Raw genomic sequence first — 144179 nt, 5'->3', positions numbered from 1 at the left:
ATTGTAGGATGTTTAGTCTCATCCTCGGCCTCTCTCCTCTAGATACCTGTAGCAGCCTTCCCCCCCCCCCCCAGGTTTTGACAAGCAAACGTGTCTCAGACATCACCAGATGGCTCTGGGAGGCAAAACTGGCCCCAGCCGAGTATTGCTGTCCTAAAAGGTGGGCAGATTTTCCTTTCCCATTTGGTCGAGTGTAAAGGCATCCTCAAATGTTGCCTCAAATACATAATGATACTGACATAAACTAAACTGTCAGCTCTTTGGAATTAAATCACAACAAAAAACCCCCCATAGTTTACATATGTTGAATACCTACTATGTGCAAGTCACCCTGCTAATGCTTCTTAAACTAGCCCCTTCAGAGGAAAAAGAGAGAGGGGCAAACCAAGAAACAGACTCTTAACCATCAAGAACAAACAGTTACCAGAGGGGAGGTGGAGGTGGGTGGGGGATGGGGCAAATAGGTGATGGGAATTAAGGAGTGCACCTGTCACAGCGGTGCTGAATCACTACACTGTACACCTGAAACTAATATCACACCGTAAACTACACCAGTTTTTAAATAAAATCTTTAAAAAAATTTTAAAATAAATTACCCCCTTCAGTTCTCGCCCAAGGTCATGGTTACTACCAGTGTGGCTATGGGTGGCACAAGGGGAATAAAGGGGTATCCAGACCACCACAGCCCAAGAAAAATATAAGCAAGTCACAAGTAGGAGCCGTGTGCATATTTTTACATTTTAAAGAAGCCACGTTTACAAAGAAAAAGAAATGGTAAAATTAATTTTAGTATATCTTATTTAACTCAGCATTTATATCCCAACTGTGATCATTTTAACATGTGATCAATATTTTTAAAATTGTTAATAGAGTTTATGTTCTTTCTATGTCTGGTACTTGGTCTCTGAAATCTGTGTGTATTTCACACTTCAATAAAGCACTTCCTCAGTTTCCACTAGCTATGTTTCAAGTACCCGAGAGCCACCCATGCTACTGGCTGCCCTCTGGAAGGCACAAGCCCAGACTCTCTGCTCAGCTGTCTTCCAGCCTTTATTTGTAGAATAACATGTGCCAATTTCACTTCAATGTCCTTCAGTTTCTGCCTGCGCTTCAGCCATTTTGTCAGACTCACATACCTATTCATGTACTCTACAATCTGTTCCTGAAATATCTCTACTTATTTTAAAACGAGGTCTACAGTTTTATCACAGTAGATGCCTCCTCTGGTGGCCAGACTGTTGACTACTGTCTAATTTTAGTTCTGATAGCTTTTCCAGTGGCTGTTTCCCCACACAGTCTGTGTTTGTACTTGCATAACAGAGATGTTTCATCTTATCTGATGCTAACCACACAGGCACATGTTCGTCATGCTCTTGTGCCTTCTGGTTTATCTCCTGACATCTAGGAATGTTCATCCTCATGCGAGAATGCCGCCTTTCTTGCGCCCCCATGCAAGGTTTCTCCCTGTAGTTTCTCACGCTGTCCCTTTTAAAAGTTTCTGATCACTCAGGAAACGAGTGATTCTCTAGAGAGTTTTGCAATACACCTCTTAGCCTTATCACATGTGTTCATTCACCTTTTACAAGATGAAAATCAAGATGGACTTAGATACTGAGTTCAACTTACACCCATAAAAAGTAGTGATGAGAGTGATTGCTTACGAAATGGTTCCTATGAGCCACGCACTACGCTCAGCACAAGACACGCATTGTCTTACTCATTTTTTCCAATAGTCCCATGACATATGTGCTATTGCGATGGCCATTTTCAAGCTGAGGTGAGGAGGCACAGAGAGTTGAAGTAATTTGCCCATAGTCTCCCAGGTAGCAACTGACAGAGTTGGGGGTCTCTCCAGGTATGTTTGATGATAGAGCGGCTCTCCTCGCCTCTAGGCTCCACTGTCTGAAAGATGTTTCGCAAAGATTGTTCTTGTTCCTGAGTTTGTAAGGATATGGTTCCATAGATCATACCCTTTACCTGGGTTACCATACACCTTCATGGGGAAAAATAAGTATTTTTGGTATTTTAGGGACTGCCTCTGAAGCTATATGCCAAGGCTTGTCAGGATGCTGGGCCCTTGCTGCCTTGAACAGGAGGCTGAGACTCAGGTCCATCACAAGCTCAGACCAGAAGACCCAGCAAGTCCCATCAGAACCCAGAGGAAGAAGAGCACAGAGGCAGAAGCCAGAGCAGAGTGGGTTAAGGAGTGAAGTGAAGTGGGATATGAAAGGGGATGGTGAAGACAGGCTTGGGGGGGTGGGGGTGGGGAGGGCAGAGACAGAGACAGAGAGAGAGAGAGAGAGAGAGAGAGGGTGGAAGGTGAAAGACAGGGCTCAAAGGAGGGGTTGTGCTTTGGTCTTGTGCTTTTGTTTTGTAAAAGACTTGAGCATGTGGCAGTGCAGAAGGGGTTAAGTGAAGAAGACACTGGAGAGCTCAGGGAGGGGTAAGTGGGAATCAACAGGGACCCTGGAGAGTCAGGATAAGAAGGTGTTTGGAACCCATGTGGGGGAGACATGTCTGCCAGGTTTAATGCCAAAGCCTTTTTGTGCCTGCATCATTCTGTCACCTCCCAATGTCACTGCCTGATAAAAATACCCACTGTCAAAATTCCCATGGCCAAGTGGCTTGGGAAGTTAATTGTTTATACATTTTCTTCCCACTCGGCATTAGTTTGAATCCTTTTCAGTGAGGAAATGCAAAATACATGTATCCAGGGGCAGTCCCGTATGCAGGTGACATGGTTTGATGCAAGGGACACTAAGTCTCCATCTAAAACAACTCTCACCGGCTTTCTTGGGTTCTTAAAATATCCCGCCATTTGAATTATCTTCCTGAAGAGTCCTGTGAAAATACAAACAGGTCAAAACAATCTTGAAACGAGCATCTATGTTCATTGTAGCATTATTCACAATAGCCAGAAAGTGAAAGCAATCCAGATGTCTATCGATGGATCAATGGATGCACAAAACTTGGTTTATACATACAATGGAATAGTAGCCTTAAAAAGGAAGGAAATGTTGGGATGCCTGGGTGGCTCAGTCAGTTAGACGACAGGCTTAGGCTCAAGTCATGATCTCACGGTTCATGGGTTTGAGCTCCACACAGGGCTCTGTGCTGACAGCTCAGAGTCTGGACCCTGCTTGGGATTCTCTGTCTCCCTCTCCCTCTGCCCCTCCCCCACTCACCCTCTGCCTCTCTCTCTCTCTCTCTAACATAAATAAAACCTTAAAAAATATTTTTAAATAAAAAAGGGAAGAAAATGTTGATACATGTTACAACATGGATGAAACTTGAGGACATTATGCTAATTGAAAGAAGGCAGTCACAAAAGCCCAAATACCGTATGTTTCCACTCATATGAGGGGCATACAATAGTCAGGATCATAGAGACAGAAAGCAGACTGATGTTTGCCAGGGGCCAAGGGGAGGGAGCCATGGGAAGTTGTTGTCTAAGGGCATGGAGTTTCTATTTTGCAAGACAAAAAGAGCCTCTGCTTTTCTGCCTGCTCCCTGCTTTCCTCCCCAGTGGAGCACTGCTCAGGCTGCACCACTCCCTCCAGGCTCCTGGCTCCTGCTCACCCAAAGCCCCACTTGGCTGTCTCCACCTGCCACTGTGATCATGTATGGTGACCTCATCAACCATGATGGTAAGTCCTCAGACGTCAAGACCTGGGAGATCAAGGGTGGGCAGCCCCTGGAGGTGGAGGAGAAGATGGCCAGGAGGACAGACGTACCGCTGGTGACTCACTCATTTATGGCGTTGCCTCTGCTAAAGACCCAGAGAACGAAGGTACCAAAAACAATCGCCGGTGTTGATACTATCAACGAACTATCACTTGCAGTAAACCAGCTTCACAAAAGAAGCCTACAGGAAGTTCATCAAAGACCACATGGACCCAACCAAAGGCAAACTTGAAGACCAGAGACCAGGAAGAGTAAATAAACTTTGATGAATCCAAATCAAGCGTATCTTGGCTAACTGCAAAAACCACCGGCTGTTTATTGATGGAAACACGAAGCCAGATGGCAGCGTTGCCCGGCTGGACTACGGCGGTGAGGATGGTGTGGCTCCTTGTACGACTTTCTCTTAGGACGGTTTAGAAATGGAAAAATGTTAACAAGTTTGGCTATTACTTTAGATCTGTCGCCTGGTGTCATCACTGCTGCTGCTTTTGATCCATGCTACCAGGACTTCGAAAAGTGGGAGATGTCATCTTGAGCTCTTCATTCATTTTCACCTTGATTTCTTTGGAGTAGAGGAATTGTTTTTAAGAAAAAAAAATCATGGAGCGCCTGGGTGGCTCAGTCGGTTATGCGTCTGACTTTAGCTCAGGTCATGCTCTTGCGGTTCGTGCGTTCGAGCCCCAAGTAGGGCTCTGTGCCGACAGCTCAGAGCCTGGAGGCTGCTTCGGATTCTGTGACTGCCTCTCTCTGCCCCTCCTCTGCTCACACCTCCGTCTCTCTCCCTCTTTCTCTCAAAAGTAAATACACATTAAAAAAATTTTTTAAAGAAAAAAAATATCATGTAGGTTGTCTGAAAATAAATACATTTAAACTAAAAAAAAAGATGGAAAGAGTTCTGGAGATGGAGGGTAGTGATAGTTGCACAATAACATGAATGTACTTAATCCCACTGAACCGCACACTTGAAAATGGCTAAAAAGTCAAATTTTATGTTACATATACTTTATCATAATTTTTAAAATGTTTTTTAAAGATTTTGTTTTTAAATTTTTTTAATGTTTTTATTTATTTTTGAGAGAGAGAGAGAGAGAGAGAGCCAGCAGGGGAGGGGCAGAGAGAGAGGGAGACACAGAATCCAAAGCAGGCTCCAGGCTCCAAGCTGTCAGCACAGGGCTGTATGCGGGGCTCGAACCCACAGACCATGAGATCGTGACCTAAGCTGAAGTTGGACACTTAACTGACTGAGCCACCCAGGCGCCCCAAAGATTTTGTTTTTAAATAATCCCTCCACCCAACATGGGGCTTGAACTCACAACCCCAAGATCGAGTCACATGTTCTGCTGACTGAGCCAGGCAGGTGCCCCAACACAATTAAAACAAACACACACAAAAAAGCCCATTAAAAACCCAGGTCATTTAACAGAGCCACTTGATCACTTGTTCTCGTCTGCTGTTAGCTTGGCTCAGCTTTGTTTTTCAGTAAAGGACCATCGGTCTCGAGCAGGACCCCGAAGAACAGGTGACATGCATGACGGTCACCAGGAGAGTTCAGGGGGCTCTAGCACGTGCTTTGAGGAAGGCCCAATCTGGCGTTCCCATCCTGAGCTGAGGGGGACACCTCTGCATGTCCTCAGTAGCACGAGGAAAATGTCAAAGCCCCAGGCACCGTGAGGAGCTGCTTTACGAAGGAGAGGACATCAGCCTCTGTTTGCTCTGCCCTTTTACCGAGGGCTGCCTGGCCAGAGGCCTCCCTCCGGGAGAGTAATAATACTACAAAGGTATGGTTATCAATTAGGTTCCTATGAGCCAGCGACACTGGCTAGTCTGGAAAACCTTCTCCCAGCTCCCCCATCTCACAGGCTGGTGGGGCCCTTGACACCATGTCTCAAAGTCAAGGGTGGGTGTGAGGATGATAGAGCCACACCCGACTGGCCAGAGGGGGCTTCACAGCCTGGTAGCTTTCCTCAATTCGGCCAGCACCTCCTCCACCTTCAGCCCTGGGAAGGAGAGGCGTTTTGGTCACAGAAAGCAGCATCTTAAGCCTCTGTCATTAATGAGGGAGACAGAATTGTTATCCTAGTAGGGGAACACTCAAGGAAGGAATAAATTTCATTTCCATGCATCTCCAGCTTGAGTCCCAGGCTTAACAGACACTATTTTTATCAAATGCTTTCTATTCTCTGACATGCTTTGCTAACTTTCTACTATGAGGCAAATCAGGAAAAGTCCACATTTGATTTCTCTTCCTTCTGGCTTCTCTCTCCCCATTTGCGAGAGGGGTGGTGGCATGGGTGGGGGCCCTGTCCTTTCAGTAGGAGGTAAGTGACAAGGCAGGCATCCGAAAACTCAACCTGGTGCCAAAGCATCCCGGAAACGGGCTCTGCTTCCTCTGCAAATGACATCGCGTCCTGGCTTCACCCCATCCCAGATGGCAGAGCTGATGGGACAGGGAAAAAATACAGATTTTAGAGTATTTACAGCATCCTGGCTCCCTACCCCCACTTCCTGTGACGGAGGATTTAGTCTTGGCAGCTAGGTTTTGGAGCCTTTCTTGTGTGGAATATAGGAAAATGCTGGAAGGGATTCTGAGTCACGCAGTGCTGTGAGCGTGGGTGGCTTGGTGAGCCCACCAGAGAAAAGGCAGGGAATTACCTGCAAGGGAAAGCAGAATAGATCAGAAGGTAAGAGGGAGGATAAAGAAGCTGAGAGCCAGAGATGAGATGAACTGAGGGGAATTCAAGAGATGAGTTAAAGGGGATTGGCGTACCTGGTGGGCTATCATGAGAAGGATTTGGAAGAGAGATGAGAGGAGATTTTCCAGAAGCCTTGTTGGTGTTATGAATAGACCCTATCCTCCTGGTTGGCATTTTTAAGACATTTCAGTAAAGACACAAATTTATTTCAAACTTTTTTTTTTTTTGATATGAGGGACTGGGGTTTATTCAAGGCAGCCTGGACTACTGGAGGCTAAGGTTAATAGTGAAAGATGACCACCTTTAACCCTCCTTATCCCATCAACACATCCTGTAGTTCAGATATTTCAAACTGGTGTCCTATGGGCTGGATTTGAACTGCAAATGTGTCTTCTTTGGTTTCTTGAGAGTTAATTTTTTTTTTTTTTGTAGCCACCATTGAAAATTGTGATTTCACACGTAAAAAGCTTGCAGTTCCTACTTCTTTTGAAAAAAAAAATTGAAAAATCTGGCAACATGAGACTCTCACTTCTACAAGGCAAAAAAGACTCATGCTCTCTGGTTAACCCCAGTGTCCACCACTCACATAAGGTGTGCACGTGCACATATACCTGGCCTGCTTCCTGCATTTATATTTCCTACCATCTGGAAACAGCAGACTAGATAGTTGGGGCCTGCTCTCCTGCTGAGGACAATTACAAAGGCTGGACAAAATAAAAATAAAAGCAACCTGAAAGCATCAAACAATTAAAAAGACAATAAAGAGGTGCCAAACCAAGATCTGGGAAAAGACGGGCATTTAGGGAGGCAAACCCAACAACCATCTTTTCCCCCTTGGGATATTTGCTGCTTCTGGAAGAGACAACTGAGAAGCTCAGACGCTTCTTTGTAGGCAGTTTTGCATGTAGGCAGTTTTGCATAGTAAGCAGTTTTGCATAGTAAGGGGATGAAACTTGGAATCCAGTGCCCATCAAAGGAGAGGAGTGCCCGTAATTCCCCATTTTAGGCTAGGGGCCATATGGATTGCGCCTTAAGACTGGATGAATAGGAGATAGACCACATTGTGCAGGGGCTCAGCTCAGCTGCCAATGAGCTTAATTCTTCAAATTGGATTAAGGTGATCCTAGATTGCGAGTATCCCCAAGTACCTAGCAGAAGCAAATGTAAATACTCTCTGGAGGAATATAACACCATACTGTCTCGTGTAACTTCTACCAATAATTTTTCACACACAATTTCTGCACACATGAAACTAACCAGATATATAAGGAAATAATATGAATGAGATCCAGCAGACACAACTACCATAAAAACCCAGAAAACTGCAGTTACTAGAGTTATCAGACAGACTATGCAAAGGAGATAAAATATTAAAAATTCTGGCAGAGAATTAGAAACTTAAAAAAAAAGACAATGATGATTTGTAAAATAACCAAATAGAAATGTACAATTGAAAAGCATAATAAATAACAAAAGAGCTCAGAGGATGAGTTTAACCACTGACTAGACACAGTTGAAGGGAGAATTGATAAACTGGGCAGTAGGTTAGAAGAAAACATCAGGACAAGACACGAAAAGACAAAAGGATGGAAAATACGGTGAGAGAAGAAGAGATATGGAAGATAAAGTGAAGGCTGAAGTTCTAGGAGATGATGAGAGAGAAATCAAAACAGCAGCAATATGTGAAAGTAAAAATAGCTGGGAAAATGCCAAGTTTCCAGAAGACCTGGACACCCCAAGCAGTAAATAAAAGAAAGCCACTCCTAGGTACATCAGGGTAAAATAGATGAAAATCAAAGACAAGGAGGATAAAAATGTTAAAATCAACTAACATTACTTGAAAAAAAAAAAAAAAGAATAGACTGTTATCTTGCTTCTTAACAGAAATAATAGCAGCTAGAAATTAGGAGAATTTAAATGTCTTTAAAGTACTGATAGAAAACCTAGAATTCCATACCCAGAGAAAACAGCCTGCAATCATAAAAATGAAATGAAGATAATCTTTGGGATTCTTTACCAGCAGCAGATACTAAAGGAGTGTTCTTTAAGCAGAAGGAAAACGATTTTAAATGACAGGTTATAGATAATAGGAAAAAATGAAGAAGAATGCAAAGGCTAATTTGAAGAATCCAAATGAATTAGACTGTACCAAATAACTTAACAATGTCCACTGGGGGTTTAAAATTTTTTAATATGTAACAAATATATATAAGTCAGAATGAAGGGGTAAATGAAATTAAAATGGTCTAAGATCCTTGTATTACTGTGGAAGAAGATAAAAATATCAATCAACACTAGACTTTGATTCAGTCAATGACACACACTGTGGTCTAGGATAACCTCTAAAGAATAGTCAAAGAAGTATATAATTTCCAAGGTAACAGACAGAAATATAGAATATTCAACCACACCAAAACAAGCAAGAAAGGAGGAAAAAAAGAATATAGAACATGTGGGACAAATGAAAGCATTTAATAAGATGGTAGACTTAAATCCAAATATATTAGTAATTACATCAAATGTGAATGAACAAAGTACTTCAATGAAAAGTCAAAAAGTATCAGGGCTCCTAGGTGGCTCAGTCAGCTGAGTGTCTAACTCTCGATCTCAGCTCAGGTCATGATCTCGAGCCCCATGTCAGGCTCTGCACTGACAGTGTGGAGCCTGCTTGGAATTCTCTCTCCCTTTCTCTCTGCCCCTACCCCATTTGTTCTCTCTCTCTCTCTCTCTCTCTCTCTCTCAAAATGTATAAATAAACTTAAAAAAATTTTTTAAAAAGTCAAGGAGTATCGAACTGGATAAAAAGATATGCATGCTATCTATAAGAAACAGATAAACATTAATTTTAAAAATGTTGAGTGGTGCCTGGGTGGCTCAGTCAGTTGAGCGTCTGACTAAAGCTCAGGTCATGATGTCATAGTTCATGAGTTTGAGCCCCACGCCGGGCTCTGTGCTGACAGCTCAGAGTCTGGAGCCTGCTTTGGATTCTGTGTCTTCCTCTCTCTCTTCCCCACCCCTGCTCACACTCTGTCTCTCTTGAAAATAAATAAACATTAAAAAAATTAAAAAATGTTGAAAGTAAATGGTGGAAAATATGTAAATATTAATTAAAATTATATTAATATTAATAGTATACATTGATATCAAACTATATTTTAAGGCAAAAACATTACTACAGCTAAAGAAAGATATATCATCATAACAAATTCACAAGGAAGATACAGTGATTATAAAACTTGCACACATCTTATAATGTACAGTCAAAAATATGAAGCTAAGATTGGCAAAACCACAGGAAGAAGTGAGCAGGTAAATGAATAAGGATACAGATTATTTGAACACGATTACCAAATGACTTAATGGACTTATACAAAATATCATACCTAACACTTATAGAATTCAGGTTCCCCAAATATTTAGGACTCCTTACCTTCCAAGAAACTAATAGGATTGAAATTCTCTATATCGGGGCTCCTGGATGGTTCAGTTGGTTAAGTGTTTGACTCTTGATGTCAGCTCGGGTCATGATCTCGAAGTTCGTGGGATGGAGCCATGCCTCCAGTTCTACACTGATATCAGGGAGCCTGCTTGGGGTTCTCTCTCTTCCTTTCTGTCTGCCCCTCCCCTGCTCTCTCTCTCTCTCAAAATAAGTAAATAAACATTAAAAAAAATAAATTCTCCATCTCATTTTATGTAAGATGTGGTCATAGGATTTGTTTTGGTCAATGAAATGGGGAAAGAAGTAGCTTCTAGGTTCTAGAGTAGTAGTAAACGTTACCTCTTTTTTCTTTCCTGAATGCAGAGGACGAGTTCCTTGACCTCCTTGAGCTCGGGGTCCTTGATTAAGGATTACACGGAGCAGAGTTGCCTAGCCAACCTGAAAATGGACAGGTTGATGTCCATTAATGAGAAATACAGTTTTGTTATTTTAAGTCACTGAAATTTGGGGATTATTTACAACCACAGTATAACCTAGTCTATCCTAATAAAGGTATAAAAAGAAGAGGACTGCTTTTCAGGCACAGAGGTGAGCTTGTCTTGAAAGGATATGGCATGATGAAGTCCCAGGAGTCCACCGTGGGACTCCCAAAGCTCCAGGGAGGTGGGGGTGGGAAAAAGGCTGGGAAGGGCGAGCAGCTCCCAAGAACAGCCTATGAGGACTGACTAGAGGCAAGTTTGGAAGGGCCTTGTATTTAATAAGGAATGGGAATTGTCCTAGAAGTTGAAGGATCTCCAGAAGTTGGTGAGCGGTTGAATATTGGTAGTAATGAAAAGGATAAACTGGAGACAATCTAAATGATGTAAAAGGAGGAAATTATGTAGAGGGTTACTATCAATGAACATGTTCCAGAGTTATTTTCCATTCCTTGGAACCATTAGTAGGATTTGGTGACAATTTCTTTAGTAATTGCATGCATATGCAAACACACACATAAACCAATTTAAAAACACAAATCACATCAGGGTGCCTGGATGGCTCAGTCGGTTAAGCGTCCGACTTCAGCTCAGGTCATAACCTTGTAGTTTGTGAGTTCAAGCCCTGTGTCAGTCTCTGTGCTGACAGCTTGGAGCCTGGAGCCTTCTTTGGATTCTGTGTCTCCCTCTCTCTCTGCCCCTCTCCCACTCACACTCTGTCTCTGTCTCTGTCTCTCTCTCAAAAAATAAATAAACATTAAAAAAGTTAAAAACACAAATCACATCATTTATACTCTACGTGCTATTTCCCATTTTTTTCCAGTTATCAATACCTTCATGTTTATTTTCTGTGTCATCTCAAGGAGACTTGCTTCTTTCCTTTTTATTGGGCGCTATTATATGGATATACTAGAATTATGTAACCATTCTCTTATAGATAGATACTTAGGTTGTTTCCACTATTTGCAAACAATGCTTCAGGGACCAACTTGCTAATAATACGCATACATTTTTATCTCTTCTTTCTCCAGACAGTAAGACCAGTTTTGCCACTATTTGAACGGTGACAGTTTTAGGCTGGGTCACAGAAACACAACCAGGCAGGCCATTTGAGGTGACAATTTTGGTTAAGGGGTACCTGGTATGCCTCAACTATGCCCAGAATGGTGTCTTGAACATAGTGAGCACTCAATAAGTATTTGTTGAATGAATGAACAAATGAATCCACATCTACTACAGACACTTGTGTGGTCTGCCCTGCCCTCTTCTTCAACAGGGTTTCTCAACCTCAGCACTATTGACTTTGAGGGCTGCCTGCTTTGATGTGGGGGCTGTCCTGTACATTGCAGAATGTTCAGCAGGATCCCTGGTCTCTACCCACTAGATGCCACTAGTACAACCCCAGTCACAGCAACCGACTATGTCTGCAGAAATTGCCAAATGTCCCCTGGGAAAGAAATGAGTCCCAGTTGAGAAACATTGATTTACAACACGGATTTACTTGTGTAGGGGCAAAGGCCCTTTCTAAAAACACTTCTGCCAATCCTCCCATATTACAAGGGTTTTCATGGAGATTTTGCATTATTCTTGGTTCAGATGTTATTTCCCTGACATCTCCTTCATGACTTAAGTCAATCCTCATTATTTGTCAATCTCCCTTATACCTTCTCTACTCACCAAATGCTCCTCCTTAGTGCTTATCTAAAATGAATTTTAGATATGAGTATTATTAAATTAAGCTATTTGCCTCACTCAACTCTCTAGAGGCAGCCACAAGTAAAAATTTGGCATGTAACATGGAACTTTTTGCTCACCATGTTTCTATCTCGTGCCCGAAACAATGCCTGACATATAGTAGGTGCTCACTTCTCTTGGATGGATGGACAGCAACCTGTTACCAGTCAGCAATGGCCAGCCCCAGGTACAACAGGCTTCGGCCAGTTTTTGTTCCTGTGACTTCTGAAACAATTTTGAAAAACGAGGCCATCTCTACCTACATTTTAAAGTTGATGTGTGACATGCTCATCATTAGGTTCATAGGGCTTCAAGATAATACCTTCCAGCATATTGTAAATACTGGAATTAAAAACTTAAGTTGTGACATCATTCTTTAAGTATACCTATTCACGGGGCGCCTGGGTGACTCAGTAGGTTAAGTGTCCAACTTCGGCTCAGGTCATGATCTCAGGGCTTGTGAATTTGAGCCCCGCGTCGGGTTCTGTGCTGACAGCTCAGAGCCTGGAACCTGCTTCAGATTCTGTGTCTCCCTCTCTCTGCCCCTCCCATGCTCATGCTCTGTCTCTCTCTGTCTCTCAATAATAAATAAATGTTAAAAAAAAATTAAATATACCTATTCATCTGTTATTATTTCCGAGATTCCCTATGATTCACTTTCACAGTAGTTTCCCTCAAATTCAAGGAATAGAAGAAACAAATTTTGTTAAATAAAAAAAAAAAAACAACCTTGGGGCACCTGCGTGGCTCAGTCAGTTGAGTGCCCAACTTCGGCTCAGGTCATGATCTTATTGTTTGTGTGTTCGAGCCCCGCGTTGGGCTTCTTGCTGACAGCCTGAAGTCTGGAGACTGCTTTGGATTCTGTGTCTCCATATCTCTCTCTGCCCCTTCCCAGCTTGCACTCTCTCTCTCTCTCTCACAAAAATAAATAAACTAAAAAAAGAAAAATACCTTAATTAATCATTAAAGGAAGCTGAATTAAATTATTAAAGGAAGTTTCCAGTTTGGGGACCTGGAGCTGGAGATTTTCACATTTGGAGTAATGGCACCTTAGTAAGATTTGTGGAATGAGGGGTACACTTTCCAGTAAGGGTTATTACCAACACAGGCACTTTCTTAGGCAAATCAGTTTTAGGAAGGTGTGCCTAGAGGAACCAGTTCCCTAAAAACAATCCTTGTGAAGTCTGGATGGCCATTCTGGGGGTAATGCAGCCTACAGGCCTGCAGGGGGCAGTGTTGGACAAGCTGTTCGACTCGATCTCGGGGGCTCTATGTCAGGGGTAGTGGGCCGCCCAGCCGGGTCCCCTCTGGCGTGTTTGTGTTTGCACAGTGAATTATTCATAGAAAACGGGCTCCAAGGAGAATGGAGGCCAGACTCCTCTGTCCTGTATCTAGAATCAGGGCCCAGGACTGTAAACAGATGAAAACCTTTTTCTCTGTTTCAAGAACTGGAATTAGGAAAGAAATTGAGGAGTGAAGTCATGCATCTGAATCCACCGTGAGGTTTTTTATTTTCCTCTTAGGAAATGAAAACAATAGTGAAATCTCAGTAATTTATAGCTTCAGCACACAGTAAGCACAGTGGCCCAAAACTCCTGCTCTGGAATCAGACAGATGGGTGGCTCGGGTCTTTCCCTGGCCAGCTCATCTTTCCCAGCCTCTGCTTCTCTTGCTGTCCTATCCGAACATGACTACCTTCCTCAGAGGGCTGCTGGGAGGAGAAATGAGCCAGCGCAGGAAAAGGGCTCAGCACATGAATGGCATTTAGCAAGAGCTTAATAAATAACAGTGATGATCGTGAAGATGATGATATAGCGTTTGTCAGGCATGAGTGTTTCAAAACTTTCCGTCCATGTCTGAAGAGGAAAACTCAGAGGTGAAAAACCAAGCCATTTAAACATTTTAAGTTTTATACCCCTGGGAAATAGAAGCAGAAGCAGCCATCCGGTTGGGGGAGGGGGGAGTCAGGGCCCTTCAGTGTTACAACCTCACTCTGTTCCTTGACTTTGCTCCTGAGCACCTTCCAGGTCTGAAGGTCCCACCCCAGTGCTGATAAGAGGGTCTCTATGTCTAAGATAGTGTTGTATGTTGGTTATGTGACAGGTCCACCAGCCTCAGACATAATAGTAATGGCATTGTTCATTATACTTGTCCTCTGTGAAACCTCACAGGATGGGGGTAAGCTAGTTGACAGAAAGTTAGTAATGTGGACTAACTGCTGGGATATATGAAAAGTAAGGTTCACAGCAAGATCCCCACAGTTCTGCCGTATACGGGGAGAGGCAACAGAGACTAGCTCAGACAGAGGCACGGAGACAACTTGGATAAGATAATGGTCCTTTCACCTGGCAGCTATCCAGCCCCCAAATAGCTTTTGTATCCAGCCCAAAAATAAGATCACATGAGAGGGGAGAAAGAAATACACAAGTGCCTGTCCTTGGGCTTTCCGTGGGTACACCAGCATCAGCCGCACTGGTGGGGGGCCCCGGAGAGGGTGGCCTCCCAGTGCACTGGCTGCCTCCCTCCCCTGGCTCTCCCGGGCTGGGAAAACAACCTGTATCAGGGCGGGTGTGGTGTGTGCTTTGCACTCAGCTCTTCTCTCAGGACTCCCTTGAGCTCCATTCACACCAGAGAGGGAGCAGGAGAGAGAGGACAGGCGGAACCAACAGCCTCAACTCCAGGGGAATAAGGGCATCGCCTCCTTTTGGTGAAGGACACTCCCTTCTGATGGAGAATGGGAACTCCCTTCCTCCTGCAGCGGCCTGCCTGCAGCACTCCCGTTAGGTCACCCTGGACGCTGTAGGCTGCTGTGGCTGCCTCGCCCCAGAAAGAAAGTGCCCCAGAGCCAAAGCAAAGAGGTGAGTGCATCCGTTTCGTTTCTCTGAGGGGCTCATGACTACAGACTTCGTGCTCAGGTCCAGCATGAATGCTCTCCCCTGCCCCTCTTCTTCCTCTTCTCCTCCCTGATCTGGGTCTCTGGCAGACTTGAGTCTGTGTGATGGATGCTAGCTTAAAATACCTGTACTCTCTTCTCTCATTTTGAGGCTACTATGCTCCCAGAAAGAACAGGGTAGGTCCAGTTCTTAGCAGGGAAGTGAGAAATGATTCCCACCAAATGAATTATGTTTGCTGAGATCCAAGAAGATGTTTTCCAAGAAACCATTAGACAAATCCCATTGCAGTCGAGTTCATCTTAGTTTTAAAAAGCCCTGTATGAAATAGGAAACAAAAGGAGGCCGGCTCATTCCTTATTATTGGACAAAAGGGGAAAAAAAAAAACCCACAAGGGAGATGTGCATGCAGCTCTTCCTCTCTCCTCATTCCTTCCACACCTTTTCCTGACTTCTTAGAACCCTGTAAAATATACTTAACAGATCCCAGAACTCATTTCTTTGGTTGAGAACAAGAGGGATAAAATGCAGGGTTTGGGGAGAATTGCTCTGTAAGCCGAGTCAAGGGACAAAGAAGACAAGGCAATTTTGCAGTCTTGGCTTCCCCTCCCAAGCACATGACATGTACTTGTGCCTGTCTGGGGACGTGTACAGATGTCGCCATCACTAGCAAATGCGTACCACTGACCCTTGTTACACACCATGCCACCCCCTGACTATGGACTACAAATACCTATGCTAAGAAGCCCACAAAACATAGGTGGGAGCAAGACACTCCAACAAAGCAGGATTCTTTTAGCGACAATAGACTGAAACCGGTTTGAAGAGACTTGTGCCAAAAGAAGGAAATTTGTTTGCTTGTGTAACTGAAAAGGCTGTGGTATGGTGGGATCCAGGTGCCCAGATGGTAGCATCCCAATTCTGTCTCTCTCCGTTTCTTGGCTCTGCATCTCCGTGTCATTGTATCCCAGGAAGACTCACCTAAGGCAGTGGCAAGATGGCCACCAGCAACTCCAGGCTGACACCCTAATGGCAAAGCCACCCTCTAGAAGAACAGGCATGTCCTTTTCCCAAGAGTCTAGAGTCTCAGAGTTACATCTCACTGAACCAGTGTGGGCACTGTGGCCATCCTTGCCATGGGGTGTAGTCATCCCCACCCAAACCACACAGACTGGAAGCAATGAAGGGCTGGGCCCCTAAAGATAACCAAGGTGCTAGTCCTAGAGGAGGGGCCTGGACACAATGCTTGGCACTGTGCATTGCTATTTTTGTGATGGTCTGGATGAAGACTTAAAACTCCTCCAACATCACTTCTCCTCTTTCTTATAGTCCACAAAAATCAGTGACAGAAAGTCTCATAATAAGGATAGTTATTAGTAGAAGTGACTGAAAGACCCCATGGCATCTCATTCCTAGAGAGACCCCCACATAGTGCAAAAGAAAACAGAAGGCTTTTCTCGGGCTCAGTGCCCAGACGACCCATCATGACGAGACCCACCTAGGCCCCCAACCTTGTCTGTGTGCAGACAGATCTCCCCTCCTCGGTCCCCTGTCCTTGTCCACCTGTGACTCCCTCTGCTCTGTGGATGTGAACCCACCCTGCCTTTCAAGGGCCAGCCTCAGTGCTGCCTCCCCTGAGGCCTTCCCTGGCTCATTGAGCCTTTCTGCAATCTCGCACCCTGTAAAAAACTTGAATTTTACATTCCTGGGGGAAACTGGATTTTATCCCTAGCCCTCTCTGTGGTGTCTGGCACATAGCAAGTGCCAAGTGACCAATAGAAACCCAGCTTCCCTAAATACCTGAGAGAGGATGGCTAGGTTATGTGAAGTCCTAAATTCTGATTTTAAAAGTAATGTAATAATTATAGCAAACATTAATTGAGCTCCAGCTGTATGCTGCAGCCTCAGAGGCATCATCTCAGGTAACCTTCACGATGACCCTACAAGGCAAATATTGGCATTATCCCTCATTTAACATGGGGAAACTGAGGCTCATAGAATTAACTTACTTGTCCCTTAAGCGGTGACATGGGAGTTAGAACCCAGGCATGCCTGCCATCTCATTTCCTATTAAATTTGGCATTTACATACTTATCAGGGGAGCTTCTGGCTGCCTGATTTTCAAGACCAAGGAACACCGTTGGCTGGTCAAAGAGCATGAGTAAGCTTGGGTGTTTTGGACCCACCTTCTGCCACTTGGGGCTCTGAGTGACTCTACAGGGGGGTCCTTATTAGTTTGTACCCAGGGGCGAAGAGACACTTGCCTACCCCAAAGCCACAAAGGTCAGGGGAGCATGGATTTCACAAAAGGAGATGCCTCTGGGGCCCTGAAGAGGGAGGTACTTTTGAGGAAATGTTAGCTGAAAGTGGGTTTTAGAATTTCAACTTGCCCTTTTGGCTGTCCATCATTGGGCAGATGGCCCTGACGTTTCTACCCTCACAGGGTAGCTCACAGGATTTGGAAAGCAACAAAATCTGATCTCAAAGGAAACCAAAATGTTTAGACTATGGTGAGTATTTTTTTGGACTACCTATGCTTCTAACAACCAGCCACTGGCCTCTTGTCTGATGCTGTCACCTCTGATGCCAGCGAGGCCCTTGGTTTGAGGGTATGTGGTTTCCGTGACACACACTGACCTATTTGTATGGGTCAGCATCTTCTCAAGAGCAGATCCTATTTGATTTAGGCCATTAATCCTCACAAGGTCCTGCAGGAGGGTCAGAGACCTGGCACCCTCACAAGTGAGACACGGCAAGACTGATCGGGTCCCAGATTACCTAGAAGCAGAGAAGGGCCTAGCCTGGGGGTAACAGAGCTCTGAGGTCTTAGGATCCAAGCCTGCTCGCTTCTCCATGAGTTTACTGTAAAAAAAAAAAATTAAAACCAAAAGAATTATACAGGCTAAGTAAAACTCTTTGGGTAAGTCTTTCAGAGGAAAACCACTGTCAGACCCAACAGAAATGAAAATATATGTTCTCACAAAAACTATACATGTCCATGGCAGCATCATTCATCACAGTCCAAACAGGGAAACAAGCCAAAAGTCCATTCACCGATGAATGGATAAATAAAATGTGGCATATCCACACAATGAAATATTACTCAGCGATAAAAAGGAATGAAGTGCTGAAACATGCTGTAACATCGATGAACCTCAGAGACATTATGCTTTTGAAGGGAAAGAAACCCATACTGTATGATTTCATTTCTACAAAACGGCCATAACAGGCAATTCTACAGAGACAGAAAGTACATTGGTGGTTGCCTAGGCCTGGCAGGAACACGGTGTGGGGAGTACTTGCTAATGAGTATGGGGTTTCTTTTTGGGGATGACAAAACTGTTCTAAAATTAGCAGTGATGGCTGCACAACCACGTGAATACACTGAAACCATTTAATTGTTTACTTTAAATGAGTGAACTATACGGTATGTGAATTATATCTCAAAGTTGTTTAAAAACCCAACCATGGCTAATCAAATAATGAACCCAGTGACGGCTTCCCTGAAGGATGTGGCCTCACCCCATCTGCTCTGATAAGCTTAGGTCTTCTCCCACAGAGCTCGGCCACAGACCACCCAGACAATCCAAGTGGAAAGAATACAGATGGGAAAAACGGGATCCTTAGATTTCTCCACAGAGTCTAAGATGGGAGGATTTCTGCTCCCCTCTTTCCTGTGTGAATTATTCAAAATGTTATGGAAGCGATCTCACTATTCTCTTTTCATTTCTGCGTTTCAAGTCCTGCTCCAAAAAGCATTCTCCCTTCTAAGATTATAAATCTTACTGGGGCTCTGAGTGCCTCTACAGGGGGGTCCTTATTAGTTTGTACCTTATTTAAAATAAATAGTAAGATTATTGGGGCGCCTGGGTGGCGCAGTCGGTTAAGCGTCCGACTTCAGCCAGGTCACGATCTCGCGGTCCGGGAGTTCGAGCCCCGCGTCAGGCTCTGGGCTGATGGCTGGGAGCCTGGAGCCTGTTTCCGATTCTGTGTCTCCCTCTCTCTCTGCCCCTCCCCCGTTCATGCTCTGTCTCTCTCTGTCCCAAAAATAAATAAACGTTGAAAAAAAAAATAGTAAGATTATTAATCTTATTAATTCATGTTTTCCTCTAAGGTTTGTCTTCTTACATTTAACTTTCTGATTCCTCAGGAATTTAAATACTAAACTAAGGATCCACGTTGTTTTTGGTTTTTTGCCACATAGACAATTCACAAATCAGGAGTTTTGAATTTTGACTTGGGGTATCTTGTAACTTCCAGGAATTAAACATAAAAAAGGTGTGTGTGTGTGTGTGTGTGTGTGTTCAGGAAAAGGGTTACAGATCATGTCAGATTCTCAGGGGTTTTGTGACTCACAGGAAAACCACTGGATTCCCTACATTTCATAACCTGGGGTCCAGGTAGACTATGTATGTATGTTCCAAAGCACGAGGCAGAATCCAAGCCAAGGGGACAATTATTAAACAACTACAGGGGAGGCCTGAGCGATTACTTCTGGGCAAAATTCTCCATCACATGTCAAGTGAGAGTCATCCCACCTTTTGTTCTCATGGTTTACTGAGGCAGAGAACGAGATGGGACGCCCATGGATCTCCCAGGGCCTGTAAAACGTTACGTTTTTATTCATCTGCTGACAAATCGGTGGAGCTAATAAATCATGTTCTAAAAGTAGCTGACAAAACTTGGACCCTCTTGTCACAAAGAATTTGAGGAGACTTACAGACATAAATATAAGTAAATAATGAAGTGGAAAAGCCATGACAAAGAAGGTGGCAGTCCCTCAGGTGCACACTCATACATTCATGTGACAAATACATATGCACACCCACCGTGGGCCAGGCACTGTCGAGACTGAGGGTTCTCAGAGTTTGGTTCCTGGACGCAGTTTCACCATCATCTGGGAACTTGCTAGCCGTGCACATTTCCAGGCCCACTCCAGACCTCCTGAATTAGAAGCTTTGGAGTTGGGGCCCAGCAATCTGTGTTTTAATCAACCCTCCACGTGATTCCGACGCACATCCAAGCTTGAGAACCACTGGTCTAGACACGGAGGATGTAATGGTGAAAAGACAGATGAAATCCCTGCTTTCCTCATGGAGTTTATATTCCAGTGTGTGTGGCAGAGGGGCCAGGAAACAAACCAGTAAACAGCTAACTGAATATCATAATGTTCCATGGCAGTAAGGTCTGTGAAGGAAAAGAAAGCAGGAGGATGTGAAGAACAGTGATAGGGGCTGATTTAGAGCAGGTGGTCAGGGAGAAGGTGATCTGAAATGAGACAAGAATGATAAGCAAGAGCTTGCCATCCAAAGAGGGGCAGAAAACAAATGTGTACACCTCAGGAAGCAGGAGTCGCAGGGGCAAAGGTCCTGAGGTAGGACGTCTGGCCTAGATGAGTAGTATGACTGCAACAAATGACCAAGCAGTTCATAGGAGGTGGACTTAGGGAAGCGGTTGGTGATAGCCAGCTTAGTTTTCATTCTCAGAGCAAGTCAAAGGCCCTGGACAGTTGTGAACAAACAGGTATATGATCTGATTTATCTTTTAGCAGGATCCCTCTGGAATGAACTATAGAGAGTAAGTTGGGTAGAAGCAGGGAAATCAGGTAGGAGGATTTTGCAATAGCCCAGGAACACTGGTGCTTGGACGGACTACACCAATGTGCAAAGATTTATTACTAAGTGAAAAGCAAACAACAATGCAGGACATTGCTCGTAAATTGTTTTTGAGTATATACACATTCAGGTGTATGAAGCCATTTCCCCACTAAAGGGTCCGGGAAAAAAAAAAGTTAATAGTGGTTATCTTTGGGGAGAGGGCTTAATGAGGGTCATTTTATACCCTTCTGTACATTGTGCATGTGGCCATGTGTGCAAAGCATTACTTTTATTTAAAGATAAAATATTTTAAAATAAAAATTTAAAAATTGAGATAAAAGAAAACATAAAATAGAAGAGGCAGTGGGTGATCAATATCACAGAGAAGAAGAAGCCCACCCCTCATGGGTTAGTCCCTTCCAAGTACAATCCCCGGAAGAAGCCGGAGAGCCAGGCTGACCCTGGGGTGAGCTCCTGTTCTTGGATTACCATAGGATCAGGTGACTGCCCCCTTGAGAACCACTGGGCCCTGTTTCTGTCCTGCAGCTCTGTGACGTTTGTGGCTTTCAGGTCTCCTCAGGCAACTAATACAATTTCCTGTAAACGTCTGCGGCATTTCCCTATGCCCTGTGTGTCAAATCCCTCCCCTCCGTCATCCTGGCAGTTGGTTCGCCATGAGGCCAGCATGCCCTTCATTTAATTGCATGATTTGGCATAAACAGAAGGAAATACTTTGCTAGGGGAGAGAGTAGAGTGCAGCATCTGATTTCTCCTGTCAGCTGATTAGGATTTGTTGTGTCCCAACAAGGTCAAATGGAATTAGAAAGAAAATGCAGTGTGTCTGGTGTGTGCTTCAAATAACTGCATCACTTATGGAAACAGGACGAACAAATGGGGAAATTTTAAAGCAAATACTGACTGTCAGCTTCAAGATTCAAGGCACAAGAAGCCATTGCTTCTATGTTATGCCCAGAGAGAGAGAGAATAGTTGCTGGGGGCATTTTGAATTCTGCTGATTCTATCTATCATGCTTTGGTTCCACTCTCATGTTGGGGCAATTAAAAAGTGATGTCTGCTTTTCAGAGGCCCCAAGCACAGAATAAGTCAAGGCATGGAAATGCCACATTCTACTTTTAGCACTCTTCTAAGGCTCTTATAAGAGGTTTAGAGCCACGTTCTGTGATAGCAACTGCTGAAGCGCTCCATTGTGAATCAATCTCTTAGGATGTGGAAAGAAAAATCTCACTTCCAGAAGCAGCCACAACATTTCAGGTGTGGATGACTCTGGCCATGGCCACACCTCTGTGGATAAAACTACAAGGCTTCTACCAGGATTTCTGTTGGTCTTGCAAATCTGTCATGTTCTTCCTTTCACAGACCCACCCCCTGCAGTGTTAGTAGGCCTGCATATAGGGTGTTTTTTTCTAATGTTTATTTATTTATTTTGAGAGAGAGAGAGACCACAAGCAGGGGAGAGGGGCAGAGGGAGAGACTGGGAATCCCAAGCAGGCTCCATGTTCAACACGGAGCCTGATATGGGGTTTGATCTGCCGACCCTGAGATCGTGACCTGAGCCGAAATTGAGAGTTGGACACTTAACTGACGGAGCCCCCCAGGCATCCCCCCTGCAGATAGGTTTTAATCATTGCAGAAATGTCTTTAAATGTGGTCTAAGAGCTTTGAGGGAAGGTTTGTTTCTGTTACATGACCTGCATAGGATCTAGAGTATTATGGATGCTTAATGAACAGCCTCAACAGCTATTATTTCCTGGCCCAGAGCTGGAGGGCTATTCTGAGGCCAGACCTTCAGACAAGGCAATCTCCAAGTCTCTTCCCAGGCTAAATAATAGGCCAGAAAGCATTAACATTATCATGTCTCATGACTCAAAACATCCAAATGTATATTATTTAAAAGACAAATTTAGACGCTTGATATGAAAGTTGAAATAAATGTGGAATTTGGGGGATATTAAAGTGAAATTTTTAAACATTCAATATTGAGGGGAATTATATTACAGTAAATACTCTAAGGAACTGAGGATTCATTATTTCCCAGTATTTGGACAGTAACATTGCTGAATATCAGATATGCAGTAAAGAAATTAGTTTAGGGGCACCCAGGTGGCTCAGTCTATTAGGCATCCGACTTTGGCTCAGGTCATGATCTCACGGTTCATGAGTTCAAGCCCCACATCAGACTCTGTGCTGACAACTCAGAGCCTGGAGCATTTCTTCAGATTCTGTGTCTCCCTCTCTCTGTCCCTCCCTCGCTTGCACTCTGTCTCTCTCTTGAAGATAAATAAACATGAAAGAAAGAAAGAAAGAAAGAAAGAAAGAAAGAAAGAAAGAAAGAAAAAAGGGGGAGAGGGAAGAAAGAAAGAAAGAAGAAAGGGAGAGAGAAATGAGTTTATATCAGTAGCTAGGGATTATCTTTGTGGAAAATCCTTGTAGGTTTTTTTTTTTTTTTTAACAGCAGTTCACAACTGGATAGAATGGAGAAATAACACTAAAAGAATGACTTACACTTGTGTTACCCGTTTTCAAGGTGCTTTCACACATTTTGGCACACTGGATGGTCCCATTACTCCTGTTGGCTTGCAGGGAAGATACGGTTAGCAGTCTCATCCATCTCCTTTAGGAAGGATGGCATGGGAACCCGGCCAAGCTGCACAGGAAGGGTCAACCACACAGTGTGGGCAGGTTCAAGGGCATGACCCTGAGCTAGGGACACCTGCTTTTAGTCACAGCAAAGGCTTTTATTAGGGGATGCATGCTGGGTGAGACCCTGAGCCGCATCTCTGTCCTGAGAATTTTTAGTTAGCTATTTAATGGGTTTAATTTCCTAATTTATTGTTTCCTAACCTTAAGATCTCTCTTTCCATGTGGTTGAAAGTTAACATGCACACTGGAGGTAGCATAATAATTCTCCAGTATTGAGAAGACGATTATCCGAAATATTTTTATCTTTCTGTGCTTCAGAAGGTCCTTTGGAATTGTGCAGACACAGGAAGATTATTATTTTTGAAAGCAAATTATGAGTACTTTTGAATACGTAGACATGGCAGCTCACGGAGGTTCCAATTAATAAAATTTGGTGAAATCATTTTTTTTCTGTACTTTTCAAGTCCCTTTCAGGAGAGCCGTGGCTTATCCATCCTGTTCCAGGGAGGCTCATCTCCTCAAAAGGCACAAAAATGGCTCCCTGGATGCCACATGATGCCTTTGGAGAGAGGCTCCCACCTCCACCTTCCAAGGGGAGGTGGAGACCAGAGAGCATTATTTTTTAATGTTTTTTTTTTTGTTTTGTTTTGAGAGAGAGAGAGAGAGAAAGAGTGAGCAGGGGAGGGACAGAGAGAGAGGGAGACACGGAATCCGAAGCAGGCTCCAGGCTCTGAGCTGTCAGCACAGAGCCCGAGATGGGGCTTGAACCCACGAACTGAGAGATCATGATCCGAGCCAAAGTCGGATGCTCAACCGACTGAGCCACCCAGGTGCCCCCAGAGAGCATATTTCTAGTTCTCACAGGTCAATCCGTACCTGTCTATCTGAATCAGCAGGCGGGCGGGCTTGGACAAACATTCATGCATACAAACACATACCTCCCAGGCTTCCAATGCCTACATAAGGAGTAGAGACCTTCTTCAGTTATAGGAAACTATTCATCATGTTTCCATTTAGTCTCTTCAAAGATACCTCCTGATCCACATCCTTTTAATCCAATTTCCAGCTTCATTCCCTACCTGCCAGCCAAAGAGTTATTTGTACAGGCAGCTTCCTCCCTTCCTCACCCTGTCCCGGCCAGCGGCATGAAGATGATGCCTGTGGTCCTTTAATGAAATCCCCGCCCCTGGAGCTGGGCTCACCTGAGGATTCATTAGCCCGGTTCAGCAGTGACAGGCTTGACCACTGGTCAGGAATGACAGAAATACTCGCTCCACAGCCCCATCCAGCCCTAGCCTGGATGGCCATTGCCTTGGATGGCTTTGCAACATGCCCGTTGCAAGGCTTGGCCCTAGGAATGGCACAAACAGACACACACACACACTGCCACACGCAGACACCTACACCCTGCGCAGGGATGCCAGATGACAGAACAGAAAAGGACTCTTTCATCCGGCAGCCTTCTGATTCCAGAGGAGCGTCTCTGAGCCACGACCTGCTGTTTCCCTGGTGACTGAGGCTTCCAAATAAACAGGATTCTGCTCAGACAGGCCAGTAGTCCATTCGGCTCAGCCATTTGCCCCAAGACAAACCACGTTAAAATAACACCCAGGATAGCTGCCGTCTGTCGTCTCTGCCTCCCTTCCCTGCTGGCCAATAGCTCTGCCTGCTGCTGGCTGTCCAGAGTTGGGGGCACTAAGAGCTCTGTGTATGTCCCTGTGGGTGGGGTCAGTGCGGGCTAGAGTCTACAGGCAGGTCCCCTCTGCTGATAAACAAGGTCAGAGAGAGACCCAGAGGCTGGCATTCTCAGCTCCCCAGCCTGCCTCTCTGCTTCCCACACGGCCCTGCGGGACTGGTAGCCAGCTCTGTGGCATGGTGTCTGGAGGCAGACCAGCAACCTGATGTGCATGCCACGGCCCGTCCCCTCTCCCCACACAGAGCTGCAGTAACCGAGAAGTTCAGAGAGCCGGCGTGGGGCTGCTGGGAAAGCAGCCGCAGCACAGTGACAGTGACACGGAGCAGACGACACCCAGTGGATTTCCGTGTTGCCCTTGGACGAAGAGGCACAGTCCTCAGCCTACAAGGTTTTCAGGTAAGAATCTGAGTCTCCGTTTCGGGGAGGAAAGAGCAGGTTGTGTGCAGAGCTGAGGGCGTGCGTATGTGTGTGTGTCCAAGTGCAAGGATAATATTACATGGAGAGGGGGGAAAAAAACGGGAAGACTGAAGGCAGTGGGATGTTTTAAGCAGATACCACTGGAACCAGTTCCCCGGCAAGTGGATCCCCAGAGGCTCGCCTCTGGCTGGGTTGTTTAATCCATGGTGCTGGCCGCTCTGGGGAGAGGCATCGCCCGTGGCACAGGCATGTAAAAATAGCACCTAGACTTCAGAGACTGTAAAAACGATCCTGCACCATGCTGCCCCAGCACCTTTATTCCTCCACTGCCGGGCCGATGAGGACTGGAGGGGGCGGAATGTCCTCATTTACTGAAGCGCTGATACAGCCCCTTCGGTTCCGCAGAAGCCAAAATCGGTGGCTTTAGTAAGTCTGGAGGGCGTGAGCCCGCTGTGTCACACTCACCCTCTTGGGGAACCTGGACATTCAGCTGCCTCGGGAAGGCTGTTCACTGAGCACCTCAGACTTTAGCCAAATTTTGATACAAAAGTCGGGCTGAAATACAGGATTAGCCGAATGTGATACGATAGGTGGCTATTCGGATGGCCCCATGGCTCACCTGGACTATTCCTTACCTTCCTTCTGATCTTTGAATATCACACGCTCATCTCAGTGCCCCTGCAGACTGGCACTGGAGGAGAAGGTGCGGGAATGGCTAGCCACATCCACGTCACTATTACATGCCCAAAGTGTGCAAGGCTTCTAGAGAAGAACACTTGAACAATTCAGACCTCCAGGTCTGGGGGAGAATTTAGGCATCAAGTGCCCATTTTTCAGAGAACCAAGAGGAACTCACCTTATCTGGGCACTGGGGTCTAAGAGCTCCCTGCGTGACTCAGCAGAATGTAAACATTCAGTGCTTTCTCTAGCTGCTTTAACCACTGCGCCGCCCCCCCCCCCCAACCTCCCCACACACTCTTCTGCATTCTTTTTCTGCTTTGGCACTTTCCCTTTCATTCCCTACAGAGATGTGATTGTTTATGATGTAGTTCTGCAAACAGCGGTGGGAGAGGCGAGCATTGGCCAGAGGACGACCGGGGCTTTGTGTGAGGCTCAGCCAGCCCTGATGGTGGCAAAGGGTTGAAAAGAAATAAGCCCGGCTTTGCAAAGTGGTGTCCAGTGAAGGGCTGGCCGGCTGTTTACTGGGACTGTCTGGGTGAATGAGTGTGGATTTTGGTGGAGACTGTGATTCACAGTCACAAATTCCCTTTTCCTTTGTTTTCTTTGTGTTGGTCATTGACGGCTTCTGAGGAAATTCCCCTTTTCAGATTGTATATCTGAAGGCAAGATCATCAAAGGTGCTGCTGAGGGCAGCTGGTGAGCACTGGAGGCTTTCTTCTGTTGACCCTGCCTTTCCTAGTATGAGTAAATGGCTTTGCAGATGAAGTACTTGATCAAAGGCCAAACTGATACACAAATAATGAAGGGAGAAAAACAGAGTTTCTTGTAAACTCTCTCCCAGATCTGCTGTGCATACATACAGATACGGCTTGCCTGGTTCCGAAAAGGATTTAAGGAAGCGCTACGAGGTTGCTTAAGTGGTTTGACATCACAGGCCAGTAGCATCAACCACGATGATGATGCTTTCAGTGGTGAGGGTGGACGGCATCTTAGGCTCCACCTACACTAAAAGTGATGGGATGCCTGACCCAGGATGGAGAGTGTGCCCGCTCTCCTGGCTCACATGCGTTCTGTGGATGCTAGTAAACCGTGGAGGATCACGGAGCTGCCAGGCCTGCTGGGCCACCCTCTAGGAGTGAGGGACGGTACAGAGTGTAAGGCATTCCCCATCCACCTTATCAAAGGGTGTTGCTTGGCCAACGCAATGCTCCTTGAGTTAAGCAGCTGGAAAAGCAATCTGTCACGGGTGCCGCAGGCATACCCGGTTTTAGGGAAATCTAATGCCTACACGTGAAACAAATTATAGGTGAATGAAGACTTTTTCCCCCCGTTTTTCACTAATCAACACATGCTCATGGAGTACTGACAAGGGGTCCCATCTCAAGGTACAACTGGATTGAGCCCACTCAGCCACAGAAAAGGGAGGGCACGTACCTGGGGGGGGGGCAGGTAACAGAGAGTGAGTGTGGACTGACAGGATGTCCAACTCAGCTGGGAGGCAGGGTCCAAGGTATGGGAACAAGGGCAAGCATCCAGGCCAGTGGTCTACAGAGACAGAAGAGGAAGGAAGGGAATATGAAGTGTCTGATTCCTAAATATTCCGAATTAAGAGAGGCAGCCTAATATAGTGGTCAAGTGCATAGATTCTGCAGCGGGGCTCCCTGGGGTTCAGATTCAGACTGTGCCATTTATTAATCCTGTGGCTTTGTGCCTCAGTTTCCGCATCTGTAAAATGGGGTAAAAAAGTACCAACCTTGTCGCTGAAAGGCTCAAATGAGTCATGCTCTTAGTGCCTGGCTTATAGTAACTACTATGTATTTGCTATTAGTGAAAGGTGAGTTCTGAACATGCTGTACACAAGTCCTTTTGTTCCAAAGTCCAAAGTGACACTTTATGTTTCCTGTGCCCTTACTATGTGCCGGGTACCCGACTTGGCTTTATGTATCTGACCTTGCTGAATTCTCATAACAACCCTGGGAAGTAGGAATTGAGGCTTGCTGGGCTGGGCCATTTGCCGAAGTTCACGCAGTCACCAAGTGACAGAGCCACATGTCATACCCAGGCTGTGCTCCCACCTGATTTGCCATGTATGTTTTATCGGATCACTGGAGGACAGTGGAGACAGGTGGAATTTGGTGACGACAGGTGATATTTGAAGACCTAGGAAAGTAGGCCAGGATTTGGAAACTCTCCTAAGAAAGGCAGACCCCAGGGGGTGCCTGGGTGGCTCAGTCGGTTAAGCATCTGATTTCAGCTCATGCCATGATCCGTGATCTCATGGTTCGTGGGTTCCAGCCCCACATCAGACTGTGCCAACAGCTCAGAGCCTGGAGCCTGTTTCGGATTCTGTGTGTGTGTGTGTGTGTGTGTGTGTGTGTGTCTGCTCCGCCCCCATTCACACTCTATCTCTCTCTCTCAAAAATAAATAAACGTTTTTTTAAAAATTTAAAAAAAGAAAGAAAGAAAGGCAGCTTGGCCCCCCCCCCCCCCAGCTTGGCCCACAGTCAGACTCTCCACTTTGAGGACCTACAGCTTTTGAGACCAGGTCTTCAGGAACAAGACACGAATGCAGTCACGGGGGAACAAGAGGGGCCTCAGGTTTTCCTGAACCAGTCAGCAGATGATGCCCAAGAAGAGAGGAAATGGTGCCTGACGACAGACACAGAGGCAGAGGCACAAGGCTGCTGGGCCAGCACCCCGCTTCAACTCTGCAGGCCTGAGGTCAGAGGTCAGCTTGAGCTCAGCTCGACGTCAAGACTGGGTGACTCCAGTCGTAGAGAGAGAAGGGATGGGCCATCCAGAACTTGGTGTCTGTAAAAGACTCGATCTGCTGGTGCGACCCCTCTAAGGAGAACGTTTAAAATGTGACAGAGATTTGTTTTCTGCATAACTGCTCACGACCTCTGACTTTGTCCAAGGAATGCTAGTGGTGGGGACAGGCGTGAGGAGCAAGCCCCTCTTGCACCAGAGCTGTACAGGTGTGTGTGGGGGGACCTCAGACAAGACTCCCCTCTGTCTCTCCAGGACCTATAGTTTGCAAACAAATGTGCATGAGAATCACAGGGGAGCTTGGTTAAAAAATCAGGTACCCAGGTCCGGCCCACCGAAGTCCCGACTTAGTCAGGTTCCGGAGGGACCCACGATTTTGCATTTCCTGGGTAGGACCCAGGTGATTCCATCTTTGGTCCACAGGGGACAGTTGAGGAAACCCAAGTCTGACCATGGCTCTGGTTCTTTTCCCTTCATTGCTGTGAACGAGAACACAGAGTCATTTGGTCTGAGTCAGGGACAAGTGGCCTCTTCCTTGTCATCCCCTCCTTCCTGAATTACCATCTTCCTCGGACTAGCCCTCCACGTGTTGCAACATCCACGACAGTGTCCACACTGCACACCGAGTTGTTATGTGCCAGGCACAGGGCCAACCCCTTCATGCTATTCCCTCACTCAACCCTCACAACCACCCCATAAGTTAGGTGCAATTATTATCCACCTTTTACAAGTGAGGGGAAAGGCCTCACTGCTAGGAAGTGGCCAATCTGGGGTATGAACTCTGGACAAGCAGATTACCAGAGCACCATCATGGAACCTCCTATCAGCGGAGTTTTACCTGTTGGTCACTTCAGCCTTCCCTTCTCGCTCTTGGGTGCCTTTCTCTGGTTCACGTTCCTCTCTGGTCCGCTTCCATTCCCAGGCCCCCGTGTAACTTCCTCAGAAGATGATGCGGCCCTGTGCTCCCCTACTTTTTTCTCATTCAATCAATCAGAAAGGGCTGGGGCAATGGGCAGGTGGAAGGCAGGTGTTAGGAGCTGAACTACGTCCTCTCCTTAAATTCACATGTTGAAGTCCTAACCTGCAGAGTATCAGAATGTGACCTTATTTGGAGACGCCTTTACAGAGGATATCAAGTTTAAATGATGTCATTAGGGTGAGCCCTAATGCCAGCATGACTGGCATCCTTATAGAATGGGGAAATTGGGACAGAAAGACATACTTAGAGGGAAGATGGCATGAAGACACAGGGAAAAGAAGGCCATCTACAAGTCATGGAGAGAGGCCTGGAACAACGCTTCTCCTCCCAGCCCTCAGAAGGAACCAGCCCTGCTGATACCCTGACCTTGGACTTCTGGCCTCCAGAACTGTGAGCCAATACACTTCTGTTGTTTAAGCCACCAGTCTGTGGTACTTGTTGGGGAAGCCCTGGAAAACTACTATGGTGAGAGCCTAGGTTCACCCCCAGGTCCTGAGTTTGGAGTGATCTAGTTTGAGGCCAACACATCATACCAAGTTATGACAACTTTCTCGTCTCTTTAACTCAGGAGTCAACTTCTGTTGACTTTAAACAGTGTTCATGGGACTCACAGATAGTCTAAGTCCCAGGAAGGAAGAAGGAATGAGCAGCAAGGATGACGAGGGGGAGGAGAGAGGAGGGAAGGGAAAGTAAAGAAATAAAGAAGCAGCCTGATAAAGAGGACAGAGAATGGGGACTGGGAGGGGGGTTACTTGAGGGTCACTAGTGCCTTCACCTCAGGTTCATTCACCTCATTTGTGAGCTACTGCCAGTGTGCCAGGGAGCATGCTAGACACTGGGGCTGTGATACAGCCTGGAACGGACGGTTCCCGCCTTCCTGAAAGCTAGAGGCTAGAGAGGGACACGGACTCAATCACGCAGTAATTCTCCTGCGTGTCTCAGGAAAGCATATGCAGTACCGGACCCAGTCATGTGGTCTGGAAAGGTTTTGGTGAGTTCGTGACGCTTGGGTTGAGATGTAGGTGATGGGCAAGCGTCCACTGGGTGAGGGATGAGTGTTTCAGACGGAGGGAAAATACTGCAAAGGTCACACAGTGTGAGGAAGTGCGGCATTGCCAAGGGGTGGAGGAAAGGCCAGTATGGCTGGAAGAAGGAAGGGAAGAATGAATGTAGGGAAGAAGGGGGACGGGTCAGAGAGCAAGGCCCAGGAGGGGGCCAGACCATGGCAGCTGGGTTGACAGTTTGGGTCCTTCAAGTGAGAACCACAGAAGGCCAAAGAAGGAAGGAATCCTGGATACAGCAAACTCCTTTCAACAAAGGGAATGCTGGGATAGAGACGTCAAAGGCATGCTTTAGCAGTGGGTCTTTCCAAAAGCAAGACATCAGACTTTTTGAGTTCACAAACTTGGGGTTGGCTGCTTCGCCTCTAGGGAATGAAGTTCTAGCCATTGTCGACCCTCAACAGAGCACATTCTAGATGTTTGTCAAGGCTCCATTGGGAAGGGTCAAACGGGGACAGTTCTGTCCTGTCAACGGTTAATGAGCCAGCTTGGCAGCTCGGACAGGTTGGCCGGGCAGCCCCCCATTTGGCAACACTTGGAGGACACACAGGGGGGCCTCCGAATATAACCCGTCTGCTTGCTGTACTTTGTCTGAAGGTGCAGGAGCAGGCATGCATTCCAGAGGCACATTATTCAGTGGGGGCTGTGGAGAATGGCAGAGATTCCGGTTATGAAGGGGAAAGAGGTAAGGGCAGGGAGCCCAGAGAGACCGCTGAGGGCACTAGGGGTGCAAGTGGGCAGAGAAGCATCTGAAAGGAGCAGTGCAAAGGACCTGATGCCAAATGCTGCCTCACTGGTGAGCTCACGGGAGCAGTGGCAAGATGGGCCCGCAGCCGGCGAGTTCCCACTTGGGTGGTGCCTGAGCGCCCCACTACCACACGCACGCCATCTCCATTGCTGGGAAACTTCTCGTCAGTGCCAGGTATCGTTGGCGTAATGCACTCAGGAGCCCCCATGTAAAAGTGAACGCAACGCCTTTGCCAGGAGCCCCGCCTGCCACAAAAAGAACTCTCTTCCTTTTTCTTCCTGGAGAGGGGCTGGATCTGGCTAAGCAAGGATGAGTTGTGGGGGCAAGCGGGGCACACTTTGGAAAAGAGAGGTGATTTTCAGGAAGGTGAATAAGCAGCCCAAAGCCTCTTGGGGAGCAGGATCCCCTGACTCTGCTCCTCTTACCTCTCCCACCCACTCGAGCCCCACTGGCCTCTTGTCTGTTCCTCTGAGGTTCCACGTCCTTACCAGCCTCTTGGACATTGTGACTGCTGTTCCATCCGCCTGGAATGCTCTACCTTGTTCTTTTTTTTTTTTTTTTTTTTAATGTTTACTTATTTATTTATTTATTTTGAGAGAGAGAGAGAGAGAGAGAGAGAGAGAGGGAAAGAGAGTGAGCGAGCATGAGCAGGGGAGAGGCAGAGACAGAGGGAGGGAGAGAATCTCAAGCAGGCTCGGCACTGTCAGCCCAGAGCCCAACCCAGGGCTCAAACCCGTGAACCGTGATATCATGACTTGAGCCGAAGTCGGATGCTTACCCGACTGAGCCACCAGGTGCCCCAACCCTGTTCTTCACATAGCAGATCTTTTCATCCTTGGGCCTCACCTCTCTCAGCAACTCCCCCAAAGAGGCTTCCTTTCCCGTCTCTATCATGGGACTTGCCTCAGTCTGTATTTATCTTGTCAACTTTTTAAACACTTGCTATTGTCTGGAACGTGAGCCTCACAAGGGCAGGATATCATCCATCTTGTTTCGTGCTGTATCCCTGGGACAGAGCCTAGCCACAGAGGTGCTCAGTAAATATTGGCCCAATGAATGAATGAGTGACTCATAGAATCTTGGATTGAGAAATCCAAGGCCCAGGACAGAAGTGGGATCTCCGGCTCTCTGCTGCTCCTCACAGTTCTAGAAAAGGGTGCACCACATGTGAAAGCAAAGCTGACAAGTTTGTGTCTAGGGCCTGTGACCCTGACTTAGGAGACCACACCCCTCATGGACCCCAGGCCATATGCCACCTACTCTGGCTTAGCCAGCCTACTCTCAGCTCTTCAGAGAACTCACTTTGGTTGCCTGGAAAAATCCAGCTTAGTGGTATTATTCATGCTTAGAGATGAATAACTTCTTTTGGCTGATGGGCATCAAAGGGAAACAAGTGATGTCAGGCACCTAGAAGGGAGACATTGATCTGGCGTGTTCCGGGCCTCACACCCATGGGGGCAGATGGACCACAGCATCTCTGCCTTTGCCATCGGTCTGATGGGAACACAAGCAGTCTGCGTTGATTAATCAATGTGTGCAAAGTGCTGCACCAATACCTCTGGGGACATAAAGAGCCTCTAGAAAACAAGACTCTTCTTTTACTTCCTCAGAATCTCTGTCAGAGTTTAGAAATGGCAACTGTGGGAGAGCGGAGATGAAGGCTCCAGTCATTCCCTGGAGCCCACACAGAGCAAGTCTGCAGCCCAGAGAACATTCCCCTGGTTCAGAGTCACGGGCTGAGTCGGCCCAGGCTTCTTGGCCTTTGGTGATAAGGTGTTTAAGTTGCAGGAGCAAAGGCAAAATCTCCACTCAGTTGGCCAAAAAACCTTGCTGCCATTTTCCCTGGCTGGTCCTGGATGTCTTTGCTGAGGGCTCTGGAAGCAGAGTCCTAACTTCCTTGGAAAGAGAGCTAACATGGAAGCCCAAGACTCTTCTCATTATTTCATTATTTCAGGGTGACAGTCAGTGGTGCATAATGGTAGGGTAGCAAAATGGCCAACAGCATGCACTCTGGCGCAAGACCGGGTATGAATTTTGGCTCTAACCCTCAATAGCTACGTGGCCCTGGCCAAGTTACTGTAAAATAGAGAGAATAGGGGCACCTATTTCCTCAGGTTGTGGCCAGGAGAAGTCCATACTGGGTTCCATTATCAGCACTAGGGGCTGCTCTCTCACGGGGCTGCCCTAAGACTTCAGTGAGACAGTACATGTAAAGCCCCAAAAATGTTTCAGTATGCAACACACAGCACAGTATTTGCCCAATAAAATATTAATTATTGCTACCAACAGGTTTGCAGTCTGGCTAATGCTTTTCTGGAAGCCTTCATAAGAATGTATTTGATGTTACAAAATGGTCCTGGGGCATGAAGGTGGTCACCTGCTGTCCTGCTGTTCCTCCATCAGCTTTTTTTTGTCGCAAGGGGCAATTATCACCCTGTGCTTTCTCAGCACTTAAAAGCCTCAGGTCAGGAAACTAGAACTAGCCGAGAAAGCAACAGACCCCTTACAGAGCTGAAGCATGGAACAGACACAGGCCATTTGTTCAGCAGTTTTAGGCTGAGGGCGTTTCCAACAAACAATTAAAGAAGGAGTCAACCCCAGCAGGCTCCTTCTGCTCAATCCACAAAAGGGCTTTGGGATTCCCACGCACAGACAGGCACGGGGTTTCTCAGGGCACAGACTACTCAGAAATGCTGCTCAAGGGCCCTGGCCTGGGGCTTTGAGCTTAAATCATTTGAAAATCAACTACAGGGATGAAAGGGACAGTCTGCAGGAGGCTGGCCTGCACTGGATCTTGCATTTGGGCTGTCCAGTACTCCGCCCCTCCCTCCGGAGTGACCTTGGGTACGGAACTGGTCCTTTTTAGACTTTGGGTTCCTTCTCTACAAGAGCTGCCTCTGGAGAGTGGCTTGGAGGTTAAGCATGGTGTGCAAAGCTCCAGCTGTCTCTCTCCATACCCGTTCCTCTGTGGCCCTCTTGACCATCACATAGCTGTGGATATGGAAAAAACCCAGTGGTGATCAATGTTGTAAAGGCTTGCAAATATTTGCTTGCACCAGGTGACCATGAGCGCATCACTTGGCTGCTGGAGCAGCATAGAGAGATGGATTATGGGAAGGGGTCCAGGCCACAGTCTGAAGGAGGGGATGTTGGCAGCCCCCACACTCAGCTCGGCCCATCCTTGCACCACAGGGACCAGGCCGAGATTATGGATTTTTAGCCTGCTGTTCCCCTGGGTCGTCAGACTTCTCACGAAGGCCTGAAGATTGATGGTCTTCCTTAAAAGAGGTGGACCCCTTCCTGACCCACTCTGACCTTCCCCAGATGCCTCCCCACCTCCCACTAAGGCCTGAGGATTTAACACACAGCTGGTTCAGGGTGGATCCAACTGTAGGCAGTGCACGTGGGGGGAGAGCGTTTCCAAGGCGATGTCCGAGTTGTCTCTAGTGACCCATTGACCTGACCCTCCCCGCCTTACACTGCCCCAAAACTGAGCTAAGACTTTGGAGGGCGGATACACCTTAGGATGTCTGGCGGGAGCCCTATTATGGTGGGAGGTTCAGATCCCACGCTGGGATGGGCCCTGGGGAAGGTCAGAGGGAGGGTGAGCCAAAGCTGGCTTCATTGCCTCTGTTACCTCCTGGCCTTTCCTTCTTCTACTGGAGAGGCAGTCAGATGCGGGGTGTGGAGGCCCCCGTTTTAGCAACTGTAAAGAACGTCTTGTCGAAAATCTCTCAACATGTCTTGTTGTAGGATGGAAGCATATCCTGAGTTGGCCACTTTAAAGTCTTTTTATACTGGAGATCAAGAGAAAGACCTCTGGTGACTAATTAGGAGTCCTACATTCGCCAGACTATTACAGCCCCAAAGTCAGTGTTTCCCCGGAGTCAAGGTCCCTTTCTCTTCCTGGCCAGTCCCACATCCTGCTGGGCCTGCGTTGGCTACTCATGTTTCTCATTATCTCTCCCCCATCCTCTTTAAAGGCTTCTCACTCCACCCAGGGGTTTTATTTTTAAACTTGCACAGTAATGCTAGGGCTGAACAGGACACACTGCCCACATTCACGGGAAACTGGGCTGCCTGGAAAAGCAGCCCCCTTTTCGGAGACTTCCTTCCTCCCTCTCTCCCTCCGTTCCTTTCATCTTCAACGGGCACCTTCTCCATGAGGGGCTCTGCCAGAGAACACAACAACAAAGCGAAAGATCCGGTTCTGCCCTTGGGGCGCTTACATTCTAACAGGGTAGGGAAGACCGGGGATAGACAGACAGAGTATGTAAACACACACCAAATAAGCCAACAAATAAACAAACGAAATAAGTAGAAATTTGTTAAGATCTACGCTATAAAAGGGAATACAAGGCACCGGAACAAGAGAAGCTGTTACAAATTAGGTAGACAGGGAAAGCCTCTCTAAGGTGGTGACGCAGAAGAGAAGAGCAAAAGAATGAGGGGCGCCATGCATGCAAAGAGTAAAGTGAAGAATATTCTTCTTTGTGGAAGGAAGAAAATGGGGTAAGGCCCTGAGGTGAACAAGTGCTTGGTGTGTTCTAGAATCCAGCAGAAGGCCAGGATACTTCAAGCATCATGGACAGGGGGAAGTGGTCAAAGTGGAGAAGTACGCAAAGAACAGATTATGCAGACATGTGGAATCATGCAGAAAGTTGGGACTTTTTTTCTGAGGGCAGTGGAAAGCCACTGGGGATTAGAATTGGGGGGTGACATGCAATGATTGACTTTTAAGACTCTTATTGGGTCCTGGGTGGAGAGCAGATCTTAAGAGGGGCAGGATAAACAGCAGGACGTGAGGTAGGAGGCCTCAGAATCATGCAGGAAGGAGATGATGGTGGCTAGTCTGGAGCAAGGCAGTGCCACAGCTAGAAACTTCTTGGAAGAGCCTGCCACTGGACAGTCTCCTTACGAAGAGTCATAAGACAGTATCCCACACTCATAAGACACAATAGAACACTAGGCCCAAAGGCAAGAGGTAGTCATCATAAGCAGTAGAGTTTAGATATCCTATTGTCTGTCACTAGCCATATATATTAGGTTTCCAAACCCAATTAAGTAGGTCTTTGTTCAACCGTGGCTCCCACAACTTTCTGAAAGGTATAAACGCTCCTGTACACCATGGCAGCTCTCTCTGTCCTTTATAGCTTTGCCTTGGATAGGAAGCCAAATGGCTTTGACCGAGTGATCTCACCTACATGCAAAATTCAAAGGTGACTTTATATGCCTGAATGACTTCAATAGGGGTCTCTTCTGTCCAGGATAAACATAACTATTTTTACTCTTTGGAAGAAAGTAGATGAGAAACAAAACAGAATGGCAATGGAGACATTCAACAGAGAGTAACAATAGTAGTTATTATCTGGTGTGTACTTCAAGGCACTTTACTTGTAGCAACTCATTTAATCCTCCAAAAGACTGATGAGGTAGGTACCACTCTTGATCCTTTTTGCTGAGAATGGAGATAAGGTTTAGGGGGAAGTGAGGTCGGAGTACAAGTGGCAAAGTCAGGGCTATCAGGCTGGTTGACTCCTATTGGCTGAATGAACTCCTAATGACCAGGGCTCAGGAGCTGTCTGCCTTGTGACTACTCTGTTTTAAAAATTGCATTGAGGGGCGCCTGGGTGGCTCAGTTGGTTAAGCGACCGACTTCAGCTCAGGTCATGATCTTGCAGTTCGTGAGTTCGAACCCGCACTGGGCTCTGTGCTGACAGCTCAGAGCCTGGAGACTGCTTCAGATTCTGTGTCTCCCACTCTCTCTACCCTTCCCCTGCTCACACTCTGTATCTCTCTGTCTCTTAATAATAAATAAATGTTAAAGAAAAAAATTTTTTTAATTGCATTGAGGGGTGCCCGGGTGGCTCAGTGGGTTAAGCATCTGACTCTTGATTTTGGCTCAGGTCATGATCTCACAGTTTGTGAGTCTGAGCCCTCTGGTGAGGGCTCTGCCCTGACAGTGCAAATCCTGCTTGTGATTATCTCTCCCCCCCAACCCCGTCAATAAATAAATAAACTTAAAAAAAAAAACACAATAAAAAACTCCATTGAAAAAGACCTGAAGGAGATCATCCAAAATGTTAGTGAAGCAGGGATATGAGTAGATTTTCTTTTTTGTTATTATTTCTTTTTAAATTTGTTTTAATGTTTATTTATTTTTGAGAGAGAGGGAGACAGAGAGAGAGAGAGAGAGAACGTGAGCAGGGGAGAGGCAGAGAGAGAGGGAGACACAGAATCTGAAGCAGGCTCCAGGCTCTGAGCTGTCAGCACAGAGCCCAAGGCAGGGCTCAAACCCACGAATCGCGAGATCGTGACCTGAGCCGAAGTGGAACGCTTAACTGACTGAGCCACCCAGGCATCCCTATAATTCTTTTTTAATGTTTGGAATACATAGTGCCTGGTACACAGTGAATACTCAAAAATAATTTATTTACTGAAATTATTGGGTTAATAAGTTACTTAAAAATTACTTTTACATCATTAATATATTTCATTATAGGAAATGTAAGCAATACCGGAAAAAAATTTACCCATTATCCAGAGAAAATCATTATTAAAATATTGGTAATAGTGATGTCCTTCTAGTCCTTTTCCTGTATTTATGTATGTCTGTTTCTGTCTGTCCCTCTCTATGCATATAGATAGTATGTGTGTAAAACAAAAATGGGATCATACAGTACTTATAGGCTTTTAACTTACTTTTCCACTTGGGAATATATCATGGGCATTCTCCGTTGCATTTTATATTCTTTTAAAATAGAATTCTTAACGGTGGCAGTGCATTCCCCTATAATTTATTTAATGAGCCCTATATTATTGCATATTCAGTTTGTGGTACCCATATTAATAATGCTGTCTTGAACTTCCTTCCAAAAAACCTTTACGCATACCTATATTACTTATCAAAGAAAGAAGAGAATTATATATTGAAATACAAAGAGAGAAAGACACCTATCTTGGGGTTTTTTGGGGTAGGCCAACTAGCATATTTCTTGCATCTGTCCTTCAGAATTCAAGCAAAGGCGATGTCAGTTACCATACCCTCCGTTTTCCCAGTCTTGTCATTACTCACCTCTCAAGCATGTTTCCGGTGCAGTTGTGTCTCAATGCAGGTAGATTAAGAAAAATCCCAGTCGTGGCTACAGTGTGGGCCCTGACGTTACGCAGCCAGGCATAAGTTCCAATCCTACCCCTAACCGGATATGTGACTCCGGGTAAGTCCATTTTTCTGAACCTTAGTTACTTGGTGTGTAAATGGCATATCCCCTGGAGGATACAACGAAGTAAACCAGGTAAAGCTCTCTTAAGTATGTGCCCAGCCTAGAAGGAATGCTCATAAAATGGTGATTACTATTATTTTAAAGATAGAGGAAGAGTTTTCTCCGAAGTTCAGTGCTTTGGAAGACTCCCTCCCAACGTACACTGCAGGATCCCAGTAATGTGAACTTAACTTAAAAAAAAAAAAAAAATCACTGAACATACCCTCTGGCTATATTACCCTTTTCCTCTTTGTAAGACTAAAGTGTTAAAAAGCAATTAACTTTTTTCCCCCTTCCTTGCCAAAAGCCAGGTTTGTTGGATTAGAGATATATTTAAATTACGTTGTTCACAGCTGCATTTAGCATTTAGCCAGCTGTGTTTTATAAATGTCTATCCTAAAATAAAAACAAAGCAGGCAAAAAAAAAAAAAAAAAAGCAGAACTGTCTACATGGACCTTAAACTGCTCTCAGTATTCTATAACAAAACAGAAATTATCTAACTCCTAAAACACAGACCACAGAAAGAATTGACCTGAGTTGTATATTGTACACTGTTAACACAGACACACTGTTGGCACATAGTAGATGCTCACTGAACCTTGTTGAATATATTTATTGAATACATGTTTTCCTTGCAGACAGCAAGTGGGTGAGAAATAAATCAGTATATTCACTTCATCTAAATACTGTCAGTGCCTATTTGGAGGGGCAAAAGAAGAGGGTAGAAGATTGAGTGAACAGATGCTTTTTGAGTCTGTAAATCGAGTGTTGGGAAACTTTACCCTCCTAATTCAAGGCCCGTGAGATACATTTATGATCCCGATGGGATTGTGTAGGGATTTCTCTAACCTGCCGTCAAGGAGAGCACATATGAATGATAAAGCACTTCTGATGGCCAGACCAAGTTTTTCCATTTTGTCTAACTATGGGAAACGCTCTGGAAAATATTAGTGTATGTGCAATAGTGTATCCTCAATATCAAAATGGCTCGAGAGATCATGGGGAACACGTATGATTATAAGGCAACCCACCACTGGGCCAAGGCATTAATTATAGAGCAAACCCCTAAAGACATAACTATGAGGCACCCCACAATTTCCAAAGAAATAACTGGGAGTGCTGGAACTGCCAGCATCTACTGCTCTTAGGCATTTCTCTCTTCAGATGCTTGGCTGGTACTGGTTGACTGCCTTCCCGCACAAGAGCTCATGCTGTGGGTGATTCAAAGATACAATGTGTTCTTTGCTTTCATACATAAGCTAGGGGAGGACAGAGACAAGCCAACAACTCCATGGAAACTTAGAAAGAATGAAATGATTGCTAGGCAAAACACTGCATGGGTCCTTGAAGGGAGGAAAGACCTTATTTACTGGAGATATCACAGAACACTTTGCAATGGAGAGGTAACATTTGATAGAGGCATTGAAGGATAAGAAGAGTTGTAATTAGCAGCAACTGGAAGGGAAGGGCATTCCAGGCTGGGGAACAGCATACACTAACCATGAAGGCCCTAGAATACTTGGTATGCAACAAGGAGAGGGAGAGCCCCAGACCGATGAGATGGGGAAGGATAAAGTAGGAGGTGGGGCTTTTCAGACCAGATCTGGGGTCACTGAAATGCGTTGCAAAGGACTTTGGGCAATGGTAAGCAATGGAAGGTTTCTGATAACGGAAGCACTGGCACACGCAGGTCCTCTGTTAGAAGAAAGGCTTCAGAGGCAGCAGAAAAAGAGACTAGAACAACAAAGCTTGGAGGCAGGAGACCAATCCTGAAGCTCTGTCTTCCATTTTCCATCTGCTTAACGTCCGTAGTCATGAACAGTGTGGACCAGTGCCAGCCTCCCCCTTGGATGCCGTGATCCTGTACCTTTGGCCCTGCCTCCTGTGGCTTCTCTGAGAGAAGGGTCTTACATTGCAGATCTTAGAGACCGCGGGGCATCCCCCGCCTCTGTTCACTTCTCTCCTCAGGCTCCGGGTTATTCTCCCTTGAAGATCCCACCTCACTCCTCTCCTGCATCTGCCCCCAACTCTGGCCCCTCTGCAGAGCCCTACTGTCACTGCGGGCCCCACCCTCAGCTCCGTACCGATGGGCGACTCTTATTTCAGACGTAGCACACACCATAGGTAGCTAGCTCATGTCTGCTCTGCACAATGGGACTCTCCTGGTTACATCCACTCTGTCGGTAAACAGCGCTCCATCCCTGTCTCCTTCCTGCACACTCTGAGTCATCATCTGATGATCCCTTTGCTAAGTTCCCATCATCTGCCAAATCCTCCTCATTGTCCTCCCCAAGTGGTTTTGGACCCATCATCTGCCTTCTACTCACAGCTCTAGTTTAGGACCTTCTATTTCAATTCAGCAACTCTTTACAGAGCACCAGGAACTGTGCTGAGGATATGACACTGCACAGGAAGCACATGGCCCCTGCCCTTGACTAGCTTACAGTTTAGTAAAGAAGATGAGCATTAAGCAACGACTTGAAGACTGATGAACGTTTCAGGGAGGGAAACACAGAGCACCGTGCTCCTTGGCCTCCGTTCTGCCTCTGCCCTGCCCTCTCCCAGCACTGTCATTTTCCTATAAGTTGTTACCAAAAGCATCTTCCAAATTCCCTTCTCGGAAATCTCCACTGGCTCCCCAGGGCTTGCAGAGAAGAGTGCAAACTCTTCAGAATGGCACGGAGGTCCTCTGTGATCTGACTCCACATGGGTGTGCGGGGACCCTGTGAGTCCTACGCATCCCCCTGCCCAGCAGAACCTGTCCTCCTGCGGGGAAAAGGCCACCTCCACTCCCCATGCCTGGGCCTCTGTTCAAGCTATCCTGGGACCCCGTGTCCATATGCATGAAGCCTATGTGTTCTTCTGGTTGAGCTCCCACTGCTTCCACCAAATCCTCCACGGCCCCTTCTCCCTCAGGCTCCCCCCCCCCCACGGCATTTACCGCAGTCGGTCTCATTTACAATTTCACTTCCCACCTTCCATCAAGGACAGGGAGTTGGTCTTATTTGTTCTGAAAAATCATAACAAAAATAATAGCTAAACCTACCAGATGCTTTACAGGCAACAGGAGTCATGGGCTTCACCCTTTAAAAAAAAGTTTTTTTATTTATTTTTTAAATTTACTTTGAGAGAGAGAGAGAGAGAGAGGCAGAGAAAGAATCCCAAGCAGACTTTGTGCTGCCAGCGCAGAGCCCCATACGGGGCTCGATCTAATGAACTGTGAGATCATGATCTGAGCCGAAACCAAGAGTCAGATGCTTTACCAACTGAGCCACCCAGGTGCCCCACCTTGTTGCATCTTTATAACAAGCACGGGGGTGGGGGATGGACACTATCCCTGGTCTCACTGTACAGGCTAACTTTCTGGATTTAAATCCAGGAATCCTGACCTAGGAGCCCATGCCTTTGACCATGACTCCACCTTTATTCCCTCACTGGGTTTTGTCAGGTCCCTTATACGTAATGAAGGTCACTCCATATTAAGTGAACAGGGACAGTGACAACCAGGGCAGTGAACCTCAAGGTCACGCGACAAATCACAATGTTTGAGAGATGTCAAAGGCAGAGCAGTGAGTGACCACACCTCACATGTACTAACTAGGTTACAGAAGCGGGTTTCAAAGAAAAGCCATTTTGACTGATGCGGGGGCAAAGGACTGGGTGACAGCTCGTGGCATCCCGATTGGTTTAATCTGATTTGATTCGGGAGGTGACCTGGCCCTCTTACGCAGCCCCATAACACAGGTGCCGCGAGCAGAGCACTCTGCTGTCACACAGTCACCTCGCCTCTCTGCCTGAGCCTGTGAGGAGATACTTAACAAGGGCAACGCCCTCTCCCCGACTCACTGGACTGGACCTGTCTGTTTCCTTAAGGAGAGAAGAGTGGAGCCCAGGCCCTCCCCTGAGGGCCTGCCCTGCTCAGCTCCAGACAGACCTGCCTTTGTGAGTAAGGGCAGGACCTCTGTGGCATCCTACTGCATGGGAGCGGGGCCAGAGGGGAGAGCCAGGATGGGAAGTTTGGGAAAGGGGAAGAGCTGCTTGCCCAGAGGGCTATGCACAGGCAGCCACCATGAGACCAGCCAGGGTGCCTCCTCCATCCTTTGTGGGCACAAACAGGAGGGTGTATGAACAGGCAAGAGCCAGCCCTGGAGGGCCGGGAGGAATGTGGCCCCAGGTTCCAAAGCCTGGCCGTACGAGGCACTTTGATCTTTCATATCCCCCCGGAAGAAAACCTCTGCAGTGTGGACATGTGGCAAGGGAGAAAACCCACTCCTTTCTATCTACTGCTCGGAGGGACTGCCAGGTGCCCAGCCTTTCTTTGCTTTCTTCCTTCGCCTGGCTTGAGTTTGGCTCATCTTGTTACAGTCTGGACATCTTTCTGATGCCACACTGTCTTCCATATGCTGGCTTAAATGCCGCATTTTGGGGATGGGGATATGTCTGACAATATACAGATGGGCAGATAGACAGACAGATAAATAAATCATTGTGGGGAATCTCGTGTAGGAGGCCGTGCTTTCTAGTCTCGATGGGACTAGATTCAGCGATGCCACACTACGGCTGCTTGTGTGAAACCTTACACCCCAACCCAGCCAGCACACTGCACTACGCCCTTAAGATTTCTAAGTGAGCAGAAACACGTTTGGAGAGGCTGGGACTTTTTTGACCTGCTCCTAAGACCATGAGAGCCATTCTGTTGTGTTGCAAATCCAGCAAAAAAGTCCTAATTCCACAGCTTCCCCCAGGAGCATCCACAGGGCCCCTGCTGCTGTTCCAGGTCTGATTCCATGATAACTGGACCTGGAGGGGAAACCAGTGGCTGTTAAAGATAAAGAACTTCCGGGGCGCCTGGGTGGCTCAGTCGGTTGAGCAGCCGACTTCGGCTCAGGTCATGATCTCGCGGTCCGTGAGTTCGAGCCCCGCGTCGGGCTCTGTGCTGACAGCTCAGAGCCTGGAGCCTGTTTCAGATTCTGTGTCTCCCTCTCTCTGACCCTCCCCCGTTCATGCTTTGTCTCTCTCTCTGTCTCAAAAATAAATAAATATTTAAAAAAATTTTAAAAGATAAACAACTTTCACTGGGGCGCCTGGGTGGCTCAGTTGGTTAAGTGTCCAACTCTTGATCATGGCTCAGGTCATGATCTCATGGTTCATGAGTTCGAGCCCCACATTAGGCTTGCTGCTGTCTGTATGCACAGAGCCTGCTTTTCAGATCCTCTGTCCCCCTCTCCACACCTCCCCTGCTCATACTGTCTTTCTCTCTCTCAAAAATAAACATTAAAAAAACCCCCTATTATTAAGAAGAAGAAAAAAAAAAGAACTTTCATCAAATGCCATCCTAGAATCACTCAGGTTACACTGGAATTTCCACTGGCAGAGCCGTACATAAAAGTCTGGGTATTCCTGCCCCTGGGATGGATGCGACGAAACAGGCCAGTTATTAAAGGTACAGCAAGGCAGACTGCAGGAGTGGGTCTCCCCTCAGAAGAGAAAGGCTTGCCAGAGAGCCAATCTGGGGAAGAGTCATTAGTTCTGGCTTCTGTCCTCATGATGTGAGGAGAAATATCAGGGGTGAAGAAAGGAACTGGCAGAGACTCTCTGGGCAGCCTCCCCGGAGGAAAACCTGTTTATAGCGCTTGCAGAGGAAGTCTGGGCAATGTTTTCAGAACCATGGAGAACTTTGTTTGTTTCTTTTAAATTTTGTAAAGTTTATTTATTTATTTTTGAGAGAGAGAGAGAGAGAGAGAGAGAGAGAGAGAGAGCAGAAACTAGGGAGGGGCAGAGAGAGAGAGGGGGAGACACAGAATCTGAAGCAGGCTCCAGGCTCTGAGCTGCCAGTGCAGAGCTTGATGCAGGGCTCAAACCCACGAACCACAAGAGCATGACCTGAGCTGAAGTCACATACTTAACCAACTGGGCCACCCAGGCCCAGGCCCATAGAGAATTGGATAGGAATAGAGAATTTGGATGGGAAACACCAGGGAGATTGGAGATATGGGGAGGTTCTGGTGTGTGAGTTATTGATGTGATAAATGTAGACCTTGACTGATTTTGATAAGCCAGTCTCATTAGGGAGAGGTAAAAGGCACTTGTAGGCTACTGCAGGTTGAGGGACAGAAGCAGATAGCTGGGCGAAGTGAGCAAGTGTGCAAGACAAGACAGGAGGATGACAGGACAGAGAAGAGCCTCGTTGGGGAGCTCTTGGGTCATTAATTGCTTGAGAAACCCCAGCCAGGATCTGTGGTGGTCTTTTCCAAGGGAGATGACGGTGCCCTCTTTTCCAAGGGAAACAGTTCCTAAACAAATGTGTCCAGAGATGCCAAAGTCCTAAGGAGGGGAGTGCTGGAGAGACGGAAAGCTGGCTCAGGAAGAAGGATGTCAGTGGGGGAGATGGTTCCAGGTCTTAGGCTGCAGTCCTAGATACCCACCATCGCAGAACAGGAGGGCTGATTTGGGTTCTGAGATCCCTGCCCACCCAGAGTCCGAGCTGGCTGTTTTGTGGTGGGGCTCCCCAGGTATCTCAGGAATAATAATAATAACACTTTTTAGAAAATGTGATCTTGTTATCTAAGTCAATGCTACCATTTAATTATTACTCTTGTCATCATCATTATTCAATGTATATACAACTGCAGTACTGTGCTAAGCACTTTACAGAACTCTGTGCCATTTAATCCTCACATAAATCTAGGAGGGTGCGTAATACTGTTATCCCCCTTATAGAGGAGAGGACACCAAGGTTCAGAGAGGTGATGTCACATGACCCTGGTCTCACTGTGATTAGTAGCCAAGTCAAGACTAACCCTCAGTGGGGCTGACTCCAGGACCCAGGCTCCTGTCCCCCAGGGAAAAGGCTCAGCCAGCTAGAGTCAAGAATGAAACCTTTAGACATTGACGGAACCATGAATCTAGCACAGGTAGAATAACCACAAAACACCGCAACTGCCTTTTACTGGATGTCTACTTCCCTATCTCATCAAATTTAAGACACCATAAATTGAATCATACACCATCATTTTACATACAACTGTGAAAAAAAATGCTGTACTTCCTGATTTTAGAGGTGGTAAAACACCCACAGAAAAGTGCCTGTGAGGCTTGGGAAGCATTCTAGGTGCCATACTGCTAGGAGCTTTGCCTCTACTATCTCATTTCATCTCAATAACAGTCCTTTCTTCTCACTCCTGCTTTTACAGACGAGGCACAGGGTTCAGTGTGGTGCAGCCAGTGTGCATGTTCAGTGACACAGAGCCAGGGAGCCACAGAGCCTGGGCAGCGTCGTGGGCCAAAGTCCCTGCCCTTGATCAGCAGGCAAGATGGCCTCTGAAGGAGATGGGCTATCTTTGTCATCTGGTCCTCCTGGTGGGCGGACAGCTGGGCAAATCAAAAACACAATGGAGGCGACTGACCTCAAGAATAAAGAAAACCTCACCTCGTTCATCTGTGCCTGGGTTCACTTTAATTCTCAAGCTTCCCTGAACTCCGGGAGTATGTCTTCTAGTTGTAAAGTCAGTTGTAAACTTACAACTTCTAGTTGTAAAGCCAACCCCTTTAGGAAGATCCTCCAAGATCTTTATTTTCTAGCTCATAAGCCTCCTGGGTCTCGGTTCTATCTCTGACCCATCTTTCCTTCTCCCCAAGCTCTAGTTAGCAATTTGCGCTGGATTCTGTGGCGTCATCCTTGACCCTGAACTTTATTCTGCCCACATCTTCCTTGTCTCCTCCCATCTCTTGAAGTGTCTAAACTCTCTGACCCTGCCTTGCCTTGTGCAAGAGCCATGTTCATGTCTCAGTCAGTTCCTAGCCCTGTTTCACATCTCCTTCTCATTACAGGTTTTCTAGAAACCCTGTGTATTAAATTGAAAACATGGGGGTCGGGCACCTGGGTGGCTCAGTCAGTTGGGTGGCCAACTACAGCTCAGGTCATGATGTCACGGTCTGTGAGTTCGAGCCCCGCATCCGGCTCTGTGCTGACCGCTCAGAGCCTGGAGCCTGCTTCCGATTCTGTCTCCCTCTCTCTCTGCCCCTTCCCTGCTTGCTCTCTGTCTTTCTCTCTCTCTCTCAAAAATAATAAACATTAAAAAAATTTAAAAAAGAAAAAAGAAAACATGGGGCAAGACAGAGGTGGAATGAGGAGGTTGTATGTGTAGGAAAAGTCAACTGGATGAGTTTTCTTGCTTTAATTTTTGACCCCAAGACCTTCATCACCCACCGTGGGCTGCGTATCTACAAGTCCGCCTCTCGGGTTCCCAACTGTGTCATCATTGTATATCTTCTCGCCCTCTATCTTGACCCCTTGGTTATCCTTCCCATAATTTTCCATTGTGAAGAAGGCTGTTGTACGGTAATGAAATCTTCCCCATCCCTTTGAAACACCCTTGTTCCCTCCCCTCCCAGCCACTGAGTCACTCTTTCCCTTCATATCTCTTCTCGAAGACTTCCCGACACTGGACATGAAGGATGGTACTTGGCGCTTTCCCCTTTCTCGATACTACCCTCCATCTCAACAAGAACTTAAAATCACAGCTTGGAATTGCTCCTTGGAACCAGCAAATGCACTGGAAAATGCCGTTTTCTTTTTGTCTCGCCTGACCTTCTTCTCACTCACCCCCAATCCTTTAGAATCTGTCTTCTTTTTCTTTGCATGACTGTCTCAGCTCAGCCTAAATGCCCACAAAGCCCCAGTAAGGGCAACTTTAACAAAATCCCCACTTTCTGTGTATGTAAACCTTCAGTGAATGTTAGATATTACTTGTTTTCAGATTTTTTATTTATTTATTTATTTATTTTTTAATTTTTTTTTTTCAACGTTTATTTATTTTTGGGACAGAGAGAGACAGAGCATGAACGGGGGAGGGGCAGAGAGAGAGGGAGACACAGAATTGGAAACAGGCTCCAGGCTCTGAGCCATCAGCCCAGAGCCCGACGCGGGCTCGAACTCACAGACCGCGAGATCGTGACCTGGCTGAAGTCGGACGCTTAACCGACTGCACCACCCAGGCGCCCCACTTGTTTTCAGATTTGATCAAAGTGCTAGACCTGCTCAGGACAGGTTTCCTTTGCTGTAAGTTCCCCCAGGGCAGAGACATGTGTGTTTCATTCATTCACTCCATACACCATGAGGCTGCAGTAGACATGTCCTGAGTGAATGATGCCTATAGCAGTCATCTCATGCCTAGCTGGGATTTTGTGTCCATTTGGTATGTGAGTTCCATGACATGAAACAGGTTAAACATGGTGGATATAACAACCAACAAAACAAAAGTTCCTGCTCTCTTGGAGCTTACTTTCTAATGGGAAATAACAGTTTAAAAATCATTAAATAGGGGCACCTGGGTGGCTCAGTCACTTGAGGGTCTGACCCTTGACTATAGCTCAGGTCATTATCTCATGGTCGTGGACTTGAGCCCGGAGTTGGGCTCCATGCTGAGCGTGGAGCCTGCTTAAGATTCTTTCTCTCTCTCCCTCTCTCTCTCTCTCTTTGCCTCTCCCTCTCCCTCTCCTACTCTCCCTCTGCCCCTCTCTCCTGCTTGTGCTCTCTCTCTCTTTCCCTCTAAAAACAAATCAACCTAAAAAATAAATAAAAATCATTAAATAGATGTCTAGCTACCTAACACTGGATCTAAAAAGTGTGTTGGAAAAAGTCCTAAAATAACTGGAAGTTGTATTCATATTTGTCCTAGGAGAGCTAAGGAACTGGAAAAGACATTCAGTTAGAAAGATGAGAACATCTTTTAACAGCTTTCTTGAGATATAATTTACATACCACACAATTTACTCACTTCAAGTGTTCGATGCAATGGCTTTCACTATATTCAGAGTTGTGCAACTATTGCCATTAAATAATTTCAGGACACTCACCACACTAAAAATAACCCACTCCTATGAAGCAATCACTCGCCATTCTACCCCCTCCCAGCCCCTGGCAACCACCAATCTACTTTCTGCCTGTATGGATTTGCCTACTCTGGACACTTCATACAAATGAATCACACAAAATATAGTACTGTGTGGCAGCTTCTTTCACACAGCATAACGTCTTCAAGGTTCACTCATGTCATAGCATGTTATCAGTACTTCCTTCCTTTTTACAGCTCCGTAATATTCCATCATATGGACATACCACATTTTGTTTCTCTATTCATCATTTGAAGGCCATTTGTGTTGTTTCTACCTTTTGGCTTTATGAATAATGCTGCTATGAACATTAGTGTACATGTTTCTGTATGAACGTATGTTTCATTTCTCTTGGGTATATCCCTAGGAGTGGGATTGTACTTTCATATGGTAACCCTATGGGTGACCACTCGAGGAACTGTCAAACTGGTTTCCAAGGTGGCTATACCAATTTTACATTTCCATCAGCAATGGAAGAGGGCTCCAATTCCCCCACATCTTTGCCAACATTTGTTATTAACCATCTTTTGATTGCAGCCGTTCTAGCGGATGTGAAATAGTATCACATTGTAGTTTTAATCCACATTTCCCTCATGGCTAATGATGTTGAGCATCTTTTCACATGAGGAGAATACAGTTGACACTTGAACATGGGCTGACCTCCCATGCACCTGAAAATCCATGTATAACTTTTGATTCCCCCCAAAACTTAACTACTAATAGCATACTGTGGACTGGGAGTCTGAATGATAATGTAAAGAGTCAATGCACATTTTGTATGTTATCTACTGTATTCTTACAATTAACTAAGCTAGAGAAAAGAACATGCTAATAAGAACATTATAAGGAAGAGAAAACATATGTGGAAAAACCCACATATAAGTGGACCTGCACAGTTTAACCCCATGTCGTTCAAAGAGTTCAAGTGTATTTACATTACGTCCGTGAGGCAGCTACTGACCTGGTTCTCGGCACAGTGCCTGCATGTCAGGTGCTCAATCACAGTTGTTGAATGAACACATGCATGAATGAAACAAAGGAAAATGCCTTGAAGGACAATGATTCCTTTAGCTATGGTAGGCCTGGGAGAGGCATGGCTGCCTGAGGAAGAAAATAAGGCAAATATGAAGCTATGTATCTTGATCCCTCCCACCCCATCCTGCTGCCTTTAAACCATGCTCCACTTGGAGTCTCCTTGCCCAGAGCCTGGGTCAGGGGACCTGTCACACAGCGCCAGAGAAGGAAAAGGGAACAGAGAATAAAGAGGACAGTCAGCTCAGCTGCCAAGATTTGTGAAGAGAAGACTTGCAAAATTGCTTGAGCTCCCATTTAACACAGCAATCTGGTGGACAGATCGTGGTGTTTCTACCACTGTGTAGGGGATGCCGTCTGCCACGGGAGCATCCGAAGATGGAGGTGGAAAAGAAGGTGTGTGTGTGTGCGTGTGGGGGAGTGAGGGGTGGAGGTGGCTTGCCCGTGGAAACATCCCGATAAGCCAAGCGCAGGATGGCTGGCCCTGTAACATGGGGAGGGCTGGAGGGTTGAGAGTATGGGTGAGTATGATCCAGGGGCAAGTGGGTGTAGTTCATACTCTGTATCTCCTGTGATTCCTGCATGATGCAGATGCTGAGATGACAGCCAGAGGCCACTGTGGGGTGACCCTGCTGTGGGGCCAGGGGGAGACCTCCTGGCTGGGGAAACAAGGAGCCCATGGCCAACAGGAGCTGGTCAGCCAAGGAGCCTCCCTGAATTCTGACTGCAACAAGAGAGACCAGGACCTCAACTTGAGCCGTAAAGGCGGTGAGTAGGCAGTGATAGGGCAGGCAAAGGGTTCCACGCTGAGACCTTGGGCCCCAGAGGCCTATGAATGAGTATCTCAGCTCTTCCAGTGAGAGACTCAGGGACCTCCACTCCTCTTACTGCTAGATGATGCTTCCAAAAGCAGCGGGAGGGCAGCCAAAGGGGAGGGAATCTCAGGGGCAGAGTAGTGCCTAACAGGACTGCTTAAAATCTTGTTTTTTTTAAGATTATTTATTTATTTTGAGAGAGAGAGAGAGAAGCATGAGCAGGGGAGGGGCAGAGAGAGAGGGAGAGAGAGAATCCCAAGCAGTCTCCAGGCTGTCAGCACAGAGTCCGACGTGGGGCTTGACCCCAAGAACCATGAGATCATGACCTGAGTTGGCATCAACAATTGGATGCTCAACTGACCGAGCCACCTAGGTGCCCCAGGACTGTTTAAATTCTTATACTGGACAAGACTGAACTGTTTTTCAGCCACCTAAGAGCTGAGGTCTTGTGAGGAAGCCCAGATTACAGGCAAATGGAGAGAAACTACAGCCATACTGTGTGACCTGCCACCTGGACCTGTTTATGGCCACTTAGCACAGCCTTGAACCAGGCTAACGTACGGCAGTGGGAGCAGGGAGATGTTCAGAATGTGAATGAAGCCTGTTGTGCATTGTGTCTGTGGCCACTTCTGTGGGCCTGCTATGGAGCCAGGGAGCGTATGAGCAAGAGAATTTCTTTTCTTCAACCAGAAAAATAGCTTGAAGTGCATGTCCTTTGTCGTCTTTGGCTAGGATTCTCTTAGAAGCTTTTGGAGGCATTTGGATGGGCTGAGCTAAAGAAACATCAGTCCTGTGACAGCGGCACCTCCCAGTTTTTGAGTCCTAACTTTGTTTCAGGTGCTCTGCTCTTATACGTGTCATTGAATCCTCCCAGCCACCCTCTGAGAGTAGGTACTGTTATTAGTCATATTTTACAGGTAAAGACATTGAGGGCTTGGTGAGGTTTCCCAGGATCTACTGTGGGGAGTGGCTGGACCAGTATTTGAACACAGGGATCTAGCTGCATAGGCTGGACATTTAAGCACTATGTATACTGCCTCTCGTTTTCCTGCCTTAAAAAACTCCCTTAGAATTGAAACAAGATCTGGTTAAGAGCTGTTTATTGAAGAAAAAATGTAAAATGTTATTGTTTTCTTAATTTCTAAGGAAAAAATGTTTGCCCAGAATATAGTGAATAATATTACATTAACTTTATATGGTGACAGATGGTAATTACACTTATTGTGGTGAGCCTTTTGTAACACATGTAATTGTTGAATCACTACATTGTATGCCTAAAACTAATATATTATTGCATGTCAACTATACTTCAATTCAAAAAAGACTTGCCCATTTCACAATAATAAGGATGAGTAGATAGAAAAACTGACATGTAACTAAAGTGGTAGAGAACCTGAGTGAGAATTCTTTTTAGTCACTCTTCTCTAGCACAAACCAACTCCTGCAAAGTCAAAGCCTCAGCTTTGTTGGTTATAAAATTATCCCCCAAAGACAATAGACTCAGTTCAGCTTAAAGCATGTGTGTTTTTACTCACCCATCTATCCATCCATCCATCCACCTATCTATCCATCATCTACCCACCCATCCACCCACCCCCCACCCATGTATCTGTCCATCCATTTACCCATCCATTCACCCACCCACTCACCTATCCCTCCAGTCACCCATCCATCCATCCATCCGTCCATCCATCCATCCAGTTTTTCATCTCACAGTTATTGAGATACATGCCAGGCACTGGGGACCCAAATGAACAACTGGGGACCCAGTTTGAACTGTTCTCATTGAGAAGATCACAGTTAGGGCAGAAGCACCCCCAAGGACAATGTATACAAGTACTAGATGATGGTTCAGCCTGCGTGGAGTGCAGAGTAGATAGGAAAAGGGAGTGAAGAGAGGCCAGAATGAGAAGGAGGGATTTTGTTTAGAATCTTTTCTCCCTTCAGGTTTCAGGTTAAATGTCATCTCCTCAAGGAGTCTTGCCTGACCATTTATTCTAAAGTTGGATTTACTCTTTATTCTCTTAGTTCCTTGGTATTGAATTTTTCCTTGTCCTTTAACGTGTGTGGTGCATGTTGAGGGTGGGGAGTCTATAAGGACTCAGTTACAATGTGGTTCCATAAGGGCAGGGAACACGACTTGTTTTCACAAAAGTATCTTCAAGGCCTGACAAATCATGGGTGCTCAGTTTGTTGCCTGAATGAATAAAGGCTGAAACCAGATCATAAAGAGCCTTGAATGCCAAGCTAAGAAGTTTGAACTTTGGCCTGTAGGCAGTGAAGAATCATGAAGTACATTTGAGGAAGTGTGAGGCCCAATCAGATTTGTGGTTTGAAAGGACAAGGCTGGAGGTGTCGTGCATGAGTTAAGAGGAATAAGCTACAGAGGGAAAAATTAGAAGCAATTGCCTTGGATAAGGGGTCAAGATTTTGCTGGCCTGACTCAAGACAATGATGGCAGGGAAGGAGAGGAAGGACAACGTAAGGAATAGTTAGGTCAAATCATTAGGAGAGGCCTGTGGGTAGTGAGGGAAAGGGAGTATGACTAAGGTCTGTGGTTTGGGTTACTTTATAACCACTGTACTGTCATTAATTAAGGCAGAGGCAACTTGGGATTTTGGAGACATGAGTGGAACCTGAGGAAGACAGGATATTCAGGGAGACAAGGAGAGCATATATACCAATGACGGACCCCTGAGGAATGCTGGACTTCAAAAGATGGCTAACGGAGAGGAAGCCAGGACAGGATGCTGAACAAGGGCAGCTAAAGAGAAAGAAGAAGATCTAGAAGCTGGTGCTGTTGTTGAAACCAGATAGAGGAGAAGGGTCTAAAATGGAATGAAAAGCTCTCCTGCCGGCAGGGCCAGGAGATTCCACAAGACAGAGCAGTGGAGACCCTGGGTCAGGCTGACACTTAATTCTAGCCACGTGGGAAGGTGGGTGTAGTGGGCCAGATCTTCTGGTGGTTGAAGAGAAGACAGAGAGCAGGAATTCTAAGTGAAACTTCCCAAGTAGTAAGCATCAAATCGATTAAGAATAAACACAACCAAATATGTGGCTCTAGCAAACTATATAGCCTTAGGCCACATCTGGCTCATGGGTCACAAGTGTGCTACCCTGGGGTTGGAGGAGATCACAGGCACTTTGGATAGAAGAGTGAGGTGGAAGGAGGACTCCAGAGGCCCAGGGAGGACTGTGAGGTGTTGGGGCTCTGGCATCCTTTGGGATGCCTGGGCCTGCAGGAAGCAACAGGACTCAGGGCAGAAGTGGGCGGGGGAGGGGGGCATGGGAAGCATTCTCCAGGAGGATGGATTTAGCGAGTTTGGGAGCTGTAGGAAAGGACTGAGTGGATAGCATTTTTGCCCTCTTTTCAGAGGGCTTTAAAGATGTTATTGGTTTTTTCTTTAAGTTAGAAAAATACCTGCAAAAGCAAAATAAAACATGAGTTCCTCCTTACCCACCCCATCCCATTTTCTAGAGCTCATCAGGTTTTCAGGTTTCTAGCTCTGTATCTACAGATACACACATAATTTTAAAATTCAGGGGCACCTGGGTGGCCCTGGGGGTTTGGTCAGTTAAGCGTCCCACTCTTGGTTTTGGCTCAGGTCATGATCTCACGGTTCGTGAGATTGAGCCCTAAGTCGAGCTCTGTGCTGACGGTGCAAAGCCTGCTTGGGATTCTCTCTCCCCCTCTCTCTGTCCCTTCTCTGCTCACGCTCTGTCCCTCTTTCTCTCTCTCAGAATAAAAAAAAAAAATTAAAAATCAGCTATAGAATAATTCCACATACATTGTTCTAGGGCTTCCTTTCCCCCCCACTCATCTATGTACATTTATGTCTAGCTCTCTTTTTTATGGCCGCCTGGTATTTGCTTGGCTGTATAATTTATCATTCCATTACTGGGGCACATGCTTTCCAAATTCCTGCTATTAACAACGCTGCTGTGAACCTCACGCATTGGCCTCTGGGTACTGGTGTGAGTCCTGCCATAGGACAAATTCTTAATATCGAATTTGCCAGTCACAGAGCCTGCACATGGTATGCCGTCTCCTCCAAGTACTTGTTGAAACTGTCTGCTCTTCCCTCAGGGCCTGGGAATAAAAACTGTAGGGAAGAAACTGTATTTCCAAAGAAGTTGGTAAATGGAAACAAGGCTTTAAAGTATCTTTTAGGCTTTAAAGCTGACAAAGATACAGCTTCCTTGTTAATCAGGATCAGATCAGTACCTTTCATTCATTCACTTGATAAATATGTAACACAGACACGTAACCCTCAGAAACATCAAGTAAGTCCACCCTGCTTGATTTGACCATCCATTTTCTACGTGTAGGGTCGATATTCGAAGAATACACCGATTCCTGAGGGACCATTTAAACATAGTGAAAGAGTCCATGGTGTGGGAAATTTGTTCACAGATTTTCGGGAGACCAAAGGTTGAAGGCCATTAAAAAGATTTTTTTAAACATGATGATCCTCTTGGGGTTTGGTATTCAATCTGTGAAATCCTCAGTTTAGTAATACTTTCAGAAGATGATTCGTTGGCACAGGGGATGAAAACTCTCTCTCTTATGCCTACAAGACAACACAAAAACGTAGAAAAAAGGAAAGACAAGTATAACCAGTCTCTTCTAGAGATTCGAGATTTTACCACAGCCGTTGGCACACTTAGTTCAGAGCGCCCTCTTCTGGACCTAGGGTTCCATGGCACCATCTGGGGCCCAGCCCACCAAGGGCAGTCAGATTCTCAATCTGATTTTCAATTTGGAAACCTGCTCTAATCTCCATTTCTAATTTCACCGTATCTTTCTCCTACCTCAGCCACTGGAACCCCAAGATGTTCGCTTTCAATATTTGTGCTATATTTTCAGGTTACATAGGATTCTGTCTCCTCTTTAAAAATGACTCTTTGATTGCTATTTAAAAAAACAAAAACAAAAACACCCTCCTTTGATCTGATTTGCGCCAGTGGGATTCCACTTAACTTGTTAACTCTCAGGAATACATTCAAAATTTTGGATGAGTGGGAACTAAGTCTAGAAGCTAAAGGAGAATGGCAAATAGTTCTATGTGCCATTACCCAAAATGTTGGAGCAAACTATGTTTAAAATGAAGGCTTTCAGTCCCACTCTGGAAAACTGTCAGAACCTTAAGTTAGCCTCACTCAGTAAATTCCAGAATTAGTTTAACAGATATTTGCAAAGCAAAGTTTACGTATCTGCCAGGGAGCCTGCTAGGAGCAGGTTCACAGTGGGGGACAACGGAGGGTAGTGTCCCTTTAATTCATCCTGTGTGATAACTAGTCGGCGTTTTTATTGCAAAATGCTTGGCAGTCCACGAGCCAACGTCATAATGGGTCACTGGAGCCTCACTGTTCTTCACGTTACTGTTAATCTATCATGTGCTACTACTATTAAATTCAACTAGGTTAATCCTCTTACTCAGAAAAGGTTTCTAACATCTTAAAAGGGGCTATTCAGCCCTCGGAAGAACAGGCTCATGATCTGTTACGATAGGAAGGAGGAGGCAGGATGAAAGCAGCTTTTCTAAATAGCTGCGTGTTTTCCTTGGAGCTGGGGTGGGTAGGGCTGAGGCTGGGCCCCGCTTGGATGTGGGAGCCTGCGGTTACCTGGCACTTATCTTCATAAAACTCTGCTGGGTGAGCACCAGGCCTGTAACCCACAGACTGCCCCTCGCCCTCCTCATCCCCCGGACAGAAGAGAAGCCCTGTTTGTTCTCTTTCCCCCGCTCCCCAACCCCATCTCTCAGGTATGGAAACCCTAGGACCCATTTGCCAGACCAAAGGACATCAGCGCCTGGAAAGGGCCAGCCCCAAAGACGGGGGTGCTTCCAATGCAACCAGACCACAACATTTACAGAGTCAAAGTCAGCAATGACAGCAGTGGGGAAGAAGCCAGGCGAAGTCCCCCAAGAGAGATAAGGAAATGACGCAAGGCCGAGGGCCGTAAGGAGCCAAATCCCAGCACAGCTTCCAGTGAGAGTCCACTAGTTATTTCCGCTCCGACTTTTTCTAAACTTCGGATGAACCTCTGAGAGGCAGATGTGCTTTCTTCCTCACCTCTCTTGGCTTTAGGACTGTAATACGATGCTTCTTTGGGAGAGTCATGGCTCCCTCTATGCCACAATCCAAATTATAAGGGAACTTGGTTTTTTTAAAAAGCTAACCTTCTCTCTAACATCGCTCCAGATTTCCAAGAGTGGGGGGTGGATTCAGAATGACGGTATTTTGTGGGCTCTGAGTTCTGAGTTTTCAGGCGCCCTTTCTCCACTTACACTGTTCCATTAAATCCCGTCCATTCAATTCAACTCACCAAATATTTACTGAGCTGAGCACCGTGTTAGAAAAAGACCTGGACGCTGCCCTCAGGAAATTCACAGACCAAGGGATGAGAAAAATGAATCAATAAATCGTTTCGGTCCAGCGTGGGAAGCATAGTGGTGGAATTATGTACAAGGTAGCACTTTCAAGCCCCTGCTCTTGTGGACTAAGGGTCCGGAGAGGGAGCCAGATGTTAGCCAGAAAATTGCACAAGTAAAAGTAGGATTTCAGTCCAGACCAGTACCCTTGAACAGAGGCAGGCAGGGCTATCTGAACTTTAATGGAGCATCTTGCTGGCGGGGGGCGGGGGGAGGCAGTAGGGCATCCTTGAAGAATTTGCAGTTGAGATCTGAAAGATGGGTCAGGGAGGATTCGGCGCACAGTGGAGGAGAAAGTGGCCCAGGCAAGGGGAAGAGCGTGTGCAAAGGAACTGTGGTGGGAGAACATGGTGATCCAAGGGACCAGACCGAAGCTGGTATGGCTAGAGCCCAGGGCTGGAAGGGGCGTGTGGGGTGGCTGGGCCAGAGAGGTCAGCCACGGCCCTGGCTTCTGTCTGCCCACGTCCTCATCTGTATCATGGGGTCAGAGCAGCACTTATACGTCAGAGGAAGAAGCGAATCCCATTTAGCACCTGGAGGAGTATGCTCTAAGCAGCAGCTGTTCTTTCTGTTGTCTTCTCATCCTCATCATCGCACCAGGATGAGCCTGTGGATGAGGACCCTGCTGGCCCCAACCGGGCATTTCTTTTTAACGCTCTACACCTCCACAGAGATCTCAGAGGCCACAGAAATTAGCATAAATCCTATAAGGGTAACAACTGCAGGCTCTCTGGAGACATTCTGAATGAACGACCGGCTGGGCTGCTGACCGCAGGGCTTAAAAACAACCATCAGCAGTTTATCCTCAAATACCCAGAAAAAACCGAGACAGAGGAAGGAGGACAGTGCCTCCTGAGAGAAAGCTGTCTATAAATGGAAAATTACACTGAGAGCAAACAAATCTTATTTGATGTGGACCCATTTTTGACTCTGTCTGGAAATCCAGGGCAGAAGGAAGTGGAGGGGACAGGGAGTGAGCAGGTGTGCCCCGGCAGAGGGTGCTGGGGGCCAGTGGGTACTGTGACCAGGAAGATGAGGAAGAGCTGGAGCCGGCTGCCAAGGCACCCACACCTCAGCCCAGACACCGGTCAGACCCAGACGTTCCCGGGCTGCCTCTGTGCCGTGACGCACGCCCGGAGCTGCAAATGTTGGCCAGGCTGCGGTGGGGAGCGGGGAGGTGGGGGCGGGGTGGGGCACAAAACACGGGAGAAGCTTCAGCGGTGGATGATGAGCAGAGCTGAGTCTCCTGGGCTCTTCTGTTTCCTAAAATGGGTTGTTGTAGCATTGGATGGGATAACCTATCTGGTAAGTGCTCAGGAGATGATACCTTAAAAAAAACCCACCAGTACTCTCTTCGGAGCAACTCAGAGCCTCCATTAACCATGGCTTTTAGTTCTGGTTCCAGGCTTGTGAGGCATGAGGAAGTTTCTGACCGCCCCCCCCCCCCCCAGTGCCTCATATTTCTCTTTAGAAAAGAATCGTGACCTTCCAATTTAAATGGCTCTGCTGCAAAAATTGTAACAATAGTAAGTTTGATGACACGTTTTTCTCTATGTGCCAAACACTGGCAAGAATCTTCCTGGAAGGTTATAGCCTCAATATTAAAACCTGGAGTCAGAACATTTGGGTTCGAATTCCAGACCGTTCCCTTCCTGGATCTGTGGCCTTGACCAATGATTTATCTCCCCTAAGCTTTAGTGTCTTCATCTGTAAGGGAAGGGGCAGGCGGTTGTTCCTAAGACCTATGTGACAAGTTTTAGGAAGGATGAGGTAAGGTAGGGCAGAAAGAGGCATTCAGCAGAGTGGGTGGTATTGAGCACTTAGACTATTCATGCTTATCATTATTACAAATTCTCTCAGCCTCCGCTACCCAGAGCCCTGTAGACTGAGGCTAAGAGAAGGTAGCATGTCCACATGTTAGAATATGATTCAGCACTCAAGAGAAATGAGCTATCAGGGCACCTGGATGGCTCAGTCAGTTGAGCATCTGACTTTGGCTCAGGTCATGATGTCTTGGTTCATGAGTTTGAGCCCCACATTGGGCTTGCTGCTGTCAGCACAGAGCCTGCTTGGATCCTCTGTCCCCCTCTCTCCCTGCCCCTCCCCCCTCTCTCAAAAATATACATTGAAATAAAAAAAAATGAGCTATCAAGCCAGGGAAAGATGTGGAGAAGCCTTCCATGCATGGTATGGAATGAAAGAAGCCAATCTATAAAGGCTACACATTATATGATTCCAACTCTACAACATTCTGGAAAAGGCAAAAGTAAAGACACAGCACAATGATCGGTGGTTGCCAGGAGGCTGGGGGGAAGGGAATGAATAGACAGAGCACAGAAGATTTTTAGGGGAGTGAAACGATTCCGTCTGATACTCCAGTGGCGGCAGATACCCACCTGTCATCATATATTTGCCCAAACCCACAGAATGCCCGGCACCGAGAGTGAGCCTGCTACAAACTATGGACTTCGGCAGAGTATGATGCGTCAGGGTAGATTTATCACTGTAACAAATGTACCGCTCAGGTGGGAATGTTGCTAACAAGGGAGACTGTGCCATGTGAGGGGAGGGGCAAATAGAAACCCTCTGCACTTTCCTCTTAATTTTGCTGTGAACCTAACAACTGCTTTAAAAACATAAAGCCTATTAAAAAAAAAAAAAAAAAGTTAAGTGGCACAGATCCTAAGAGGCAGAGCTGGGACTCAGACCTCTGTATGTGAACTCTAAGCCAGGGATCCTGATCACTGCCCCCAGGCTGTGATGGTAGATTTGGGCTTGCGGGGGCTGAGGCACGTCACAGGAGAAAGGTGAACGGAGACACAGGACACAGGAAGGAAAGGTAGTGGCCACCCTGGGTCATCGTTCTCTGTTCCTTGTCTGCAGACCAGAGCCTCCCCCCCACCCCCTCCGACCAAACCCTTGCAGACTTTCCCTCTGCTCTGGTTCCTTCGCCCTCCAGCCACACGGCCCTATAGCCGTGTGCACGCTATGAGGGGGCATGTGCGTGTTAAGGTATATATTTACACTTAGAGTTTAAAATCTTTACCCTTAGGACCCAGCCCCCCACCTCAAACAACACAGGGACTCCCCAGTTTCCACTTTGATACATTTCTAGAACCGGCGTCTTACAGCTGATTGTATGTGTTAATCATATTTCCCCATGAGAAGAGGAGAGTGGCTGAGGACTACATATTGAAGATCTCCATCCGTGTGACAGGAAAGCAGCATCTGGATACTATAAACCTCAGCTGTAGTTTCAAAAATGGGCTATGACCCAAACTATGAGATGTGTACGTACAGATTACGAAGGGGGATTAAACTTCTGCACTCACCACTACTGTCCTCATTCGGTGGCCACCTAAAAACTTTCAAATTCTAGGTTAAGCAGGTTATGTGCCTTAAATCATTTGATCTTCATAAAATTCTTCAGTCAGGTACTATTATATATTGCAGATGAGGAAACTAAAGCTCAGAGAGGTTGTGTGACTTCCCAAGGGCATACAGACACTAACTAAGTGGTGGACTCCACGGCCTTTTTAAAAAAAATTTTTATGTTTATTTACTTAAAAACGATTTTTTTAAATGTTTATTTATTTTTGAGAGACAGAGAGAGACAGAGGGTGAGCAGGGAAGGGGAAGAGAGAGAGGGAGACACAGAATCTGAAGCAGGCTCCAGGCTCCAAGCTGTCAGCACAGAGCCCAATGTGGGGCTTGAACCCACGAACCATGAGATCAGGACCTGAGCCGAAGTCAGATGCTTAACCAACTGAGCCACCCAGGCCCCCTAATGTTTATTTATTTTTGAGAGAGAGAGAGAGACAGAGTATGAGCAGGGGAGGGGCAGAGAGAGAGGGAGACACAGAAACAGCTCCAGGCTCTGAGCTGTCAGCACAGAGCTCAACGTGAGGCTCGAACCCAACAACTGTGAGATCATGACCTGAGCTGAAGTCAGATGCTTAACCGACTGAGCCACCCAGACACCCCTCCAGAGCCTTTTTTTAACTGCCATGGTCACCTTTGCCGAACTTCTGAACTTCCTACATGTATTATCTTGATAAATCCCCATGGATTTCCCCTTCCCTGCCACTCCAAATATCATTTCCTAGCACAGTGCCTGGCACAAAGGAGCTGTCAATCAGTGTTATTCTCCATTCTTTTCCTTGCATACCTCTCTTCACCCCCATCCCCTCTCAGAGGAACCATCTGTCTCTTGATACTTCCCAAACTGGAGAATGCCTGAGAATCTCCTGGGGAGAATTATTATAGTGTAGAACCAGTAGATCTGAGGCCGGGCCCAGGGATCCGCATTTATAACAAATGTCCCATGTAATTCTAATTTTGGCATCCCTTGGATCATACTTTGAGAAACACTAATCTGCAGGTTTTTAAGGAAAACGAATTTTTCTTATTTCAAACACCTGTTCAAAATACACATGGTAAAAACTTCAGAAAGTTCAAAAGAAACGACAGTAAAAAATACACCTCTTCATGTGCAAGCGTGTTCGCAGCAGCAGTGAAAAACTAGCATAAATGTCTGTCCCTACAGAATATATGCACCTACAGTGGAGGCCATTTGTAAGATCAGAGCTTACTTATAGAATTTACTCCTACATCTGTTGATGTATCTGCATGGGTGTGTCCAAGTGGATAGATCTCAGATATCCTGTTGAGTGAAGAAAAGCCAACTACAGAAGTAGGCAGCACACTGTTTGTGGGCATTACACACACCCTAAGCTCATAATAGTAGCTGCCTCACAGGAAGAGAGAAATATTACGCAAAAAGGAAAGAGAGGGAACTTCACCTTTCTCTCTAATGTCTTATCTCATGCATAGAAAAGATCTGACATAAATTTGAGAAAATGTTAACATTTGTGCAGTCTGGCTAGAGTGCACACAGGTGTTTTCTCCCTAGTTTTACTTCTCATTTCTTACTTCTTAAATTGAAAAGAAAGCTGCCCCTGCCTTTCCATGCTCACCCAGCTTCTTTCGCCGAAGGCAGCCTATTATTTTCCCTGGCACCCGCCTAGGTCAGTCTCTGTGTTAACACGCACAGGAGCGTAGTCTACACTTCTTCATCCGATTGTCTCCTATGCGCTGCACGCCTGGCCTTATCAATTAAATTCTCTTTGGATCTGCAGTCGATTCGGTCCGTTTGCCTGCAGGTTTCTTCTTCTTGACAAACATTCTCAGGTCTCTCATTCTCATTCAAGAAAAGCTTCTCTCCCTTCCTACTCCCTCGAGACATGAATTTTCTTTTGGTGGGACCACAGTTGTTGCCGGGAGGGTGGTGTGGGCTCACTGCTTCCAGCTCCTCACACAGGTGCAAGCCGCTCCTCCTCTCTCGTGGCTCCCCCATCCACCCATCTCTGCAGACAGAACTCATGGTTATTTCTTGGACTGTGCCCCCTGATGTTTCTGCACAGCTGATACATTGGGTTGCCCCTTTCTTGACCTTGTCCCTTGTCCTGACTTAATTTAGAAGCATTCCTCATCAGTCTCTTTCTTTTCTCACTTCCACACCTCAGCTCCCCTCCTCTCGTGCCATCCTGGGGCTCTCCTGTGGCCCATCAACTCTGTCTTCTCTTGTCTCGTTCTTCTCTCCCCGGATGACCTCACCAAGCCCCTACACGCCAACCCGCAAAGAGCATTTCGGTGAAGATACCCACTTCCTCTTAAATTCTCATTCTGGGGCTTCAGAAACACCTTCCCAATGGTCTTAGCGACAAGCCCACCTCAATGTCCTACAGATATAACAACCTCACCCTGCCAAATTCAAAGCACTTAATCCTCGGGAATTCTGTATTTCTGCTAGGTCAGTGCTTCTTATATTTAATATGCATACAAGTCACCCGGGGTATCTCATTAAACTGCAGATTCTGGTTCTCTAAGTCTGGGGTGGGGCCTGAGATGCTGCATCTTTAACAAGTAACGGTGTGAAGCCTGTGCTGCTGGTCCAAGGACCCCACCATGGATAGTAAGATACTAGCGAGATTTCCATTCTCAAGACCAGGGTCTCAACTCTGTCTTAAACTTAGAACTACCTGGGGATCATGCTAGGAATAACGTGGTTAAAAAATATGCCTGCAGTTAAAAGATTCAAATTAATTAACTCTTCTTTTGCCTGGCCCCAGCCCAGACAAATGAATCAGAATTTCTGGGTGTGTGGCCCAGACCACCTGCATTCCATGAATAACTATTAAGTACCTTTGCAGGCTAGGATTGTGCTAAGGACTGAAGGGACAGTGCTAAGACAAAGCCCCCATGGAGCTTACATGTTCGTAGGAGTGGTGGTGATAAAACGGAAAAACAAACATCGGTATTAGAGAGCATTTCCGATAAGCGCTATAAAGGAAAAAGCTGGAGTTCTGAGTAGAAAAAAACTGAGAAGGGGCTGTTTGCTTTAGGAGGGTCAGCAGAGGAGGCCCTTGTGCCAAGGTGACATCTGAGCTGAGCTGTGAACCGTGAGCAAGCTGACGCATAAAGGCATAAGGAAAGAGAAGCATTTCAGGCTGAGGGAACAGCGTTCTGGGGGAGGAAACAGAAAATGCAAATCTGCTGTGGAAGATCCACTTGGTGAGCTCAAGGAAGAGAGGATAGCTGGTGGTGTAGGTGGGGCTCAAAGAATAAGGAGGGAGTGGTGACAGGAGGTAAGTCCTGATCATGAGCCTGTGGGGCACCGTGTTTTGGAAGACGCTGGAGGGTTTTACCCAAGCAAGGTGGTAAAATCTCACATAAGCAAGCTGCTGTAGGAAGCCAAGGGTTAAAACAGGAGGCAGGTGAGAAACGATGGCTTGGAATACAGTGGTAGTAACGGAGAAGATAGAAGAAGTCAGACGGAGGATAGAGCTTGGAGTGAGAAATCATAGAGCTTGGGGAAGGAGATACAGAAAAGGCTTCTCTGTTTTTTGGCTGAGACACTGGGGACGTTTATTTAGATCTGAAATACTTGAAAAAGAAAGGCTGAGGGACGACGTAGGGGAAATTAACTCCTCTTTCTGGGTCATCCTAAGTTTAAGATAATTATTGGACATGCGAGTGGAGATACTGCCCAGGAAGTGAGATATGAGATCTGGCTACACTGTCTTTCTTGCCTTACTCCCTGCCCCCAAGAACCCATTAGAGATGAGCCACCCCTAACTCAAAGGGTTCTCGTTCCACTTCTCACCTCATTTCCCTAACTCTGTTCCTTGTCCATGCTGTATGCTGCATCCTCTGTCCTGTGTGCCTTCAATCTTGGCCTTTTGAGACCCTAGTCCCACATACATACTGTCCCAACTAACCACTGCTCCCTGATATCGCTGTCATCAGTAATCTGTGCCTCCTGGGAACTCCCATAAAACCTGATGCCTTATTTGTGACATCTGTCACATTTCTCCCCCCATGAGTTACTTGTGTGTGTTTACCTCCCCTGCTGGGTGGTAAGTTCCTGGAAGGCAAGGCTTGCCTCCTATTCTTTACCATATCCTCCATGTTATCCAGAAATGTGCTCAGCACACAGAAGGCTACCCATTAAATGTGTCGAATAAAAGAATGATTAAGACATGTCCTGAGAGGATCACCTGAAGTTAATCTAGTCATCAGTGATCAAAGGTGACAGTTTTCTTAACCCTGGAGGAACTGATGATTGTGGAGTCTCTGCATCATTGGTTATAGAACCACCTGGTACAGTGCTAAAAGTCTTGACACATTATGCCATCATTTATCTCTAAATAGTAATGCATGCTTTAGGCCAAGAGTAGATCCTTTAAAAAAAAATCTGAATCTAATTTATGAACTCACTGAAGAGGCCTATTATTGGAAAAGCTGGTGATATGTTCTTTTCCAAGAAAAAAAAAAAAAAAAAACTACCTTCATAATTATCACCAGTGCTGCCCAAAGCCTAAGTTGGTAAAACTGGCCTGTAGTCCACTTTGCTTTTCGTGGGTGCGTGTCTATTACGCTAGGGCACTGGAAACTGGTGTTGAGCCCGGATTAGTTTACAACCTCTTGCCCAATCTGTCCATGAGGCTTCGTTATAATCAGATTGATTTATTATAGTGCATTCTGCCTCATGGCATGCCAGGTCATGGATTCTGAACTGGGGAAGAGACAGTAACGGCTGAGATATTGGGTAGTGGGCTCTCAGTATACAACCTGACAGACACCAAGAAAGTGAGGGAAAAACAAGATAGTAATGGAGTGTAGTGACCATGAAAGGGAGGCTGCGGTGTGGCCTGAGCTCAGAGGGTGCCAGAGGTAAGGGACCACTCCTGGAAGAAGGGCATGGAGGCTGAGTGAGATTAACAGAGAAAAAAACCAGAAAGGATGGAGAAGTAATGGAGGCGGGTGGAGGGAAAGGGTAAAAGAACATTATTGGTACTGGCAGTGATCATCTACCGAGTGTGGATTATATGCCAGGCATTGTGATAAAAAACTTTATACAGATGGTCTGATTTACTTTTCCCATGACCTTGTAGTAGGTACTATGATCTAACCCATTGTATAGGTGAGGAACTTGAGGATCAGAGAGGTTAAATAACTTACTCAGGGTCACGGAGCTAGAGTAGATGAGCTGGGATTCGGACCCAGGTCTGGTGAATGCTGAAGCCTATGTTGGTAACCACCGCTTTATATCACCTGCTGATATCTTCAGGGGCATTTCCTCCCACCAAGCCTCCTGTAGGCTGAGAAACACAGTGTCTCCCAACACCCCAAAGAGCAAAGTACTGAGTGGTGAGCTAAGTTGGAGGTGTAATTCAAAAGCCCTGCTATGACGGAGCGGTCTGCCGGGGCTGAGGGTGCTGAGGGCAGAGATGCTCTCATCCATCATCAGGGAATACTCACTCCATTGTGTCGGGCCCCACCTAAATGTTTTCTTATTGTCTGCTCTTCACCATGAGTAATGCCACTTTCCATTTTAAGCTGGGAGCTTCAGGAGATGACCACGTTATAAGCCAGAGTTTAAAGCTAAGTGCTGCCTGGGGGATTACTCACCCACTTTAAGACGCGGCCAACTTCGCACCCTCCCACTCAAGATGCTGCTGGAATATGCTCTTCCTTGCCAAAGCCTAAAGGAAATCTGGCTTCCCCTAGAATGAGACTGGGAATGGTGCCAGGTTATCAGAAAGCTGGCAAGTTAACTGATTCTTCAAGTGGAACTACTGTAGTTATTCTGGTCCCCACCTATGTGGTATGGTTTTGGTGCTTGCTCATTCATGTGGCATTTGCTGAGGTCCTACTACAGACTAGGTACTCTGTTCCATGATAGAGATACTGCAGGGATCTAGATGGCTTTAGTCCTCGTCCTCAGGGAGCTAACAATCTGGGGAAGATGGGCAGACACTTATAATAATATGTCATAACCAGTAGGGTGTAAGAAATGCCATAGCATGAGAAGCTCAGAGAGTTTGGGGCACTAACAGCTGAAGGATTTATGCCAAAGTAGGAGCTGGCTAGGCTTCTTAATTGTAAGCAACCAAAATCGATTTTGACTGTGAATAAACAGGAAGAGAATTCAGAGAACGTGGAGTTGCCCAAAGAATCACTAGGAAGGCATGGTGGTCCAATATCACAGGAAGGGACAGGCCAGACCAAGACGCTGTGTGTGTGTGTGTGTGTGTGTGTGTGTGTGTGTGTGTGTGGTAATCCCTCAAATTGGGGATGTGGCTGTAGATACTGGGCAGTCAAAGGCATGACAAATGTCCAGGACAGCAGGTAGAAGTAGGGAAGGAGGAGAAGCCTGTCTCAGAATGATCTAAGATAGTCTGAGTCAGAGACACCAAAAGGAACAGTTTAAAGAGAGTGCTGGCTTATTAAGGGAAGCAGGCAATGGGGCCAGGCAGGCAGGCTCCCAGGGGCTTCCTTAGTGAGTGAAGTTTCCTGCTCAACCAGACGGTGAAGCTTCTGTGGGAAAACAAGCCCTGTGCCAGCAGGTAAGGAAGAACTACATTTTAAGCCTTCCCCTTTTCTGAGGGTTCCTGGGGCCATTCTGGAAGGCCCTGGTTCTCAAAGGATGCCTTGAAATTATAAAAACCAGCTAAATCAGAAAAATGTTCTCCATATAATAGTTGGAAAAGATGCCTGGGACAAGCCAAGGAGATAATGGTAATAGCCAACATTTACTGTTTGTGCTAACATGAGCTTACTTGCATTAATTCATTTAATCCTCAAAATAAGCCTATTCATTTATAGACAGAGGCACAAAGATGATACGTGACTTGGCCAAGGTCCCATGGTTAGCAGACTGTGGAGCTGGGGTGCAAATGTAGATCTGCTTTCCTGTAACTAGAGTCTCCTAACAGGGGCCACAAAGACAGAAAGGTCAGATGCAGAAAAATGGTCATGTTTCTAGAAGGAGAAATTATTTTTTTTCTATGCTCAATATGTCATAAGGTATTGTAAGCCTAGTCCCTTAGCTACACCTGTCCCCTGGGTGCCATTTTGAATCTTAGGTTTAGCAACTGCTCCCTACTGAGAAATTTTCAAATTTTATCTCAAGGGAAAAAGGTCTATTTTCCTAGAAGGTGCATCAAGTGAGGAACTTGCAGCAATAACTCAAGGTATGGACCCCTAGACTATAGCAAGAGGTATATGTAGCATTTTTAGTGGATTTCCAAAATAGAAATTTCTCCATTTATACAAATAATACATGCTACTTATAAAAAGTTAGGGAAATGTGGAAAATATAAAGAAGAAAAAAAATCATCTGTAACCTTACCAGTCAATGATGGCTGTTGTCGCATTTGGGGTGTGTGCACATATTTGTGTTGTGTTGTGTTGTGGTGTGTGTGTGTGTTTGTGTAATTTGTACTCTCACTTTCCAATGCATATATATGTAGTACTGTCTTTTAAAATCATTCTTCATCTCTGAAATAATTGTTATTGTCTTGATTTCATCCTTTTTCTCAAGGAAGAATTGTATCACAGTATTCAATTTTGCAAATCTATTAAGTGAAAATCAGTTCACAGAGTAGAGCATGGTATGGAATGCAACTAATTTGTTCAAATAAGATAACATGGGGTTTGCTGGGAGGCACTGGATACAGTGTATGTGAAAGTGCCTGTTTATTTTTTTTTAAGTTTATTTATTTTGAGAGAGAGAGAACATGAGCAGGGGAGGGACAGAGAGAGGGTGAGAGAGAGAATCCCAAGCAGGCTCTGCACTGTCAGCTTTGAGCCCGATGCAGGGCTCAAACCCCCGGACCGGTTTGAGCTTGACCTGAGCTGAAATCAAGAGTTGGACGCTTAACCAACTGGGCCACCCAGGTACCCCAAAGTGCCTGGTTCTTTAAGGACGACTTGGTTTTTTATCATTTACTAATATTTCTAACTGGTAAACATTACCTGCAATAAGTCTAACATAATGATTAACCTGATCATTTATTATATAACCACTTAATTTATTAGCAGAGATTTATTTCACCATCTACCATATGGGTAACATTCAAAAATGAATGTTACGTAGGTAGAAATTAGAAGGTCCATTTCTAGGACTGAGCTCCAAGTAGAATCCTGGTTCTGATTCCACTTTCTCTAGCCTGGGGGGCCTCAACTCCTTCCACACCCGCCAAAGGCAATTCAGAACCCCACAGTCCAACATACACAGAAAGTTGGCTTTCTCAGGCAGGAAAGCAGCTTGGCCTTTCCAGTCCTCTCTGAGCATCTCCTCTGGGAGCCCATACGCTCGAGCCAGCACACAGCCAGGTCTCCCAGGTCGCTGCTCTTGTCAACTCTTGGCACCTGGTGCCATCCACCTCTTGTCCTTTTCCCAACTCATCAAGACAAAGTCCTACCAGGTCAGGAGCCCTGTGTGTTTCCTCTATGCAGCCCAGACATCTGTTTTGAGTTGAGAGTCAGTGGCCGGTCAAGCGCTTGCACGATGCAGCTGGATTTGCTGATGTAAACAAAGTAGCTTGCATGTGAGTTTCCTGACCCTGAAAACGTCCCACAGGACCGTCCCCTCCGGCCTCCATCAGGATTTTAACCTTAGTCCGAGGGGACAAGGAAAATGAATTTGGGTTTAGTTAATAAGCTACAGCCAAGCGAGAAGCAAAGCACTTGTGTCCTCTGTTTCCTTCCCTGTCTCCATGTAACCCTTTCCTTTCTGGGCCATTCTTCATCCTCAACTCAGGCGCTATCATTGCCAAGCAACCCAAGGAGCCAAGGGTTAGCGACTCCTCTGCTAACAGTGGGCGCTTTCCTTCACTCCTCCCGGCACACAGCTCCTTTCTATCCTCGCATGTCTGCTTTGGGATTCCATGCTTCATTAGATTACTTCCAAAAGCAAACAGTTAACACATAAATTTATGTCTTAAAGGCTAATAAACTCTGGCCCCACCATCTATTCTACTTTTTAGCTCCATGAAATTCATGCAGTCCCCTTTCCGTATTCCATTTGCAAACAAAAACGAAAACCAAAATAATAATTCAGAATGGGAAGACCTCCTAACTCTGGGAGCTACTTAATTTCTTAATTTCTCAAGAGCTCAGTGCTTTCGTCCACTAAAATGAGAGTAACAGTATTTGTGTCGAAGTGCTGCTATATGAAATCATGGATAAAATCTGGGAAGCACTTGATAAGACAGCACATACAAATTAGGCTTTATAGGTATGTATTTCCTATTTTTTTAAATTTCCTAACATGCTATATTTTGATCATACTTGCTTTTACAATTCCCTTCTGTGGCATTTGGTACTGATTTTATATTTCCAATACCAAACTTCCATTTGATATAAATTCCAGTTTGAACACTAATTCAACTTTAAAAACACTAATTAAGTGATAATTAAAGATACATTCTAGCTGCATATATCTAGGACAAAACATTCTGATCAGGACAAAACATTCTGTATATACGCAATATATATACTCAAAGGAAGGATATATACTCAAAAATAAACTCAAAGGAAGAAATGACCAAGGAAACAACAAACCCCAACCAACACTTAAATCAACCAACAAATCCAGGCAGCAGCAATCTTCGGGCACACACGGACAGCTGTGGCACAGGGCTGGAGGGAGCGTAGAAAATGATTTTCAATGGTTTTTAATCACCAACAAGAACAAAACTGCCAAAATAGCCATTGAGTCCTCTCCACCCTGCTTCTTTCTGTGTCCCCCACAACTTTCTTTTCTTCTCCTGCCCCCTCCACTGGAAAGCCTCAAGGCATTCAACGTTCTCCACTAGAACCATCCAAGTGTGGGTCTCCCTCAAAAGTTCTATACTCCAGGGGCACCTGGATGGCTCATTTGGTCGAGTGTCCGATTTTGGCTCAGGTCGTAATCTCACAATTCATGGGTTCGAGTCCCATGTCAGGCCCTCTGCTGTCAGCACAGAGCTTGCTTCAGATCCTCTGTCCCCTTCTCTCTGCCCCACTTGCACGCACTCTGTCTGTCTCAAAAATAAACACTAGGGGGAAAAAAAAGAGTTTTATGCTCCAAATTACCATTCCTGTGACCCAAATCAAGACTTTTTAAAAAGAGGTATGTTTTCAAAGTATTAGCCAGAAATCTTAGGTATTTGATTTAATAAATGTCAGCAGACATTCACTGAGCGTCCATAAGTGCGAGGCAAGCACGTATCCATGGGGGAAGGGAATGCATAAGATCTGATGCCTGTCCTCGTGAAGCTGAAAAGGCCTTAGGGAGGCCAACAACAGATGCAAATAGCTCTAAGTGCTGGGTAGAACATAGCGACCACCACAAACAGCTCTAGCCAGCAGGCTGCAGGAGGAAACGATGAAGTCGAGCTTGGGATGATCAGGGTAGGTTCAGGATAGAGGCAGCACTGGCCCTCAGAGAAGCATCTGTCCTTTGAAAAGATTATATTAAGTCCTGCGCACCCTCCTCTCCCCCCATTGGTGAATTGTTTTTGAGTCCTTTGCCTCTTCTGGACTAACACCTGGAAGAAAGTTTAGCATCTTGACTTTTCTTCCCTGAAATGTGCCAGCTCCTTGCTCACTGGGATCACTCAGTCTCCTCCCGCTGGTGAAATGAACGCGGATGCATGTGGCCCTGCACACATCCCTGACCCCACCCACTGAACTCCTGCTCATCTTCAAAGGTCACAGCTCAAGATCACCTCCTCAGAGACACCGGGACCACTCTCCCCCTACCAGTGCACTTCCCCCTTCTGTTGATATTTGATTTCAACAGAGGAAAACAGGAACTGGCACTGCTTCAGATTTTCTTAGTCAGCTGGACACTTTTTAAAACTGCAGTATCTCCCCCTACAGGAATAAAAAAAGACAACGAAAGCGAGGACTTTCTGTTGCCTCCTTGTCCTTAGTGCCTGATTTATAAATATTTGTTGACTGAATTAATGAATAGTAACAGATCAATTTAACTCTTCTCTTCCCTGGTTTTTTCATCTCTCTTGATCTGTTAGTTATAGTAGGGAGAGATCAGCGGTTTTAGAAAATATGTAGGATTAATGTCGTATGGATGTAACCAATCAAAAATACTCTTACTTGGGGGTGCCTGGCTGGCTCGGTCGCTAGAGTGTACAAATTTTGATCTCAGGGTTATGAGTTCAAGCCCCACATTGGGTGTTCAGATTACTTAAAAATAAGATCTTAAAAAAAAATACCCATACTTGGGTTCAGTATGGCAAGTGGCTAATTAGCATAGTTTCTCAGGCTTTGGTTCATGAGGGGTTTCTAAGCACAGGGCGTGTCTTTTCGGCAAAAGCAATGTGCTGCACAGCACAGATCATCATTCCCCTCTCTTCCTCATTTTTTTCAGCAAATATTTATTAAGCACATATTACGTACCAGCACTATGCAAGGCACTACAGATAAAAAGCTGAGCACCAGAGACAAGGGCTCTGCCCTAAGGGGGCAAAGTCGAGAGGGAGAAACAGTTCAGTAAACAGCAACGGGGGAAAAACAAGAGGAGGATAAGGGACACCCCCCACCCCACAGGGCTGGGTCTGGACCTGGGGCTGGTGGTAAAGGAAGGCTTATCTGAGTAATATTCAAAGTGAAGTCTGAAGGAGAAGTAGGAACATATTGGGGGTGGTAGGCAATGTTGGCAAAGAGAGCTCCAGGCCAAGGGAAAAGTGGTTGAAAGGCCCGAGGGTGAGAGAGAGCTGGGCACATATGCAAAATGGAAGTTCACTCTTGTTTGAGGCCACCGGAAGGTCCGATGCCAGGGAATGTGGGCCTTCTTATTCAACACCAAGACCAAGAGAGCATGGAAGTAGTGTGGGTCACTGGTTGTGCCTCAGGAAATTACTGGAATTTAAGCTCTATGGGGTAAAGACACTGCCAGCTTTGTTCATCACTTGAGAATGGGGCCAGGAACACAGCAGTTTCTTAATAACCATTTGCTGAGTAAATGAATGAGCGCCCTCGAATGACCTCAGCCATCTTCTATGGTGTCACCAAGCCCCAAGGTGTCATAAGACCAGGAAGCATCTTGAGAGCTGGCTGGTCCACTCCCTCCCCTCCAGGCTGTCTGATCTGCCCTTAAAACTCTCAGAGATGACAGGATCTTGTATACTTCATAAAGTATAGTAGCATGACTCGGAAATGCAGTTCTTGAGGTCATACACAGGCAAGTGAGAGACAGATGATCTGTCCAGTCATTTGGTGAGTCACAGCAGGATGGACAGGAGCAGGGAGAATAGTCCTTAATGCCCAGACCGGCAGGTCAGGCAGCGAGGGCACTCTGGCTCCCCCGCATTATTTGTCATCTTGTTAAGATGCCATGGTGCCTCACTTCCAAATTGGCTACTGAAGATCAATGAGCCCCACATTCTCAAAGCAGCACCATCTCATGGGGAGAGATACATTTCCTGGTATATCTGGCAGTGAGGAATTTAAAATCCAAGTTTATCTCACCTCTCAGTGCCATGCGCTGACTGAATGCTGCTGTCTCTCTCAGAGAAAGCTACGGTGCTTGTGATCTAAGATAACCTATGGACACCACATGTTGGCTTATGCCCACGTCTATCACCCTATCTGAGGTCCCGCTGCCTCTTACTTGGGCTACCTCACCTATTCCCTGCTTCTGCCTCTACTCCCATACTTCTCCACTAAGTAGCCAAGTGGCATTAAAAAAAAAAAAAAAAAAAAGCTAATCTGATTATGTCATAGCCCAGCCTGCATCGTGCAGTTTTCCACAGTCCTTGAGATAAAAATCTCCAGGGCTCCGCATGGGCTGACCCTGCCAACTGCTCCAGCCACAGCCGTCTCTCCTCATCCACAACCGACTCTTTTCTCCCCAAGTGAAACATGCTCTTTCTGGACTCAGGACCTTTGCACATGCTCTTCCTGCTACCTTCTTTTCCCTTACTCACTAGGAATATAAATTCCACTTCCAGGAAGTCTTCCTGTCTCTTAGGCTCCATAGGTCCTTATCATCTAACTCCCATGGTATCCTGGCTTCACTGCAACACTCACTTCACTGGAGTCCCTTTTATGCTGGGTTTCCTCACTAGAATGTGAGCTCGAGGAGGTCCTCATTGCATCTGCCTTGTTTCCCACTATATTCCTCATGTCTGGCACACAGTGGAACTCATCAAGTGAATAAATGAGTGCCCCGATCTGTGAACTGTTGAAACAACTTTACCCATTAACATAAGAGGCAGAGAGAAACGGAAACATAACAGAACCTCATTCCAGTCCTAAACCAGATAACCTTGCTCACCCTGGAGGCCCGATTCCATCTTATTATGGGCTTGTGTGCTGTGGTTAAGCCCAAGTTTATTCTTCAGAACTGCTTTCTGGTTTGGTTTGGAGAACTAAGGGCCTTGCCACCACGTGCCCGTGATCAGCCCGTGATCAGACGCCCAGAGTTTTGTGACAACCCGAGTCAAGTCGGGGTGCGCTGGTGTGCCTGCCAGAGGCCTGTGCCTCTTGCTGCAGAGACAGGCAGCCCACCTGCCCCAGTGTCACACAGCAGAACAAGGCTACAGGGACCTGGAGCCTTCATTCATTTTGCCTTACCCTCTGTTTTATTTTCTCCCTACCCACCCCCCCCCCCAGCAAGGACAAACAATAATTCGGTAAAGGAAATATGAGTAATGGAAAGAAAGAGGAAAAAATAAACATATCAAAATGGGCAATGTCCCTCAGGCCACTGCTTTTAAAGAAAACAAGGAGAGTAGATTTGGAGATATTTCAGTGACTTTGCTAAAAAGGAGAAAAATAATCAAGCTGGCCTCTCCCTTCTAGGCTGAATTCCTTATCTCTCTCTTAGAAAAAAACTTTTTTCATGTTTATTTATTTTTGAGAGAGGGGGAGGGAGAGAGAGGGAGAGAGAGAGAGAGAGAGAGAGAGAGAGAGAGAGAAAACACGTGCCTGAGAGGGGGAGGGGCAGAGAGAGAGGAAGACACAGGAACTGAAGTTTGCTCCTTCCTAATGCAGAGAGCACGATGTGGGGCTCGTACCCATCAACCGTGAGATCATGACCTGAGTCGAAGTCAGACGTTTAACCAACTGAGCCACCCAGGCACCCCCTTATGTCTCTCTTGATATAGCAAGAAAGGATTTCCCAGACCAGGGGTTCTCACTCTGGTCTGCATCAGATTCTCCTGGGGAGATGTGGTGAGCTTACAGGTGCCAGCCCCAACTCAGGCCCAGTGAGTACAAACCCCTGGAGGAGGGGCACTCCCATGATCCCCACGCAGGGGGGACCCACTCAGGAACAAAGCTCAGGAGGCAAAGGCAGAGTTATGCCCTATGCCTGGTGACATAAGGTATAGCTTAAGTAAAAAACTCACCTGTGCTCCTGAGGTCCCCAGAGTCAGGGACTAAAAAGCTTGTTCAAAGTAAAACACCACTAACTATAGTTAGGATCTGCAGAATGACAAAGATTTCTGATTTCACCTTCTGGCAGAAAGTGGGTGGGGCACATATTCTATTCATGGTATTCATTTAAGCTGCTGAGCTGACCCCACAGGCAAGGACTTGAACTAGGTCCAACAGAAAGGTGATGCCAGCGTTCAAACATGATGATGACAGTAACTCACATTCATGGACACCTTAGTACCTGCTAGGTGTTTTACACGCATTAACTCATTAATCCTCCAGACCACCCTATGAGGTATAATTATTATCTCCATTCAAGGGATGAGAAAACTCAAAGCCCAGTGGAGTGGGTGACTTACTTGCCTAAAGCCACCCAGCAAATAAGTGCAGATCCACATCAGGGCCCAGGTCTCCCTGACTGCAGTCTCTGGTCTTAATGTTACAGTGTAAGTTTCCTTTAAGATGCCCAGCCCTTGTCTTCCCGATGCTTCCAATGAATGGAAACGGGCTAAGAAAATCAGAAGTGTTAGTGCAAAATATACAGCCTTAAGAAACAGTGAGCAATCAACCTGTGGACCCCTGGTGAGTCGTCTCCTGATTTGGTTATTAACCGGACAGAAGCTTTGTTATCTGGATTTCAGGAGTCCTGAAAGGAAAGCAAAGTCCTCTTACCAGGGCAACCATCTCCCTCTGCGGAAGGGTGGAGTGAGCGTGCTTTTGAGAAAGCCGAGCAGCCTTCATGGCGCGTCCCCCACGGCTCACAAAAGAAGAGGCAAGCAGGAAGCTCCACAGCCCAAACCCGGGAGGGAGGCTGGGTCTTCTGTGAAGACCCAAAATATCAAAGACATTAATAATACCGTTCATGGAGAGCTTGTCACACGCTAGATACTGTGCACATTTCACTTCACGTGCTCCTATCGAATTTGATCTTTACAACGCTATGAGCAGGTACTGTTCACGCGAGGAAATAGATTCAGAGAGCATTAGCAACTCGCCTATAGTCACACATCTATAAAGGGATGAGTCAGAGATCATATCCATTGGTCTGAATCACAGCGAGCTCTTAACTAGTATCTTGGACGTCTCTTCTTTTAAACATAAGGACAGACACCATTTGGCGTGCTTACGTGAGCAAGAGTTCTCAGTTGTCTGCCATTTGTATTTGGCTGTGCCAAGCCTCACCTCCGCCTGGGAGACAAACCGGGTTCTTATTTCAGTAAATGTTTACTGACTGCCTTCAATACACTGTGCTCCGTGCCAGGCCCCACATTTAATCAGTGGGAGACGAGGTCGCCCTTGCAAGAACTTACTGTGAATTTACAAATCTACAGTGGATAAAGGGACGGACATAAAGCACGTACAGGTGATTTCACCAGAGGTCTGGGAGTTGCTGGATTAAATGCAGTCATCGATGCCTGGGGATTTGTAGAGGAGGTGAGCTTTGGACAGAGGTCAGGACTGGTTTGTTGGAGCTGAGAGTAAGGGTGGTGCAGCAAGGGAGTAAAGTGGCCCAAGTGTCAGTCAGAAGACAGCTCCAGTGCTGCCTCGGGGCCTTCTGTTCCCCCTTAGTCTAGGCCCACTGGACTCTGGCAAGTGCCCAAGCCCACGCTGGAAAAGCAATCCTGGGGCTGAGTCACGTGTCCAGAAACGCCTGCAGCGAAATCCTATGAAGGATAATGTGCATCCTCAGAGCAACTTTAGGCAAAGGCAGCAAGGCTCCCATTTTATGAGGTGACTTTGAAACCAAAGTCAGCAGGTCTGAAACTTTCAAATCAATTTCTCCTCTGCTTCAAAGATCACACATCTAAATCAGAAAGGATGTACATGTAAGTCAAGGGGTGAAAACGGAACTTAAGCCTGTAGCAGGTAGAAACTTTCTGAATATTTTGAGTACAAACCTTAACAAAATGCATGTGCTTTCCCCAGTAATTCCACTTCCACAAATCCTCCCCAGGGAAGTAACAGCGACTTTGTTTATAATGGTGACAAACGAGAGAGGATTAGAGTTTTCATGTCTACATAACAGAATCCTATAATCCTATGTAGCCATTACAAATGGAGGTGTAGGGGCGCCGGGGTGGCTCAGTTAAGCGTCCGACTTCGGCTCAGGTCACGATCTCACAGTTCGTGGGTTCGAGCCCTGCATTGGGCTCTGTACTGACAGCTCAGAGCCCAGAGCCTGTTTCAGATTCTGTGTCTCCCTCTCTGCCCCTCCCCCACTTGCACTCTGCCTCTGTCTCAAAAATAAATATTTAAAAATTTAGAAAAAAAATGGAGATGTAGATTTACGTTTATTGATGAGGAAAAAAATCCTAATGTATTTAGTACAGCCTGGTTATAAATAAGCAGATTATAAAACAACCTATGTATACAAATTTTACAAAGAGGAATCATGTGATTCTTCAAACCATGCCTGAATCAATTTAATAGAATTGAAATCACATGGAATAAGTTATCTGATCACAATGTAATTCACTTAGATATCAACAACCATAACATATCTAGGAAAACTGCAAATATTTTTTTTAATTTATTTATTTGGAGAGACAGAGAGAAAGAGAGAGCATGAGCACAAGCAGGGCAGGGGCAGACAGAAGGAGAGAGAGAGAGAATCCTAAGCAGGCTCTGCAGTGTCAGTGCACGGAGCCTGATGCAGGACTCGAACTCATGAACTGTGAGATCATGCCCTGAGCTGAAATCAAGAGATGCTTAACCCACTGGGCCACCCAGGTGCCCTGGAAAACTGCAAATATTTTCAATTAAACAACACACTTTGAAATAACCCACCAAAAAAAAAAAAAAAATCAAAGGAGAAATTATAGAGTAGTTTAAACTTAACAATATATAAAGTACTGGTAATGGAAATTTGGGAAGGCAACGAAAACAATTATTAGAGGGAAACTTTCACCTTTAACTGCTCATATTAAAAAAATTTTTTGAAGGTCTAAGTAATATTAATGACCCAAGATTCTGCATGAAAATAAATAAATAAAAGGGCAAGGTAAACTAAAAGTAAGCAGAAATAAGAAAAATTAGAAATAAAGTTAGCAACAAAATACAAATCAGGCAAACAATGTAGAAACCTAACAAAGCAGAAAGCTGTCTTTTTGTTTCAGAAAATCTCAAATATTCCTATATATAAGCTGCTTTGTAAAAGGTTTATAACTCTATGAATTGACATGTTCACAGAAGTTCTCTTCGCCTGATAGGATCAGGAACAATTTTAAAAAATTTTTATTGATGTTTATCTGTATTATCTTTTTTCTCTCCCTCTTTTATATTTGAGAGCTTCTAAGGGGACTGACATCCTCTGCTTATTTGCTGAATTGCTAGAACAGTAAAGTAACACACCCTATTAACCCTTTGTTTCCCAAAGTAGAGGCATGTGCCCCTGTTGATACAGAAGTTCTGAGTGATATGAAGATATCTTTCCATAACACTGCAGAGAGAAAGGGAACCCTCTTTGAAGTTTCCTTCAGTCATTTTGATTGTAGTCAAGGAGACAGCTTTGGTTTCTTGCAATTAGGTTTTCAATTGCTTTTCTCTCTTTGTAAGCCAAAGAGGTGGGTGGGCAGGAGACAGCATCTGAGCAGAAGTCAACCACAGCCGGCCTTGCACTGTATTTATCTTGAGGACTGCCTTCTGTGTATGGGATGCTTCTGCAGTTACACCGGAGGGATAAAGCTTCCTTTAAATAAGGAAATTAAAATTTAAGGAAAACCACATGTCAGTAATTTAAATCAAATTCAAAAATAAGGGATGTGGTAAGGGGATAACGATCAAAATGCTGAGGCTAGCACACCTGTACTGAAGTCCAAGGGAAGTGGTGCTAACCTCTGTGAGGGTGAAAGGCCTTCAGGATATCAGTGTGCACTGGGATATCCCCATAGTTCCCCCAGGCCTCGACTTCAATCTTGTCATTTTAATATAAAAACAACAGCACGGACATAACAAATGAGCAATTTGCTCAGGTAATGACCCAGGCAGTAGGGAGACAATTTCAGAACAGGATTCCAAGTCCAGATAAATCCTGCTGGGAGGATGACTGACGTGGGAGGTTTCTAAGAGCAGATAACATTTCTTTGCAATGTTTGCCCAGAGGAAAGAGGCCCTTCCACAGGAAGAAGGTCAATTCCGGTCTATTTTTATAAAGCATTTCAAGTGGTTAACGGACTTATTTCCTGTGGTTCCCAGGAATCCTGCAGCAGGTTCCCAGGAGGATGTTGGTGATAGGTAGCAGAGACCTGATGAGTGGCAATCAATAATTATCTCTATATTTGCTTCACTTTTTCCAATAAAAATAATCTAGGTGAAAAACACTTGCTCTAGAAGAGCAAAGTTCATGACAACAAAGAGCAGAATGGGACATGAAAGTCCCTTCGCGTGCGGCAGAGTCCTCAGGTCAAGATTTTGGAAACTGAAGATTGGTTTATTCACTCATTCCCTTTTATTCAACGAATAATTGAGCAACTGCTCTGTGCCAGGCACTGTTGAGGGGCTGTGGAAAAGATGGTGAATAAGCATGGCTTCTGCCTTCCAGGAGCTTTCTGTCTACTGGTGGGAAAAGGCATCAGACAGGCCAGCAATGCCTGGGTAGGTATATACTTAATTACAAATGGTGGGAAGCATTGGGAAGAAAAGAAGAGGACGTACAAAAGAGAATAATGGAGGCTGGGGGGAACAGAACTTAGATGGGGAGGTCAGGGAAGACTCTTGAGGAGGTGGCTTTGGCTGCCATCTGAAGAGTTAGCAGGAGCCAGCCAGGAGAAAGGGCCAGAAAGCAAACAATCTGCATGAAGGCAGGCAGGTAGAAGGGACCACCCTGCACTCAAGGATCCAAGGGCAGACAGGACTGGAGGACTGGCTAGAGCATAGTGGGCAAAGGGAAGGAGTGGTGGGAGGTCAGGCCAGACCATACAGGGTCTCACAGGCCACGGGAAGGATTCAGATTTTACTTGGAAATGAAAAGCTATGGAAGGTTGCAAGCCGGGGGTGAGGTAGGTTTTCAAGGATCCTTCTGACTCTATGTATAAAGATGATGGGGGGGGGCATGCTGAGGACAAAAGAGGAGACTATTTCAGAAGTTGCGACAGTGGACTGGACTGGGCGTTGACAGTAGGTACTAAGTACATAAATTTGACAGCCTTTAACTTCAACATAAGAGTTGAGAAAGTTGACCAACACACAAGCCTGGGACTAAGGCGAGGCAAGGGAGGTACTTGCTTTGGGCACAAAGCAAGTTTACTCAGAAACCAAGATAAATAATATTTTAGTGCAATATTTTTTTTAAGTTTGTTTGTTTAAGTCATCTCTACATCCAATATAGGTCTCAAACTCATGACCCCGAGATCAAGAGTCGCACGCTCCTCTAAGCCAGTCACCCATTTAGTGCAGCATTTTTTTAGAAAATCAAATTTAGGGCAAAACAGTCCTTGATGAACAAAAAATCAAATTTCTTTTAAAAAGACAGGATCCACAACGGTGCTGTGCCAAGCCACAGAAGGAGCCTGGGGCAAAAGGAAAAACCGTGTAATACTGATCCTGGTGGTATTTAAAATTTTGATATTTTGTTCATATCCTCACTGTTATTCTGGCTAGCTGACCTTCCCCACCTGTAAACCAGGGGGCTACCATGTAATCCTCGGCTCATAAAATAAATACTATGCAAAGAAAATGGAGGACATAAATCATCACAAGCCCCCTGGTGGTACAGATGCTATTCTTTGTCCTGATTCTGGAGACTCCGAGACAGAAAGTACATAATAGTTGCTCCATCAATACTTCTGATACTGTTAATGGCTAACATTTATCAGGCTCTTAATATGTCAGGTACTTTGCCAGAAGCCAGTAAATACAATTATCTCATTTTATCCTCACACCAATCCTGTGAGGCAGGTATAATATCATCCCTCCCCTACCATGATTGGTATATATTTGATTAGCATTTAGTAAATACAGGAAGAAACAAAGATGTATAGATGGAAGGGAAAATGAGAGAAAAGGAAGGGACAAGCTTTATTCTATTCCTTATGAGTCCTATATGGATCACAGTGATCCCAGCTCCCTGGGCAAACACTATTTTCTGACAAACACAAAACACCACACTTAAACAGACCTGCACAAAAAGGGAACTACACTTAAATATCACCTTTCTCCATAGGGATTATTTTTGATAAGTTAGGTTTTTTTAAACCAAACAGCTTTTCTAAGAAAATATTTCTTTCTTTTTTTTTTATTTAAAAAAACATTTTTTTAACGTTTATTTATTTTTGAGACAGAGAGACACAGAGCATGAACAGAGGAGGAGCACAGAGAGAGACACACACAGAATCTGAAGCAGGCTCCAGGCTCTGAGCTGTCAGCACAGAGCCTGACGCAGAGCCCGAACTCACAGACCCTGAGATCATGACCTGAGCCGAAGTCAGAAGCTCAGCCAACTGAGCCACCCAGGTGCCCCAACTAAGAAAATATTTCTTGACTTCATCCATTCCCAAATATTCACTGAGCAAAATTATAACATACCAGGCACAGATCTAGGAACTAACACGTGAGCAAAACAAACCTGATTACGGGTCCTCATTAGATTCATAGTCCACCATGTGTGTGTGTGTGTGTGTTTGGGAAGGGGGTCGGCATGAGACAGTCAATAACTAGTAAGCGAACACATACATAAAGTCATAAATTATCGTAAGTGTTATACAGGACTCATACACAGAGGAATGCAGGGAGCTACCCTAGACAGGGTGGGCCAGACACATTTAGGCACACAGAGGCAGAAACCCTGCTTCACATGATACTTACGTTGCTGAAAATGCAGTGTTAAGAAGTTTTGCAAATCAAATCAACCAAACTCCCACTATAGAGTGTGAAACTTTACAACCTAATGACTTACTCCTATGGAGGACAGTTTTGGAAAAACAATACCACTGACTTATTTTCTATACAAACACATCTCTGAGAAAGGTATTCTCACCACTGAGGGGTCAAGAATACAATATTCGCGGGCCACATGGGCGGCTCAGTCGGTTAAGCATCTGACATCAGCTCAGGTTATGACCTTGTGGTTTGTGAGTTCAAACCCCTGATCGGGCTTGCTGCTGTCAGCACAGAACCTGCTTCAGATCCTCTGTCCCCCTCTTTCTGCCCCCGCCACCCTGTCAAAAATAAACATTAAAAAAAAAGAACACAACATTGGGGAACATTGGAAAATGTTCTGCCTCCTGTCTGCCCCACACCCATCTAAATGTCTAGATTTATGGAAATTCCAGAGGAGCCCCTTGAACCTGACAACACCAAGGAGGAACCAAGGAATGCAGGACCTTTGAAAGCCAGCAGAAATTATGTGCAAAAAGATGGCAGCCAAGAGAAGTAAGGAGAAGTCCATCTGACATTTCTTCTTACCTCCTGTTGCCTAATCTACTCTCAAAGGCCAATAGTGTAGAAATTCTTCATTTTTCAAACAACCCCACCCAAAAGAGTAGCACTTTGATCTCTAAAGCATGAGAGAGGAGCAGTGGATAGTGCGGGGTATAAATGGCTTGGAAAGGTTATGTAGAAAAAAGAAATAAACAAGAAGAGAAGCCATGAGGAGTTGCAGGGATGAAAGCAAACCATGCTTTGAACCACCTGCCAAAATGAAAGTGAGAGGCCATGTTTGACAGACGAGCACACTGTCGACCTTCCCGGTACCTACCTATGAGTGGGACGCACAGTGTGCACCTTCCTGGAGATGCTAGATACCCGGCGCAGACTTATCTGAGTTTGCCTTCTTGGATACGAGATTCCAACACACTTCCAAGCTCTTTCATCCCTTATCAGACACCAGTCCTTGCCCAGAGCCTTTGCTCGTATTCTCTTGCTCCATCTCCTTCCCATAAAACCCACCTGGCTCCTGCCAACAGCTGGGGTGTGTGCAGGCCTGTGTGGAGAATGCCAATGACATGGTCACAGGACCATGAGAGCATTGGGCATGCTGAAACAGGGCAAACTGGGGAGACGGGAGAATGGTCCCTTTTGGACTTTTTGTGTGGGTTCAAAGAGAGTTGGCAAGTGGAAGGAACCTCTAAAAATAGCCAAAGTCCTTAAAAAGAAATAATGCAAAAGAAAACAAGGTTTATACTGTCCTAATGTAGGCTCTGCAAAAACTAAGCCCTGGAAGGCTGGCGCTGGGGTAGCTTATTATTTGCTTCCTGTTCTTTGGCTGAGACACCCACTGGGTCCCTTTGCAAATCCTGGGCCCTGCTCCCCACCCCCTGCCTCCTGCATGGTGCTGGAAGTCTCCGCAGGAATGCAGCTCTCTTGGGGCACAGCTGGGGCCTCCGAGGCCCACTTTCAAGATCCAGAATAGACTGTGACATGTGAAACGAGCTCCGTGGGGTTTTACATTCCTCCTTCGTATCCAAGCACCTTCAACACAAAACCTCACGCCGGGATTGCTAATCATTCTTCCAGAAACGCCTGGATATCATCTGTCTGGCAGAAATGTGAGTTTTGTCTTTTTTTACTTTTCAGTGTTTTCAATGAACATGGGGCCCTTGAAATGAGGCTGCCCAACAGAGGCGTGACATAATAAAGTGATGTCTTGGGACTCAGGGTTTTGCTCTTGGCTAAGCCACAGATTTGCTTTGATACGCTGTTTAGCCTCTCTGTGTCACACTTCTCTTGGCTAGAGAAAAAGACAAAGTGTTCACTATCTCATGTAATAGGAGGAATAAAAAATACAAAATGATTATAAAATACCTCTTATATTATCTACACCACAGGCACCTAGAGATGCCTGCTTACCCACATGAAATGCTTTGTGAAACTCCAAGTGCCATAAAAATGCAAATAATCCATGCATTAAAACATAGGCTCCTACTGGGGTGCCTGGGTGGCTCAGTTGGTTGAGTGTCCAACTTCGGCTCAGGTCATGATCTCACAGTTCGTGAGTTCAAGCCCTGCGTCAGGCTCTGTGCTGACAGCTCAGAGTCTGGAACCTGCTTCGGATTCTCTTTCTCTCTCTCTCTCTCTCTCTCTCTCTCTCTCAAAAATAAACATTAAAAAAATTTTTTTAACACAGGCTCTAATTAACAACCATAACAACACCTTCTATTTCCTAGGCATTCACTGTATGTGAGACCCTTCCCAGACCTGCCTTTCTCTATTCCTTTGTCGTGGCACCATGAGGAGATCAGTATTGTTTTTTTTTTAATTTTTTTTTTAACATTTATTCATTTTTGAGAGAGACAGAGTGTGACTGGGGAGGGCAGAGAGAGAGGGGGACACAGAATCAGAAGCAGACTCCAGGCTCTGAGCTGTCAGCACAGAGCCCAATGCGGGGCTCGAACTCACGGACTGTGAGATCATGACCTGAGCTGAAGTCAGACGCTTAACCGACTGAGCCACCCAGGCACCCCGAGATCAGTATTCTTAATAGCTTCAGTTTACAGAAGAGGCAGCTGAGGATCAGAAAGATTAAATGACTTGCTCAGTCATGCAAATAGTTAATGACACAGCAGAAACCAAAGCCCAGGTCTATGAGAACTTCCCTTTTCCATAGCCTTTCCAGCCCAGTCTGAAGTAGGACTCTCCACTGGGTTCCCAGAGTGGGCTCTGGGCTCACCCCAGTCCTTTAAAAGCAATGGCAAGTGATTCTACTGTGATAAAAGCTAAGAGTGACTTGACTGCCACTGGGCCAATCAGAAAGTGCTGGTGAGGCCATTATAGTGCTTCGAAAGGGGACGGTTCTGTGTCAAGGGAGGAACTTGCAAAGACTCCACTTAAGACACAAGTATCTGTCGATGGGGCTACCTGACTTATGCGGGCTAGGGGACTGGAGAATAAACAGAATAGAGAAGCTAAGGATCACTCAACCAAAGGCATTTTTTCTGTTTCCCATATTTCTGTGGCAGTTACAATCATGGACGCTGCAGTCAGAAAACGCTACCTTCCAACTGCAGCTCTAACATTGATTTATCTGTATGACCTTAAACTAACTGTTTAAACTCTCCAAGCCTTGGTGTCCTTAGTTGCAAACTGGGGATAAAAAAAGCAATGCCTTGAGTTCAGTTCAGGGCAAGCCTCCCTGTTCATTTAATTAAATCTTGGGACATGATCAGGCTACGGAAGATGATTACATGGAAGATATCACTCTATTCATTGATCTCCCAGCCTACAAAAGAAAGAAAGAAAGAAAGAAAGAAAGAAAGAAAGAAAGAAAGAAAGAGAAAGAGAGAGAGAGAAAGAAAGAAAGAAAGAAAAAGAAAGAAAGAAAGAAAATGCCTATCTCACAGAACTCTGAGGATTAATTAAAATAATGTATGTGAGGCGCCTGGGTGGCTCAGCTGGTTGAGCATCTGACTTCGGCTCAGGTCATGATCTCACAGTTTATGAGTTCGAGCCCCGCATCGGGCTCTGTGCTGACAGCTCAGAGTCTGGAGCCTATTTCAGATTCTGTGTCTCCCTCTCCCCGCCCCTCTCCCACTCATGCTGTCTCTCTCTCTCTCTCTCAAAAATAAATACACATTAAAAAAAATTTTTTTTTTTAATAATGTATGTAAAGCACTTAGGACAGGATCTGGTACATAGTAAATGTTCAAGAAAAAGTCACTATTTTATTATTTATGGGCTTATTTGATTATTTATGGGTATGTTCAGAACAGACTGTTGGGAAACATATGGTAGGGAAAGCCCCCAGCATTTCCAAAGAGATAACAAACACTTACTTCAAAAGACTAAGCTTGGAGAAGCCAAATTTTGTAGCTCAGGAGGGAAGAAAAAAGACCTAGCAAACAAACCATCGTCCTGTGAGTTGGAAGGTCTGCTGTCTTTGAGAAAGGAATGTCCTCGTGGGCTGGTTCTGGAGATTGTAACTTGCACAACATTTTCAAAAGATTTTTGGAGGCACATCAGTAAGGGAAGGCTAGAGGAAGGGACCAGGGCTGATGGAGCCCCTGCAGAATTGCTCTGCATTTGGCTGGAAGCCCAGGCCTTTAAAGCGTCAGTCTGTAGGAAGGATACTTCCATTTAAGACGTGTGCTGGTCTTCAGGATGGCCGAGAGCCTGCAGGATGCTCTGGGCCAGGGTGTACCATTAAAGTTCGGGCACAGCTGGGGCCTCAGAGCATGTCGCGATGCCAGGGAGTGCTCTGTGGTTCCTCTCACAGGGTGTTTTGTCTAAGCATTAAAATAATTCCTGACCTCCAACAGAATGATGCTCTATGGGAGTCAGCGTTTTGGGGGCAGAGAAGCCACACAGAGAATTAAAGATCCAGAACCCAGGGAACAAATAATGGGTATTGGAGAGCATTGGGAAAGTGTGTATATCTGCTTATATCTTTTGCTCCTCATAAAGGAGTGTGGGGGCTAAGACTGGGATTGAGCTGTTGGGTGATACAGCTGGACTGGCTTTACAGGTTGCACTTCAGGCCAGCTATCTGTGGTCCAAGCATCTATGCCCCTCTTATTGGAAGCTCGGCTTGATTGATCTGGTATGGCCAGACTCTAACCTCCGTATGACAGACACTGATTTCTACTGCAGGCCCGGAATCCCTTATCTGAAAAGCTAGACAAATTTCTGAACCCAGGATTTGGGGGATTTTAGAAAGACAATAGGTTGCATTTATTGTATATTAAGGAAGAACTTCTGTGGGGTCTGGAGCAGTCCCCTATAATCAAACACATTGGTGATTCTGCACCAGATCACACACATATGAACACATAGGTGATAAATAAAGACTTTAAGCAGTCTCAGGACCGTCTGGGTCAGGTTTTGCCACAATCTGAGTTACGAAAGAATGTCTAGTTTTCAGAGCATGTTGCATTTCAGAATGTAGATTAGGGATTTGAGGTCCTTCTTTTCATTTCCTTTTCTTTCTCCTTATTTTCTTTCTTAAATTTCCCCAACGGTCTGCCTGTGGCAGGTGCTGAGTACAAGTGGTTGGCATCTAGAGTATAACATCTTGATCTCCCTCAAAGAATATTTGATTCTGGAAGCCAGCGGACAGTTTATTCTCAGTAACTTGGGGATTCTTTAGGATTAGAAAGAGTCTAAATTAAAGAAGAGGAGAGAGAGACTACTGAATCCACAGGTTCTCTGTCATCCTGGACGGTAATACACAAACCTGTGAAACACACTGAGGATGGTCACTAGTACATCATATTCAGCTGCTGAGTAAATAAGAGGGCATCACTTGCACATCAGGGGTAATGGTACTTAGAAAATAATATGTTTTAAATATTGCTAAAATATTACTAAATGTTAAGAACCAAGTTTGTCCAATCCTCAATCAATAGCACAGGTGATTAGCAAAAGACAACAAGATACATGGAGAATGATAATCAAGCAACATCTATGAATGCTTACAAGTTTTCAAGTGCTGGGCTTAGCGCTTTATGTGCCTGATCACTTAACACTTACAGCAACTGTGTGGTAGCTACTGTTATGGGGCCCTATTCTGCAGATGAGAAAACTGAGGCCCTGTGAAACTGAATGAGTTTGCTAGTGAGCGTCCACCCAGGACTGAAACCTGAGTCTAGCAGCATGCTGGTAAACCAGCTATCAGAGAAAAGGAAGGAAGGAAGGAAGGAAGGAAGGAAGGAAGGAAGGAATATTTTGAATATTCAAAAATTGGCTTTCACAAATCTGTAGGAACCATCTCCTGTACGACACTACCAAGCCTACCCCATGGCCATGTCCAGAGTTTGCTGCCAGCTCTGGAAGACGAGATTTCAGCTCATGGAACAGAACTGGCCTGGGAGAAGCACACCGAGATGCTAGTCCCACCAGTCAGCCATGGCTAGATTCCCTCCCCAGACCTGGTATAGATCACTGCGGGTGGAAGACGGGGAAAGACAGAAGAACACTCTGTCTCTTTCTTCAGGCAAGTTTTCCTTCACCAGAGAGTGTGAAGTGAGTTGCTGCCAACCTGGCACTCCCAGGCAGAAACAATAAAACCTAGAATTCTTTCAAGGCCCTACAAGCTTTTTTGTGGTTAGATAGAGAGTTCAGACTTGAGACTAAACGGTCTGATCTTTTCTTGAGATCCTTCAAGTCCATGATATTGCCTTCAAAGAAGTAAGGAAGTAACTTCTACAAGATGGAAAAAAGGCTGGGTCTGGTTTTTTTCTTTTAATTAAAAAAAAAAAAAAGGTCATTTATTTTGAGAGAGAGAGGGCGTGGGGGACGGGCAGACAGAGAGGAGAGGGGGAATCCAAAGCAGCCCCAGCAGCACTGCGAGCACAGATTTCACAACTTTGAGATCATGACCTGAGCCAAAGTCAGGATTCGGACGCTTAACCAACTGACCCACCCTGGCTCCCCTGGGTCTGCTTTAACCAAGCAGCCTAGTTTGAACCCACTTAAAATCCATTTAGGTTCTTGGTTTAGCCTCTCTGTTAATACCTGAAAGACCTCACCTACTAATTAGGTCCCATGATAGCATGTTTCCACTAGAGGCTCCCAAGAAGGAACTGGCCTGGGATTCAATCAACAAACATGCAGAGAACAATGATTATGTGGAGGCATTTGCTAAGTGCAAGGCCTAGAAAAAACAGGCACAGCTTTTGTTCCAGAGCTGCAGAGACTAATGAAGGAGACAGTCAGGTAACCTTAGTTACATTATATTCATTCACTCATTCAACAAATATTTATCAAGGGCCCATTAGATGCCAGGCATTCTGCCAGGCACTGAGAGACCATGGTAAGCAAGACAGATTGGTTTGTACTATTGTGGAGCTGACAGTCCAGTCATAAAGGGAGACATTAATTAAATAATCACAAGAATGAATGTGTAATTAAAAAATGAAGTAAGAGCTCTGAGGAAATGTTAAACGGTCCTTTGAGAACTGGAGGAACCTGACCCAGTTAAGGAAAGTCAGGAAAGTCTTCCTTGCGGAATTGGCAACTGAACTAAGGCTTGAACAAAACGTAGGAGTTAACCAGGCAAGGAGGGTAGAGGGAAAGAAAGAAAGAGCGCTCTAGAGAGAGGGAGCAGTGTAGGCAAAGATCATAGGGCGAAAAGGGACACAATGGTTTCAAGCAAATGGAAGGCTAGCTTGGGTAGAGAACATGGTAGAAAAGGAGGCAGGGGAGGAAGCCAGGGGTAGTCCTCAGAGCCCGGCAGGTAGAATTTTTTTTTTTTAAGTAAATGTTAACTTTTGTTTATTTTATTTTGTTTGTAATTGAAATGTAATTGACACACAATATTATGTTAGTTTCAAGTGTACAACAGAGTGACTCAACACTATCTACATTACAAAGAGATACAGATAAGGCCTTAGTCTTTATTCTGAGAGCAATGGGAAACCAGTGAATGATATAGGTGGGAAACATACGCGGGAATTATACCCAGTGCTTCCATAGGGTAAAAGAAATGTTGCTGTGGGAGCATTAGGAAATCAACTCAAACATAAACTGGTGTGTGTGGTGTGGCAGAAGAAAAGGGAGGTTAGGGCTGGGGGATGTATCCAAATCAACTTTCTGAAAGAGAAATATCTGAGATGAATTTTTGAAGGGTGAGTATGACCTAGTCAGGCCATGGTAGAAGGTGGAGGGAGTAAGGGAGAGAGAACGCTGGTCGGTGAATGTGAGAGTGTGTGTATGTTGGCGGGGGGGGGGGGGGGGGGGGGGGTGGCGGGGGAGCTACAAGAAGAACAGGCCAATAAGAGATAAGGCAACAGAGTTAGGCAGGGACCTGATGATGAATGCCTCACAGGTCACGGCAGAGTCTGGGTTTTATCCTGATGGCAGCAGAGAACCCAGTGACGCAAAGATCTTTAGCAGGAGAATGATGATTAGACTCATGCCTTGGAAAGGATATTAGTAGTGGAATCAAAAGTGGGTTGGAAGGTTGCAGAGGTGAAGAAGACAGACGCCGTTTGCCTGCCTTAGCAGCCCAGGTGAGACAAGGTGTTCCATCTGTGGTGAGCAGCCATAGTGAGGATGGAGAATAGAGGATGAGTTTAAGAGACATTAAAAAGGTACAGTTGAAAGGGTTTTGTCACTAATGGGATGCATAGGAGTGATTTCTACTCTCCCCACAGAATAGTCTGAACAAAATGGATTCTTCTACTTGTGTTGAGTCTTGCTTTATGACCTAGTACACCATCGGTTTACAAAAATGTTCTATGCATCCTTGGGAAGAATAGTGTTCACTAACTGTTGGATGCAGGGTTCCCTGATATGTTCACTCAATTAAACTTGTTAATTGTGCATTTCAATCTGCAACTTTATTAATATTTTTTGTCTGTTTGCTTTATCATTTATGACAGAAAGGTATTAAAATCTCCCACCATCGTGGTGGATTTGCCAAGTTCTTTATATTTTTGTTAATTTTTGTTTCATATAGTTTGAGGCTATGAGGCTATGTCATTAACTATACACAAGTTTAAAGTTTTTATATATTTCTGTTTAATTATTCTACTTATCATTATGCAGTGATCCCTTTGATCCTTGATCACTCTTTCTGCCTTAGACCTAGTTTCTATGATATTAATATAGCCATACCAACTTTTAATTTTTGTTAAGATTGGTCTGGTATCTATTTTTCATCCTTTTGATTTTAACCTTTCTGCCCTTACATTTTAAACATGTCTTTTATAATCAGAGTATAGGTGAAATTTTTTAAATCCAGTAGCAAGGTGCCTGGGTAGCTCAGTTGGTTAAAGCGTCTGACTCTTTTTTTTTTTTTTTAATTTTTTTTTTTTAAACGTTTATTTATTTTTGGGACAGAGAGAGACAGAGCATGAACGGGGGAGGGGCAGAGAGAGAGGGAGACACAGAATCGGAAACAGGCTCCAGGCTCTGAGCCATCAGCCCAGAGCCTGACGCGGGGCTCGAACTCACGGACCGCGAGATCGTGACCTGGCTGAAGTCGGACGCTTAACCGACTGCGCCACCCAGGCGCCCCTAAAGCGTCTGACTCTTGATTTTGGCTCAGGTCATGATCTCATGGTTTGTGAGACCAAGCCCCACATCAGGCTCTGCACTGACAGCATGGAGCCTACTTAGGATTCTCTCTCTCCCTCTCTCTCTCTGTTCCTCCCCAGCTGGTGCTTGCTCTCTCTCTCTTTCTTTCTCAAAATAAGTAAATAAACATAAAAAAATCCAGTAGCTAGTAAATTTAGTCCACTTACATTCATTGTGAATATAAATATATTTGGATTTATTTCTGCCACCTAATTTTGAGTACTATTTTTGATTTTCTATTCTTTTTCTAGATTATTTTGGATAAGTACAGATTTTTTTCACCTCATTTCCCCTATTCTTACCAGTTGCTGGTTGGAATCACTGCATTCTATTTGTTTTCTTTTAGTGGTCAATCTTTTTTTTTATTAAAAAAATTTTAATGGCTATTATTTATTTTTGAGAGAGAGAGAGAGAGAACAAAGAGAGAAACAGGGGAGGGGCAGAGAGATAGTGAGCAACATAGAATCCAAAGCAGTCTCCAGGCTCTGAGCTGTCAGCACAGAGCCCCACACAGTGTTTGAACTCACAGACCACAAGATCATGACCTGAGCTGGAGTCAGATGCCTAACCAACTGAGCTACCCAGGTGCCTGTAATTTTTTAAAAGTTTATTTATTTATTTTGATAGGGAGAGAAAGAGAGTGAGAGAGAGAGAGGGAGAGAGCATGAGTGGGGGAGGTCTGGAGAGAGAGGGAGAGAGAGAGAATACCAAGCAGACTCCATGCTGTCAGCACGGAGCCCAACGTGGGTGGGGCTCAAACTCATGAACTGTGAGATCATGACCTAAGCTAAGATCAAGAGTCAGATGCTAAACTGACAGAGCCACCCAGGTGCCCCTTTTTAGTGGTTACTCTTAACATTTAACATGCATATGTGACTCAATAAAATGTAAGGTTAATTAACATCTCTAAGAGTTAATGCTTCTGAGTGATGCCACTGATGGAGACAGGGAGCAAGAACTTAGAACCTATTTGGAACCAAAGGTGAGACCTATTTTACATACGCTTGGTCAGAGGACACTTATCCAATCATCATCTTGACAGATGTCTATACATCTACTTTTGGTAGCAGTACACATTTGGTAGAATATTTGTAAAATATTCCCTTTCATGGGTATTCTGCATTATTTAAGCAGTGACAGGGGTTAAAAATTTAAAAAAACCCTGGGCGCCTGGGTGGCTCAGTCAGTTAAGTGGCCGACTTCATGTCATGATCTCACCGTCTGTGGGTTCGAGCCCCACGTCACGCTCTGTGCTGATAGCTCAGAGCCTGGAGCCTGTTTCAGATTCTGTGTCTCCCTCTCTATCTGCTCTTCCCCACAACTGCCTTTCCTGGATCCTTAGAACCCTAAATTTTTTCTGTTAGCTTAGTTTCCAGGGCCGAACTGAACACACATGTCTCCTAAATCGGGGACTTGATAAGTGTCCCTTCAACAACTCTTGATGAGCTGAGAACTGAGTCTGAAATGGCCTGGATTCTCTCTTACATAACCATAGCTTACCTTTACCTCCTTCATCCCCTCTGCTATGTTTGTGGCTTAAATGATGGAGGAAAGAGCTTAAACAATTTCTCTCAAATATGAGAGAGAATGAAAACTTCTATTTTCATTCCAATTGAAAAATTATTTTAAACGAAGCATTCAGTGGCAGCTGACCTAGACCACACCAGGCTTCAACTAGTTCAACATAACCAGTGATTCACATCTCCTATAGGTCACATCACATTTTTCTAAGTGCTGTTATGAATACTGTGAAAGATTATTAACCCTTCAGACATGTGTCAGTTTAGGTTCTCTTTGAGTGGTTACAGATGACAAAATATGCCAGCCTTACCACGGATGTTCTAATACGCTTCGTGTTGCCCTTACTTTGGTGTCAAGAGAATCTTCCGGCTTTTCCCCTAAATCTCACCGGTGCCCCGAATCTCAAAGGGCTGGGCTTAGCACACAGCGATGACAAGAAGTCCACTGGGCTTGATTTTTTCCATGTCCCAACAAATATACACAGATATACCCCTGACAGCCAACAAAAAGAGAATAATAACAAGAAGCAGAATTTATAAATTTCCATTAGGCTTAATGCCTGATTTCATGTAGTTAATGGACTCATTTATTAGAGCAATTTGTGAAAACCCCCAAGGGCCCACGAAGGCTGTTGCTTAATGGTTTTATCATGTCATAGATTTCTTTTATCCCTATCTTCTAACAAATCCTGAAGAGGCAAGGAAATTAGGACTAACGACTGCCTCAAATGTAGGTAAATTGTAAACAGAGCCAATAAATAAATACATAAATAAATAAATAAATAAATAAGGCCTTTTTGTGCCTCTGGGGTTTCCTTCAGCAACAAAAAGGGATTTTACTTTTTGTATGTTTCAGCTGATTCAAAGATCCCACTGCCATAGACTATCAGCTTCAGGTTGACTCAAAGCTTATTTTCAGGAGTTAACATGTCCCCCCTTCAGGTTTCCAGATATGGATGTGAACTTCAGGGTCATGGGAGCAATCTGAAGTTAGTACAGCCACCCCCACTACTGTCCCTCTTATTGGTGGTGGAAGTCGGGGCGGGGGGGAGCAGGCAAAAAGCAGAATCGTGGCTTTATAACAGCAGATGGCAATGTGATGGAAAGGAAGGGACACCTGAGGGCCTGTTGGTCTCTGGCCGAGGTTGCTAATCTGGGGAGAGCTCCACAGTGGTGAAGTCGACGCTGCATGGCTTATACACACATGAGCACGTGAGCATGGGACAATCCTTGGCCACGGCTGTTGCCTCTACCCACAGGAGCCTTCTGCTGTATCTGTTCCCGTTCATCCCAAAGGGCTGGAAGCACGAATGCAAATGGATACAGCCAAATCTATACCCAACACTTAGACAACAACTTAACGGAGACTCCCCGCCAGTGCTGGATCTAGAAGGGAAGCCATCCTTCACTTGCACCTGATGCACAGTCAGGGGCCCATGGAGACCTCCACTTGAGGAAACCCAGGGACAACAAGAAACAAAAGTCCAACCCCCGAAGACTGACAACATGAATGGCTATTTGTACCGTTAAATGGCAAATATATATCCACCAGTATATAATTATTTTCTCCTGTACCAAATTAAGTAGACAACTTAGCAAGTGCTTGGGGGGAGAAAAGGAACAAAAAATCTTTTTTATCTCTTGGCTGTACTTGAAGGAACGGGGAACTGATCACCGTTGCATGTCAATGGAGAGGTGACGGGTGAGGATGTCAAAGCTGGAAAGAGCTAAAGAGCTTTCTATCGAAAGGGGATCCAGAAGCGAGTGGAATGAGAGGGAGATTGAGAAGCTGGGTGAAGAAGGGCTGAGCAGAAAAAGACAGAGAGACATGTGAGAGAGAGAGAGAGAGAGAGAGAGAGAGGTAGGCCCAGAGATGTAGAGGCTTGTGGATGAATAAGAAGGGTTTGGAAGAGAGAATGTGGGTTTGGGAAGCAAAAGCAAGGTGCCACGGGAGATAAAGTCTGTGGATGTAAGTAACATTTTCAATCTGTTACTGTATTATCTGAAAGGAGCTGGACAGAGTTTCGCCACATGTGAAGAGGATATTTGAGATGGCTTGACTTTAAACATAGTTTATATAGTGTATGCAAAATTCCCTTTGGGGGTACTCAGAGGGACGGCAAACCATGGCTGGAAGTGGGGACAGTAACGAGCTCATGTGAGTACAGACTGGAAGACACGTACCACAGATGTTAAAATGCCTGGAGCAAAAGAAACAATGAGATGCTTCCAGCATGAACCCCAATTCCAAAGTCACCAGGACAAATTACTCAAATTGTTGTCTCAGTTTATGATGGAATTGCCTTCCACATGAGCAACTCTATGAGGTTGCTCTGGGGATGGATGGATGGATGGATGGATGGATGGTTACTTCAGGGGATGCGGGAGGCTGGCAGGCCTTCCGCGAAGTTCACAGTGTTCCCTGGTGATGTAGGGTCTCCTGGGAAATGAGGAGATGCCTGGAGTCCCACTGTAAGGTTGACAGGGACAAAAGTGGAGGGTGTTGGTGGTGATGGCCAATATCTGGACCACAAACGAATAATGTAATGAATAATGAACTCATGGGGGCAGATGTATGTGCCAGACCGTGGGTAAAAATCCCACTTCTGGCAATGACACTGAAATATCAGTGAAGTCACTTCACCTTTTCCAGGTGTGAAGGGCAAGTGATGGCTTTGTTTCAACACACCCCTTTTGAGGCTCAGCTCCCACCACCCAGTAGCTGTTGACCTTGGACGGGCCATCGAATGTCTATAAGCTCTGGTATCATTTTACAAAAAAATGGGGATAATGAGTGTCTGTCTCAAAGAGTAATAATGAAGGTTATAGGAGTTACCTTATAGCCCGGATTACAAGTTAATGTTAATGATGATGATCACTACCATTATGAGGCCACTCAATAATCAGTGTGTGCAATCAGGACTTACTCAACACTTGTAAGGAAGTTCCCGCACTAGTTCCCCGGCTCTTTTTCGCCTCTTCCTTGTGTGTCCTTGGAATCACCAGCGCTTTGTTCTCCTAAATGGTGGGACAAGTAGATGTTTTAAAATTCTGTTTATTAGTTTGGCTTTAAAAAAAATCTTCTTAATTTATTTTTGAGAGCAGGAGAGACAGAGCGTGAGCAGGGAAGGGGCAGAGAGAGAGAGGGAGACACAGAATCCAGACCAGGCTCCAGGTTCTGAACTGTCAGCACAGAGCCTAACGTGGGGCTTGAGCCCACGAACCATGAGATCATGACCTGAGCAGAAGTCAGAGGCTTAACTGACTGAGCCACCCAGGCGCCCCTATTTGTTTGGCCTTTAAAAACTTAGATTCATGTCATTGATGTTTTAACATTGATACTATAAGTCTCTCTATAGTGGGTGTATACAATCTTAGAGGATTATAATGTGCAATATGATGGTTTCTGTGTCACACTAAGTATGTCTCATTAGCAAATACTTAAAATGAAGCTGGCTTTTGTACAAGGGCCAGACCTACCATCTCTATGTGACATGAGAATGTATGGAAAGCCGAGGAAGCAGGCAATCACTGGCAGAACCTCCAAAAGATCTGTCTCATAAAGTTTCCTTTGGGACAGTGTCTGCCCTTCAAAATCCCGCATAACACTCCCAAGTGTTTGTTCCCTGGTTCTAGTTCTGTTCCCACCAGCAAATCCAGAATTTGCCGTTACAGGTGAACCCTTGGCCGTCTCTATGGCGGGCGGTCTGAGGGCCCTTCCGTACCTTTTCCTACAGGTCCCGAACAGTCGGGCTATCTGAGCTATCTGCGTACATGGGGCAGGCAGTCCCCAGCCCACACAGTGGGAGGAGAAGAGCAAAACCTCAGTGCTGGCCTCTCGGCTTTCGTGGGTTTCAGCCAGAACCCAGGTGTTATTTTAGTACAACTTCAGTGTTTAATTTGAGGATGTGTGTGGATCAGGAGGGACCAAAACATTATTTTTTTTTTTCCCTTGGCCAAATGATTAAATTTGAAGTTCTAAAAAATGCACGGCTTTGTCCAAAGCCGTGGCCAATTGGGAAGTAAGAAATGTCCTGAAAATCCCTCCCATGCCAGAGACCTTTCTTCCTTAACCACTGCCCACCGCACAGACCCGTTTGCTGTGGGCATCGCCTGGGCAGTTTGTGGTTTACTAACCGAGCAGGGGCCCCGTGCCCCGAGGCTCTCCTTCCCGTCTCGGAAGGGGACGCAGCATCTTGGCTGGTGGGACACTCTATAGGGTTGTCTAATTTCTTACAGCCTTGAAAGCACACCCTAAGCAGCAGCCGCTGAGCCATGGCTGAAGGGGAAATCACAACCTTCACGGCCCTGACGGAGAAGTTCAATCTGCCTCCAGGGAATTACAAGAAACCCAAACTCCTCTACTGTAGCAACGGGGGCCACTTCCTGAGGATCCTTCCAGATGGCACAGTGGATGGGACAAGGGACAGGAGCGACCAGCACAGTAAGCACCCATTTCTCTTGTAGCCCCAGACCTTCCTGGTGTCTTTCTTAGTCAAGGACGCGAGAAGGGAGGATATCTGGGAACGGGTACCCTTTTCTCCAAGGTTCTGTTCAGGCAGGGTGATATAAATGTGCACAGGGCCTAGGTGTGGAAAATAAGGAGCTGTGAGAGCTACAGCCTACCTAAAGGGGTCCTATTTCAAGACTGTAAAAGGATGGTCTGTTGACCTCACACAACTGCTTTGAGATCAGATGTGGCTGCCAGTGTTCGGCCCTTCGGGGTTTCTGTAATTTAGTGAAGAAAGGCCTGGCCCCCAAGGCCGGTTAGGACCCTGCCTGCTCTACGACAGGAAGGGCCACCTGGGGCGGGGGCAGTCAACCCCACACACAGACGCGGGCTCAGTTTCATGGGAACGGACTCTCCAGGTTATGTTTCCACTGAGCTTGATTTGTGAGATCCTAGTTCATAATCACAGTCTTACACATCATAAATTATGCAGCTTTCACTCTGCAGATCATGCAGATGTGGTTGTGGTAACCGGGAGAGGTAAAGTCATTCTCCAGACCTTAGAGAAACTGGAGAGCGGGAACAGCTGAAGCCAAATGCCGAGCATCTCTTCTGGGCTTTCCTGCCAGCTTAGCTCTCGGATGGTGCTGATAAATGGAGGTATGACTTTAGAGAAAAGAGTCTTCCTGACTATCTAAGGATAAAAATCTTTCCCTTCTGCTTTAGTACTTCTTGCGGTGAGTGGTGTGCATGTTTGGTGTTAGGTGCCTGCGTCCTGCTGTGATGTTAGCAGGGATTCCCTGAGCACCCCTGAAGCATTAGCTGTTGTAGAGACGCCAAAAGCCAGACCTAGTTCCTGCATAGAGGGTCAGCGATCTAACGGGTAAAACACACTGTGAATCAAGGGAAGAAAGGCGTAGAGGAAACCAGGAGGTACATAATCACAGCCCAGGTAGAAAGTAAGGTTCTGCAGAACTAGCTTTAAAACAGAATGCAAAATACTGGCTTTGATGTGATGGTTTATATACCAGAGAGTCTTCATGATTCATGTAATATGTGCCAAAGGCTGCAGGCCGTAAGCACAGATGACCACCTCAGTGGTGCTCATGCTACTCTCAGATGCAAAGGTCATGGGGTTGGAAGCCAGCACGTATGGGCCGGAAGGCATTGTCTCTTCCTTCCCAACCACCAGGCAGACCCTTGAGATAAAGAGCAAGAAAACTGATGTTGAGGCCTACACCCGCAGGATTAGACTTTTGAGGGGTTTTGTTTTGGTGGTTTGTCATCAAATAGGCCTAGCGAATGCCTTATATTTGATGAAAACGAGGCACCAGAGCGAGTCAAAAAAGACTCTACTTAGTATGTCAAACATATATATAAGTAACATTTACTGCAAACAAATGGACTTAGACTATAGTCCACTGTGTGAGGCAAGCTATAGAATTCATGTGATCTGCCCCACACAGCACAGGGAAAGAAGCTTTAATTCCTCTGGGGTTGTTTTTTTTTTTTTTTTTTTTAAGTTTATTTATTTATTTTGAGAGAGAGGGAGAGAAAGCACGCTCAAGTTGGGGAGGGGCAGAGAGAGAGAACCCCAAGCAGGCTCTGCACCGTCTGCATGGAGCCCAACGTGGGGCTCGAACCCACGCACCATGAGATCATGACCTGAGCAGAAATCAAGAGTCGGACACTTAACCTACTGAGCCATCCAGGCGCCTCATAATTCCTCTGGGGTTTTAAATGTTTCTGATAAATCTTACCCGTTTTCTGAACCAATGGGGATGCTCTCTGGTGTTCAGAATCCCAAGGGAAAGACAACCATGATGATGTATTCCTCAGGGTTAGGCTGGCTTTTCTGGGAAATCTTGAAATCTGAGAAAACAAGATGCAACAATTAGGACTTATTCCAAGTACTGGAATTTTAGTACAAATGGCATGCGACTTCACTGTTGTCATCCATCATTAGCATTATGGATTGCATTCTGGGCATGTAACATGGGGACAACTTCTGAATGTGCTCTGAGTTCGGCCGCCTGACCTACGATGTCAGGAACCCTTGGAATGTAGCACAAGAAAATGGGAGGCATGTGTGAGGAGGGCGACTTCCAGGCAATGCTGGGTCGACTCTTTGCCAAGTGAACTTGGGCTAGTTACTAAGCTTTCTGGCCTCCCTTTTCTCACTTGTAAAATAAGAATAATATTACTTGCCTCCCAGGTTCCTTGGGAGGATGAAATGAGATAATCTAAGGAGAGTGGCTGGCACAGTGCGTGGCTCAGGGTAACAGCTCAGCACACGGCGGTCACTATTGCTGCTGTTGTCATCACCGTCACTGGGACTTCCAGATGCTCAACCCACAGCATGTGGAAATACAGTATAACATTTGAGGACCTTCCTTTCATCACTTCTATAACATTGTCTCCCAGGAAGGCCAATGGTCTAGATTCCGGTTTTGATTCAAGGTCTCTCTGGCAAAATGCAGAGTTGTGTTGGCCTATTTATTTACTCTAGAACTAAGAACAAGGACTAAGGAGGACAGAAATCAGAGTATGTGGGGTGAGTAAGCAGAAATCCATCCCTGTACCTGTCAATGCCTGGAGAATGGGATAATCCACATAACTCTCTGAAGAGACTTAGGGGGGGCCTAGATTTAGAGTCAGAAAGCGCGGATTCATATTCCCACGCTGTCAGGAGCAGTACTAAACAATGACCATTCTCTCCAGTTTGCATAAAATGCTCTGCAAAATAAATGTCAAGTCCCTCAACCCAAGGACCCTTCCAACCATCCTCTCCTGTCTAGAAATTTAGATGTCTCCAGGGTTCCCAACTGTGTAATCTTGGGGAAAATATTGAGACTCAGCTTCCTCACCCATGGAATGGGAATAAAATCACTTGTGTGCCTGACAAGGCTGAAAAGTCCTGCAGGCAAGAGGACTCCCTGGTGTGGATATACCACTGGGTGTGGTTCTGTCGCCCTCTACTGCCCAGTGGCGGTACTGACACTGTCCATCTTCATGCCAAGGGTTATTCTGAATCAATCTGATCTGGACAGGCAGGGATGGACAGAGTGGGATGACCCTGGCTAAATGATTAGCACAGATACTCCCTCCCATTAGTTTGAACATGACTAGACACTGTGGTCACAGGTATAGAGCTATACTCTAAGACTTCCATTGGAAAGAATATTTCTAAAAGCCAATCAAATATTGAAACAAATCTACATAAATCATACAAAATAGAACCATATGCCTTCCAGCTCTACAAGGTAAAAACTAACCCTTTTCATAGCTTCTCTTTGTCCCCATTCAGCGGATCTGCCCTGGGAAAAATTGGGATATTTTCAAAACTTATCTTCTTCCTACCTCCAGGAGAGTAAATTTCCAAGTACCTGACACAAACCCTTTCTTGGAGTGGTATAAACCTACAAAGGATGCTTGTGCACAGGCCAGTGTAATGTAGCTCTGAGTAAACTGTCCCCACTGGTGGGAATCTCCGGCCCATAGAGAAGATGCTTTTGGTTTATCCCATTACAACTCCTCAAATCATGGTCGTAGGCAATCATCACTATAGGCTGTGAACATCTGTTACACTGCCATTCTAGGAAAGCCAGGCACAGAATAAAAGCTGCAGACCATGAGACAAGGGAAGGGACATTAAATTGCAGGAAGATCCATGGGGACTCCCTGCGATTTTCTTTGGAAGATGAGTAGAGTGGTGTCACCATGAGAGGGAGGATCCTGGAGGGAACAGAGAAGGATGACCGGTTCCATTTCAGACACAGGACATTTGAGGAGTGCCTTGTACCATGCGTATCTCCTTGTAGTTATAATTCCACATTTGTTTGTGTGATTATTGAATGGTTTTCTCCCCAACTGAGCTCCCTGAAGATGGGACTTTGTCTCTTACAGCTCAACACTGCAATTTTGCATCTAGTATGTTGAATGGCATTTGGCATAGTGCCCAATAAATATTAATTTGAGGAGTGAATGCATTGTATTGGTGGCAGATAAATTCAAATTCAACAATATATTCAGTAAATACCTATCGAGCTCGTGATATACGCCAGGCATTGCGTTAGATTCTTTTTTTTAATTTTTTTTTTACATTTATTTATTTTTGACAGACAGAAAGAGACAGAGCACGAATGGGGGAGGAGCAGAGAGGGAGACACAGAATCCCAAGCAGGCCTCAGGCTCTGAGCTGTCAGCACAGAACCCGACACGGGGCTCAGACTCACAGACTGTGAGATCATGACCTGAGCCAAATTGGACCCTTAACCAACTGAGCCACCCAGGGCCCCGCATTATGTTAGATTCGTTCATTGCCACTTAACCCACAAGGTTATGAATTGTCATCACTCTGCAAACACTGAGTTAACAGGACCTGTGACCAACTAGTAACTGGGAAGGGCTGTCACAGATCCATAGCTTCTTCTTCCAAGACTAAGTCTCTTTCCACATACCACTACCACCATTGACATCAATACTGTGATGGTGGTTTTGCCCCACAAACTGATCAAATAAACATACTGGATTCGCAAAGCCTGTCGTGTGTGTCAGATAGGTGTAGATGTAGGTCCCTGTCTACTAGTTCCTTGTCACCGTGGGGAAGTTACTTCCCCACATGCCTCAGTTTCTTCATTTTTTTTTAATTTTTTGTTAATGTTTATTTATTTTTGAGACAGAGAGAGACAGAGCATGAACGGGGGAGGGGCAGAGAGAGAGGGAGACACAGAATCGGAAGCAGGCTCCAGGCTCTGAGCCATCAGCCCAGAGCCCAACGCGGGGCTCGAACTCACGGACCACGAGATTGTGACCTGAGCTAAAGTCGGACGCTTAACCGACTGAGCCACCCAGGCGACCCAATTTCTTCATTTTAAAAACAAGGATGACAATAGTTCCCATGTCACAGGAAAGTAGGAAGCTCAAAAATGTTATACACACTGCCAGGCACACAGTAGGTGCTCAAAAAATGTTATTTATCACCATTATCATCCCTAGGCTTATTTGACCCTCCTCCTGGCTTACTTGACCCCTAGGCTTACTTGACCTTCCTCCTTACTTGACCTTACCTTTCTTCATCTCTGTGTCACTGGGACTATCTAGGTTTGGAACTCTCAAGGGCTGGCATGTAGGAAAAATGTGCCCAGCGCCTGGCCCAGCAAGGCCTGCCCTGTCTAACTTCTCTGGCAGAGTGCGCTGTCTTGGGCAAAGCAAGGAGGGGCTCCATGTTTGATTCTGCTCTTTCTGCTGGAGTCTCCTCTCAGGCGAAGGGGGACATGACTTGTTTCCCGATGGGAGGAATATCTACACCAGTAACTGGAGAAGAACAATAAGCTCACGAGCATCCCCAATCTGCTGCCTTCTGTGGACAACGCCCCCTGGCCTCCCCAAGCACACAGGAGGGCTGTGTGAGGAGCAGGATTACTGGCAGTGTTCACCACACAAATGGAAATGTTCCTGAGCAAAGTGTGTGCCAATCAAATATTTATAAATCAAACCACATCCTAAAGGCACTAAGGGAGTTCACCGGTCAAAGGAATCCTACTTTGCAGCCCTTTAGAAAGGGCAGACTCCTCTAGGGTGCAGTCCCTCCTGCCTCCTTGTACTGGGGCAGTACAGACTTCCGGTTTCTAGTTTACTATGACTCGGCACCTGATGGTAAAGGCACTTTGTTCCCCACTAGCTGGGGCTGAAAGTCAAGACGGCTTTCGAATCACCAAGGTGGGCAGAGCTGGGCCCTGGTGCCAAAGCCAGACAGCAGGGCAGGTCTTTGGGCAGAAAAACTCCCCTCTGTGGGGTATTCCCATCTTGGTGGGATATGATGCCAGAGGGATCCCTGCCCCTCTCCTCCCACTCACTCCTTATCTGGTTATACAGAAGAGATTTTTCTGGATAACCTTTTTTTTTTTTTTAAATATCACACAGTCCATGGACTAGATCAAAATTTTCCAGGCACCTTTTTTTCAGTCCCAAAGCAGAAGCAGACACCTTTACACATTCTAAGAAAAGTCTTTTTCATATATATATATATATATATATATATATATATATTCCAGACCACTGGAATTTTTTTTTCCACAAGCTCAATTTCTTTTTCTTCTCCATCTCTCTCTAATGCTTTAGGGAGCCCAGCTTGTGGCTACATTTTAATTATAAATGCCATTGACATAAAACAACCTCACCGAGTTCTGAATGAGGCTGACCTCACTTTGGGTAAACACAGCAAAGGACGGGAAGTCTCCAACCCAGAATAAACCAGGCACGTAATCTCTTTTGGCCTCTCTTTGGAGAGCAGAGGTGGAAAGCAGGCTTAAAGGCCACAGACATGCTACCAAAGCAGAAAAGACCTCCCTCTGCACTCATTTGTCCCCCAAACACACCAGCTGTAATCTTATCTTTAAAAATTCCTAGGAAGGCATTTGCTGGGATTAGCACTGGGTGTTACATGGAGGGGATAAATCACTGGATTCTACTCCTAAAAATCATTATTGCACTATACGCTAACTTGGATGTCATTTTAAAATTAATTAATTGAAAACTAAAATAAAAATAAAACTTCCTAGGGCAGGACAGGAAGATGCCAGGACGGCTTGGGGCTTGGAACCATGGTGCAGTGCCCCAAAGCTCCCTGATCTTGGCAGTGGCAGGCTCCTAATACCTCTTCCGTCTTTCTCTTCTTGGAAAGTAAGAATCATGTGGATCTAATGTAAATAAACTACTGCTAAGAGCTAATGGAAGGCACTGGGGAGAAGAGAAAACCAGAGATATAGCTCTGCAGAAAAAAAGGTAGACTGCCTAGTGGGGGGCTAGCATATCCACCCAAAAGCTCTGGGTTCATCTTTACATAGGCTCCCAGTAAAGATCCGTGAAGGGGTCGAAACTATAAACACAGGGCAGGGAGGAGCATGATCCACGAAGATGGAAATGACATTTAAGTATTAAAAAACATTTTTTTTTTATGTTTATTCATTTCCTGAGAGAGAGAAAGAGGGAGAGAGTATGAGTGGGGGAGGAGCAGAGAGAGAGGGAGACACAGAATCTGAAGCACTCTCCAGGCTCTGAGCTGTCAGCACAGATTCGGACACGGGGCTCGAATTCATGAACCACGAGATCATGACCAGAGCCAAAGTCAGATGCCTAACCAACTGAGCCACCCAGGCTCCCCTGACATCTATTTTTGATAAACAGGCCATTCCCAAACCAGCACTCCCTAATGCATTCCTAGTAAAGAAGACATGATGGTCACAAATCCACCAAGCTAACATTTACGACCTTCTTTTAGGACATTTTTTACAATGCTTTATAAATGTGAATTTCTCTAAGAAACGTATTTCTAGAGTATGTTTCAAAAAATTGCTGGCGAGCGGGGGCAGATAAGAGGCGGGCTGGGGATAGAGAAGGCAAGAGCCCCAGGCAGGGGCAGGGCCTCTGTGCTTGTGCGGGCCCTGGGGGCTGTGTGAACTGGTGGCCGTAACAAAGAAATTTAAAAATAAATAAATAAAATAAAATAACAAATTAAAAAAATTTTTTTTAATGTTTATTTATTTTTGAGAGACAGAGCATGAGTGGGGGAGTGGCAGAGAGAGAGAAAGACCCAGAATCCTAAGAGGCTTCAGGCTCTGAGCTGTCAGCACAGAGCCGATGCGGGGCTCGACCTCACAAACCGCGAGATCACGACCCGAGCCGAAGTCGGACGCTCAACGGACTGAGCCACCCAGGCGCCCCCCAAAATTTTTTTAATTAAGAACTGCTTCCATTTCTTCTGCTAGTGCAGAAGTTCCTATTCCCATTTCGGAAGTATGGAACAATACATACTCTGTGGATGAAATGACTTGTCTCATTTTTTGAAAAGTCCTTGCCCCTTCATCCTTGGGATGTGTGAGAGCCAGGGACCTTCCTGTTACAGACTACAAGTCCTAAATTCCCCGCATGGGATAAAGAAAAGTGTTCCTTCCCTTTTGCTCAGGTGTTAGTTAACCTGGTGCAATGTGGCAGAAAAGAAACTGAGCAGAGAATGTGTGGCCCTAGAGGCCCCTCAGCCCTGTCCTGCCTTATCAGCTTTTCTGGCTCCCTGTCAACCGTCAAGGGAGTCACCTTCATGGATACCTACGTTCAGGTCTACATGGTGCTTGGGTCAAGCCTGAGCTGGGTCGTAAGGCACAGCAGGGGTCATCAGGGGCAAGAACTGGAATCATGGCCAGCTCTGAGTATTTGCCCATCAGTATTTGTGCTGAGCCTCATCCATCAACTACTGCTCCGGAAAGGAGTGAGCCACGATCAGCAGCAGCCCCATCACCCAAACTGAGCCAGGGTCACCCACTGGCTGTTCTTGCCTCAGAATTAGGTTTGTTGGGACGCCTGGGTGACTCAGTTGGTTAAACATCCAACATGGGCTCAGGTCATGATCTCCCAGTTCATGAGTTCGAGCCCCGCATCAGGCTCTGGGCTAGCAGCTCACAGCCTGGAGCCTGCTTCGGATTCTGTGTCTCCCTTTCTCTCTGTGCCTCTCCCCTGCTCATGCTCGGTCTCTCAAAAATGAATAAACATTAAACAAATTTTTTCAAATTGAAAAAAAAAAGAATTGTGTTTGTAAGGAAGTGAAGAGCTAGGACAAAGGGGAAGTTCCTCCCACCAGCAGTCCCCAGACTTGGCCCTTCTTCTCATCCTCCCCATGGCAGCAACTGGTATGAATTTGGTCTGAATCCAATGCACACTTTCCTATCTTACTTCCTATATATTCATGAGCTATGCACATTGTTTTGTGTTTTTTACAGAATTTCTTCAAGGATTTACTAGAAATATGCTTTTGCAATGTGCTGTTTTCAGCACACATTACTTTCAGCTTTTTGCATCTACCCCATCCATAGGCATATCTGCTCTATCTAATAATACCTAATACCCATGCATGAGACAGAGTCTCTGTTGTAGTTGTTGCACTTGTGTTCGTTTTTAGCTCAAAAGCGAGTGGGGGGAGGGGTTCTGTGGTCTGGCTTTATCATTTCAGGGTCTGAACCCCCGAGGCTCCTGCGGTAGGGTCGGTGTGTGGCACAGGGCACGGTCCCAGCACGCAACGGTCGGTGAACGCGTGTTGACTGAGAGCCTTTCCAGGCCCCTGGCCCTGCTCCGAGGGGGAGGAGCCTCCGCTTCAGCCGGGCTGTGGAGCCGGCCCCTCCCTCCTTGAGAGCCCCCCTCTCTCACACGCCCCCTTCCCGCTCCCCTCCTCAGCAGCAGCTGCGGGAGACTGTAAGTTTAGAAAACTGGAATGAAGTCACCCTGGGGAGCTGGACGCCTCGTCGGTTACACGAGCGGCCCCGGCTGGGTGTTACTCCTTCCTGCCAGGCCTGCTCACAGAGGATATATGTTTAGGAAACTTCGCCAGAAAGAAATCCAGTGAAAATGAGCTATGAAACTTGGACATCCTGGAGAAATAATATTTACAGAGGAAACTCTTGAGACGAACTCTCACCAGTGCAGCAACCCTGGTGTGGGGGCTCACGGCCGAGGACTGCGTCCCCGTGCCAAGCAGCCCTGGCTCGTGTTTACCTCCGTGAGGCCCTCACGCGGCCAAGATGGGAGTCCAAAGTCGACTCTACCTACCCCCACAGAAAGACAAATGCAGGCTATGTAAGCCGCAGAACGCAAATGAACTAGGAAATGAAAAGCTTTTTGAAAATCCTCCTTGATGATACTGACGTGTCAGTGTTTAGGTCCATCATGTGTAACCCATGTACCACTGTGATGGGGGAGTTGATAACGGGGCGCTACACGTGTGTGATGGCAGGGGGTACATGGGAAATCACTGTACCTTCTCTTCATTTTTGCTGTGAACCAAAAACTGCTTTAAAATATAAAGTCTATCTTAAAAAAAAAAAAAAATCTTCCTTGATTACCCAAAAGGACCTTCCCTATGGGATTCCTGTAGCATCTAGAATGTGTTTGACTCAATACCTACACATATGGGTGGTAGGTGGAAAAAAGCCCCAGGCAACTAACATCATTCCGTTCCGTAGCTACAAATGGGATCCTGGATGACCATCTGCCATCTTGTACGTCTTGTTTGAACATAAGTGGGTGCAAGAAAGGGAATTTGGCTGGATTTGGACCCATCTTCCCCATCACTGGGTCCCAAGGTGTTGTATGAAAGAGAAGAAAAAGCAGGATACTTGAAATACTCAAAGCTGGGCTCTGGTCACGATTTTTTTCCTGATTATAAGTATAATGTTGAGTAAAATATGCTTTCAGCAAGCTTCGGTCTCCTCACCTGTAGGACAAAGCCACTGCCATCTTCCAACAGGGAATGCTGTAAGAAGCAATGAGGTCACCGTAGCTCGGTGGAAATGACAGTAATGGTCCTCGGCACTCTCCATATATTAGATCATTTAATCCTCAAAACAACTCCACGAAGCAGGTACTATCATTACGCATAAGGTAACAGAGATGAATAATTTGACCAATGATCACATATCGTAGCCAAGCCAGAATTGCAATTCATGTAGTTTGATTCTGGAACCTGTGCTATAATTTTATACTATTTATACCAGGATAGAAACTACCACAATGCCTGGCACATTATAGGTGATCAACACACAGTTAGTTCCTTCCTTTTGTCTCTCTTAAACATACAGGATTATGCTGATAAATTGACAGAAAAATCTATGTACAACTTCTATGTAAACCATCAAGTCCAATGAAAATACAGGGTACTAAAAAAAAAAAAAGTTTTATTGAGATATGAAACCCTATACCTCTCAACCATAATGCCCCCTTTGCTCTCTCCACCTTCCTCCTCAGCTCCTGCCTATCACTAATCTATGTCCTGTCTCTCTGGGTCTGTACCTTCAGGAACTTTCATTTAAATAGAATCATAAAATAAGTGGTCCTTTGTGACCACCTTCTCTCACTGAGCCTGTTGTCAAGGTTCATCCACATTGTAGCACCTATCAGTACTTGATTCCCTTTTACGGCCACACACTATTCTGTTGTGTGCATCATTGCTATTAAAGGCATTTACTTGCTTCATAGACTGTTAGAGCTGGGAAAAAACTTTAGAGACTGAATATAAACCCTACCCATGTTACTGATAAAGAGACTGTGGCCTTGAGATGAAGGAGCCTCGCCAAGGTCACCCAGCTGGCTGGTAGAAGAGCCTGTAAAGCTCTCCGCTTGGTCCCTCTTACTTCACTCCACAAAGTATGACTGGAAACATAATTCAAAGTGCACGGCTTATTGATGATGGACCAGTAGGATCATCTCTGCAGATATTAGCCTAACATCATTCATTCGGCACACATATGTTGGCTGAACCGTTGCACAGGGCACTGTGTGAAGTGCTGGAGACCTACGGGGAACAGGCCAGAGAAGATCCCTGCCCTTTTCCCCAGGTATACACTCTCCCGGGGAGGCAGAAATAAACCAGTAAACTGTTAAATGGCAAAAATAACTGTACGCTGTATAAAGTGCCATGAAGGAAACAAACAAAGGACTAAGCCAGATGATCATGTGAAGATCATAAGGTGGCATTGGCAGGGGCAGTGGGTGGAGGGTCTCTGTACAGCTAGTCATAGGGGATTTGGGCAGGAAAGGCCTCTCCAAGTTGGGAGCATTTAGGCTGGGGCCTGGAGGAAGAGAAGGGCCAATTTCGTCAATATTGGGAGGAAGAAGGTGCCAGACAAAGGGCAGAATGCAGGCAAGAATCCTGAGGCAGGAAACAGCTTGATGTGTTGGGAGAGCTAAGTGAGTGGGGCAAGGTGAGTGAGTGAGTGTGTGGTGTGGTATGAGGCTAGAGGGGAGGCCCCAGTCAGGATGGAGGCCTTTTGGCCCGTTCTATCATGACTACCCTCTCTGAGTAACCCATGTCAAAAGGACCCGTGGGAAAGGAGATCAGTAGCTTCCAGCTTCCTTCCAGTGGATTAAACTCCACTGACCACAGGAAGCTACAGGAGACCCGAGTCTCTGTAGCAAACACCTCCAAAGACAAGAGAACTGCATCTTGGGTAAGGGTGATGGAACTATGTATCACCCTTGGGATGAATCATAAGATAGAGAAAACAGAGGGAAATGAGAAAATACAGACATATTAATAAGGAAGTGGTTAAATGGTTATGGTATAGCCACATGGTAGAACACAATTCAAGTGGCAAAAAGAACGCAGTTAACTCTTTCAGTACTGAACTGGAAAGCTCTCCAGTTAATTTCTAAGCAAACAGACAAGCAAAACAAAACAAGGTATATAGTTGTATGTATATCATACCATTTATGTAAAAAAAAAAAAAACAAAAAAAAAGAAAGGCAGGAAAGATAACACGGAGTTGCTCATATATACCTAAGATCTCTCTAGAAGGATACACATAAAATATATCTAGGAGGGGTTTACTTGTTTGTCTCTGTCTTCCCCCACCCCCTGAGAATGAACGTATCCTTGGAGGAAGGACAAGGGTCTCATCCATCCTGTTTACCACTGTATCCCCGTCAGTTGCAAGTGGGGGCTGGGGGGTAGAGGCAACAGAAGGGAGAGTCCTCAGAGTCTCCTCTTACACGGTTTCCAGGTTTGACGCATGGGAATGTATTTCTTATTCAAAGAAATTAAATAAAACATGAAAACAAAGAAAAGGCAATGAGGAGTCCCCATCTGCCGACCAAACCCCAATGTTCCTTCCAGCCCACCCTGCCCCTCAGCCCCTGAGTAAGCTGACCTTTGGGGAGGTCAGTTTGTCCTCCTGGAGAACTGGGTGCTCACTGGTCCTTAGGCAGGTTTCACTCCTAACGATGGTTGTGACAGTCTAGTGGCCAAAGAAATTGTCCAGGGAGTTCAGAATTAATTTTGATTCTCAAATGCTAGCCATCAAAAGATCTCTCCCTCCAGAACTACCATGGGAAGGATGAACAAATGAATAATGAATAATTATTTGAACAAATGAACAAATGAATAATTATTGAATGGGTATCACACTCCAGTTAGTTGTCCAGCAGTGGGCAAAGCTCCTCTGGGTTATCAATCAGTGTAAATGGGGAGACTAACTCAGAGGAACTCATGTCCTTGCCTTCAACATCACAGTTTCTCAACCTCAGCACTATTGACCTTCTGGGATGAATAATTTCTTGTTGTGGGGGCTGCCCTGTGCATTGCAAAATGTGTCATAACATCCTTGGCCTCTACGACCAGACGCCAGTACCATAACCCTCACTGCAGCCAGCACAACCAAAAATGTCTCTGGACATGGTCAACTGTCGCTTGACGAACGAAATCACCCCAGGGTGAGAACCACTGTTCCCATCCCTGCATTCCCAGGCAACTGCTTTTTCTTCCCAATGAGAAGCTGGTGTTCCCCTCTGCCTCTATCCCAGCTGGGCCGCCACAGAGGCTGGGAGTTGACTGAACTTCACTGTGGGAGAGTTCCCTGAGTTTCAGATGCACCAACCAATCCAACTTCCTGGGAAAACCCTCTGTATGGCAAGCTAGCGGGATCAGATTTTTTTCATAACAATCTGTCCATGAGAAGCTCCCATGCCTAACAGGCTGGGGCTATAAAAAGGCGTCCCCAAAGTAGGCTGATAATTGAAGGAGTACATACTCAGGCTGGCCAACTGCCCACTCTACAGCACCTAGGAAAGCAAATGTCGCTTCCTCCTATGGTTATTTCCTGCCAGGGGACAGGGACAGAGGAAGTGCATGAGGGGTCATTGTGTAACAAACAGGGGGATGGTGGGCACGCCTGCCATCATCTCTCCTTTTCTCAAGAACATAATTCCCAAAGGACAGCTTTCTTTGGAGGGCAAAGAAAAAGGAACTGTATTTCAATGTTTTGATTAATTTGAGGCTCATCCTTGAGGGCACTGCAAAATGAATGAGCAGAATTTTCCATGGCTAACTGTCCTGGCCGCCAGGTCCTATCGCCAAAGCTTTAGTGTTTATTTACTTTTGCTCGTGTTATTTTTATTTCAGTTCAGCTGCAGCTCAGTGCGGAAAGCGTGGGGGAGGTGTATATAAAGAGTACCGAGACTGGCCAGTACTTGGCCATGGACACCGACGGGCTTTTGTACGGCTCAGTAAGTATGAGGCTGACATGCTTCCAGACACGGCCAGGGTTGGAGGTTTCCAGAAATCTTGTTACGTTGAGTGATGCAAAGTGTAAAGCAGCAATTAGTCTCTGTTTGTTATTTTTTCCAGCAAGATTCCCACCCTCTACCCTGCTTTATTTAGGCTCAGACATGAAAGAGCTTCTTGTGATATTCTTTCAAAATACTCGAATGAATTATCACGGAGACACAGAGGAGACATTGACTGAAATTTTAGTAACGCACCAGTCAGTCATTTCAGAATACCTATTCCCATTTCATTCATTCACTCCAAACATGTTTCTGGAGCACCACCACACTCTCTATGCTTTTCACAAAAATTATCAAGCCCGGACTCTAGCATGGGATACGTCATCCAACAAACATGTATTGAGTGCCTCCTGTGTCTAAGTTTGAAGGGCTGTGAAGACAAATGAGCCACATCCCTGTCCTTGAGAAGCACGGTCTTAGAGTTTATTCAGTAGCTAAAAATCCTCAACATCTTCTACTCCCTCTCTCTCCTGGTTGATGTTTTATACAGGTTTGACTCAGTACATACTGATCTTTGTGAGAAAAGAATAGAAACAGACCATCTGATTTTGCCCCTCATGGTACCTTTGGTAAAAGATCTCAATGGAAAGAGAACTAAAGCCAATGGACACAAGTTTTGAAATTATTTCTCAATTTCAATGATCCTCTCTCTTTATCCTAACAACTGATCATTGAGACTTGGCCAGACTCCTTTTTTTCCCTTTTGGAGATGTCTACAAAAAGGCAGTGGTAGGAGGGGGTTGGTCTGAGGCTCTCTTTAACTTAAATGAAATTGCCAACTGGCATCAGGCACAGAAAACTGTCTCCCGAAGCTGTAACTTCAGCCAGGGTTTGGGATGTGAATATAGTGTGACTTGTAGCTCCTGCTACAAGTCAGGAGCAATGGGCCACCTCCTGTAGCCTGTTTGCTGAAATCTGTATCAAATGGGACAACTTTAAAGAGTTTGGAGCTAGACTTTGACTGCTACATGGAAGCACATTTTTCTTTTTATTCATTCATTCATTTGAGAAAGAGAGAGAGCACAAGTGGGGGAGAGGGGCAGATGGGGGGAGGGAGGGAGGAGAGAGAGAGAGAGAGAGAGAGAGAGAGAGAGAGAGAGAATCCCAAGCAGGCTCCATACTCAGTGCAGAGCCCAATGTGGGACTCAATCCCACGACTGTGGGATCATGACCCAAGCCAAAATCAAGAGTCAGATGCTCAACAGACTGAGCCACCCAGGTGGCCCTTGAAGTAGATTTTTCTTAAAGGTGGTTCTTCCGGTTGGTAATAAAATCAATCAACCAACCAACCAATCACTGAATCTTGGACTCACAACTGAATCTCAATTCTCTGCAACTTCAGCAAGTTACTTGCCCACTCTAAGCCTTGTCTAAAATAAGGATAGTAATGGATGGTCACTACCACACACAGGGGTTAAGAGGGGTCAGAGAGACAATGCACAGAACCCACCCACCAATGTTGCTGGCAAATGGGGGAGGTGCTTCATCAGTGAGAGCTAGAAGACAAATAATAAGTTTATAAATCCCTTATCCTCATTATTTCCTAGGTTATATTTACAGTTTATGGCTTTTCCTCTTTTAAATCCGTTTTGATGCTTATTATAACTTTCTTTTATTTGTATAAAAATATTGAGGAAGAACACCCAAACCCAATTTCCTCTAGGCTCCCATCATAGTCCTGGCCATCAATGTGCTTCACCTGAAATATTGAGGGTAATCTTAATATATTATGCCTAATAATTGATATACTTCTCCATTAATAAATTACAATTTCTAAAATATCTCAGAGCTCTACCTCATGCTCTCAGGCAGTTTTAGGTATTAATCCATCTTGATACAAATGTTTATGTCTGTGGAAAGGACATATTATTTTTAAAACTAATGAAATATTTTCTATTAATCATGAAAGGTTATATAAAATAATGACATATTTTAGATTTCATAATGAAAGGATACATATATATCAAAACATTAATGCATTTATCTCTAGGGGTGATAAGTAGCCAATTTTATAATATGTGAATGCCTTCCTGTATTTCCCAAATTTCCTACAGTGGATATATGTCACCCAAATAGTTGAGGGGAAAACAGCATGCTAAAATATAAAAAAAGAAAATAATTTTTAAAATAGTCATGAATCAACTGTGCATCTCCAAGCTGCTGGCAATGCACCAAGCGCTTAACAACCCCTGACAAATCCTGGTGGGGTTGGGCTGGAGCATCTCCGAGCTGGCCTGCTGACTCAGCCTGTGACTCAGCCATTCTGAGTGTGTCGACCGCTCTAGTTCAATGGAGACATCAGGTGAGGGACGTGGCCACCCTCAGCTTCGTCACAGAACACAGGCCTGACGCCCACTGAGGGGTGTCATGGGGTACCCTCCCTACAGGGGAGCGGGCAACCCACACAGGTCCAAAACTTCCTACCTCCTCCCACACCTGACACTGTGCAGCAAACACTAACGTCTGGATACATTCCTCTAGAGGCAGGAGAGTCACCCAGCTAAATATTACAACTATGTCCCGTCTTATTCTAAAATGACCCAAAGTGTCTCACCCAGTTGTCAGTGCCCTAGACTGCAAATGAATAAGAAGCAGGAAGCTTCCTGTTACGTAGTTCCTTACTAATCAAAGGGAACTTTACAGAGTGCTTTCTACAATCTCAAGAATCAAGTTAAGCTCACCACCTTGCTGGCGAGCCCCTGTAATTTACAAGGCTCTGTGTCTGGGGGTGGGGAGACACAAAGCTGACAAGACTCCACCTCTTCCCTAAGTAGGGCTCACAGTCAAGTACACAAACATGCCCACAAATTAAGAATAATGAAGAAGAAGCCTGGAAACCACCCGAAAGGGAATCAACAACCACTGTGGGGGAAGAGATAATACAGAGATCACATGCCTTAGAACGGGAGCAAAGTCAGTATACAGCATAAGTATTTTACATCCAAATATAATAAATGTATTCTAAAATCTTGACAAATAGGAAGTTCAAATTCCTGGGGCTCTTCCCACTCTCCAACCAATGAACTCCCAGTGAAACAGTAATCATTGGTAGATATTTTTAAAGCAACTGTACTATTTAATATGTTATAGCACTCTTTCCAGCTTGATAAATTGGAAGCTGCCCTCAATTCCACTGTAGGGATGTACCACTACCTACTTGAACCAATCACCTTTCCATGAAGATTTAGGTTGCTTCGAATGTTACCATTACGTGCAATCCTGCAAAGACCATCGTTGAAAATACTGTTTTACCCTTGCCCAAGTATCTCCTAAGGGTCAATTCCTACCAATGGAATTGCTGGGTCAAAGGTAATACATATTGCCTAACTACCCTCAGAAAATGTCCACCAATTTATCTCACAACAGTGCATGCAAGTGTCTATTTCCTATGCTCTCACCAATATTAAGCATTGTAAAGCTTTTTGTTCTTTGCAGTTATTATAGCCAACATGTTAAATCATTTTTAACTTGTATTATCTTGTGAGATTAAATGTTTTCATAGCTTTATTTTCCATTTTTTAAAAAAGAAATTAGAGCAGGGGTGTCTGAGTGGCTCAGTTGGTTAAGTGTCTGACTCTTGGTTTCAGCTCAGGTCAGGATCTCACCGTTTGTGGGATGGAGCCCTGCACTGGTCTCCACACTGATGGTGCAGAGTCTGCTGGGGATTCTCTCTCTCTCCCTCTCTCTCTCTGCCCCTCCCCTGCTTGTGTTCTCTCTCTCTCTCAAAATAAATAAAGAAACTGAAAAAAAAAGCAGATATGGGGTGCCTGGGTGGCTCAGTTTGTTGAGTGTCTGACTTGGGCACAGGTCATGATCTCATGGTTCATGAGTTCAAGTCCCACGTCAGGCTCTGTGCTGACAGCTCGGAGCCTGGAGCCTGCTTCAGATTCTGGGTCTCCATCTCTCTCTGCTCCTCCTCTGCTTGTGCTCTCTCTCTCCCTGTCTCTCTCTCTCTCTCTCTCTCAAAATAAATAAACATTTAAAAAGGCAGCTATACCGCCATTTTGGTAACATCATCAGTCTATATCCATATGTCCTTATCCATGTCTGTTTGTGTATATGTACATAAAGACATGAGGAAGTATGTTAATCGACTGTTACCAGTTCCTTATATCTGGGTGGGTGGCTTTGGGCAGTTTTTAAATTTTTTCTTTCTTTTTTTTAAAGTTGTGATTTTTAAAAAGCACAATTCTTCGTATAAGTAGATCTGTTTATACACAGGAAAAAATAAAGGTATTTTCATTTTTAAAATAACTTTAACTTCCAGGATATGTTTTATGCTTAAGACACATTTTGTGCAAGGATTTATATTCATGACAGCACTAAGGTAAAAATCCTGATATTGTTAGTGAAAATCATCAGGATATAAAATAATATTAGCAGGTTTTCATTTATCCTTCAAGCCTAAACTTAAAACTCCCCACCATATCACAGTCTGATTTTACCTATTTGGGCTGTTTTTCATGGTCATGTCCATGTGCCAGGACTTTACAGAGACAAAAGGCCCAGCCCTGCCCTTAACGTGCTCATGGTCATTCAGGATCTCCCCAAGGGGGAAACTTTAGGGTCCTGAGGACAGCAAATGGAAGGGGATCTTACAAAAACAGCAAATGTATTTTTTTTTAACACTAAGCTCTTATTTTTTTTAAGTTTATTTATTTTGAGAGAGAGAGAAAGCCCAAGTCAAGGAGGGGCAAAGCGAGAGAGAGAGAGAGAGAGAGAGAGAGAGAGAGAGAGAGAGAATCCCAAGCAGGCTCCACACAGTTGGTGCAGAGCCCGATGTGGGGTTTGAACCCAGGAACTGTGAGATCATGATCTGAGCCAAAGTCAGACGCTTAACTGACTGAGCCACCCAGGCGCCCCGATAGCAAATGTATTTTATTTTATTAACACAATTTTTTTAATGTTTATTTATCTTTGAGAGAGAGACAGAGCACAAGTTGGGGAGGGGCGGAGAGAGGGAAGGAGATATAGAATCCGAAGCAGGACCCAGGGCTCATTATGTGCTGGGTCCTACTCTATGTCCTCATTACCACCCTCAGATATAGGTTCCACTATTATCTCAATTTTCCTGAAGAAGAAACCGAAGCATAAAGAGCCTCAGTGAACTCGCCCAAGGCCACACGGCTAGTAAACAGAGAAACTTCACTGAAAACTAATCACTAGTAATTCTACTCTCTTGCCGTTGTATCTTTTTAGCAGACACCAAATGAGGAATGCTTGTTCCTGGAAAGGCTGGAAGAAAACCATTACAACACCTACACATCCAAGAAGCACGCAGAAAAGAATTGGTTTGTGGGTCTCAAGAAGAATGGAAGCTGCAAACGCGGTCCCCGGACTCACTATGGCCAGAAGGCAATTTTGTTTCTCCCCCTGCCAGTCTCCTCTGATTAAAGAAATCTCTCCTGGGTGCTGACCACTTGAGAGGAGGTCCTCACCCAGCTGACCCCAGGTTGTCCCCTTGACTATTGGCTGCACTAACCCCTGGCCCACAGAGCCTGAAATTGTAAGCAGTGCGCTTCCAAATGCCCAGTTCACTTTTTTGCAGAGCCTTTTACCCCAGCACAGTTTTGAACAGAGGGATCAAATAGCTCCTAGGGGCCAACTGGCTGGCCAGCCTGGGTGTGTGGATGCCCAGTTGCCTCTGGGCACCTGCTGCAGGCTGAGCCTCTCAATGCAAAGGCGGGGCCAAATGAAGTGTGTTCAGGGAGCTGCCAGGGTCATTAGTAACCGCATACAATTCCCTCTACTGAGAAAATCCTGTCTGTGATTCCCCGAAACACTTGGCATGATGCCCTTTCGTCCTTTCAACACCCCACAAATATTAGCAGGGAAGCTTATGGCTAGGTTAGGGGAAGGCAGTGTTCCATGAGTAGAAACTAGGATGAAGAAAATCTCCCCTTGAGAACAGAAGGGATTAAAATGGCAAGGGGAGACTGGGTTCTGGTGGGCTCTCAGTGTAGAATAAATGAAGGATGGGAGCTTCAGCCCACAGGAAAGCAGAATAAATGCATAGCATTGGGAGTCATTACAATGCCGTGACTTTCCCAAGATAATTCGGCAGCAGGAAGCCCCTGGATGATGTCAGATGGACAGCATGAGAAGTGGGTTCTTGATAAAAGCAAAAACATCAGATATTGGTAAATTCATTTGGGTCTGGGGTGTGGGAGTGCTGAGAAAGAAAGGCAACGTGGGCTGAGGGGATGATTTCCTCTAAAGAGGTTGATTCCAGAAGTGAGAAGGAAAGATGGAGGGACACCATGACTGTGCCTGGTCCCCAGAAAGCAGAGGCTTTGGGGTCCCAGGCAATGCTTACAAATCACATGCAGATCGTGTTTGAGTGTAGGTTCTGATTCAGTGGTTCTGGGGTGCAGTCTGTGCATTTCTAACAAGCCCCCAGGTGCTACAGATGCTGCTGTTTCCTCTTGCACCCCCCCCATACTTAAAGTAGCAGAGTCCTGAAGCATGCTGTCCAAAGGAAGGGGGCCCAAGGCCCCCGAGCCTCTCTTGCCTTGCCCATAAAAAACGCATACCCCACGAGTCTTCCTGAACACTCAGGCAGCATCAGGAGCAGTTAGGCCCGTGCTAAGGAACATGGATTTAAGGCGCTTTGGCCCAGTGCCTATAAAATACCCATTTAGAATATATACAAAAGCATACTTCAAAAATGTTAAACCCTCACAAACAGCTTTTCTCAAGAGACCATTTGTGTTACGATTACTTGTATAAATATGCTTCCTGCTTAGAGTAAACTTGACCCAAGTGGCTAGCAAATTAGAAACAACATTCATCTCTGACATATGATACTGTTGCCATGTAAAGGTCTTTAATAGGCCATTTAAATTTACTGTGAGACTGTATGTTTTAATCACATTTATAAATATGTAGCTCAAAGGCAGTTAACTGATTAGCATTCAGCCACTGAGAATGATAATCATAGGACATGATGTATAAGCTCCTCAATTATCTACTACTTGTACTACATTTACCTATAAAAAGAGATTGTACTTTGTTTTCAATTGTGGTATTACAAGTTTTCCTTTGAAAACAGGGACGCTTAAGCAACAAGAGGGTAACTGTGGATACAAACTGATGAGAATATTAGCTCATGTTCTAAGGAATTGACATTATTAACGGAAAAAATAACTCCTTATAATTGCATTGTCATATTTATGATAAAAAAAAAAAGATGGTTTGTGAAGGTTCAAAGCAATATAGTGCAATTGAGGAACCAAACTAAGTTAATGCTGCGATTAATAATATCATTCTGCATTTGTACAGAAAAACGACTTCAGAACTTTGTTTTTGTAACTTGGATAAGACCATTCTATTTTATTTTAGTAAATCCTTCCAGGCAAGCTGGAGATAGTGCAGTGTGGTTTAACATTTCTTTACTATGAAGATTTGGCCAGAAAAGGGTATGCAGAGAGGAAATCTAAGATATATAATGGTCCATAATTTTTAGGGTATGAATCAAATTCAAATATAACATTGGCCAAGAAAAATTAAATGTTGCTAACAGATGAGATGGAAGCTTGTGGTTTCAAAGACCCAAAGCAGTTAGAAGAAACACTATCATGGCCTTGCCAGCCTCCACCCGGTCATCATTCATATATTCATTCACTGAGTATTTTTTTCAGTGCCTACTGTGTGTCAGGCACTGTACTGGGTACCGGGGCACCCGGAAACAATGTCTGTCTGGTTTTCTGCTGTATTCTCTCCCAGGGCATTATATTTATGATGAAAGATGCTGTGGATTCATTTATTTCAGCCAAGTTAAAAACAGAGACTTTGTAGGTTGCTGCTGAATAAACAGCAAGTCCCAGAAACCCAGGTTCTGGAAGAATTCGCAATACCCAGTATAAGATAACCCCCATCAAAGTATCCGAGGACCTGGCCAGGTAAACCCAATATTTCCAACTGTAGAACCATGACAGCTTTAGGAGGACCGGTTTCAAGTTGGGAAAAGAGCCTGTCAGATCTTGTAAGAAGGAAGTAGGTGGCAGTTCCCTGCTCCATTCGAGTTCCTTACACACGGAGTGTTCCTGTTGCCCTCTCTCTCTTTTCCTTGAGTAAGTGAGGTAGCCATCTGCTTGTCACACGTCTCTCATGTGGATTCATTTTCAGGCCAACTGTTAAGAACTGCCTGATATTCTCTACAAAGCAGCAGGAGCATTTACCGCTTTTGATTGTTTGCAAGATGGCGGTGGAGGTGGCAGTGATCTGTTTCCTTGGAAGGGATAGTTAGAGCCTCCCCCGGCCAACAGTGTGTGCTTACCAAAAACTGACTACCGCATCATACGTTACTAAAGATGGAGGTCCTCGCTTTGTGTCAGAGGCAGTGGAGCCCAGCTCCCCAGCCTTGTTAGAATAGACTGCCTAAAAGAACCGAGACCATGGGCTGCGAAGCAGACCTCTGATGAAGAAGACACCTGTCATTTTACATCACTGTCTCTTTAATTTTGGCACCCTACAAGTATTAATAAACGTTCCACTAAAAGGCGATAATGTCTCTCTGAGTTTGGGAACATCACGATGTCTCATCTTCCCGTGGAAGGTCTGTCCCAGGCATCCATCAGGTGTGGCTGCTTTGTGTTCGACACATAGCTTGTCACTGGAAGGGAGACCTTACAGGCTGACAGGAAAAGCTAAGGTAGAAACATTTTTCATTTTGTTTGGAAACCTAAGGCAATATTAGTGTTTTTCTAGGGATACATCAGGGAGGTATATTCAGGGAATTGAAGAACCAAGCACCATAATTAACTGACACTTCTCCTTCACAGTATAAATTATGAGAAAATATGAAAATATGCTACTATTGTACAGCTGACCAGCTTGTGCTAAAGCAAAGATACTGTGACCTGGGAAAAAAATGAAGGACTTTACAACTTTAAGTCAAGGACAAACGGGTTATCTCTTGCATCTCAAGCGTCTTGATGAAGGGTGATGGGTTTGCCCATCAGATCTTCTGAAACTGTTATCATACTACACAACATCTCTTTAAGTAAACTTGTCAACCTTCTGACTTCTTATTCTTAGGAGAAAGTATACTGTTGCCTAGACCTTGTGGCAGAATCAGATCATGCCCACAAACACTGACACATATACACACACATTTACACCGGCTCTCACACACGTACATGCACACAAGCACGTGCACGAATTAAAAAGCGTTGTGCAGTGTTTGTCCCTTCTACGAATTACATGCCAAAATCAATCCCTCCTTTTCCTTTCAAAGTCACCTAAACCTCTTATTTTCCTGCTTTTTGGAGTTTGATCCACTGTAAGAACTACATTTTCCATCACAACCCACCACATGCCTACCCTCACACATACACACAACTGAAACAAAGAAGGTCAGGAAGCTATATATATATATATATATATATATATATATATACACACACATATATATATGATGCATTTTTTTCTCTTACATTCCACTAAAATATGCTGGTCAAAGATCCATTAAATTGGGTCACAACTCAATAGGTCACAACCACAGTTTTCTGAAAAAACTGGCTTAAAGCAACTGGTCTTCTTCCTTAAGATGACAAGACCCAATTAGGATCCTGCATTATGACTTCAGTGTTTTCAAAGATGCGGTTTGTTCAAAGACAAGGGGGACATCCTGTTACCCAGGAACCATCTGTTCCGAACGCCTGGTGAATTCTCTTAGTTGGTTTGCCACTAATCTTGCAGAATGAGTGTAAGGATGCTGGTCTCACAGGCACACACTGCTGCCTCTATTGTCCCCAATGCTGTCATCACGTTTCTGCTTGCACAGCCCTGAGGACTTTGGACCTCTCCCCTCCTTTGGAATTCTCATCATTGTGGGGCTGGAGGTCATCCCCTGACCAACTTCTGCAGTCTTCACTTCATTACTCCCTCTTGCTCCCCTACCTCCAAATTCCTATCTTATAACCTTTTCTTAAATTTGTTTTAACATTTACTCATTTTTGAGAGACAGAGCACAAGTTGGGGAGGGAAGAGACCCAGAATCCAAAGCAGGCTCCAGGCTCCGAGCTGTCAGCACAGAGCCCGATGCGGGGTTCAAACTCACAGACAGTGAGATCATGATCTGAGCTGAAGTCGGGCGCTTAACTGACTGAGCCGCCCAGGCACCTCTATAACCATTTCCAAACAAGACATGAAAAGTAGACTGAGCCAGGAGAAGGCTAGGTGCCCAGGATCTCTGACCATCCCCGCCAGCCTCCATCACTTTCTGGCAACTGCTCTCTGACCTACCAGAAGAGTTTGCCACCCATAACTTGGTGATAAGATAAACACCATTGCTACTGGAATGCATCTTCTACAGGGATTCAAAATTTTTCATCTTTGCTGAACCAACTGAAAACATAACTCTGTGCCCCAAGTGTTTGAGAGGGTTAGGCTGGCTGAGCATTGGCCTCTTATGGGTGAACTTGACAACAAAAGACAAACATATAATAAAGTCGTTGCCTTCCATATTTATCTGAGTGACAGACAGCCTATCTGCCATGGGGTGGGAAGGGGAGGGGAGGGGAACCCTAACCATAAGTGCTCTTGTGTCACTGTCACATTGAGGAGTATGGTAATAGTGACACATCAAACAACTGCACTTTCACAAATTAAAAAAAAAAATTATTTGTAGGAGCAGTAGTCCAATATAAGAATACTTAAGCCCAACCTAGCAGGTGGGACTTGTTTGTGTCTTCTCCATTTCAAAATCACTAGGCATTTGTTTGACAACCGTTAAAACTGAAATAATGGCTTGTGAAAAGTGGCACACCCCCTCCTTCCTCCTCCACTCCTTAAACCTGTCCTCTATGCCCAGAAAGAAACCCCCTTGTTATTGTACATAAAATTTATTCTAAAGCCCAGTTAGAGAACATAAGAGCTTGAGATCTCGGGATCTGACATAGGACCCTCTGGACCCCAGTGATTCATCTAACAGTCTCTGAAGTTACAAGGGAAATGTACCAAAGCATTACTGGGATCTTTCTGTATCATTGTACCTACTTTGCAGTTGATATATTGACCATGACATACTGCACTGTTAGCTTTCCACCCTAGTTATAAAATTAAAAAAGAAACCAGGTCACTCACAGCCTGAAGCTGGAGGTGGGTTTGCTTTATAAAAGCAAGTATTTTAGGACCTAGTTTGGGGGTCTTCTGACGGGGCTGAGAATGTCTGTGATGTGGGAAGGAGGTATTTCCTAAATTGCTTCCTTCCCTCTTAGCTACCCACTGTCACACAGGCTAAATTTACACATTTAGCAGCTAAACATTACTGTCTATTTTATTATATAACTAAGCAAAACCTCACCATGTCCTTCATGGGCTTTTCTATCAGCCTTAATGAAGCCTTGGGCATTCCTTGTTTGGAAGTGTGTTCAATTTCAGGACTTGGTTCGCTTAGTTGCAGTGTTTGGGGATGTAGGTGTAGACAGGCAGTTTGTGCAAGTTGTCACAGAGACGTGTATCGTTGGGGTTTTCATCCTTATTTTCCTGCCTGAAGAGAAATTTATTTTAGTCTCACCCAGGGATACAGAAGGGCAAGATGTTAGATTATTTTACTGATAGGCCTTGAACCAAAACTTTTTTTCTCCAAAATAAGTTTTAGGAATGTCATTGTATACTAACTTGCCTTGTCCAGACTGTAAAGACAAGACTGTTCATAGTTTGAGATGTCAACTATGCTGAGAGTTCAGTAGTGTCCTGTGGAAATGAACAGTATGATCTATGGGTTTCTCAAAACAAAACACTTGCATTACGAGCCGAGAGTCTGACCTGGGAAATGGTGCAGGTTTTAGGACTAGCCAGATTACTTCTGATAATACAGGATAAAATCGTAAATGCAGGGCAGATGTGCACAGGGGACAGATGAGAGAGAAACTTGTTTCCTTATTATCCTTGCTCCCTCTGGAACCTGTCCTAGAATATTTAACCCAAGTGAAGAAGAGATATGGGTTTTATAGATTTCTTGAAAATGTGTAACTCTCAAGCAACCTGCACATTTGGAAAGAGTTTGATAGGGCAGAGGGCTACTCCATACAGTTGAGTTCTCAAGAATAAACAGGAGCAATAAGGTGAAAGTGAAGCATTTTTCCTCAATCCCCTCACTAACGCATTCATTCATTGGTCATTTACTGAGTACCTGGCACTGAGATAGCGAGGGTCCGATGAGGAAACTGAAACCCACCAACAATGTGAACAGGGAAATTCTTTTTTTTTTTTTTAAATGTTTATTTATTTTTGAGACAGAGAGAGACAGAGCAGGAACGGGGGAGGGTCAGAGAGAGAGATGGACACAGAATCCGAAGCAGGTTCCAGGCTCTGAGCTGTCAGCACAGAGTCCAACGTGGGGCTCGAACCCACGGACCGTGAGATCATGACCTGAGCCGAAGTGGGACACGTAACCGACTGAGCCACCCAGGCGCCCCGTGAACAGGGAAATTGTAATGGCAAGAATTATTAACTAATAAAAAGAGATTAACTACTAAGGCGTTAAGGGATCTCTATGCAATACTGGAATAGCAGATGTAGGGAGTGGCTTCTATCCCAAGGCTAAGGAAATTAATCACAGAAGGAAGAAACTTGAGAGGGGGCCTTCTCTCAGGGATGAGATTCAGACTTCATTGGCAAAGGGGGTGGCTGTGGCCCAAGGATGGTGGGGGATCTCACTGTGGCGGTTCAGGGAGCTTCCCATTGGGGCGCTAGTGGAACCCTCTGGAAGCAGTTTGCAGAGCCAGTGTTGTGCAGGAGGCTGCCTGGTGGCCACAGTGCCATGGGAGCAAGAAGAAAAGCACAAGAACCCCAGAGACAAGCCCCTTCCCCTTGAGGTGCCCCTCCAGTGCCCTCTGCTGACAAACCCTAAGTTACATCAGCTGGTAAAGGAGAAGGGGTTCTAGGGCCCAGCTGCAGTGTCACAAAAACAAGGCAAAGAATGGATTCAGAGCAGAGAGACAACAGAATGACAACTGGCATAACCATGATATAGTTACTCCACTAGACATAGATGAATACATGTGGTCCTTGCCCTTAACGAGTTTATCGTAGTAGTGGATGGAGACAGACCCTAAAGGAAGGCATCCGTGGTTTTGGCTTTCTTCCCTTTAAAAAAAAAAAAAATCACTATTTTCTAAGCCCTCTGAGCCTCTCCAAAGACCACCACGTACTTTCAAGGTACTTTCTTTAAATATTTGCTATATTTTCCTATATTTGGTATTTTATTCTATCTTTTTCAGTGAAATAGTAAGGTAATTTGTGATTTTAAATCAACCCAAATCAGTGTAATATACATATACAGACACAGATACATATACATATACAGAAGATGGTAGCTTGGGAGTCAGAGCAACAGTTGCAATCCTGGCTCCTGTGTGTATTGACTTGGTAACTTTGGGCAAGTGACCTGATGTAGCTGCCCTCCATGACCTTCTGCATAAAATGAGGACCCAAAGAGTATCAGCTCTCACAAGCTTGTTGAGAGGGTCAAATGAAATGGAGGCATGCAAGTATCGTTAATGCAATATCTGGCATACAAAAAGGATTAAAGTTTGCAATTATTTTAGAATAAATACAATTCTACATATTATAATAAGATAGGGCTAACGATGATCTTAGAGTCTCCACTTAGGTTCCCAGTGATTGTTTCCAGGAACTTACATTTAGAGAGATCTCGCCTTATAGCAATTCATTGGAAGAAGATGTAAAAGTCTTGACTAACCCCAAGCTTAACTTGTACATGGCACATCTTAAATGAAGTTTTACACGGGCACCTGGTGGCCCAGTTGTTTAAGTGTCTGACTTCGGCTCAGGTCATGATCTCACAGTCTGTGGGTTTGAGCCCCCCATGGGGCTCTGTGCTGACAGCTCCGAGCCTGGAACCTACTTCGGATTCTGTATCTCCCTCTCTCCGCCCCGCCCCTACTCGCACACTGTCTCTGTCTCTCAAAAATAAATAAACATTAAAACAATGAAGCTTTACAAATTAAAAAAAAAGTTATATAGAAGATCGCAAATGAATAGTGAGGGGCCAGAAAACCACGTATAAGAACAGAGCTGAGGAAACTATGTGTGACTGGTTAAGAGATTTAAAATGAGATGCTCTAGATCGCTTCAGATAGCTCAAGGGTTATTTTAGTTTTCTTGCTCCCGTAGTCAAAATGAACGCAGGTATTTAGAACTTGGCAGGGAAGGGGTTGGGTTCAGTATAAAGAAAAAAACCCATCAACTTCTGACAACTACAGCCATTCCAACCATGGGTGAAGCACAGCCACATTTAGCAGCTGATCTCTGCAACTCCTGGATTCAGAGACTGGACAGTCACTGGTGGTAGGCTCTGAGACGCATCGCCCAGGTCTCCCTCCAGAGACGAAGCCATCAGCACCCTTCAGGGATGGCCTAGGTGAAGAGAGATGCCGTGCCCGAGGGCACGCCCCTCGGAGGGGATCTGCGCAGGGGCATAATGGCCTGGATCCTCTGCTTCAGCTCTGGACAGTGCTCAAGGATCATTCTGGCTTCAGAACTTCTCAGTAAGTGCACCAAGGCTCCTACTGAGACCGCCTTACTTCTCCTTCTGCCCTATCCTGCTTCCTTCCCTTCCCGCATTAGGTGAAACCCTAATGACTTCCGGCAGGGCTAATCTTCACCTCAGAGTCTGCTTCTCAGGGAGCCCAGCCTGGGACAGTTACCTGCCCAGGATGCTAGAGGCACTACTCTGAGCAGGACAACTGCAAAGGTCGCCTACAGCCCTGTGACTTGACAGAAGCCTTGGGCATCTGAAGATGAATGTTTTAAGTCTACAAAGATCCAATCTGTCTCCACTGTGAATCCATATGGGCGATCCTCAAGAGAAGTCTCAACCTTCTTTCGTACTGTTTGATCTATGGCCGGCCTGATGTCACTTAGGAGGGGCATGTGTTCAGTTACTACATTGTCCATTCAATCACTTGTCAAGTCTTTCAACAAATACTTATCAAGGCCCAAATATGCACCAAGCCTGGTAGGGACAATGGTGCCCAAAAGATCTCCTTTCTGGAGCTTATATTCCAGGGAGGAGAAGCATATCAACATATTTCCAAATTTCAGTCATTTGCATACTGCTTCCAAAACTGTTGCCTAAATGCCTATTGCCCAATCACCATACTTCTATTTCCTCTGGCTTATGGATGGTGGATTTGCAGTTTTATCTACTGTAGGCCCAATGTAAGCTAAAATGTTCACAGAAGGATAAGCCATTAGTACATAGATTTTTTTTAAATACACATTAAAATAAACACATAACTTTAAAATAAAATAAAAAATGAACACCTGCATATCATTTGTGCCATATATGTACCATACATTAAGAAGGAGTTTATAAAAGGATCACACAGAGAAATGTAAAATTGTAAGTGCGCCAGATGCTTACAAAGGAGAAGTATCCAGAATCTTCAGAATATATAACAAGGGGATTTAACTTACTTAAGGGCTTCCCAGAGGAAGTGAGCTGATATTTGAAAGAAGAGTAAGAGTTGAGTAGGTAAAGAAATACAGTGTGTGTTGTAAAGAACATTTCATATACAGGCAGCAGCATATGCTAAGGTCCTGTGGCAGGAGGGAACACAATGCCAAAGAGACTCAAGTGTGGTGACCAAGGGATAGGGAGCATGTTGTGAATTGAGGCTAGTTGGCAAAGCAGAGGCCAGTGATGGAACAGGGCAGTTAGGTGGATTCCATTCTCCATCATCTGTAGAGAACCAAGTTGAAGCTATGTATACATAATCATTCTCTCCCCCTCTTTCTCTGTCCTACACAACTGAATGGTAACACTTCCCCAGACCCTCTGCCAAAGGACACAAATAAGCAGCATCACCAGGCATGGTTCTGGTCTGGGACTGTTAAATGTATTCCAGACTTGAAACTTGAGGGGCTGAGCTTATATTTGCTAAGTATTTCGACCTTTCCCCCAGGCTTTTATTCATTCCATCCAGCAGGTGGAGTACAGGAAAATGTTTTTCATTCCCAACAAATCCCCTGATATCGAAAAGGAAGAGCAAGGTTTGCCAGCACAGTCAAGGGTGAGAGATAGAACAAGGAAGCAGTGATTGTGTATTTGAGTCTCATTCATATGGAAAACATGAACTAATTAGCTTCTTACTGCTGTGCTTCCAGAGATTCTGAATTTGACGTTTCTGTCCAAGTTTGGGGAGCTATGCTATTAATCAGTCCAAACACAAATGAAGCAGCTTAAAAAGAATCACATAACCAAAAACCACATCCTTCATAAGATAAAAAAACAAAAAAAAACCCAAAAAACAAAAACAAAAACCAGAAAGGCAACTTGGAAACTCTTCAGAGATGGTGCCAATTTCTGGGTTTGGAGGGGGGGTTTGGCTGGCTGGCGGAGATGTCTTAATCTGGGGATGAAACTAAAGAACGTAAATATATTTACACAGGTCTCATGAGGAAAACTCAACAGACCACATTGCCCTGTAGAGAGTGGTTTCTTAAAGTCCTACAGTCAAACAGTCACCTTGGGGGAAAGACAAAGAAACCAAAGAGACAGAAAGTGAATAGAGACAGAATAGATTATTTGGGGGGGCTCCAGATTCCGTAAGAAATATGAGTGATTCTTTACAATAAGCATTCTGAATCAATCTCATCCCTTTTTCTGGAAGACACAGAGACCTGACTTCCTGACAAGCAAACACAGAAGACAGTTCCTGAATCTCCGCTATGGAGGGCGTTACTGAAACAGACATGGGGGGTGAGCACTCCACCACTTAGCTGGGGAACATGGTTTATAAACAAATCGTCAGAATGCAACATAAGAGAGCACTGAAAGAAATCCATGCAGGATGCTACAGGAGCACAGGTGGGAGGAAAAATTCTCTCCTGGGGCAGTCAGGGAAAGTTTTCCAAAGGAAGTGATGTTCAACTTGTGTCAGAAGAGCTGAGCAGGTGTGTACCAGGTGGGGAAGGGAGAAAAGGAAGCAGGACCATGGGGAGATAAGAGGAGGGAAGCAGGATGATGGACTGTCACCTCACTCATTGATAGGAACTGGAGAGTGCTCATAAAGGAGAGTCAAAGTCAGCCCTGAAAAGCTCCCAGAGATAGAAGTACCATCTCTCAGTGAGTAACTGGCATGCATTTGGGGGGCACCTGTGTCATATGAACACTGTGAATAATGAAGACCTGTGATCACATTCAGCCAGCCAAGTGTTTCCGGTACAAGAGGCTTGGAAAACAGGGAATACAGCAGACACCTGCCTCCTCTCACTCCCTAGGGAGCACATGTGCACGGAGTAGAATGTCAGCAGCTCACCCACACTATTTATTGTAATCTTTCTCCTTCCTCCCTCCCTCACCACCCCCTCTCTCTCCTGAGTTGGTAAAGGTGATTTCTTTTCAGTTAACTGTGTGTATGTGATGTCACTTTCCTTCCAGGTATAGGGCACAAGCTTGGAGTGACCCATCTCCACTCTTCAGGAGGTGGTTTCCATATCTCTAATACGGGGAGAATATGAAAACCTCCCTCATCAGGTTACTGTGAGCCTTAAATGAACCAATTGATGCAGACTGCACAGAACGCAAGGTAAGTGTTAATGATGACTGCTGTTACAATCACTCCAATCAGAGGAGAGGAGACAGCACACGTTAGGACAGAGAAATGCAAAGGAGAATGGCGTGTTTAAAGGATGGTGAGCGGCATAGCTAGCCGGAGGTGAAGCTGGTAAAGTGCTTTAAGGCAGGATGAAGCTTAAACTCTACGTTTGGGCGAGAAGGAACCAACGGAGACATTCTGCAGGTAGGTCATCACTCCACATTTCCATTAAACTGAGATAGCTCTGGCTATCGTGTGGAAAAGGTGGGAAAACCAGTCAGAAAGGTACTGTAAAGATGTGGTCTTGGGCTGAGGAGATCCTGAATTGATGACAGCGGTGACGGTGATGATTTTCTTAGTGTTGGTTCTCCCAGACAGACCCTGAGACCACGACTTGGGTGCCGGCTGGGAGGAGATCCCAAGAAGCACAGGTGAGACAGGGATGGGAGAAGGGCCAACAATGCCTCAGTGAACAGGTCACTGCTGTGGACAAATGAGGCTCAGTTCCCCTGGCAGCCTCTGGGGAACTGTGGAGAAGACACCTCAGAATTGCCCCAGTGATGGAAGTAGGATCCTTCTCCAAATAACGCCATCCTTCTCCAGTCAACGACTTCCCCTGCCTGGAGGTGTAAATCTCAGCACTTTTGGGCTGCTGTGCCTCCAGACTGAGCAAACTTGTATAATACCCAAGGAAGTCCTTGGGCAGGGAAAAAAAAAAGAGAGAGAGAGAGGCAGGCTTTCGAGGGGAATGTGTTGGTTTGTATGGAGACAATCCATAGGTGCTATATGTAACCTCAGAAATAGCTGAAGAGATATGTAGCAGGAGATGATGATGATGATGATGATGATGTTGATGTTGATGTTGATGTTGATGTTGATGTTGATGATACTAGCTGCAGTAAGTAACCTTTTCTGAGTGCTTACCATGGGCCAGGCACAATGCTAAGCATTTCATTTAAATGCATTATCACAGGCTATCCTTACCACCCTTAGGAGGTGCTGGTGCTATTACTGAGCTCATTTTACAGACAGGGAAGCTGGAGCACTGAGCGGTATATGATGTGCCCAAAGTCACACAGCTAGGAGGTGCTGAAGCCCACGCTTGAGCTCATGTAGTCTGACTCCAGCACCCGTATCTTCCATCACCACTGCATACTGCCTCAAAAAGACTGGCAATGAGCTGGTTAGAAGAGATGAATCTGAGAATGATTTGGGACAGTGGTGTCCAATACGATAGCCACTAGCCACATGTGGCTATTGAACGCGAGGAAATGTGATTACTAGAACTGAACCATTGAAGTTTGAATTTTATTTCATTTTAATTAACATAGTTCTGCATGCCCAGAGACTAGTGCGTTGGACAGTGCAAATTTAGGAGGTGGAATACCCTGTCCCTGAAGAAGGTGAGGAATACTTACACCTTTACCAATATGGTGATGTCACAATGCATCTTGCCACGTGTCACAGTTAATTAATTACAAAGAGTACTTGAAATGCTGAAATTAATGAGTTTTTTATATCTAAGTAACAGTTTTAAAATCAAACTAATGCAGGTACATAGTTTAAAAAATACAGTATTAGAAAGTTTGTAACAATAGTAGCCCTTCCCATTGCACTTCTGTTTCCTGCTCTCTAGAATACAACCAATTTTATTTCTTCTAGATATTTCTCCTGATACTTAACTTCTTTTTTCTAAACAGTATCTATTAAACAGTATCTATTAGTTTCATTCTCTGGAAGATACAGATTTAGCTTTTTACACTATACACCACCAGCCACAGACATAACTTCCACCCCATCCCGAGGCCCTTCCCATCCTGCCTATAGAGTCATACCACTGGTTAGTTCAAGATTCGATGTTTACATTACTAACGCATTGAAACTATTAGTTACATATAAGCCAGTGGATGATTTTGTCATTTTTCATACAAGTATCTTTCATTTCTTTCATTTTCATCTTATTCATCAGTAATTTAACCCCAAACTTTCTGACAAACTCTAAAAAGACTCTAAATACAATCAACTACATGTTTTTATCAGTTCAATTTTCATTGAGATGTCCCTTCTGGAGCCCCCAGATCTGTGCCCCACAGCATTTGGCAGTGCTATCACCTTATGGCTTCCTGCCATTATTTTCCTGGGATTCCTTGTGCCTCTCTCTGCTTGAGATTTACTATTTCAGGATCCCATGCAACCTTCTTTCTTGACTTAGCCCCTTTCTGTTTAATATTTCCTCTAGTAGCTTTTTTCACAAATGGTAAATAGAAAGTTTCTTTTTAGAAGGTATTTCTGTCTTCTGTCTTCATTTGACAGTCTAGCTGGGTATGGAAGTCTCAGTTGTAAATTATTCTCCCTCACAAACATGAAGGCATTACTCTGTTGTCCCCTAAGCTACAGTGCTGCTGTAAGGAAGTATAATGTCATTTTGATTCCTGATCAATTGAATGTTACCTCTTTCTCTGGAAGTTTTCATCATCATCTCTGGCTCCGGTATTTGAAACATTATAATAATGTGCCTTGGTGTGGCTCTTGTTATACATCGTGGTAGATTAGTGGTGGACCCTTTCAGACTAGAAACACATGACTTTTGGTTCTAGAGAATTTTCTGGGAAAATTTCTTAGATAATTCTTTTTCTCTCCTACCCCTTATATACATACATGTTCTTTCCCTCTCTCTTGGTCCTATTTCTCTGGAGAATCCTGACTAATGCAATTTGTTAAGTATTAAAATAGTACTACAATTTTTTTAAAGAAAAGCCTCATTTTTAGAGATGCATGATAACATATTTAGGGGTAAAATATCATGATGTATATAATTTACAATGGTTCAGGAAACACATACACACACACACACACACACACAAGCAAGCAAGTGGGCAAAATGTTAACAACAAATAAATATAAGTGTATGGGAGTTTATTGTACTCTTCTTATTTTTTTTCTGTTCAAAACCTTCCAGAGTAGAAAGTCAAATCAATTAGAAAATAAAAAACCAGAGTAGTAAGTGGGAACTGACAGTATTGGGAATTCATCTCATTTCTCATGGTAAACAGATAGATTAAGTTTCAAAAGTTCATGGGGAGTGTGGTGGCGCAAGAGAGGTCTTGAGCTGGAGGTAAACAGAAACTACAACTGAACCTACTGCTAACCAGGAGTTTCAAAGAGGTGTACTGTCAGCGAAAGGATGGATGGGGGGGGGGGGGGGGCGGGAAGTCTACCTATTGGCCTGGGGATATGGCTGTTCTCAGCTCTGTAACATGAGAGAGGAAGGTGTCCCTCTAGGAATCTATAATCATGAGCCTAGCCCCAAGCAGAATTGGGCTACAAATTTACACTACCTGCCTCACCTAGGAACCCTTAGCCTTAGAAATTCATGTAAGACAATGGAACATGATAGTCTTTAGACACCAAGTACAAGCAAACAATCCAAAACTTGTTTATAAAAAGTTGAACAAGAGGAAGTCAGTAAACAAGAATTTAAGATGCTGTAATTATTGGATATTAACTGGATACAGACCAGAAATAGGTACATTTAAAGTGGTCAAATATATTTTTCAAAAGGGACTTACAATGTGACAAATAAAAAGACTATCATGAACACCAGGAAGATTTAACTCAGATAGGAATGAAATAAAACTTCAAATTAACAATAGAGATACTGAAATTAAAAACCTAATAGGTGGACTGCTTCCAGAAATGTCAGAGGAGTGAAGTGGACATAAAGCCCTCCCATAGATAACAATAATAAAATAAGATTAAGGAAATATTTCTTAAAGGGCAACTATTTAAAGATACTTGGGACCCTGGAGAGAGTCCAAAAGCTGACAGAAGCAAGAAAGTTTAATCTCAAAAAACTGCCACAGGAAGGGGTCAGAATTGAGAGTTTATGTCTTCCTGGACTAAGGGTGATGCCCAACCCTTACAGCTCTGGCTGTAAAAAAAAAAAAAAAAAAAAAAAATAGCAGTGGAAAACCACAGCCTTACCAGCTAAGGTGCCAGAGATCAGAGTTCAAGGCTGAAAACGTAGGTAGAAATCTACAGGAAAAGTACTGGCAGCAGAAAAACCACAGAAGGAGTATAAAACTCTGAATATAAACTCTGCCCAAATCCCTGGCCAAGAGCTAAACTACGCATGTGTGGGAAGAGGCACTAAGGGGACTAGGGAAAAAGTGGGCAGAAACCAGAAAGCAATCAGCTCTTGGATAGGAAAGCTGTCTGTGGCTCTATCTGTGAATTTGCTGCCTTTTTTTTTTTTTTTAAACGGAGCTAACTTCCCAAACATGCACAAGTCAGGTGCCAGAAAGTTGAATCCTATAGGCTTGAAACGTCAGAGACAGAGCCCCAAACCAGCCAAAGAGCTAGAAATTAGGGAGAGGAGAACCTCTAGAAGAAACAAGAAAACCCAAAGACAGTGACCTCCATCTCTGTTGAAATCCTTGACTAACCACTAAATTATAAGAAGCAGAAAACTCCCAAAGGGCCAGGTGAAACAAATAGCAATGAGACATCACAAGAACAGAGATATTCAATGCTGCATATCCCAACGGTGGCAAAAGGGACACTGGAGTCCAGACAAGTTAACTGCCTACTAGAAAAAAAAAATACACCTCCGAAGATTACTAGAGAATCCAGAGTTGCCATAACGTATCATCTATAGGGCTCAATTTTCAACCAGAAATTACTAGACATGCAAAGAATTGTTAAAGTGCATTCTGTATTCAGGGGAAAAGGCAGCCAATAGAAACTGACTGTGAATGCCTCCAGATGTGGAATTTAGCAGACTTGAAAGCAGTTATTATAAAAATGTTGAAAGAAGTAAAGGAAAATACGGTATCGTACTGAACGGACAGCTAGGAATTCTCAATAGAAAAATGGAAACTAAAAAAAAAAAGAGAAACTCTAGATCTAAAAAGCACAAAAACTGAGACATAAAAATTTTATTAAATAGGCTCAATTATCTATGGAGGATGGCAGAAGAAACATTCAGTGAACTTGAAGACAGAGTCACAGAAAGAATAAATATTGAGAAGAACCTCGGAGACCTGAGGGAACGATATTCAAATGTTCAATATGCATACAACTGGGATTCCAAAGGAAGAGGAGAAAGAAAAAAGGCCAGAAAAAATATGTGAAGAAGTAACTGCTGAAGACTTCCCAAAGGGGCACAAGGAAACTCTTAGGAGTGATGGAAATGATCTATGTTTTGACTATAGTGGGGGTTTCACAGGCATACACATTAATCAGAACTCATCTAATTATGCAGTTTAGGTGGGTGTGCTTTATTGTACATAAATGTTATCTCAATAAAGTTGTTTAAAAATGTAAACGATGAACTATTCTTCTCTCTTCCGCTAAAAAAAAAAAAAAAAAAAAATCCTAGGGTGCCTGTGTGGCTCAGTTGGTTAAGCGTCTGACTCTCGATTCCGGCTCAGGTCATGATCTCACAGTCAGTGAGTTTGAGCCCCGTGTTGGGCTCTGCACTGACAGCACAGAGGCTGCTTGGGATTCTCTTTCTCCTCTCTCTCTGCCCCTCCCCTGCTCATACTTACACACACACATACACACACACACTCTCTCTCTCTCTCTCTCTCTCTCTCTCAAAATAAATAAATAAACATTTTTTTAAAAATCCTAACAAATGCGCTAAATATTATACTGGATCCTTGTATCCAAGGAGTATGGGTAAAGAGAAAAATACATCTGAAGAAATTAACAAAAATATAACATGGTGAGATCAACAAGAAGTCAAGAAGAGCCAGGGAGAAGAGAACGAAAAGGAACTGCAATACGAGAGACAAGTAGAAACAGGGACAGACCGTATTTGATGAGATTTTTACCAAGAATTTCCCAATGTTGATGAAAGACATGAATCCTAAGTTTCAGGAAGCACGTGGATTCCTGTGCAGTGGAAACAGAACTACAGCCACATCTGGGCGAAGAGTTGTAAGGACTGAGAAAACCACGGAGAGTATCTTAAAAACAGCTGGAGGGAAGAATGACTGCCTACAAAGTGGCATTTACACTGGCAGCAGACTTTCCAGCACAACGGCAGTGGCCAAGAGAGAGGAGAATGTGGTCTTCAACGCGCTGAGAGAAAATAGATCTCGACCCCTCCTCCCTCCTTGGTACCCTGCAACCAGCCGTGGGGCTATTTCTGAACACACGCTCCGTTTTGAGCCTCCTTCTTACCTCTTCACTCCTGGTCAATCAAATATGTCCAGTCTCTTGGGCTATTAAGGGATTTTATTTAAAGTAAACAGTGTTAATGTGCTGAGGGTGTTAATGACTTAATACTGTGGGCTGCCCATGTTGACCTAAGCCATTTTTATTATAATATTACTTAAATACACAAAAATACATAAAACTAGGTATAAACTCTCAGGCTTATAAGCCTGAGACCATCTACATAAACCAAACCATCTACAAATAAATATATATGATTTACTTATAAAGAAGTTATAAGCAAAATAATGATACCAATAAAATCTAACATGTAGACAAAAATGTAACAGATGATGCTATTTTGCTGAGATAAATTGGTTAAAATTGTGCTTAAGAGCAGAAAGATGTCGTTGTGTATCTTTTCTTTCACTGAAGGAGGCTCAGAGCAGGGAGGTGAGAGGGCAGGGAGCTGGGGTTGAAATCCCACTGTGTGATTTGGGCAACTGCTTAACCTCTTAAAACCTCCACCCTATCTCCTCTAAAATGAAGAGAGTAGGGTGCCTGGGTGGCTCAGGTGGTTAAGTGTCCGACTCTTGGTTTCAGCTCAGGTCATGATCTCACAGTTCCTGGGATCGAGCCCTGCATCAGGGCTCCCCCATGCATGTTTTCTCTCTCCCTCTCTCTCTCTCTCTCTCTCTCTCTCTGTCTCTCAAAATAAATAAATAAACATTTAAAAATAATAATAATAAAATGAAGAGAATGAATCCCAAATCAGGGCTGTTGTGAGGATCACATGCAACTACGAGGGAAGTACTTAGCCCAATACCCAGCACATAAAATGAACTTCATAAATTATTATTACCATTGTTGTAATTTGGCCCTTTTGATAAACCCATTTTAACTTCTGTTGCATTATTTTGAAAGGCTAATCAATTTAATGAGTGTTCCTAAAGTACAAGACCAAAAACATCCTATTCACTAAAAATCCTAATGAATTTGGAACCTACAAGCTCTGCCTCTAATGAAAAAGGTAACAATCGTACGAGGCTTTCGAATTTGAAACGCCTCTGTTGGCGTGAGCCTTCTGAAGACTCCAATTCCATACCATGTTTTCTCTCAAGTCTACCCTGAGATGGAGGTCAACAGCCGCCCCTTGCTCCTTGGGTGAGCATAAATTCCCATGCAAACCTGGGACCGTAACAATGTGGCCAGACCGAGTGACAGGGTGGCTCAACTGGTTAAGTGTCCGACTTCAGCTCAGGTCACCATCTCACAGTTCATGGGTTCGAGCCCCGTGTCGGGCTCTGTGCTGATGGCTCAGAGTCTGAAGCCTGCTTTGGACTCTCTCTCCCTTTTTCTCTGCCCCTCCCCCACTCATGCTCTGTCTCTGTCCCTCTCTCACTCTGTCAAAAATAAAAACATTAAAAAAACATTTAAAGAGCATCTCTGAAATAGAAACACACACACACCACGACTACCAACACCAACACCAACCTTAGATTGAACAGCTTCCTGGAAATGAAGGGTTTTAAGCCAAAGGAGTTGCTCCAGGGTGAGAACCTTAGCCTTGGTGGCAGGCAGTGGCAGAAGAGTGGTAAAGGGGAGGGTCTGCCATGCTTTAGGGGCAAAAGAAAGCTTATAAGATAAAAAACAAACAAAAACCACTATATACTCAGTCTTCCAAGAGGGCAAGCCCAGTTATATAAAACAAAATCTTACAGTTTTAGTCTTTCTGGGATAGTAATTTATGGTAAGAAAGGTTTGGATGAAACTGAACTCTTTACAATGTTTATCAAGAGAAGTGTAATAAGCAAACTAGCAACACTGGAGGATAAATTTTGCTGCTTAAAAAAATACAACCATTTTTTAAATGACTGTAGCCTCTACTGTATACAAATGAAGCTACTTAAAAATAAATTATAGCTATCTTTTAATTAAGAAAAGTCTATTAAGCTCTTGGTCCCAAAGGTACATGCTTGAAAGTAATCATAATCTATTCCCCATATTTCTTGTAGTTCAGACTGACCCTATTGCCAATTATTCTTTTTTTTTTTAATTTTTTAATGCTTATTTATTTTTGAGAGAGAGAAACAGAGCATGAGCAGGGGAGGGGCAGAGAGAGAAGGAGACACTAAATCTGAAGCAGGCTCCAGGCTCTGAGCTGTCAGCACAGAGCCCAATGCAGTGCTCAAACCCTTGAACTGAAAGATCATGACCTGAGCAGAAGTCAGATGCTTAACCAACCGAGCCACCCAGGCACCCCTCTAATGCCAATTTTCTAAATGAGTAAGGAATTAGCTGAGTTGTCTGAGTCTGGGTATATTGAGACGTATCTTACAAATAAAAGCAGATCCTTCAGAGTGGGAAAGTTGCTTCTCACTTGATACTTTTGTCCCTAACCTTAAGTCCTCTCCTGATGAGGTGGCAAACTATAGTGAAATGTAGCAAAAGGCCAGATAAAGGACATCATGTGAAATATTTATCAAAGACTACTTCAACCCAAGTAAGCCATTACACCACAACCTGAGAAAGTTGGGCACAGAGGCTTGCTCCACTGACGGACTCTGGCCCATGACCGGGAATCCCCTTTCCGAATACCCAAATTGTGACCTCCTTCCTCCTTCTCCCAGGATACTGAGGAGACTAATGAACAAAGAAATTGGGGGAATTGCTCAAATACTTTCAGAATGCCAAGTACCAGGAACAGGACTGCATTCAGACAAAATACCAGGTTCTTAGAAACTAGACTTCCCACATACACGCCCAATTTAAATTAAAAAGTGGGGGTGGAAAAGAAGAGAAAGCAAGGATCCATACACAACCACGTTCACAACAGTATTATTCACAATAGCCAAAACGTGGAAGCCGCCGAGCGTCCATCAACAGATGAATGCATACACAAAATGTGGTATATAAATACAGGGAAATACTATTCGGCCATGAAAAGGAACAAAGTACTAATACGCACTACAACATAGATGAACCTTGAAAACATTATGCTAAGTAAAAGAAGCCAAACACAAAAGGACAAATGTTGTATGACTCTATCGACAAGAAATACCTACAATAGATTAGAGGTCAGCAGGGGCTAGAGGGAACGGAGAGTTATATTTTCTTTTGAACCCCCTGTATTTCCAGCTCTCTACAAATGTCCAAAGATCACAGTCTAGAAATCATGTTTTGCAAAATTATAATGAAGGGTCCGTATTTCTATTCCTAGAAACTCTTTTCCCTGCACCTCATTCATCCATATATAAGCACACTGTCTAGGGTGTCTGGGTGGCTCATTCAGTTGAGCAACTGTCTTCGGCTCAGGTCATGATCTTGAGATTTGTGGGTTCTAGCCCTGCATTGGGCTATGTGCTGACAGTGCAGAGCCTGCTTGGGATTCTCTCTCTCTTCCTCTCGCTCTGCCCTCCCCGACTCGTGCGTCCCCACACACCTGTGCACACACACTCTCTCTCTCTCAAAATAAATATTTTTTAAAAAGAAATAAAAATTATGAATCCAATATTAAGAATGTAAGTGACTAGGGGCACCTGGGTGGCTCAATCAGTTGAGCACCTGACTTCAGCTCAGGTCATGATCTCACGGTTCATGGGTTTGAGCCCCAAGTCGGGCTCTGTGCTAACAGCTCAGAGCCTAGAGCCTGCTTCGGATTCTGTGTCTTTCTCTCTCTTCCTCCTCTGCTCATGCTCTCTCTGCCTCTCTCTCAAAATAAATAAATAAATAAACATAAAACAAATTTTAAATCACACTTTCTAGCTTTGATGCCTTTATTGGACATCTCTATTCACTTGGGGGAAAGAAATGTGGCTATGTCCCAGTGATAATATCCACAGGGTCCTAGGAATTATTAAAACACACATCTATCATGACACAGCGAGGGAAACATTCAGAGTACTTCCTCTGAGATACAAACTTGGCAAAATTTTGGTTCTCGCTCATAAGTCTCCTAGGCTGTTCAATAATGACAGCTCCAGAAAAACCTTCTGGCTTCATGACCACGAGTACCTGGAAGTAGCTCATCCCACAAGAGCCAAAATCTTAAGGCTCCATCTAGAAAACACACAAAAAACCTGTGGGAAACCCTGGATCTAAACCAAAGTTCTACAAGAAGAAAATGGTAACAGACAACTCCCAACCCTCGCATGTTTCCGTGGTAATACATGTTACAGTGGCAGCTCTGGCCTGTGGAAGCCTCTGGAAACCCCTGGGACATTATTTATGGCAGTTACAGGCAGCTACAGGCCCTGGATGTGAGCTGGACAAACTCGGGATAAAGCAGACAGAGACAGACTGCCCTGCTTTATCTCATCATGTACTTCCTCACCTTTCCTCACTGGACGGGGGTGTCTCTCAGTGAAAGAATATTTTACAAGCAAGCCATTCATCAGGACTCCTAATTAAAAAGTTGGAGAGCACAACAATGGAGCGGATTTTGCCGTCTTCTGACACTTCATCAACAACCTCATCATTGTTCTTCTACCTAGAGCAGCAGTCTCCGGAATGACTACATAGGTTCTGTCCTTCACAGTCAGGCAGAAAAAGAAACAGTAACACTTTGCCTGAAAACTAACTCCCGCATATGACCACAAGAGTTATGCCAGATCATGAACAAAACAGGAACAACATGACAAGGAAAAGAACATTTACTTAGACTTTACTATATTTAGGAAAATTCACCTTTACTCAGAGGAAAATGGAGTAGGAATAATAAGTAATCTATTTTTCATAGACCTTTCTAATAAAGGCTAAAATGTTATCCACTTCTCTCTGAAGGAGACAGCTAAGAATAAATAGCTAGGAATTTGACCCATATTGTATACCAATGGCTGCACATTTTGTGAATTTTGTTTTTTTTTTTTAAAGTTTATTTATTTTGAGATTGAGAGAGAGAGAGAGAGAGAGAGAGAGAGAGAGACAGCAAGCAAGCATGAGCAGGGGCAGAGAGAGAGGGAGAAAGTGAATCCCAAGCAGGCTCCATGCTACCAGCGCAGAGCCTGATGCAGGGCTCAATCTCACGAACCATGAGATCACGGCCCAAGGAGAAATCAAGAATGGGAGGCTTACCTGACTGAGCCATCCAGGCGCCTCCATTTTGTGAATTTTGAATTGAGTTCACTTATTTCCCCCTCTTTTGCTTTTGTTTTTTTAGCTCAGTGGCAAAACTAAACTTATGTTTTAAATACATAAATAAACCCTGAGGATGTAGTTCAAACTGAAACCATATCCATTTATTTTCTGCAACTGGTGAGCTGAAACATAAAAATATTCACCCAACCAAAACAGTGTTTCTGTTTGAGTCTGTCTCTGGTATGAAAATGGGAGGAAAATGTCGGACTCTGCTGGAGTAAGGCATTCAACTTTATCTCACTCCAGGTGAGAATCTGGTAAGACTTAAAGAGGGAAAGATCTTGAGTAGTCAGTCACATGAAACCTAAGGGCAAGACTCAAAACTCTAGGTTTTAATTTTTTTTATTAACGTTTTATTTATTTTTGAGACAGAGAGAGACAGAGCATGAACAGGGGAGGGTCAGAGAGAGGGAGACACAGAATCCGAAACAGGCTCCAGGCTCTGAGCTGTCAGCACAGAGCCCGACTCGGGGCTCGAACTCACGGACCGCGAGATCATGACCTGAGCCGAAGTCAGCCGCCTAACCGACTGAGCCACCCAGGCGCCCCAAAACTCTAGGTTTTAAATGACTCTGACATTCTCACTTACCCACCAGAACCAGAATCCCCTCCTTTGTTGGTTCCCTACAAGAGGAAAGTCACAGATCCAATTTTCTTTTTCAATTGAAATGAAAACTCAAGAGGTCAAAACATGGATTCATTAAAAACAAATTTTTTTTTTTTTTTTAGTTTCTTTATTTTGAGAGAGTGAGAGAGCACAAGCAGGGGAGGGGCAGAGAGAGGACAGACAGAATCCCAAGCAGGCTCCACACCATCAGTGCAGAACCCAGCGTGGGGCTTGAACTCACAAACTCTGAGGTTGTGACCTGAGCCAAGATCAAGAGTTGGACGCTTAACTGAGCCAGCCAGGTGCCCCCAAAACCTGGATTCTAGCGCTTACTTATTATGGCCTTGCTGTCTAGCCCCTAAGGTCTCTTCCGAAAGGTCTAACAGGTAATTCTGCCAATCTCAACGGATGTAAGGGATGTGAAATATGGCAGACAAAGCAAGGGCAGATATTTTATCTCATAAACTATCTTTATGTAGTTATGAATTAATGATACATGCAGACAGATTGCTGGGCAAGCTGGAACACTGTTGTATTCTGGAAATGTTGACATCTTAGGCACAAAATATTAAAAACTGGTGACTTATAGGTAAAACAGACAGAGGGCATGTGTGTGAGCCAGAGGCTGTCCCCTCAGAGAGCAAAGGACAGTGATACAGGCCTGGCCCACAGTCCTGACCATCTTTCGCAATCTCTTTTGATTGGCTTTTTCTCCTCTTCTTTTGCATAAGGGTCTACTCTTGGCCTTTCTCACTCTCCTTGGGAGAATACAGCTGCTCCCACACCTTCGTGGACAGCCTGTTCCCTGATGATTTCCAACTCATATCTGCACTTCTTTTGGGAGCTGCAGGTCAGTATGTTCAACTGCCTGCAGGACACTGCCAAGTGCATGATCAGCGAACGCCTTGAAAGTAATTAACTCTCCCTTTCTCAGGCCCAAATCTATTCCTCCTCCTAATTCACTCATGAAAATCCTGAGCTCAGAAGCAAAAATTATTCCCAAATGACTCCCATGATGCTTTCTTTCTCCGTCTCAAAATGAACAGATTTCCAGCAAGAAGAAGGCGGCCAGAGGTTGACCACGTAGCAGGGAGATGTCTGCTTACCCTGAGACCAGGTGGGTGGGTGTGAGGAGGTGTGTGTAGGACGGGGGCATAGGGAGCTGTTCCCAGGAGAGGGAAAGTTAGGGAGGTTGGTCAAACAATCCACTGCAAACCCCAAGAGCTTTCAATATTTATACTCAGTATGATTGTTTATAGGACCTGCTTACTGCTTATAGGATAAAGAAAATTACAAGATTTATGTAGAGTTTGCTTATGTCTTGGGATACCAGGATTTTTATAGCTTTCTTTAGCCAAGTCACCATGTGCTTAAATAAAAATACAAAATCTTCTCAAGAACGGAAAAAAATCTTCTAGAAGTAAGGAATGTTGAGCAGTCTCTGATTCTTCTCCCCTGAATTGCTGCCGCCTCTAGCTGAAGTATTCCCTTTCTTTGTTTCTACTTAGGTCTCAGACCGACTAACAACTTTACAAAGAACGTTATAAAACAAATAAGCAAAGACATAGAATACTTATGTCCTCACAGTGTTAAAACTTGAAAGCTAGACATAATCTAATAACCAAACTCTTTTTCTTTTTAGAAATGAAGACACTAAGTCCCAGAGAGTGTAAGTGAAGGGTCTGGAAGCCACAAAACTATAGTGGAGCAGAGACAGGATCCAAACTTGGTAACTTATCTCCCCATCTTATATTCTTTTCATTCTCTCAAACTTTCTATCTTAAATCGAAATCTTGATTTCAAAATCAGTCTTGATTTCTTCCCTCCATCCCAAGGTTGACGACTCCTTGGCTTTCTGCCAGCCTCCCCGTACCATTTTGGTTCCTTGGCCCCTGAAAATTGGTTGATCCAAATATCTTGCTATACTCAAGGTCAAATTCCAAATGCTCTAACAAACCAGTTCTCTTTTTTTCTCATCAACATTCCACTCAGTTCTGGCTTCCATCTCAGCAACGTGCCTGATTTAAAACGGAGTTACCTGGTAATGGGGACTGAAATCCCTGAGGAATCTCCATGAGTGGCCAGGGTTCAGGTAACTTGTTCCAGCCCTTTTAGGAGTCTACGGTGAGTCTACCAAACAACACAGGAAAACAGACCCTAAATTTTGAACATTACTCTCCAAGTATACTAATGCCTTAATCATATAACTATTATAACTGCACATGTGTGCGTTTACACACACAAACTCACACAATGAGAGCTAGAACGTATTTATTGAGGGTCATTATTCTTGCTGGAATATCAACAAAAAGGCACTTGGAGATCATGGGATTTTATGTAGCATGATGCAGTAAACTCAGTCCTCGGCTGGAAGTCATCATTATGTGTTCCTTCTCCTGATTCTGCTGGCCAGAACCATAAGAGAGCCTGATCTGCATGCCAACTCAGGATATGTGTGGAATCGGCAGGAATTTCATTTGTCCGGGGCCCCCCCAAAACCTCATAAAATGGTAGTTTTCAAATATCTTTGGCTCTCTCTGAAGTATGGAGATGAGAGACGGTCTCCAGATTTGTAAGAGATAAATGGTTGAGAAGGGACATTATGTGATGGGTGATATTCCTTCTCTAAAAGTTTATGTATGGATTTAAATTTGCCTTGGCTGCGTTCATAGGGAGTGGTTAAGCGGAACACTAACTATTTTTCTGGAATTTTTGCTTCTGGTACTTAGAAGGGATTTAATGTGCCTCCCTTCCCTGTTCCACCCTCAGGCAAAGCCTGAAATTGTTTTGTTGTTGTTGTTGTTGTTGTTGTTGGGTTTGTCGGTTGGTTTTTAGTTTTTTTTAAAAATATTTTTGAAAGAGAGAGAGAGAGACAAAGCACCAGCAGGGGAGGGGTAGAGAGAGAGAGGGAGACACAGAATCTGAAGCAGGCTCTGAGCTCTGAGCTGTCAGCACGGAGCCCAACATGGGGCTCAAACTCACAAATCGCAAGATCACGACCTGAGCTGAAATCAGCCGCTTAACCAACTGAGCCACCCAGGCACCCCTGGAATTGTTTTTTTAAAGGTCTGAGCATCCTATCCCCTTTAGTGGCACTGCTTCCCCCTTCCCTCTCCTTTATCCCTAAGGGAATAAGAGTAAGCATTTCTGGTTTAGGGGGATTATACTACATCATCCAGAGGGAAGGATGTGGGCCTCTGCTTCACGCCAAAAAAGCAAAAGCAGCCAGACTCAGCAGGGTGGCTAAAATTGTTTGGAAGCTCAAGGTTGTGCTGTTTCTGTGTATACTGCTTAAGCATCTGGGCGTTCCTGATGTGGGGTAACCTGAACAGGAATGGGGGGGGTTGCTGCTAAGCCACAAAGTCTTGACTGCAGTGCCAGGGGCTTCTGTGCTCTCCCTCATCCTAGAAAGAAAGCCCTTTGAAGGCCATCTCTGGGTTCCTTGGGGTAAACAGTACCCAAGAGAGGGACAAGAAAAAAGAAAAGCCACCTGAAAACAGCAATAAATGTCCCAAATTCCTCCTAATTCAATTTATGAGGCCAGGGTTACTCTGATATTAAAACCAAAGACATTATAAGAAACGTACAGGCCAATATCCCTCATAACAAAAATTTGAAAACACTGAACAAAATATTAGCAAATTTAACCGAGGGATACAGAAAAGGGATAATGGTGCTATATCCATACAACAGAAAATGACTCAAAATAAAGAGGACCAAACTACTGATACACATGACAACAGGGATGAATGTCAAAACCATCACACCAGGGGCACCTGGGTGGCTCAGTCTTTAAGCCTCTGACTCTTGATTTTGGCTCAGGTCATGTTCTCAGGGTTCCTGAGTTGGAGCCCGAGTTGGGCTCCACGCTAATGGCGAGGAGCCTGTTTCAGAGTCCTTCTCTCTCTGCCCCTCCCTTGCTCATTCTCTCTTTTTCTCTCTCAAGAAAAAATAAACTTTTTTAAAAAGGGCTTATTAAA

General features: G+C 44.9%; 1 protein-coding gene and 1 non-coding gene across 6 annotated transcripts; both read left to right on the top strand.

Annotated features, from left to right (window-relative positions):
* Positions 1–30080: 30080 nt before the first annotated feature.
* Positions 30081–119226, top strand: FGF1 (fibroblast growth factor 1). Of its 5 annotated transcripts, XM_047086302.1 has the most exons (5): positions 30081–30182; positions 96405–96609; positions 110558–110661; positions 115921–116076; positions 118849–119226. In XM_047086302.1, exons 2-5 carry the CDS (start codon positions 96441–96443, stop codon positions 118858–118860), a joined length of 441 nt encoding a protein of 146 aa, XP_046942258.1. In that variant the 5' UTR covers positions 30081–30182; positions 96405–96440; the 3' UTR covers positions 118861–119226. The 5 variants fall into 5 exon arrangements, with proteins under 5 accessions (XP_046942258.1, XP_046942251.1, XP_046942239.1 ...); XM_047086295.1 differs by having other exon boundaries at positions 115924–119226; XM_047086283.1 differs by having other exon boundaries at positions 115921–119226.
* Positions 84734–84858, top strand: LOC124523594 (small nucleolar RNA SNORA36 family). The gene has a single exon (XR_006965042.1). It is a non-coding gene; the product is annotated as a small nucleolar RNA SNORA36 family (small nucleolar RNA).
* Positions 119227–144179: the final 24953 nt, after the last annotated feature.

Source organism: Lynx rufus, unplaced genomic scaffold (genome assembly GCF_022079265.1).
Source record: "Lynx rufus isolate CCGP_SWC_20201006 ecotype Redwood Valley unplaced genomic scaffold, mLynRuf1.p SCAF_1, whole genome shotgun sequence".
In the NCBI taxonomy this organism is placed as follows: domain Eukaryota; kingdom Metazoa; phylum Chordata; class Mammalia; order Carnivora; family Felidae; genus Lynx; species Lynx rufus.
This window is presented reverse-complemented; position numbering and strand designations above follow the sequence as displayed.

Bases quoted from the DNA above. Each gene is read 5' to 3' on its own strand.
- FGF1 (XM_047086283.1), top strand. From the start codon at position 96,441: ATGGCTGAAGGGGAAATCACAACCTTCACGGCCCTGACGGAGAAGTTC. The intron at 96,610-110,557 runs GTAAGCACCCAT...TTTTTATTTCAG, and splicing joins GGACAGGAGCGACCAGCACA to TTCAGCTGCAGCTCAGTGCG. The intron at 110,662-115,920 runs GTAAGTATGAGG...GTATCTTTTTAG, and splicing joins ACGGGCTTTTGTACGGCTCA to CAGACACCAAATGAGGAATG.